We start from the raw sequence: 144179 nt of genomic DNA on the forward strand, positions 1-144179 counted from the left end.
GGCTGGTAGGGGGACAATTACTGCCCAGAAGGAGTAAGGAAAGAGATGTGGGGATGTTTCAGGCTGGTCTGTGATCAGAATTCTCTATCCTGCCTGGAATATTTGAAATGTCAATTGTCTCATATATCATTTGAAGTCAACACTTGGTCGCAAAATGGATGGTTCCAGCAAGAATTTAAAAACAGGGTGGGGTGGGGGATATGAGATGGGGAGGGCGGTACCGGGCGGGAGAGATGGAAGAAAATCTGTAAAGTGAACCAACTCCCGTAAATCATGGATGGATCTCTGATCTCTCAAAGAGGGCTTTGTAAAGGAACAAGATGCCAAGAGACTGGAATTTCCAAACCTGGCTCTGCCTAAAATCTCTGCCAATTCTTGCACGTCTCTGAGCCTCAGTTTCTCCCTTTGCAAAGCCAGGAGATCGGGCTGGATTCTTCTCCGGCATTTAGGGGGCTCTGATTTTGTGACGTACGTAGCGATCAAGGTTAGCTTAAGGCAGAATGGTCAAGTGTATTCCCTGATGGCGGGGCATAATGGTTTGGGTTAATGGCAGCTGTTGGCAGAGCCCCTGAAGTCTACACCATGTCAGTGAGTCCAGTGGGGTTGGGACCCTTTTAAAGGCGAGTCCTTGGAGAGTGGACAGGTGCAGCCATTCTGGAGAGAGCTCTGGCACTAAAGTAGACGAAGTCCTCTGTGGAATGCCGCTGTGCAGGAAGACTAGATCTGATGTATGCGCTGCAGCACGGATAGATCTCTTAAAAACAAAGCGCCGAGGGGGAAATCGTCAGGAACAGAGTCCGTTCTACTGCACGACACAGCGTCTGTTGGTTAAAAATGCATTACACATAAATCATGACAATATGTTCAGAGATCCATGAGGGCAGGTACTTTTTTTTTTCCTCACTACTGTATACCTGGTACACAGGAAGCATTCAATATTTGATGAACAAATGCACTTTACAGGGATATATATGCATCCGAGAGAGAAGGAACATATCCAATTGGAGGGGATTTTGCTCTCCGTGATGGTGCTGTGCCAGCAACCAAGGAGTAATCCATGCAACTTTTTGCACGTGGTATAAAATTGAAGTCCAGGCTCATGTGAGAGGGTCGCTGGCCAGGCCGGGTTCCATTTGCAACTTGTCCCCCACAGCGGTCACTTGTCTGTACAGCCTCTGGCCCACCCATGGTCCTGCTTGCTCCTCTCTTGGCTTGCCATCTTCTCACTGTATTGCCAAGGCTGCAGTTTGTTTGTGTAGAAATAGACTCTCTGATGCACGCATCGCCTTGTTTATTCTCACAACACTTCCTAGACCAGTTGTGAACCAGGGACAGTCTTGCCCCCCTAGGAGACATTGGGTAATATCTGCACACATTTTTTTTTTTAATTTTTTTTTTCAAAGTTTATTTATTTTTGGGATAGAGAGAGACAGAGCATGAACGGGGGAGGGGCAGAGAGAGGGAGACACAGAATCGGAAACAGGCTCCAGGCTCCGAGCCATCAGCCCAGAGCCTGACGCGGGGCTCGAACTCACGGACCGCGAGATCGTGACCTGGCTGAAGTCGGACGCTTAACCGACTGCGCCACCCAGGCGCCCCTTTTTTTTTTTTTTTTTTTTTAATTTTTTTTTTTCAAAGTTTATTTATTTTTGGGATAGAGAGAGACAGAGCATGAACGGGGGAGGGGCAGAGAGAGGGAGACACAGAATCGGAAACAGGCTCCAGGCTCTGAGCCATCAGCCCAGAGCCTGACGTCTGCACACATTTTTGATGGTCACATCCTGGGGGCGGTGGTGGCAGTGTTCTACGGGCGTCAAGTGAGTAGAGGTCAAGGATGCTGCTAAATAGACCACACTGCTCAGGACAGCCCCCACGGCAAACAGTGATCGGGTCCAAAATGTCAATAGTCAAGAGCCCTCTTAGCTCCCCTTTTACAGATGAGAAACAGGCATGGGGAGGTTGGGGTCATCCTTCCCAAGGTCCCATAGTGGGTGAGCATCAGAGGCAGGGTGTAAACCGAGTGAGGCTGGCTCTAGTCCCTTGCTCCTAACCAGTCCATGGGATTGCTTCTCGGAAGTGGAAAACCTGAACAGGGGAGACCTAGCTTTTCCCTCCTTCATGTAGTCATGCTACCAGCAGGGTTACCAGCTGTCCTGTCTTGCCCAGCTGTGAGTGGTGTTCCAGAATGTGGGACTTTCATTGCTCAAACAGAAATGGCCACCCTAGTGCTGCCGTACTCTGTGAGCATCTGAGCTTGTGACCTGATCATACTGTTCAACCAATGAGGTCATACTATGTGCTAATTGCTATTGATATAGGAACAAAACTCCAGATTCATCCTTAGAGGATTTTTGAGGTTCATTTGAGAAATTGATCAGTTGGGAATAGTGTGGTGAAGGAAGAAAATCCCATGGTTCATTGGTAAGGTCAGAGACCTGTCTGGGCCTCTGTGTGCTCATTTACAAAATGGGTCACTAATGGGGTGCCTCAGTCGGTTAAGCGACCGCCCTCAGCTCAGGTCATGATCTCACGGTTCGTGGGTTCGAGCCCTATGTCGGCCTCTGTGCTGACAGCTCGGAGCCCAGAGCCTGCTTCGGATTGTGTGTCTCCCTCTGTCTCTGTTCCTCCCCTGCTCTCACTCTGTCTCTCTCTCACTCTCTCAAAAATAAATAAAGATTAAAAAAAAAAAATGGGTCACTAATAAGAGCCCTGACTCTGAGTAGTTACCTTGTACCAGGTACTGTGTTAAACATTTTGCTTGTGAGATGTTTTACATGTAAGGTGTTAAAGGTGATCTCATTTAATCCTTACACAACAGGAGTGGGTAGTTCCTTAGGCTAAGCGGCTGGCCCAGGGAGGCAGCTGGTGAGCGATAGAGTCGGGATGCAAACCCAGATTGTCCTACTCCAAAGACCGTACTTTTACTGTTATGTAATGCCGTCTCCTGTGCTGTTTCTGAGGAGATGGGAAAACATGCCAATTAGGGCTGAAAAACAGGAGGTGGCCTCAAGGGCTGCACAGTAAGTGTGTTTGCAAAGGCTGGTGTATTGCTCCACCGCCTAAGATCCCTGAAGCATCACTTGTTCTGCAGCACCTGCATGGAGGGTCCCCATCAGCTGACCTTGCCCTCCAGCTTCTGAACACCTCACCCGCTCCCTCCTGCCAGCAGCTCGTGTTTGATGTGATCAGTGGATTTAAAGCATGGCTCAGGCCCCAGGAACCTCCTTCTTTCATGGACAAGCGGAGCTCCAGCCTCCCAACAGCAGCTGGCCTGTCTCTTCCCAGTCCGACCATAGGAGTCTGGCTCTAGTTGCAGGATTTGTGTATCAGCTTCAAAAGCGCCTGAGGTGGTGTCCACCCAGTGAGGGTCCTTGATCTGTTGCTGTGGTTTGCTGAGGCTTTCAAGGACAGGGTTGTGCTGGGGAGTAGAGAGGCTGATTTTCCTTTTGTCTGCAACTGAGTTCCTCATTCTTGCATGCTAATCACTCTGAGAATAAGTGGCTACCATTTGTCGTGTGGTCATTATGTGCCAGACCCTGTGCAGAACACTTCACCTGGAATGCCTCCCTCGTCTTCCCTGGCTACTGGTTGTCTTTACCCTGTTTCACCTTTTCCTTGTTCTATATAGCTAGTAACTGTATTCTAAAAACCTAGGGGCACCTGGTTGGCTCAGTCGGTTGAGCCTCTGACTTCTGCTCAGGTCATGATCTCACGTTTTGGGAGTTTGAGCCCTGCATCCGGCTTGTTGCTGTTGGTGCTAAGCCCTCTTCGGATCCTCTGTCTCCCACTCTCTCTTCCCTCCCCTACTCGTTCTCTGTCTCTCTCCCTCACTGTCTCTCTCTCTCTCAAAAATAAATAAAACATTTAAAAAATTCAAATAAATAAATAAATACCTAGAAAAAGTGCCTGGCAAATGTAGTTACTCCGTCAATATCGGTTGAATGAATAAATGAGTAAGTATGTATTAGGGTCTGTGCTAAGCTCATTATGTGTACTTTTATTTCGCTGAGATCTCACAGTAACCCTATGAGATAGACACAATTTTAATCCCTATGTTACAGAAGGGAAAATGTACTCAGAGAGGTCAAGTAACCACCCCAAAGCACACAGCCAATAAATCTCAGAGGAAGAATGCAAACTTAATTCTTCCTCCGGATCCTACACTATTGTCCTGTACTGTCTTCTGTATATAAAGATGTGTGTTCAGTATTTACACACATATCTCTCCATGTCACACAGCCATCAGATATGTATCCTGTATAATATATACACGTGTAAATGTATCAGTCACCTATTGGTGTGTGATAAACAGCCACAACAAACACAGTGAGTTATAAAAACAAGCATTTATTTCTTACACGTAGGTCTGTGGTTTGGCTGGAGAGACTCTGCTTCACACTGTAGGTTGCATGCAGGTCTGATCCCTCTGTTTGCTTCTGAGGCTGAGACTGGAGAAGCAGGGTTTTCCTGGCAAAAGCTGGCCGCTTCCAAGGGGTGCGCAGAAATAATTGATGCTCTGTAAGGCCTGAGTTGGAAACTGTCAGTACACGGTCGGTTCTATCCGTGTTCCCTTGGCCAAAGCAAGCCCAACATTAATGGGGCAGGGACTTATGTTCCTCCTACAGTGGAAGGAGTGGGAAGGTGTAAATATTTGCTCACCAGTAATGTATACCAATTTATCGTATTTGGGATGCCTCTGTATTTTTTGCTCCCGTGAACCTAGCTTCCGTGAAGAGCTCTGTTCTCCTTACTTCTCCCGGGCATTAGTTTCCTTGTTTAAAAAAATGAAGTGCACATTACTAGCTGCTGTTCAGAGTTAAGTTTCGCTATTTCTTTGAGTGAGGCTGGCACACACTTGAGCTACCACATGTAAGAAAGTGACATCGACAAGGTCTTGCACCCTGCAGCCAGATTTCCTGGGTCTCCGTGATTCCCTGGGTAACCTTGGAGAAACCTCAGTTTTGAGGAAAGTGGGGAGGGAACAAGCAGCTACCGTATTGGGCACTGAGGATTAAGGGAGGAGGCGTGTGTACAGGATTAGCCCAGCCCTGGTTCCAGAGTGCACCCGGCCCGTGTTAGCTGTCCTTAGTAGTAGTAGTTAGTGCTCCTTTTCGACAAAACCAGACAGCCCAAGCTGTGCTGATGCCGTTCAAGGCGACTCTTGCAGCCTGTCACCCCCGGCTCCCAGCCTGCGTTCCCAGCTCAATCCCTCTCCCAGTTACAAGCCCAACCTTTCCTTCTGGACTTGGCCTTGGGGTTGGGGCCTCCTGCTTTGGCTTGATTCACTTCTACAGAAATGTTTGGTGCCATCTTGGTGATTTGCGCCTCTTCGGCTTCCCTGCCTGATCAGACCCTTGGAGCACAGGCCTGGCCCCAGTCCGGCCGTCCCAGTTTGTGGAGGCATCAGAGACTGGTTGTGCAGTTTCGGTGAGAGAACGGGTGACGGCAGAACCTTCAGATGGCCACAGACAGCAGCCCGGATGCGTGGGAGTCAAGGGTGGTGTTCTTTGCACCTGAAACCTCCCCCGCCCCGCCCCCCGGGAGCTGTCAAGCCTAGAATCTTTGTAATTTAGGCAGTCTGTTTGTAATGGTCTCAAGAAAATCCATTCTGCCTACAAATGTGGTGACCTTTAATTTTTTTTTTTCGGAATTTTCCAAGATGCACATTGACTCTTGCTGTCAACGTAGAAGGCTCTAATGCCGCCTGGGGCATTTAGATTGCATTTGCCAATCGCTGACTGCTGTAGCCAATTTGTTCCTGATCTCAAGGTCGATTTTGAATAATTTTAGCTGGGCTAAGTCTCTTGCATTGAATAACTTGAGATAAACTATTAAGGGAGAGACAGGAGAGGCTATGGGGCTGTTTTCTCTTTTGCAAACATTCTTTGATTTGGGTGAAAAAGAAGGGTCCTAGCTTTGCCATTCATGCCTAGGTGGCCTCAAGGGAGAAGGGAGTGGAGGAGTACCAAGTACCCAGTAGGAGCAGACACCATGCTAGCCACTTTGCCCTTGGCAGCCGTTTAAGCTACCTTGTTTGGTGAACCTTGGGATCTCTACGATACCGATGAGGAAACTGAGGTTAAAGAACATTCGGGACTGGGCCAAGATCTGATTCCATAGCTCAGGTTCTGCCCCTGTGAGTGTTCTTCAGCAACACCCAAATCAGAATACAGCAGACTGCACTGAAATTTGCTGTGTCCCCTCTTCTGTTGCCTTTTCCTTTGGATTAGCCCCTCCAGGTCTGAGACGGTGTCTGGTTCACCTTCGTTTCCCTGGTAGGGGGGCTCTATTCCTGGCATGGCATTGGCATCTTTGATCCCATAGTGTAGACCTAGAAGTGAGCACGGTGCAGCCTGGTGTGTAACACATAGCTTTTGAAGTGCATGTGTGACTGAGTTAAGGCTCCTTCCGCCGTCTGAAACAGGGATTTGGGTGGGTGTGGCTTCCTGAGGGAGAGAGAGAGGGTGGGGAAGGAGCATGAGCCCAGGGCCCTGGTCTGAATGTCTGTTGTCGAATTCCTATGTTGACTCTTACCCACCCAAACTGGTATTAGGAGGTGGGGCCTTTGGGAGGTGATTAGGTCAGGAGATAGGGCCCTTATGCATGGGATTAGTGCCTTTATAAAAGGGACCCCAGACAGTTCTCTCGTCCTTTCTGCTCTGTGAGGTTAGAGCTGGAAGGTGTTAAGTCTGAACCAGGAAGCAGGTTCTTACCAGACACTGAGTCTGCTTGCTCCTTGATCTTGGACTTGTAGGCTTCGGAACTGTGAGCAGTAATTTTCAGTGTTTTATAAGCCACCTGGTCTGTGGTCTTTCGTTACAGCAACCCAAGCAGACTAGGACACTCGATGCAGAGACTGAGACACAGTTGAGGTAAAGTCCTTTGACCGAGGTCACATAGCTTCTAAGGGGCAGGGCTGGGATTCTAGTTCAGGCAGTTTGGCCGTTGAGCCAGCCTCCAGATGAAAGGGGTCCTTTGGGACTGTTTTGATGATGGGACATTTTTTTTTTTTTTTTTTCCATTCTTAGTTCCTTGCATTAGCCATCTTCTCTATTGTCTCTGAGCCTTTGCATATTGTATTTTCTATGCTGGAAATACTTTTTCCCTCTTTAGCCAAATCTGCTCTGGTTCATCCTTTGAGTTTGAGCTTAGATTTGCCCTCTTCCAGGAAGCTCTCCAGGTTATCTCCTCCCACGTGTACTTTCCCCAGTCAAAGCATCTGTTAGGATCTAATGCAATTGCCTGGTTGCTTTACTGCCTCCCCTACTAATCTGTGGCTCCAGGGTGATGGAGATTTTACTTGTCTCATCTACCATTTTAACCCCAGCCCCCAGCATTTTGTCTAGCAGATAGTAGGTACTCGATAAATATTTATTCAATGACTGAAGGAGCATTTCAGATTCAAAACTGAATACGTTGGAGCCTTACAAAAGGTATTATTCAGTTGAATTAAAAATACACAGACTAAATTCTTTCTGGGAAGGTTTTATAACCAAGTGCACAGACCCGGCTGGCTAGAGTCTACCAGAGCCTGTGAACAGAGCTGCCTTCCTCCATCACGCTACCTGGGAGGGCCCAGGAATTAAACCTGGTTCGGTTATAGAGGCCAAGAGTTCTTCAGAGACTCTTCTGACATTTTTATTTAATCACTGCTCAGTTCATTTATTTAAAGTAATGAATTTTTTTCTTTTCATTATGAAAGTAAGAGAATCCCATTGCTGAAAATTTGGGAAACACGGAAGAGAAACCCACCCTCTGTCATTTGGTGAGGTACATCTCTTTATGTCTTCCCCTCCCCTATATATATGTTTTCTTTCTGTCCTTATTAAACGTATTTCCAACCATACCATGAATATAGTTAATAGAGTTTTGTATCCACTACCCTTTTTATTTTTCAGTTAGCAAAATGAGATTTTCTTCAGGTTTAATTACATAGCTTTAAAAATAACCATCCCTACTTTTTCTCATTTTCTCCCCCTTTAAATTTTTTATCAAAGTAATATGTACACATAGTAAAAAGTACAAGAACGGAAGGGCTCCTAATGAAAGCAGCAGTTCCTGGCCCCTTCTCTGCTCTTTCCCCTCCCCGAGTCCTGTCTCCCAGAGGCATTTGCTGGAAATGTTTCCATTTTTAGGACTTCTGGTACTTATCTCTGTAACTCCAAATAAGATGCTTATGCAGCTGTTTCTTGATTTATCAATTTAAGACATTTTCTATTGACTCTCTGCCACAGAAGGTGAGGATTCAGCGTATTGACATTGTTTTTGTCTCCCCCTTTTCCTCCACATTTTTTATTTGAAAAAAAGTAATAACATGCATGTGGAAAATCAGGCCAACAGAACGAAGGGATCCCTCCTACCTTGATGCTTCAGTCTTCATTCCACCCCTACCCCCAGTTTCCTGTGTGTGCCTGTGTGCGTGCGTGCGTGCATGTGTGTGTGTGCGTGTGCGTGTGTGTGCACGCCTCCATGTGTGTGTCTGGAGACTGCAGGTGGCTGCAAAGTCTTTGACACTTCACCATTAAGAAGTGGAATCTGTTTGCCCTCCTCTTGAGCCTGGGCTGGCCTATGACTGCTTTAACTAGCAGTGCCAGAGAAGCGATACCACACTGGCTCTGCTCTTAGCCTTTAAGTGGGCTTCCAGCTTCTTGGGACTCTCCGTCTTCAAGTCCTGAGCCACCGTGTAAGAAGTCCAAGGATCCTGCTGGAGAGAGACATGTGCAGAGACCCCGAGATGACACGAGCGGGAGGACGGTTCTGTGGAACCCAGCTTCTAAGTATACCCACCAAGGCCCCTAGCATGTCACCAGAGCTGTTTGGCCCCTTCACAGAGGCCTGGAAGTCAGCTAAATACCAATAATGACACCACTGGACACCATGTAGGCCGGAGGACTTGCCCAGCTGGGTCCTGTTTGTGATCCTGACTCTCACAGTCATGATGTAATAACCATGGTTGTTGTTTTAAGCCAGTAAGTTTGGGGATTAACCAGAACATATCTTTCCAAAGATCCTCCATATGTCACAGATTTGGGGAGGAGTCGTCTCTGCCTGGCAATAGAGCGTGTTGGGGGCTGTGTCATCCCGAGGGTGGAAGAGTGATGGCTTGAGGAAAGTGGGGCAGAGAAGGAGAGGAAGCCAGTGCAAGGTGGTGCCTGTGACTGAATGGGCCACAGCCTGGTGGAAATGCAGCTCGCCCCATGGGACACCGCTAGGGAGACTCTTTGGAGTTTCTGTATCTCAGCACTGTCCCTCGTGAGGGGGAAGGGTGAGTCATTTATCTGCCAGCTCCCTCCTGCCTTTTGTGTTTTATAGGTCAAAGCATGCCCCCTCCCTGTACTTTGGAGTTTGGTCACCCAGCCCCTCCTGGCAGCTCTCAGGTGTGATGGAGGCCAGCCCTTGCCCCCACCCATGATAGACCGAGTAATTTTTGATTGGATGCCAGACACTGAATTTTACCCTGTTGGCTGCTGGATGTTTTTGTGCCTGGAAGTGTCCTATATGGTGACGATACAGCATTGAACAAAACTAACAGCCTCACCTTTGCTGAACTTTCATGCTGGTGTGGGAAGACAGTGAATAAACAACGAGCACATTTCACATTTGCTATTATTATCCTGTTACATACGTATCTTTGTGAATAATACCAACCCTAGCAGCCATCATTTTTAGTGGTTGCATAATATTTGAATGAATGGTTGTATCACTGTTTAATGGTGTGTTTCCTTGTTGATGGTTTATCAAATTACTTTCTCCAGTTGGAACCATCAAAAAGCTTAGAGGCTTAGGATTCTAAGTCCGCCATACAGAGGTTAAGAGTTCGTTCTGAGGTCTGTTGGGGGAGCAGCCACTCCTACAACCTGGGACCAAAGATTTTTCTTTCTTGACCAGACGGCTAGAATTGACTGCCTTGAACTATCCTACCAAATATGCCCCTAGGCAGCAAAAGAGATGTGGAGGATTTTAGGATGGAGTGAAGAACCTAGATGCTCCCTTTTAGAAAGTCTTCAGCTCCTTGACTGAAACCTGTGCTCCAGTCTAATTAGTCATCCAGGCCTCGAGTCAAGGTCTTTGATATCTCCACAATTCATAGTTTCCCCTTTGATCCCATGGCCTCCGGATTCATTTGGGCTCCATTTTGCATGTTGACTTTGAGTGGAGCCTTTTTGTCCCCTGTTCATCGATCTCCAGTCTTGGATGATAATTATGTTGTAGGAATCGGAGGATGTGGTAGGCACTGCTGGTGCCTGGCACACATGTTCTTGGTATTCACTCTTCGTTCCCCAGGCACCTGCAGCGGCGCCTGGGGCTTTCTCCAGCGAGGCCTTTGTGGGACAGGCTGGAAGTGCAGAGAAATACACGTGCAAGAGAGTATCCCCCAACCAGAGGGGGTAGTTGTCTTCCTCAACTCTAAGATGAGGTCTGCTCTGTGCTGGCTCCCAGAAGCCCCCAGGGGGACCGAGCTCCACTTGTCCATATTAATCCAACACATCCTGGATTGGCTTCTTTCCCTTCCCTGTCTCACTTCTCCACTGTCATGCCCGTGTTTCTTGGGATTACTTCCTAGGTAAACCCCTTGCTTTCAAATCCTTCTCTTAGGATCTGCTTCTGGTGAAACCTACCTAAAACAATGAAGAATATGAGGAACGATGAAGGTATATGTAGCACAGGGGATCCAACCTAATGTTGTCAAATGGTGAAGCTTGACCTCCCTGAGCCAGTGACTTTTCTAAGGTGAGATTTGAAGGATGAGTAGGAATTAGCTAAGTAAAACAGGCATGGGAGAATAACATAGGGAAAATGTTCCAGGCCTAGGGAACGGCATGTGTGAAGGTCCTGGGGCAGGCATGGCCAGAATACATACAGTGAGGCTGAGTGTGGCAGCCATGTTGGGAAATCGTATGGTTTAAAGGTAAATTTGGGTCCCTGCTTTTACATGTCTTTTCTCCTTCATTTTGGTTCTCTGTCTATACACTTTTTTGAACCCTACTATGGTCTGGCTTCATTTAAATGCATCTGAAATGAAATCTCTAATGTTAACAGTGTTGTCAGATGCAAAGCCCTCATTTCTCTTTGGTTCTTTTTCACAGAATGCTATCTATGAATTTCTGGGGAGGATATGAGGATTGTGATTGTTTTGATGGTTTTTTCTTTGTATGACCACATTATGTTAATTTCCTCATTGTCTTAGGGTATGAGAACATAAAAGCAATAACTCATTTATATGAAGACTGAATGTGCTGAGAGGTTGTCATGGAAACCAGGGGGAAATATTCACATTGGCTTGAGTAAATTGAATAACCCCTGTTAAAAGATTGAACACAGAACTTATTTACCCAGTTGTGTGGTGTATGGAAAAGATGAGAAAACCAACAAGATAAATGAGATTTTTTTTTTTTTTTTTTTTTGGTGGGAGGAGGTGTGAGGATGAAGAGGGCGGGTGAATGCTAGGGATGTGTTATTTTTATTGAAAGAGTCATTCCCCTTCTGAAGACTGTGTTTTTGTTGCTAAATGGGAGCGGGGTCACTGGGTGGTTAGGGAAGGGCAGGTGGAAGGGAAGTGGTGTGATGAAATTGCTTCCAGGCAAGATGAGCTGAGGGTGCTGCAGTGTCCTGAGGCCAGATCCCAGCGTGTTTTTGCCCCTTGGAGCGTCCCCTGGAGAGTCCTGGTCAGAGCAGTTGAACAGACACAAACATTTTCAGCTTTTTTTCCTTTGCTTTTGGCATAGTTGTTTACTGTGTTTCAAGCTGGTTTTCCAAAAATGCCAGTTCTGTTGCTTTTTATTTTTTAAAGCAAAATGCTTCAGCTCTTCCCAAATAACTGCTAAAGGAAAGGATGTGAAGGACACGTGAGGAAGCAGTCATGGACGATGCCATCGTCACTGGTGATGAAGCGGTAGGCAGGGCGCAGGGAGCTCCCTGAGCCTGGGGTGCAGCCTCCTGCACATGATTATGTCCTCAGGTGGGCGGGGGCGTGTGACAGCTGCTGCTTTGAGGGTTGTCTGGGGCCAGCTTAGGGATCAGGTCCTGGGCTCCAGAAGGCCCTGATCGGAGTTCTTGAGGGCCACCTTGGTGTCGCATCTGTATCTCACCATGTGAGATGCTTGTGAAGGGCAGGTTTCTCAGCAGAAGCTTCCACACCTGAGCACCACTGTCCTGCCTCCTGACTACATCTCTCCCTTCTCGGGTCGGCTTCCTAACCGTTTCTGGGAGTAGGTAATGCATGAGCCCCACTGAGGTAGGTTGATTGCAAAGTATGTCCCATTGATTTTCCTGCTTGGATTCACACCGTCTCCATCTGTTTGGGCTGCTTTCCTACATTGCCCCAGACCAGGTGGCTTGTAAACAACAGAAACTCACATCTTGTTGTGTCCTCATGTGGTGGGAAGGGCGAGAGGGCTGTCTGGAGTCCCTTTTTTCAGTTATTTATATATGTGTATTTTTAATAAGAATTGTATATGTTTAAGGTGTGCAACATGATTTGATATTCATGTACATAGTAGAATGATGATTACAGTCAAGCTTATTAACATTTAGTCTCCTCACATAGTGACTTGTGTGTGTGTGTGTGTGTGTGTGTGTGTGTGTGTGTATGTGGTGAATGTACCTGAAATCCGTTCTGTTACCAGGTTTCCAGTGTTGAGTGCATTATTATTCATGGTAGTCATCATGCTGTACATGAGGTCTCCAGAACTACAGAACTACAGCTTTGGACTCTTTGACCACCATCTCCCCATTTCCCCTACCCTCCCTGCACATGGTAACCAAAGTCTTTTGAAAATGATGACATGAATTTGATATTCACAAAGGATCCTCCTCTAGTATTATCTCTGTTTGATGTGTGTGTGGAGGGATGGTGGAGAGACAGAAGCCCACAGAAACAAAGTGCTTTGCTCAGGGTTGTGCAGCTCAGATATGGCAGAATCAGAACCACAACCCCTGGTTCTTACCAAGACTCCACATGGCATTTACTGCAGCAACATTTAATTAGGAAAAAATTGGAAAGACCCTGAATGTCCAACCAAAGAGGAATAGCTAACACCAAAGGGGAATTAGCTAATAGCTAATACAGATCTTTATGATTCTGCTATGCAAGGGACTGTTATGGATTATAAATAATATACATGAAGCATAACAACATAAGACAGCACTCATCTTGTAATATACAATGGGGAAAGAAAGAGAAACGACAACCATGTAAATTAAATGCGTGAAATAAAAAAAGAAGAAAATGCACACAAAATAAGAGTTGTCTCTAGATAGTGTGTCAGTTCAGGTCCTCTGAGAAGAAGGCACCACAGGAATTAACCGTGCAAGAAATATACTGGAAAAGTACCTAGGGAGGACAGTGGAGAGGGAGCGGAGGTAGGGCAAGGAGAGCCTTCAGGCTGTGATGCAGGTCTGATACTTTGAAAGGAGAGGGGGAAGGAAGGGGGGCGGGTTCAGCATGGTTCTGAGAAAGTTTCAGCCAGTCCAGTAGGCATTTCCTGAGACAAAGTTACCTGTTGGACAAATCAGAATAGAATAGCCTGTTTCTAGCCCTCCTGCTGTGCTCACTCACTGGCTGGGAAAAGCCCTGGAAAGTGTGGCCCTGCACGAACACTATGGTGGGTCCAGAGGTGCAGCAGCTGGAGACTGTTGGTTAGCTTTGCTTCCAAGAGTCAGTTCCCCTGAAAAGAAGGTCTGAGCAGGGAAACTGCAGCTGCCGGCTGCTGGTGCATTATTACAGCAGAAAAAAGCATTTGGTGAAGGCACATCACAGTGGTCTTGAGAAGCTGGTCTTTGGGCTGCCTGTGTCCGCAAATACAGGCTGGCCTCATTAGCACCCATAGCTTCCTGTTCTTGTGCCCCACGGTGTGCTCAGTCATTTGGACAGAAGGGACCTGCCCATCCATCTCCCACAACAGGAAATTGTAACAGCTGCCACAAAATGAAGGGAAGGCCTTTGCCAAGTTAATCTTCTCTAATTTACTGCTTGCACCGTATCCATTTTGGAGGAGACACTCAGTAGTATTGAATGGTCTAATGTTTTTAGAAAATGGTTTTTGGTGAGCACGGCAGTAGAGGAAGGTAATTAAGGTCAGGAACGGGGCCTTGAGCCCCCTCCCTGTGGTTTTGAGGTCTCCCTAAATACTCTATGGTCGAAAGCTCCATGAAGGAAGGAACTTGCTGACTGCTGAATATCCTTCACCTCAACCACTGCCTGGCTGTCAGTAAGTACTCAGTACATGGTTTCTTAAATTAACAGAAGGGTTAAAAGGAAAGAAAACGAATGATATGCAGAGTCTGTGCACCTCTTAATCAGTAAACATCGAGACTCTGTTGAGCTTGGTCCTGCTAGACACTGTCCCTGCCCACCTCCACCCCCAGCAAGGCTTGTGACAGTTAGGGCCACGGGGTGCCCAGATTAAATGTTCTTTTCGTGTGTCTCTCAGGGTGTTTCCAGATGGGATTAGCATTGGAATCAGTGGGCTCAGTAAAGTAATCGCCCTCCCCAGTGGGGGCGGGCCTGAATACCACAAAAGGTGGAGGAAAGGAATTGCTTGCCCCCTTTTTCCTGCTCCACTGATTGAGCTGGGACATCATACTCTGTCCTTGGACTGGGGTTAACACTACCAGCTTCCCTGGTCCTCAGGCCTTCGGACTCAGACTCACTGACACCACTGGATTTCCTGGGTCTCCATCTTGCAGACAGTGGACTGTGGGACTTCTTAGCCTCCATAATCGTGTGATCCAGTTCTTCATAATCAATCTCTGTTGCTCCCTTGGGGGATTTTGATGAGGAATTGCATAATTATAATCTATGTATAATATTGGTACCCAAGAAAAGTGTTTCTTCACAGTCATCCTCTTGTACCCCATCACCTTGTCATTTCTTTGGGATCTAATGTCAATAGTTCTTGATCTCCAGCCTGACTTCTTGGCCATACCTGCTGGAGTTTGTTAGTTTTTAATTTATTCCACATTCCTTGGGCATCAAGACCTCCAGGCATAGCTCTAGGTATGGAGGAACTATGAATAAGATAGTGATCAGATCATCTGTTGCTGCATAAAAAAACCCAACCTGCTCACATAATAGCTGGAGACAAATATTTGGCATTATTACTCGTGACTCTGTTGACTGAAAAGTCGGTGGTTCTCTGGGGTGGAGACATCTGAGGTCTTGACTGGGCTGGCCATTCAGGATGGCTCAAACACATGGCTGGCAGTTGATATTGGCTGTTGGCTGGGAGTTCAGATGGTATTGTTGCCTGGGGCACTTTCATGTGGCCTCATCATGCACTTTGGATTTCTCATAGCATAGTGGCTGGGTTCCAAGAGTGAGTGTACCTAGGGATAGGAAGTAGCAGCTGACCGTCTTTTAAAACCTGGATTAGAAACTAGAACAGTGTGATTTTCACTCTATTCTATCGGTCAAAGCAATCACAAGGTTCATGAGTCAAGGGAAAGGATGTAGATCCCTCTTTTAATAGGAGGAGTGTCAAAATATGTGGCTATCTGAAAATGGCTACAGATGGCCTCAGCTGTTGAGGAGTGCATAAAGTTAATACAGAGATAGTGATGGTAATATAGAGATAGTGGTAATAGTGATAGAATTATTTAGAGATAGCAGACTGAACAGTAGCCACCCAGAGATATCAGGTTATAATCCCTGGAACCTGTAAATATCACCATATGAGGAAAAAGAGTCCATAGGTGTGATGAAGTTAAGGATATTGAATCGGGAGATTATTCCAGATTATCTGAGTGGGGCATTAATCTGTTTATAGTTGTCCTCATGAGAGAAAGGCAGAGGGAGATTGCACACACGGAAGTGGACAAGGCAATATGAAGACAGATTGGCATGATACAGCCACAAGCAAAGGAATGCCACACCCACCAGAAGCTGGAAGAGGCAAGAACGAGTTCCTCCTGGAGCTACTGGGGGCATAGCCCCACTGCCACTTTGATGTCAGCTCACTGAAACCGCTTTCAGTCTTCTGGCCTTTGGAATTGGGAGAGAACACATTTCTGTTGTTTTAAACCACTGAGTTTGCCATGGTTTCGTAACAGCAGCCTCAAGAAACGAATACAAAACCAGACAATGATGAGGGAGTGTGAAGAGTGTTAAGAAAGAGAGAAATGCATAGGTGTGACCTGAGACCCAGTCCAGTGGGGAGAGAAGATGGCAGGAAATGCTTCTTCAAGACACGATTCCTCTTCGTCCTTAAGGAAGTATGGCTTGGGGCTGGGGTGGCTGAGTTCTGGGGCCATACTCTTCTGTTTGCATCTCAACTGTGCCATTCACTAGGTGTGTTTTTAGGTTGTTGTGAAGCTTCAGTGAGCAGATTGAAACTTGTAAATCTTGGCATATAGCAAGCACTTTTAAAAAGCTGTCTGTTATTATGATTTACTCTGGGATTTGGTGAACGATATAGTTCTTCTGATTCCTCTTTTAGCCACGATCTCTGTCTCTTTCTGGCTACTTTTTGTGGTGGGCAAGCCTGATTATTTCACTTCCTGTGTGTCTTATACTTCCCAGTTAACGGTCAAGGTGCTCTTCCCTGTCCAAGAGAGCCCAGCGACGATAACCCGAGGGGTCAAGACTTAGGACATCCTCCTTGTCTATTTTCCTAGTATTGGAGGCTTTATCTCTGCACTGAGTTAAATCCTCAGGACACTAGGTACCAGATCTTCAGGAAATCCTTCACTGAACACACCTTAACCATATTCCTTGACTTTTTATCATGTGTAATGAAGTAGGACACGTGTATAGTGAAGTGAACAAACCCTAAGTGTTTAGCTTGATAAATGTTTGCATAGATGTGGACCTGTAACTGGCATGTCGATCTAGAACACTTTAAGTGAGCCCAGGAAGCTCACTTGAGCCCCTTTCCAATCAATATCTCTCAGAGATAACTACTATTCTGATTTCTTTCACTTAGTGGATTTGTCTGTTCTTGAAGTGCGTATAAATGGAGTCATACTCTATGCATTTTCGTGTGTGCCTCTGGCTTCCTTTGTTCAACATATTTCTGAGGTAAGTTCATTCATTTCTTGCCCATAGCCCTACTTTGTTTTTTCACAGTGTATCATTCCACTGTGTAAACAAACCACAGGTAATGGACATTGGGCTGTTTTCAGTCTGTGGCAATTACCAATAAAGCCACTATAAACATTCTTGTATTAAGCCTTCTGGTAGATATATGCACTAATTTCTGTTACGTATGTACTCAGATGTGAAAGTGATGGGTTACAGGGTGTACATATATGCAGCTTTGGGTAGGTATAGCCCAACAGTTTTCCACAGTGGTTATACCAAGCTATAGTTCTGCCAGAGACGTATGTGAGTTCCGGTTGCCCTGCTTCATTGTCAGCATTTGATACTGATATCCACTTGACCCAGCAACACCTGCTGAAAAGACCATCTTTACTCTCTGAATCACAGTGATGTCTTTGTCACACATTTTCTGGACTCCCTCTTCTGTTACACTGTCTACCCTTGTGTCATTTTACTGTAAGTTTATTAAAGCTTTACACTGAATGTTGATACTTGGCAGCATAAGTCTTTAGCTTTGTTTTCCTACAAGATGGCCTTGCCTATTTTTGGTTCTTAGCCTTTTCATATTAATTTGAGACTCATTTCGTCAATTTCTCCAAAAAGCAGCTGGTATTTTGAGTGGGATGGCATTGATTCTATAGATAACTGGGGAGAATGTCCGCCTTAACAATATTGAGTTTTCTAGTTAATGAACTCTCTGTTCCTTGTAGCCATTTATTTCAGTCTTTAATCTCTTTCAGAAGTATTTTGTACTTTGTAGTACCTGACCTATTACCTGGTTTTTTTTCTTTTTTGTTTTTTTTTTCTTTGATCAAGTGGTAAGATTAATGGGTGGACATGAACTTTATGAACTGTGAAATGCGGTACCCATTATCAACCCGGGGAGAACATGTTTGTGTTTGATTTTAATAAAGTCACCTTCACATCCCCATTTAGTTTGCACTGATGGCTCAGAGTTCCATAATCGAGCTATCTAGAGCCTCTAAGATCTTTCCTGAATATCCAAGTCAGTCTGGGCTTGTTCTTCAGTGCTCTTATGTCCAGGGTGACCTTTTCTACTTCACCTTTCTTTTGGAAAGTTGCTATCCATTGTTCACATCCACTGACCTATACATTTGTGTATTGAAACAGCATTTACTGAACACCTGCTGTTGAGTGCATGCTGGTTGTCTACCCTCAACAGTCTTTTCTCATTCTTCTTTGTTGACAGTTCCCTCATTTTGTTCGTGTGCCAGTTGTTTGTGTGCCCAGAGAAGGTGGGCTCCTTCCTTCCCCGTGCTCCAGGGCTTGGGCCTCAAGTGGCCTCATCCAGGCATGCTTATCCTGTTTGTTTTTGGCATTGACGTGTTCTGTGTTCTTGGCAACGAGCTGTAAGGATCATAACCCCAGTGCCGTGATATTACTGACTTAACTTACCTGGACCACCTGAGCTTTTGTGGAAGGTATAACAAAACTGTGTCATGTAAATCACTTAAAAAATTTTTTTTTAATGTTTATTTTTGAGAGGAAGGGAGGGGCAGGGAGAAAGGGAGACATAATCCAAAGCAGGCCCCAGGCTCCAAGCTGATGTCAGCACAGAGCCTGATTCGGGCTCAAACCCATGAATCATGAGATCATGACCTGAACTGAAGTCGGACGCTTAACTTACTGAGCCACCCAGGCGCCCCTAAATCACTTTTAATTCACCAGTCTGTTACTTGCAGCCAAAAGTACCTTAAGCAACTGCCTCAGTTGAAAGCAGACTCTGAGGCAAGGATTCGAGGGGAAATAATCTGTGACGCTACGGACGATGGGGTGAGAGGACAGGCTGGGAGGGAAGGGAACTGAAAACTAGTATATTAACAAGGTTCTTACCACTGTGGGCATCAAAGAGTTTAATCTCTCTGGTTAACTCTGGAAAATGGCATAGAACAGGGGTTTACAAACCATAGCCCATGGCAAATCTGGCTTGCCATCTGTTTTTGTAAACTTTCTCTGGATGCATTGACTCCAGTTCATGTCTGTATTGTTTATGGCTGCTTTTGCACTACAGCAGCAGAGTTGAGTAGTTCTGAGCGGCCAGAAAGCCTAAAATATTTACTCTCTGGCCTAGTGCACAAAAAATTGGCTGACTCCAGTATAGAACATGCATTCCAGAGGTATCTCACCTGAGAAGCAAAGGAACTGAGGTATTTTTACACCCCTCCAGTCACTGGGTGAACCCCTCCCCCAGGGGTGTATCAGTTCCCCAGTGCTTCTAACATGCCATATGCACAGGCGTAGTGGGCCCTGGCCACCATCAGTGGGTTCTGCTTCAAGCAAAGAGGTGCAGATATTAGCTGTTGACACCTGGGCAAGCGTGGACACTAATGGTAAGATCCAGGATGGGCTGTGCACTGATAGGGCTGCCATGCCAATGCGCAGGACCCAGAGATGGCTGAGAAATGTTCCTGACCTCCGGCGCCACATGTTTCCAGTGCAAGGTTGGCAACTGCCGAACATTTTATAACAAAGGAGAGTCATCCGGATGTCAGTCGTGATTTATTTGATCCTCAAAAACTTAGGTGAAGTTTACTTTCACTAATTCCTGCTAATTCAGGGAGGAGGCTCTTCTGAGGGCCCCATTTGCTTCTTACCCTGGTCCTCCCCATGCGGTAGGGTCCTCTCCCTAAAGAGAAAAAACAAAAAAAAACCCTCAAGGTAACCTGGCTATACACATATGTGACAACATCCCTCGTGACCTTGTAATATGAGACCACTTAATCAGACTGCATGTTTGTGTGTATTACCATATATGGGAGACAAAGACGTAGAAAATATATAAAAAACTATGCCACGTGGTGTTCAGGGCTCAGTTCTGTGGGTACGAACCCAACTGAGCTGTGCTGGCAGGAATAAAGTTGCTTCCTAGAATAAAAAGCCTCGGTGTTGTGATTCTCTGCGTGAGAATGCTGCTACACCTGTGTTGTCTGTCTCATGTCTCACGTGAGCCCCAGTGCCTACAGGAAACTTGCTCACAGGGTGTGTGCATTCATGGGACTCCATCGAAGACTGGCACATGTAGGCTTCTAGATCCTTCTTTCCTCTCCCCAGCTCTACCCCTCCCTCCTTTTCTTTGGGCACCCCAGAACCTTTCCTCTCTTATTACACAGGGTGTCTCTTTCCAGTTTCCACTTCTAAATTTCCTTTCCTTTTTTTTTTTAATGTTTATTTTTTGAGAGAGAGAGAGATAGAGCACAAGCAGGGGAGGGGCAAGAGAGAGAGGGAGACACAGAATCCGAAGCAGGCTCCAGGCTCTGAGCTGTCAGCACAGAGCCTGATGTGGGGCTCGAACCCACAAACCGTGAGATCATGACCTGAGCTGAAGTCTGGCGCTTAACCGACTGACCCACCCAGGCGCCCCTAAATTTCCTTTTCTAAACACACCCAGAGTCTCAGCAGAGCAAAGGATTCACTTTTGATCAAGTGGTGAGGGAGGGGGGGTGGGAGAAGGATGCCAAGAAACAAACAAAGCTATTTTTAATGTTTTTCCCATAGACAAAAGCACGCATCTTATTTGCAGTATTGGGTGAGGCCCCTTTTGGAAACATTTTTGTATATTCTGTGATTCTGCCATATCCTCCAAGTTTTATCTCTTCCTTTGCCACATGGGTTTCAGGACTCACTCAGTCAAGTGATTGGAATACATCTTTGGCTCTGTCCTTCAGTTTTTCTTTCTGAAGTAGAGACTGTACGTCTCACCCAGTGTAATGTTAGACCGGTGGAGCAGGATATTATTACATTGGGTCAGCTCCTTGGAAGTGCTGTCTTGTCTTCATGATGGCTGACTAAATGTGGCATCTAAATGCAGTCTAGAGAGTTCCTGTCATGTAAAAGGTCTTTGCTCTAAATGTTTTGGTGGGCAGGTGGGGAGGTAGTTGGAGTGAAGTGAAAAATGATTAATACTAAACTGGAATCAGGTTCAGCAAATCCTGCAGGTGTGAATTGTGCTTGGAAATTCTCATCAGCAGAGGACTCAGTCTGGGGACCCGGTTGTTCCCTGTCCAGAAGGAAAATGCTTGGTCAGTTTTATCCCCCATATGCAAGTAGAGAGTTCAGGAATCTCATTTTGGTTTTATAAAAATTGTTCTTCTTCATTCCTCTCAAATGATGTGATTTTTTTTTCTTAGCTCATTTAGAAGTAAAAACAGAAAAGATTAGAAAATTTAAATGTTTATTTATTTTTAAAGTTTATTTCTTTATTTTGAGAGAGAGAGAGAGAGAGCAGGGAAGGGAGGGTAGAGGGCGAGGGAGAGAAGGTGAGAGAGAGAGAGAGAGAGAGAGAGAGAGAGAGCAAGAGATAGAGAGAGAGAAAGAGGAAGGGAGGGAATCCCAAGCAGGCTCTACACTCAGCACAGAGCCTGAACGGGGCTCGATCCCATGACCCTGGGTTCATGACCTGAGCCAAAATCAGGAGTCAGTGCCCAAATGACTGAGCCACCCAGGTGTCCCCAAATTTAAATATTTTAAATATTCTTGTATTCATTTCCATGAAGTCCCTTAACCCTCCCAGTCTGGTGTCAGCGTTTTGTCTTCTGACCCATCCTGTGTGTCTGCTATACTTGTTCTGCGTTTAAAATGACAGATTACTTTTACTTGGAATTCTTAGGTTTTAGAAAGAAATTTCTCTGTCACTTTAAGTCAGACAGTCAAAGAGGTTTCTCTTGTAGGATTTTATATCGGGTGGAACTATTATAAACAGTGGTATCCAGGAACCTGAGTTTATTTTATTTTTTATTATCCCCATCATTATCGAGATATAATTGACAAATAACATCATGTAAGTTTAAGGTGTACAATGTGATGATTTTGTATACTTATATCTTTAGAAATGATTATCACAATTAGGTTAGCACATCTAACATCTTACACAGTTACCTGTGTGTGTGTGTGTGTATGTGTGTATGTGAACATTTAAGAGCTACTCTCATAGCAGCTTGCAAATATACAATATAGTATCATTAACTAAATCATCATGCTGTGCATTAGATCCCCATAACTTACTCATAACTGGAAGTGTGTGCCCTTTGACCAACATCTCCCCATTTCCACCATCTCTCAGCCCCTGGTAGCCACTTTGTTTCTGTGAGTTCAGCTTTTTTTTAGCTCCCACATGTAAATGAGATCAGACACTATTTGCCTTTCTCTGACTTATTTCAGTTAGCATAATGCCCTTAATTTTATCCATGTTGTTGCAAAAGGCAGGATTCCTCCTTTTTTTGTTGGCTGAATAATATTTTTGTGTGTGTGTTTGTGTGTGTGTGTGTGTGTGTATCACATTTTTTTATCCATTCGTCTGTCATTGGACACTTAGATGGTGTCCGTATCTTGGTTCGTGTAAATAATGCCATAGTAAACCTGGGGGTGCAGATATTTCTTAGAGATAATAGCTCCATTCAGGATCCTGAGCTTAAAACACACCTCAGACAGGACTGGCTACACACTCTGACCAGGGCAAAATGACAATGTGAGGCTCCTTGTTAAAAAAATTAATAGGAATTTCAAGACACCAGCAGCAGAGTGGGGCCTTCTCAGCATGGGGCTGTGTGCAGCTATGGAGGCAGGCAGCTGGACCTCACCTCAGGAAACTGCTTTGTGACCCATGTTTTAAAAGATTCTGCCTCAGGTTCTTTGGCTGTGACCTGGACATGAATGAAGGGTTTATAACTGGCATGAGGTGTGGAATTTGATTTTGTTGTTGATGTGAATACACTGTGGAAGGTTTTTTGAATGCACTTATCCACCTCTTGTGATATATTTGCACATTGCTGTATACACAAGTGGTTTTGTTCCCCAGGGAACATTTGGAAATACCTGGAGCATTTTTGGTTGACATAACTGGGGGTGGGGGAGGTGGCTGCTGCTGGCATCTCGTGGGTAGAGCCCAAGGATACAACTAAACCTCGTACAACACGCAGGACGGCCCCCCAACAAACAGTATTATCTGGCCCCAAATGCCATTAGTGTCAATGTTGATAAAATGTGCTGTACATTACATCCTGGGCTTGTACCCATTCTCTGGATGTGAAAACAGAGGCATGGGGGGGGGGGCTAAGTACTTTTATTTATTATTTCTTTGTAGTAAAAAAATAAAAAATGAAAAAAAATCTGGTTCCAGGAAGGAACAGTCAGATAATTTCTACAGACACATACAGTATAAGATAAAAATAACGAGGAAATCAGTAGAAATGTGTTTTCAAGGACACTCTATAGACTGAGGACAAATATTCAGGCTTACATTTGTCCGGTGAGGTTAGCACTTGTGTGCCAGGCCAAGTCAACATCCTTTTAGTGGTGTCTTGTCTCCTTCCTAATTTAGAAAAGGCAAACCCACCTGCTGTCATGAAAAATACCTTCTAGAAGCTACTGGGTAATTGGGTGATATTTCTGGATTTGTCTCCCTGTCTAATGTACATCAGTTAAACTTTTGACTCTTCAGTGCTTTCTGGAGCAAGTAATAATCGGAAACTAAATCGACTTGGTTTTTTTCTCCCCCTTTGCCCCGTATTTGTAAAGATTAATCTTCAGTATCTATGAGTGCTGGGTGATTTGCAGAAACTGCAGCTGCTTTATCAATATCAACCTGGCCTCCATTGATCAAACCCTCATCTAGGCGTCTGCTGCTGTCTGCTGGAGACAGCCCAGGGACACGGAGGGAAGGGGGACAGCCGCTTCAGGAGGCCAACGCGCCTTGGAGCTTCTGCTCTTGTCTAAGATGATCTTGAGCGTCACGGGTGCCGTCAGTTAGAGAGGGGCCTTGAGGTTGGTGCTGCGGGTGAGTCGCTGTGTGGAAATAAATCCCGACTGTGGCAAACGCTAGTAAAGTGGTGGTTGAGCCGTCCTGGCTGGATGGTTTCTCTTCATCTCCCCGTCCTCTGTTCCCTCTGCCTGTGTCTGTGATCTCCGGTGGGCTTGCAAATAAGGGGATGCATCTCCATTTGGTTGGAGAGTTCTTTGTGTTTATCCAGAGGTAAAACAATACTCACATATAAATGAGGTCATACTGTATTTGTCCTTCTGTGTCTGGCTTATTTCACATAGCATAATACCCTCCAGGTTCATCCACAGGATTTCCTTCTTTTAAAGGCTGAATAATATTCCATTGTATGTATGTACCACATTGTCTTTAACCATGCACCCGTCAGTGGGTCCTGAGGTTGTTGACTGTTGCGAATAGTGCTGCAGGAAACATGGGATTGCAGGTTTTTCTTCAAGATCCTGATTTCAATTCCTTTGGATAAATGCCCAGAAGTAGATATTATGGTAGCACTTTTTTTTAGTTTTTTGAGGAACCTTTGTACTGTTCCTCATATTAGAAGTACCATTTTACATTCCCACCAGCAGTGTACAAGAGTTTTTCTACATCCTCATCAACATTTACCTTTTTTTCCCCTTAAATAATAGCCATTGTAACAGGCATGAAGTGGTATCTCACTGTAGCTTTGATTTACATTTCCCTGATGATTAAAAATGTTGAGTTCCTTCTCATATACTTTTTGGCCATTTGTACGTCTTCTTTGGAAATATGTCTGTTCAAGTCCTTTGCCCATTTAAAAAATTAGTTAATTGGTATTTTTGCTGTTGAGTTGTATGAGTTCCTTATAGATTTTGGGTATTAACCCCTTATCAGGTGGATGGCTTGCAAATAATTTTTCGCATTCTTCAGGTTATCTTTTCATTTTGTTGACTGTTTGATTTGTTCTGCAGAATGGGAGGTGATGGTCAAAGGGCATGAAGTTTCAGAGGTCGACTATGCAGTGTAGTGTCTATATCTAAGTGTCTATATATCTAAGTGTGTATATATCTATATGCACTTAGAAGTTATTAAGAGGATAGATCTTATGTTAAGTGTTCTTACTATACACAAAAATAGTATCAATAATTATAGCAAAGGGGATGAGAGGAAACTTTGGGAGGTGATGGGTATGTCTATGACCTTAGTGGTGGTGATAGTGTCACAGGTGTGTATTTATCCCCACATTCATCGAGTTGTGCAAATTAAATATGTAGAGCTTTTTAGATGTCAGTTTTACCTCAATTAAATGGTTTAACAGAAAGTGATACCATGCTTATCCTTTTTTTTAATGTTTATTTTTATTTGAGAGAGAGAGAGAGAGAGAGAGAGAGAGAGAGAGAGAGAGATGGAGTATAAGCGGGACAGGGGTAGACAGAGGGTGACAGAATCTGAAGCAGGCTCCAGGCTCTGAGCTGTCAGCACAGAGCCTGATAAGGGGCTTGAACCCATAAGCTGTGAGATCATGACCTGAGCCGAAATTGGATGCTCAACCAATTGAGCCACCCAGGCGCCCCCGGTGCTTATCCTTTTTTGAGCAGGCATAGTATGTTGCTCACTTTACTTAAACTAACTCTTATTTTTTTCATAGCAATTTATGGTGGCTCTATACTGCTTCTCTAATTCGATTTATAAGGCCCCAATAGATGAGATCTCTGTTCACTTTTGCAGTCTCATCATTCACTACCTTCTTTTTGTCTATTCTATCCCAGCCACACTGAACTTTCTGTTGTTTGAATTGCCTTTGCTCACTTGCACCTTTGGGCCTTTGCATATGCTATCCTCTGGGCTTAGAATATTTCACTTTGATTCCCTCAACTCACCAGTATCTTGTATGGGGCTTGCCTGTGGCTGCAAATGTTGGAAGACTCTACTATAACCACATGGTTGGGCAGGGTTTCATTTGGCATGAACAATAATAAGCTCAGCAGTAGACAGGCCGTGGCTGGCAGAGTGAATCAGTGACGCCATCCAGGACCCCAGCTTTCTCATCTTCCTGCTTTGTCATGCAGCTTCTATCTTTATGGTTGCAAAATGGTTGCTTTACCTTCAGGGATCACGTCAGCAGGCATGGAAGCCGAGGGAGGACAGAGTGTGCAGGTACAATCTGCCTTCCTTTCACGAGTCAGAACCATGTCAGGGGTACTTTTATTCTAGTGGAGGAAGGCAGACGAGAAACAGCAGACAAAGTAAATAAGCTGTATAGTACTGTAGAAAGTGGCAATTGCCATGGAAAATGCAGAACTAGTAAAGGGGTTGGGGCATGCCGTTGGGGTGGCGGTGGCCAGGCTTGGTCTCACTGAGTTGGTGATTTTAGTATGAAGACTTGAAGATGAGGTAACCAGCCAGTGTATCTGACAGAAAAGGATCTCCAGGCAGAGGGAATGGCCAGTGCAAATGTTCTGAGGCAGGAACCTTCTATGTTTACATAAGAAGAAGGCGGGGTGGGCTGTGTGGCTAGAAGAGAGTGGGAAGGAGTTGAAGGTGATTAAGTCATCGTGGGAGGAGCAGGTTTTGGGGGTCAGGAGCTTGGTTTTGACAATGTTATGCCTGAGCCACTCAGGAGTAGAGCTGGCATTTGGACCCCCGGCTTCCTAGCCCTTCCCATTTAGCCATTACCGCTGGTCAGGCAACAAGAAGGCCTGGGGCACAAACCTGCAGGGGTGTAGGAGAAGCTTTAGCTTTTCATGGGCAGACTCTTGGGCAACCACTTAGGCTGAGAGCAGAAGTGCTTTGGATTGAGTGATTTCATATGTGATCATTGTCTTTGTCACAAGCAGTAGCGGAGGCCTGCACATTACATCATCCTTATGAAGAACAAGGGCATGCTTTGGAGTCAGGTAGAGAGCTCAGTTCAAATCCTGGCTCTGCTGCTTATTAGTTGCGTCACTTTGGGTGAGTGATTTAACATCTCTGAGCTTCGGTTTCTTAATCTGTAAAATGGAGGTAATAATGGTATCCTTCCTTAAGGGTGGTGGAGAATGAAATGAACTAATGAATGCACATGGCTTACATGGTACAGGTCCATAGGGACAGTCATAGCAGTGTAGTGGGAGACCCCAAAGGAAGCCACAGAAAAGGTGGGGCTACTAAAGGGAAGCAAATGTCCTCCCCCATCATGAGGTGATGAATGCATGAAGAACAGATGTCTTGCTTATCCCAGCAGGTCCACACTTCCCTAGAGAGGCCTCATACCCACAGAAACTGAGGAGTGAGTCTTCACCAGCCACACTGACTTCCCAGCCTCATAGGACCTGACATTTTCCAGCTGCCGACCTTTGCGCGTCATGCCCCTCATTGGAAGTGTCCTTCCTGTTCTTTGATGCCTGGATGTCTTTTCTTTTAGGACCCAGCTCAGATTTCTTCCCTTTAACATGCCTTTTGTAATTATTCCAGTCTGTAGGATGCTGTTTTGTCCAGATCCCTTCTGTGCTGCCTGCTGGGACCGATAGACACACCAAGAGCAAAACTTGGAGGCAAGGGCTGGGGAGGGGCTGTGGACCGCTCATGGGATGATGGCAGGGATCACCACAAGATGGCGCATTTGAGCCATTACTGTTGGGGCACCCTCCAGCCAACATGGTTGTTCTGTTTTCATTCTCTTTCTCTTTCTTTCTTTCTTCCTTTCTTTCTTTCTTTCTTTCTTTTAAATATTTTATTTTATTTTTTGGTTTTCTTTTTTCATATAAAATATAATTTATTGTCAGATTGGTTTCCATACAACACCCAGTGTTCATCCCAACAGGTACCCTCCTCAATGCCCATCACACACTTTCCCCTCCCTCCCACCCCCCATCAACCCTCAGTTTATTCTCAGTTTTTAAAAAGAGTCTCTTATGGTTTGCCTCCTTCCCTGTCTGTAACTTTTTTTCCCCCTTCCACTCCCCCATGGTCTTCTGTAAAGTTTCTCAGGATCCACATATGAGTGAAAACATATGGTATCTGTCTTTCTCTGCCTGACTTGTTCCACTTAGCATAATACCCTCAAGTTCCATCCATGTTGCTACAAATGGCCAGATTTCATTCTTTCTCATTGCCAAGTAGTATTCCATTGTATATATAAACCACGTCTTCTTTATCCATTTGTCAGTTGATGGACATTTAGGCTCTTTCCGTAATTTGGCTGTTGTTGAAAGTGCTGCTATAAACATTGGGGTACAAGTGCCCCTATGCATCAGCACTCCTGTATCCCCTGGGTAAATTCCTAGAGGTGCTATTGCTGGGTCGTATGGTAGATCTATTTTTAACTTTTTGAGGAACCTCCATACTGTTTTCCAGAGCGGCTGCACCGGTTTGCATTCCCACCAACAGTGCCAGAGGGTTTCCGTTTCTCCACATCCTTGCCAGCATCTATAGTCCCCTGATTTGTTCATTTTAGCCACTCTGCCTGGCGTGAGGTGGTATCTCAGTGTGGTTTTGATTTGTATTTCCCCGATAAGGAGCGACGTTGAGCATCGTTTCATGTCGCTGTTGGCCATCTGGATGTCTTCTTTAGAAAAGTGTCTATTCATATCTTCTGCCCATTTCTTCACTGGATTATTTGCTTTTCAGGTGTGGAGTTTGGTGAGTTCTTTATAGATTTTGGATACTAGCCCTTTATCTGATATGTCATTTGCAAATATCTTCTCCCATTCCGTTGGTTGCCTTTTAGTTCTGTTGATTGTTTCCTTTGCAGTGCAGAAGCTTTTTATCTTGATGAGGTCCCAATAGTTCATTTTTGCTTTTAGTTTCCTTGCCTTTGGAGACGTGTTGAGTAAGAAATTGTTGCGGCTGCGGTCAGTCCCAGGGCCCATAGTGGAGGTGGGTCCAGACTACACCAAACCATGCCCCTTTGCTCCGAGGAACTGTGTGTCTACCGGAGCTGGACAGACCCTTCGTTCTCTTTATTGATGAGAAATTTGTGACTTCCAAACTGTCCCAGAAGAAATGCACTGTCTGGTGTCCCACAGTGAACACAGGTGTTTTCACATACCTCTGATAGTCCAGTCACATCAACCACGGTTAAAAATTCCACCCCCACATCCAGGGGAATTAGAAGGAACATGTCACATACTTGTCACCATCCTCCCTCCTTGCAAGTAATTTGGTACTTGTTGTTGACACTTAACATCCAAATACTGCCTCCCCCTTTTTGGATTGCATTCATATCTTGGACTAGAGTGTAAAGCTCTTGAGGGCAGTACATGGGGCCCATGGTAACTCAGTAGAAGCTCTGTAAAGTTTTGTTGAATGTTGTCAACCTCTCTATAGTGTAAAATCCAAGCAGCCCCTTAGAAAGCTAAAAAATAAACCCCAGGCTTTGAAACAACTCTGCTCCATTTCCATACGGATGGAAAGGAAAGCAGTAGATCATTTACTGCCAAGAGTCACGTCTTTTCATTTCCTCCTAGAAATGCTATTGATGGTGGCTGGGGAGGTTGTTTGTCTCACCGTCTGTCCCTTTTCAGGGTCCAGTTACTCATAACTCTTCCTTGTGCTCCTCCAGTGAGGGAGGGGACAGTATTCAGAGGCCCAGCATACGGGTGGGGGTTAATGCACAAGAGGAAAATTACACGTACAGTAAAGAAGTCATGTGGTGTCATGTATCAAGCCTTAGCCCTCTTATCCCTCACTTTACCTGTGGAGCAGTCCTTGAATAGATTCGTGTGGGCAAACCTTGAAGTCAAGACGCTCTTGCAGAAGACCACATTATTGACATATTTGACTTAAAATAACCAAATTTCGTAATTGATTATGTGCCAAGTTGGATACCACATTGTGTTGGATTCTTTTTTTTTTTTAATTTTTTTTGTTAACATTTATTATTGCAAGACAGAGAGAGTCAGAGCGTAAGCAGGGGGAGAGGGAGACACAGAATCTGAAGCAGCTTCCAGGCTCTGAGTCGTCAGCACAGAGCCCAATGCAGGGCTCGAACCCACAAACTGTGAGATCACAACCTGAGCCAAAGTCGGTCGCTTAACCGACTGAGCCACCCAGGTACCTCATGTTGGATTCTTAACACAGACAAGTAGAAGTTGGGGCCAAGAGTGGAAGAAAAATCAATGGGAGAGAAATGTAAATTTAACAGTTAAAATTTATTTATTTAAAAATTTTTCTGTTTTTAGGATTCATTCATTCTTCCAGCCACTCATTCGTGCACATATCTACTTAACATAGTGTTTCAAAATTATTTTATACTGTTATTTATTATAATGTAGGTATTACACAGCTCAGAATTTGAAAGATACAAAAGATTTTATAGTAAAAGGTAGTTTCCACTCCCACTTTGTGCTGGCTACTCTCTTCCCTCCTGGGAATGATAACCATTGTTGATAGTTTCCTAGGATCCTTTTTAAAATTAGAGAAAACTCGGGGTACCTGGGTGGCTCAGTCGGTTGAGCGTCTGACTTTGGCCCGGGTCACAATCTCACAGTCCGTAAGTTCCAGCCCCACATCGGGCTCTGTGCTGACAGCTCAGAGCCTGGAGCCTGCTTTGGATTCCGTGTCTCCCTCTCTCTGGTCACGCTCTGTCTCTCTCTCTCAAAAATAAATTGATTTCAGTTTAGGTCATAATCTCATGGTCATGGGATTGAGCCCCATGTCAGGCTCCTCTCTGAGCATAGAGCCTGCTTAAGATTCTCTCTTCCTCTCCCTCTGCCCCTCTCCCCTGCATGTGCAGTCTCTTTTTCTCTCAAAATAAAAAAAACAAAACATTAAAAAAATAAAAGTAGAGAATATGTGTATAAACATATCCACTATCTGTTTGACTGCCCATGTATCCATCCACCCGTTCATCCCTGCACTCACCCACCACTCCATCCATCCATCTTCCATCCATCCATCCATCCATCCATTTTTTTTTCACAAATGAGGAAAAGGCAAGCATTACTTGATGGCAGACTATCCTTGTTCCCCTGATCCCTTGGAAAAGATTTGGAACTACTGTCCTTGCTGTTCAGCCAGGCTCTCCAAAACTGAAGTGCCGGAATCTCAGAGATCTGTTGGAAGGACTGGATATTGAAAAAGCAGCTAGATGTAGCTATTCAGACTTTATTTTGGTCTAGCCATATGGTCTTGTATGTGATTCCAAGGGACAGAGGAACATTCAATAAAGGAGCTAAGGGAAGACAAAAGTGAGACAGTGAGGAATGTGTGATTGGAGTCATTCTTGTTCCAGTCCTGTTCCTGCCCTCATTTAGGGCTGTACAATCATGTTATTTAACTTCTTAGAGCCTCATTTTTCCTATCTGTGAAATGGGAATAACTATATCCATCTTTGCAGGTTAAAGGCTAGCATAATACCTAGATATAGTCAGTGCCTATACCATACTGCCAGTAACTTTTTTAAGCCCTTGTGATTACCTTGGTTTTTGCAATAAACAGATCTTAGGTTGATGATTTAAGATGCAGTGTAACACAGCATCAGACAATTGGCAGCAAAAGTGGGTGGTACAGGGCAGGGACTTGCGATGTGGAATGGAGGGTGACAGAGGATATTTTCCAGCTTGAGTAGGGATGGTGTTGAGCTACAAAGCTCCTAGAGAAGCAGTAACCTCACTTCTTATTGGGGCAAGGTCCCTTGTTCCTGGTGGCATCCCTACATCCTTGTTGAGAACTTTCTACTGTTGTCTCTGGGTAGGGTATTCGTGTTTCTCGCCTGGGTTGTGGCCTCACTCCTTGTGGTCTTGCCTTCCATCTGTCCTCCCTGTTGCATGTGTTGGATCTTTCTGGAATGCTGATGTTGTCTTTCACTGGCTTGGTTAGAACGCACCATCCCCTTCGGGATAAATTCAAATTCGTTAACACACAAAACCTTTGCTATGGACTGAATGTTTGTGTTCCCCTAAAACCCTAAAATGGTTTTGTTTAGAAGCCTAATTGCCTGTGCGATGGTTAGGCAGTGGTGCCTTTGGGACATGATTTGATCACGAGGGTGGAACTCCTCATGAATGGGATTAGCGCCCTTATGAAAGAGGTCGTCCCAGGGCTAGTGCCTGGCTCCTTCTACCATGTGAGGTCATAGTGAGAAGACAGCTGTCTGTGAAGCCAGGAAGGGGGATTCTCAGTAGACAGGACATCTGACAGCATCTTGATCGTGGACTTGCATCTTCCACAACTGTGAGAAATAAGTGTGTGTCTTTGAAGCCACTCAACCTGTGGCGTTTTGTTAGAGCAGCCCGAGCTGACTTAGAGACCATTATGAGAGAGCCCTTTCTTACTCCTTCCACCTCCATTTCGTCTACTTCTCTGAATTCACCTAAGTCTTGAGGTTTGGTGCCTTGGCATGCACAGTCCTCTCTCTCTGAATCCTCTGCCCTTTCTTTAGCCAACTCCCTCTGTTCTTCCTTCAAGACTCAGCTCAGGCACTCCTCCATCAAGGTTGCCATAACTTCTTTTTTTTTTTTTTTCAACGTTTATTTATTTTTGGGACAGAGAGAGACAAAGCATGAATGGGGGAGGGGCAGAGAGAGAGGGAGACACAGAATCGGAAACAGGCTCCAGGCTCTGAGCCATCAGCCCAGAGCCTGACGCGGGGCTCGAACTCCTGGACCGCGAGATCGTGACCTGGCTGAAGTCGGACGCTTATGCCATAACTTCTTAAGACCAACACGTGGTCTCAGTTGACCTGGTGGGGTGCAAATGGGCACCTCCATGTATCTCTTTCCATGAAGTAGCTCAAAGGGGACAGTAGGGATCAGAGGGTGAGGGTTGGGGCTACGTGTCTTATAAACCCATGAGAGTGGGAGCTGAGCCATTTGCTTTTGTGGCTCTTCTTGGGACATAGTAATCCCTCAGGGTGGCAGGCCCACTGGCAGTGGTAAGCAAACACTGAGAACCCCAGATCCTTCGTCTGGGTGTTTCCCTTCTCACTGGATAGAGGGTGAGCATCCATGGTATCCTAATTTAATTTTAGTTTTCCTCTTTGTTGTTTCTTTTTGTTTTGTTGGGATTTTAAAAGATATATATTTGGTAATAGATATAGATATGTAAATAAAGATAAATAAAAGGAGTTGCAAGACTGGCACTGCCCTCCTCTCTGGATTTGGTGTTTTGTTTTTGTCTTGTTTTTTAAAAAAAAAAATTTTTTTTTAACGTTTTATTTATTTTTGAGACAGGGAGAGACAGAGCATGAACGGGGGAGGGTCAGAGGGAGAGGGAGACACAAAATCTGAAACAGGCTCCAGGCTCTGAGCAGTCAGCACAGAGCCCGATGCAGGGCTCGAACTCACAAACAGTGAGATCGTGACCTGAGCCGAAGTCAGACGCTCAACCGACTGAGCCACGCAGGCACCCCTGTTTTTGTCTTGTTTTCAAACCACTATGTAAGTGTACTGTAGCCTAAACTTAGACTTATTTTTATCAAACTATACATAATACACAGTGGAGTTTTTCATGGTATATACAATTAAAAAATTTATTTCTAATTTTGGAGTAGTTTTAGATTTATAGAGAAGTTGCTGTGATAGTACAGAGTTCCTGGTTTCAGTTCCTTGAATGCTATCCTCTTATGTTGATGGGGTATGTCTGTCACAACTAAAACACCAACATGGGAACCTGTTAACTAAATGCCAGATTTTATTTGTTCACCAAATTTTCTACTAATGTCCCTTTTCTGTCCAGAATCTTAGCCAGAGTCCCCTGTGGCCTTTAGCCTTGTCTTTCCTTCGTCTCCTGTGGTCTAACTCCTCTGATGGTTTTTCAGTCTTTGCTTGCTTTTTTTTTTAATTTCTAATTTTTAATGTTTATTTATTATTTTTTTATTTTTAATTTTAATTTTTAAAAAATAATTTGCATCCAAATTAGTTGGCATATAGTGCAACAATGATTTCAGGAGTAGATTCCTTAGTGCCCCTTACCCATTTAGCCCATTGCCCTCCCACAATGCCTCCATTACCCCTCAGTTTGTTCTCCATATTTATGAGTCTCTTCGGTTTTGTCTCCTTCCCTGTTTTTATATGATTTTTGTTTCCCTTCCCTTATGTTCATCTGTTTTGTCCCTTAAAGTCCTCATAGGAGTGAAGTCATATGATATTTGTCTTTCTCTGACTAATTTCACTTCGTATAATACCCTCCAATTCCATCCGCGTAGTTGCAAATGGCAAGATTTCATTCTTTTTGATTGCCGAGTAATACTCCATTGTATGCATATACCACATCTTCTTTATCCATTCAGCCATCAGTGGACATTTGGGCTCTTTGCATACTTTGTCTCTTGTTGATATAAACATTGGTGTGCACATCCCCCTGCGAAACAGCACACCTGTATCCCTTGGATAAATGCCTAGTAGTGCAATTGCTGGGTCATAGGGTAGTTCTATTTTTAGTTTTTTGAGGAACCTCCATACTGTTTTCCAGAGCAGCTGCACCAGTTTACATTCCCACCAGCAATGCAAAAGAGATCCTCTTTTTCCGCATCCTCGCCAACATCTGTTGTTGCCTGAGTTGTTAATGTTAGCCATTCTGACAGGTATGAGGTGGTATCTCATTGTGGTTTTGATTTGTATTTTCCTGATGACGAGTGACATTGAGCATCTTTTCATGTGTCGGTTGGCCATCTGGCCATGTGTCTATTCATGTTTTTTTTTTTTTTTTCAACGTTTATTTATTTTTGGGACAGAGAGAGACAGAGCATGAACGGGGGAGGGGCAGAGAGAGAGGGAGACACAGAATCGGAAACAGGCTCCAGGCTCTGAGCCATCAGCCCAGAGCCCGACGCGGGGCTCGAACCCACGGACCGTGAGATCGTGACCTGGCTGAAGTCGGACACTTAACCGACTGCGCCACCCAGGCGCCCCTCTATTCATGTTTTTGCCCATTTCTTCACTGGATTATTTGTTTTTGGGGTGTTGAGTTTGATACGTTCTTTATAGATTTTGGATACTAACCCTTTATCTGATATGTCATTTGCAAATATCTTCTCCCATTCTGTCAGTTGCCTTTTAGTTTTGCTGATGTTTCCTTCGCTGTGCAGAAGGTTTTTATTTTGATGAGGTCCCAGTACTTCATTTCTGCTTTTGTTTCCCTTGCCTCTGGAGACGTGTTGAGTAAGAAGTTGCTGCAGGCAAGATCAAAGAGGTTTTTGCCTGCTTTCTCCTCAAGGAGTTTGATGGCTTCCTGTCTTACATTGAGGTCTTTCACCCGCTTTATTTTTGTGTCTGGTGTAAGAAAGTGGTCCAGGTTCATTTTTCTGCATGTTGCCATCCAGTTTTCCCAGCACCACTTGCTGAAGAGACTGTCTTTATTCCATTGAATATTCTTCCTTCTTTTGTCAAAGATTAGTTGGCCATACATTTGTGGGTCCATTTCTGGGTTCTCTATTCTCTTCCATTGCTTTGAGTGTCTGTTCTTGTGCCAGTACCATACTGTCTTGATCGTTACATCTTTGTAGTATAGCTTGAAGTCCAGGATTGTGATGCTTCCTGCTTTGGTTTTCTTTTTCAAGATTTCTTTGGCTATTCGGAGTCTTTTCTGGTTCCATACAATTTTTAGGATTATTTGTTCTAGCTCTGTGAAGAATGCTGGTGTTATTTTGATAGGGATTGGCTCCCTTGGGTAATTCTTCCTATCCAGGAGCATGGAATCTTTATCCATTTTTTTGTGTCTTCTTCAGTTTCTTTCATAGGATTTCTATAGTTTTCAGTGTATAGATTTTTCACCTCTTTGGTTAGATTTATTCCTAGGTATTTTATGTTTTTTTTGTTTTTGTTTTCATGATCTCAATAGTTTTGAGGAGTACCGTATCTGAGGAGTTTTATAGAATTGGATTTGGAGATTTTAACCAAGGTCTGGCCACCTACCTGCCACATCAATGAAAACCTCTCTTGAAATTTATCAACGGCATCAAAGTTCCAGGTGAATCCACCATCTTTGGTGCCTCTTGGAAACCGAGATCTCCCAAATCAGGTGCTTTCTCTGAAGGTATTTTTTGCCTATAGGTTCATCACAAAGTTGGATGAAATTTTGGCCAAGGCCAATGCAGCAGGATCTGTGCTAAAAAATTCCAGATCTACTTGCTTGCCATGGGATGCAGAGTTCCAAATCCTAGCCTGTGTACAGCCTGCTTCACCGAATAATGAGGCACTGGGTACTTTTTAAGGCAGCTGACCTTTGGAGCAAATTATCCAAGGAAATCTGATTAGCTAGTTCACTGGGTTCCTGCAAAACGGATCTTGGTGTATTTCTGCAGCAGCAGAAATGTCAGCATAATTGGAGTTCCTGGAGCTCAAAGAGCTTCTTTCTCATTGTTTCCATCCTTTGGAGAAAAAAAAAAAAAAAACCACACCAAACAAACAAAACCCAAACCCCTAAAGAATTATTCTTTGACTTATAGTCTTTGCTTTTGCACAGTTCAGAAGCTGCTGCTGGCTGTGTTTATGACTTTATTAATCAGGGGAACAGCCTGAACATCATTTAAACAAACAAGCCAAAAAAAAAAAATCCATCCCCATGTAGATGATGTGAGCTTAATAGAGATGGCCCAGCCAAAGACCTAAAATAAATAAACTGACTTTAATTTGAGGGAAAGAGCGTGGGGTGGTAATTACTTGAGGCTGTGTGCCATGCAATGTAACCAAATTCGAAACTCACTAATTTCATTATTTTAATGGAAGTCTGCATCCCATTCATTAGGCTGACATATGAGTAGCCATTAGTAACAGTTCATTTCCAACGCTATGGTGGATAAAGGGTGATTGGAAATGAGTGAGGGCCAGGCCTGGTGGAAGTTGACAGTGCTGGGAAGGTAACTTGTGGATGGCATTTGTGGAAGGGGCAGCAACAAGAAGATCGATTGGTTTGATTGGCAGCAGCAAACCACGGGGTCAAAACACAGGCCTGGCATCCAGAGAGACCTGGGTTCACATTCTAACTTTACCACATACTAGCTGTGTTTTTAGGGCTTGTAGTAGGCATTTAATTAATGGTAGCAATGATGGAAAGCATGATGCTCTTATTAGGTAATAGTATTTCAGGGTTTGGAGGTTTTGCTGAGATGAAGGAACTAAGGCTGATGGAGATAAAGTAAGTTGTACAAGTTTTCCCTATTGTTTGGATTCCTGATTCCCAATATGATGCTTTTAAACCATTTTTAAAAATTCTTTCTTCTTTTTGAATAGGCAGTTGATTCACATGATTCAAATGTTTAAAAATAAGAGTATGCCAAGGTATACAGTGAAGAATGTCCCTCCAACTTCTGACACCCCCTCTTCACAAGCAGCCATTGTCAGTAGTTTATTTATCTTCGTAGAATTTCAGGCATATAGAAGCAAATACAAATGTGTATACATTCTTATTTTATGACACAGTTCAGTATCCTGCCTTTTTTACTTATAATACATCTTGCTTATCTTTCCGTATCGGGATAGAAAGAGTTCTTTCTTCTTATTTATAATGACATATTTTTCTGTTGTATAGATATATCATGATTTAGTTAATTTTTCCCCTCTCTATGGACGTTTTAGGTTAGTTCCAGTCTTTTTCTGTTACAGACCATGTTGCAATGAGTAACATGCACGTATGTCATTTTGCATGGGTACATGAGCACCCGTAGGATAAATTTTTCAAAGTAGAATTGCTGAATTGAAGGGTGAGTGCATTTGTGATTCTGACAGTGCCCAAAGGTCCGGTCCGGAGATGCTGGGGGTGCTGATTTAGCAATGAGCATGAGCTGTCAGATAGTTTGCCTCTCTCCCCACCCTGCTGCTTCATACGTTGAAACCTAACCTCCAGTGTGATGGTATTCGTAAGTGGGGCCTTTGGGAGGTGATTAGGTCATGAGGGTGGAGCTCTCGTGAATGGGGTTAGTGCCCTTATAGAAGGCACCCAGAGAACCCCTTCCCCCTTTCTACTATGTGAAGACTCCGTGAGAAGATGACTGTGAACTAGGAAGTGGGCTCTCACAAGACACCAAATCTGCCAGAACCTGATCTTAGACTTCTTAGCCTCCAGAACTATGAGAAATAATTGTTTATTAGCCACCCAGCCTCTGGTGTTTTGTTATAGCAGCCTGAATGGACTAAAACACCTAGTTGCCAGTTAAAAAAAAAAATGTCTGAATGGTAGGTTGTTTAAAGAACATGGTAAGATGAAAGCTTGGGATAATTGCATCACTGGAAAGACAAAAGATGGGGAAGCTGGGCTGTGTTGGGAAGACAGCATGGAATTTCAAGTGAGATGGGCCTGGTTTTGGATCTTGACTATGCTACTCATCGCTGTGTGGCCTTAGGTGGGTTGCTTCACCTGAGCTCGGTATCCTCACCTGTACAATGGGGATGATAGCATTTCCATCATAGGCTGCCGGGAGGATTAATGGAGAACATATAGACAGCAGTTAGCATGGTGCCTGACACATAGTGGGTGCTCAGCATGTAACTAGGGATTCTGGGTGAGTAACTAAGACCATAATGTTGCATAACTAACCAGCATTGTTTCATATCATATTATATTACTGATGCTATCCTATTTTCTCCTATATTAGTGGGGAGTAACTAACATTTGTTGAGCAGTACAGGCTCTGTACTTCTGCTTTCCATGAAACATTCCTCTCACCTCTCATGACAAGTCTGTGGAGTACTTTTGGTATCCTCGCTTTATGGATGAGGAAATTGAGGCCGGGGAGTTGAGCGTGTTGTTCAGAAGAACACAGCTGGTAAGTGGCAGGGCTTTTACTCAGACTGAGGAAGCCTGTCTTGGAAGGCTCCTGTACTCCCACTTCTTGTTCCCTTGACGTGTGCGTTATGAGTCAGGATCCGGCCGTCCCACAAGATGGAAGACATGGTGGGTGGGACATTTATTCCCCAGAGCAGGCAGCTCCCTTCTCATGACAGTGTGACCACGTTCAGCTTCTTCATCTCTTAGGTAGATACGATTCTGGTCTGAAAGCTTCAAGGTTCACTTCCTGGTCAGCTTCTCCTAAAACGGCCCAAGATCAATGCTGTATGATGAGTACAAAATGAAGTGACTTTCATCCTTATGTGCTTTCATCCACACACTGCCGAAACAACTTCACTCTTTTCTGTTTTTTATTTTTTTTTAATTTGCATCCCGGTTGATGATAATGATTTCAGGAATAGAAATTAGTGGTTCATCACTTACATGCAACACCCAGTGCTTATCCCAACAAGTGCCCTTCTCAATGCCCCTTGCCCATTTAGCCCATCCCCCCACCCAACACCTTTCCGGCAACCTTCTCTGTTTTAGGAGTCTCTTATCGTTTGTCTCCCTCTCTATTTTTATATTATTTTTGTTCCCTTCCCTTAAGTTCATTTGTTTTGTATCTTAAATTCCACATATGAGTGAAGTTATATTTGCCTTTCACTGAGTGACATTTCACTTAGCGTGATACACTCTAGTTCCATCCATGTTGTTGCAAATAGCAAGATGTCATGCTTTTTGATCGCCAGGTAATATTCCAGTGTGTGTGTGTGTGTGTGTGTGTGTGTGTGCGCGCGCGCGCACGCGCGCGCATGTGTGAATGGACACACACCACATCTTCTTTATTCATTCATCCATCGATGGACATTTGAGGTTTTTCCATACTTTGGCTATTGTTGATAGTGCTGCTATAAACAGTGGGGTGCATGAGCCCCTTAGAAACAGCACTCCTGTATCCCTTGGATAAATACCTAGTGGAGCCATTGCTGGGTTGTAGGATAGTTCTATTTTTAGTTTTTTAGGGAACCTCCATACTATTTTCCAGAGTGGCTGCACCAGTTTGCATTCCCACCAGCAGTGCAAAAGGATTTCTCTTTCTCCATATCCTCTCCAACATCTGTTGTTGCTTGAGTTGTTAATGTTAGCCATTCTGACAGGTGTGAGGTGGTATCTCATTGTGGTTTTGATTTGTATTTCCCTGATGATGAGTGATGTTGAGCATTTTTTTCATGTGTCTGTTGGCCATCCGGATGTCTTCTTTGGAAAAGTGTCTATTCATGTCTTTTGCCCATTTCTTCACTGGATTATTTGTTTTTTGGGTGTTGAGTTTGATAAATTCTTTATAGATTTTGGATACTAACCTTTTATCTGATATTTCATTTGCAAATATCTTCTCCCATTCTGTCCGTTGCCTTTTAGTTTTGCTGATTGTTTCCTTTGCTCCTTTGCTATGCAGAAGCTTTTTTTTTTAAAAGATATTTTAAAAAATTTCTTTGTTTTTATTTATTTTTGAGAGAGAGAGAGAGAGAGAGAGAGAGAGAGAGAGAGAGAACGCGAGCAAGCACAGGTGGGGAGGGGCCGAGAGAGAGGGAGAGAGACAGAGTCCGAAGCAGGCTCCAGGCTCTGAGCTGGAGCTGACCCCGTAGAGCCTGACATGGGGCTCGAACCCACAAACTGCGAGATCATGACCTGAGCTGAAGTGGGATGCTTAACCGATTGAGCCACCCAGGCGCCCCTGCAGAAGCTTTTTATCTTGATGAGGTCCCAATAAAGTTCATTTTTGCTTTCCAAACATCTGAACTCTTGATTAAAGATACCCAGGATCCTTCCTCTGAAGGTTGGGATCTTAGGGAAATTTAAATAAGAATACACTAAAAAGTAAGCTCTGTGAGGACAGGGATTTTTGTTTTGTTCTCTATTGTAACATCAGTGATTAGAAAAGTGCCTGGCACCCTAGGAGGCACTCATTTTAAAGGGAGACATGGATAAATGCATGCATTCAGGAAAAAGCGACTTTTGCCACAGAATCCTAAGTGGTTTTATAGGCCTGTTGTCATAGAAACCAGGCAGCACCCCTGCCACGCACAACATCATGACCACCCACATGCACGTGATGGTAGGAGAGAAAGGGGCTACTTCTCTGGTGGGACATTTTGATTAGAGGTGGCTCTGCTTCAGGGGGTGAGACAGCCTTTATGAACTATGACATCTGATGATGCTTGGCAGTTACTTGTAACTGTGGGAGAATTTGAGATTTACTTACACATCTTGACATGCAATGCCAAATCTCTAAATTCCTAAATTTATTTACCAGCTAGGGGAAGCCTATTCCCAACTATAATTTTGTTTACAAAGGACTCTAATCTGGTGTGAAGTCTGAAGGCATGTTTGTTTAACACGTTACTCAATTAGCCAGCCAGGAAAGAACAAAGGAAAGTCATTATGCAGATGTATGCCCATTCAAAGCCATTGTGCCTTTAGATGATTTCTTTTCAGAGAAGGAGGAGAGATTCCAAGTCTGAAAGTTTTCTGTCCCTGCTGTGTTTACTGCTAATTCTCTTCTAATATTAGAGCACTAATAATTAATAATATTGCATTTCAACACTCTTAGATTTGTCAATTTTTTGCAATAGAAAAACATATAATTATAGATTACTTTAAAATTTGGGAAAGGAAATCACCCATAAACCACACTTTAATTCATCCACAACCACTTTGATAAATTTCCCTGTGTATTTTTCTATCCATAATTTTACATATTTGTAATCGTAATGCATACACAATTGCGAGTATTACATTTTCCACTTATGCAATATTACACCTATTTTGATTTCTATTATGAAACTCAAACACTGAAAAGGAGATAGAATAGTATAATAAACACCATAAATTCATCACTTGGAATTAACACTAATACATGTTTTATTTCTTTTGTCTGTGCTTTTTGACTCCTGAAATGTTTTAAAATAAGTTACACACATCATATTTAACCCTAAAACAGTGGTACTCAACTGAGGATGATTTTGACCCACTCAGATGATATTTGGCAATGTCTGGAGACATTTTTGGTCATGGCGAGGGGAGTACTCATCTAGCGGGTAGAGCCCAGGGATGCCACTAAAGATCGTATAATACACAGGACAGTCTCCCCACAATAGAGAATTTTTGGTCCCAAATGTTGGTAGTGCTGATGTTGAAAACTTTACCCAAACTTATTAAGAATGCCTTTCGTTCTTTTGTTCTCTCTCTCTCTCTCTCTTTCTTTTTTCTTTTAGAGAGAGCGAGCAAGCAAGTGCATATGCATGAGTGAATGGGGTAGGGGCAGAGGGAGAGAGACTCTCAAGCAGGCTCTACCCTTAGTGCAGAGCCTGGCATGGGGCTTAACCGCATGACTCTGGGATCAAGACTTGAGCTGAAATCAAGAGTCTGATGTTCAACTGACTAAGCCACCCATGTGTCCCCAAAATGCCTTTTTAAAAATTTTATAACCTCGTTTCACCATCACTTCTAACAAAATTAAACAGTTCCTTACAGTCATCTAATAATGAGTCCATAGTTCCATACATCTTTTACAGCTGGTTGTAACAAACATTTTCTCCTCTTATGAACAGTCTTTATAGAATTTTGTTCTCAATTACTAGAAGATAGTCTATTAAATGAATTCACCAAATTTTATTCAAAGGATACATTATTTTTTGGACATTGGTTCTACTTCAGGGGTTTAAAGAAATCTTTGTGTAATTAACAACAGTTTACTTCTTTTCAAACTTTATGCCTTTTGTTTCTTTTACTTGCTTTTGTCCTGGCTAGGAGCTTCAGTAAATATTGAACACAGATGATGAGAGTGGTCATCCTTTCTTGTTTCTGGTTTCAGGAGAAAAAGGTTTAAGGTTTTACCATTAATTGTGATACTAACTGTAGGTTTTTCATATATGTACTTTATCAAATTGAAGATGTTCCCATCTATTCCTAGTTCACTGAATATTTTTTATCTTAAAAGACTGATAATTTTTGTCAGATGCTTTTTCTGCACACTTTGAGGTGATCAGATTATTTCTCGTTTCCTCTGTTAATGTAATACTGATTTTCATGTTAAACTAACCTTGCTTTCTTGGAATAAATGCTCCTTGGTCATGATGTATTATCCTTTTTATATATATTGCTGGATTCCATTTGTTAATGTTTTCTTTAGACTTTTTGTGTCTATCTTCATGAGATTTATTGGCCTGTTATTTTCAATTCTTGTAATTTCTTTGTCAGACTTTGGTATCAGGTTTATGCTGGTCTTAACTGTTTCTGAATTTGAAGTTTTCTTCGTGGGAAGGTTTTTATTACAAATGAAACATTTTTATTTATTTATTTTTTTTAATTTTTTTTTCAACGTTTATTTATTTTTGGGACAGAGAGAGACAGAGCATGAACGGGGGAGGGGCAGAGAGAGAGGGAGGCACAGAATCGGAAACAGGCTCCAGGCTCCGAGCCATCAGCGCAGAGCCTGACGCGGGGCTCGAACTCACGGACCGCGAGATCGTGACCTGGCTGAAGTCGGACGCTTAACCGACTGCGCCACCCAGGCGCCCCCAAATGAAACATTTTTAAATGGATACAGGGTTATTTATTTTCTTTACTTTCAGAGTTCATAATTTGTGGTTTCATTAGCTAACTTAAGGTATTGAGTGAGTGCCATAATGTTGTTTTAATATTTCTTTATCTTTTAAAAATATCTGTAGGATCTGTAGTGGTGTTTTATTTTCATTCTTGATGTTGATAATTTGTGTTTGCTTTCTCTTTCTGTCTTTTGTTTGTGTGTTTTTTATTATTGTTAAGAGTTTGTATTTACACTTTAGTATTTTTCCTTCTACTTACTTTATCTACAATGGAAGAGTAGATTATTGTTTCTCTACATTTCTTCTCTAATATACATATTTCTTTTTTTTTTTTTTTTTTTTTAATTTTTTTTTTTTTTCAACGTTTATTTATTTTTGGGACAGAGAGAGACAGAGCATGAACGGGGGAGGGGCAGAGAGAGAGGGAGACACAGAATCGGAAACAGGCTCCAGGCTCCGAGCCATCAGCCCAGAGCCCGACGCGGGGCTCGAACTCACGGACCGCGAGATCGTGACCTGGCTGAAGTCGGACGCTCAACCGACTGCGCCACCCAGGCGCCCCTCTAATATACATATTTCAAGCCATAAATTTTTCTTTAAGCACTGCTTTAGTTTTATCCCACAGATTTTGATTTGTTGTGTTTTCATTATTATTCACTTTAAAATATTTTCTGATTTCTTTTGTGATTCCTTCTTTAATCTATGGATTATTTAGGAAAGTTTATTTGTTTATTTCCCAATGCTTGTGAGAATTTCTAGAAATTCCATTTTTAATGATTTCTGATTTCATACTGTAGTGTTCCTCTGTATGATTTCATTCCTTGGTAATAATTAAAATTCGTTATGTGGCTCCAAATGTGAGCTATTTTTCTAAATGCTCCACATTCACTTTAAAAGAATGTGTTTTCTGCAGGAGTTTGGTCTGATATCCTATAATATTATTGGTTGCTAAAGTGTTGTTCAAATTTTCTTTATCTTCACTGAATGCTTTGTGTACTTGTTCTGTCAATGACTGGGAGAGGGTATACATTCTCCAGCTATGACTGTGGATTTCTTTCTTTTTTTACTTCTTCATGAGATTTAGAACTATTTTGTCAGGTAGGTATGCATTTGTTATTGTTTGTCTTCTTTATAAATTGGTCCTTTTATCATTTTGAAATGTCCCTCTTAATTTGCAGTAATACTCTTTGTCCTAAACGCTACTTTGATGTTAACAAACTCATATCATATTTCTTAAATTTTCATGCTTTCATGGTATATTTTTTTCTTTCCTTTTATTTTTTTACCTGTCTGTATCTGTATAATGAATTTATCTTTCTTGAAAACAGCATATAGGGGCGCCTGGGTGGCGCAGTCGGTTAAGCGTCCGACTTCAGCCAGGTCACGATCTCGCGGTCCGTGAGTTCGAGCCCCGCGTCGGGCTCTGGGCTGATGGCTCAGAGCCTGGAGCCTGTTTCCGATTCTGTGTCTCCCTCTCTCTCTGCCCCTCCCCCGTTCATGCTCTGTCTCTCTCTGTCCCAAAAATAAATAAACGTTAAAAAAATTTTAAAAAAAAGAAAACAGCATATAATTGGGTCTTGCTCTTTATTTATTTATTTAATTTTTAAAAATGTTTACTTATTTTTGAGAGAGAGAGAGCATGCGAGAGAGCCTATGCACAAGTTGGTGGGGTGGGGGCAGAGAGGGAGACAGAGGATCTTAAGTAGGCTCTGTGCTGACAGCAGAGAACCTAATACAGGACTTAAACTCATGAACCATGAGATCATGACCTGAGCTGAAGTTGGACGCTTAACCCTTTGAGCCACCCTGGCTCCCCCGGGTCTTCCTTTTTATATCGAATTTTAGAATCTCTGCCTTTTGATTATAGTGTTTAGTTCATTTACATTTAATGTAATTAGTGATATGGTTAGACTTATGTCTCCCATATTGGTATTAGTTTTATATTTATTTTATTTGTTGTTTGCTTCTTTTTTACTCTTGTCTTCTTTTGGGAAGACAAGAAGAAAATGGTATATTTTTAAATATTATATATTATCTCCTGTGTGGATAGGTAGATTATCCCTCTTGTAACTTTTTAAATCGTTGTGAAGATTAGAATTTACTTCTTCACTGCATACTGTCAAGTAATATTCAACCACTTCACAAGCAGTGTAAAAACTATACTATGATATAATTACACTATGTCCAATTCTTGTGTTTTATTTTGTTTTATGCTGAGATAGCTGTAAGTCCCATAATACGGTGTTATTCTTTCTTTCTTTATTTTTTGCTTTGTTTTTATTTCAGAGAGAGAGAGAGAGAAGAAAAAAGAGAACATGAGCAGAGGAGAGGGGCAGAGGGAGAGAGAGAGAATCTTTTTTTTTTCCTTTTTTTTTCAATATATGAAATTTATTGTCAAATTGGTTTCCATACAACACCCAGTGCTCATCCCAAAAGGTGCCCTCCTCAATACCCATCACCCACCCTCCCCTCCCTCCCACCCCCCATCAACCCTCAGTTTGTTCTCAGTTTTTAAGAGTCTCTTATGCTTTGGCTGTCTCCCACTCTAACCTCTTTTTTTTTTCCCTTCCCCTCCCCCATGGGTTTCTGTTGAGTTTCTCAGGATCCACATAAGAGTGAAACCATATGGTATCTGTCTTTCTCTGTATGGCTTATTTCACTTAGCGTCACACTCTCCATTTCCATCCACGTTGCTACAAAGGGCCATATTTCATTCTTTCTCATTGCCACGTAGTACTCCATTGTGTATATAAACCACAATTTCTTTATCCATTCATCAGTTGATGGACATTTAGGCTCTTTCCATAATCTGGCTATTGTTGAGAGTGCTGCTATAAACATTGGGGTACAAGTGCCCCTATGCGTCAGTACTCCTGTATCCCTTGGGTAAATTCCTAGCAGTGCTATTGCTGGGTCATAGGGTAGGTGTATTTTTAATTTTCTGAGGAACCTCCACACCTTTTTCCAGAGTGGCTGCACCAATTTGCATTCCCACCAACAGTGCAAGAGGGTTCCCGTTTCTCCACATCCTCTCCAGCATCTATAGTCTCCTGATTTGTTCATTTTGGCCACTCTGACTGACATGAGGTGATATCTGAGTGTGGTTTTGATTTGTATTTCCCTGATGAGGAGAGACGTTGAGCATCTTTTCATGTGCCTGTTGGCCATCCGGATGTCTTCTTTAGGAAGTGTCTATTCATGTTTTCTGCCCATTTCTTCACTGGGTTATTTGTTTTTTGGGTGTGGAGTTTGGTGAGCTCTTTATAGATTTTGGATACTAGCCCTTTGTCCGATATGTCATTTGCAAATATCTTCTCCCATTCCGTTGGTTGCCTTTTAGTTTTGTTGGTTGTTTCCTTTGCTGTGCAGAAGCTTTTTATCTTCATAAGGTCCCAGTAATTCATTTTTGCTTTTAATTCCCTTGCCTTTGGGGATGTGTCTAGTAAGAGATTGCTATGGCTGAGGTCAGAGAGGTCTTTTCCTGCTTTCTCCTCTAGGGTTTTGATGGTTTCCTGTCTCACATTCAGGTCCTTTATCTATTTTGAGTTTATTTTTGTGAATGGTGTGAGAAAGTGGTCTAGTTTCAACCTTCTGCATGTTGCTGTCCAGTTCTCCCAGCACCATTTGTTAAAGAGACTGTCTTTTTTCCATTGGATGTTCTTTCCTGCTTTGTCAAAGATGAGTTGGCCATACGTTTGTGGGTCTAGTTCTGGGGTTTCTATTCTATTCCATTGGTCTATGTGTCTGTTTTTGTGCCCATACCATGCTGTCTTGATGATGACAGCTTTGTAGTAGAGGCTAAAGTCTGGGATTGTGATGCCTCCTGCTTTGGTCTTATTTTTCAAAATTACTTTGGCTATTCGGGGCCTTTTGTGGTTCCATATGAATTTTAGGGTTGCTTGTTCTAGTTTCAAGGAGAATGCTGGTGCAATTTTGATTGGGATTGCATTGAATGTGTAGATAGCTTTGGATAGTATTGACATTTTGACAATATTTATTCTTCCAATCCATGAGCGGGGAATGTCTTTCCATTTCTTTATATCTTCTTCAATTACCTTCATAAGCTTTCTATAGTTTTCAGCATACAGATCTTTTACATCTTTGGTTAGATTTATTCCTAGGTATTTTATGCTTCTTGGTGCAATTGTGAGTGGGATCAGTTTCTTTATTTGTCTTTCTGTTGCTTCATTGTTAGTGTATAAGGATGCAGCTGATTTCTGTACACTGATTTTGTATCCTGCAACTTTGCTGAATTCATGTATCAGTTCTAGCAGAGTTTTGGTGGAGTCTATTGGATTTTCCATGTATAGTATCATGTCATCTGCAAAGAGTGAAAGCTTGACTTCATCTTTGCCAATTTTGATGCCTTTGATTTCCTTTTGTTGTCTGATTGCTGATGCTAGAACTTCCAACATTATGTTAAACAACAGCGGTGAGAGTGGGCATCCCTGTCGTGTTCCTGATCTCAGGGAAAAAGCTGTCAGTTTTTCCCCACTGAGGATGATGTTAGCTGTGGGCTTTTCATACATAAATGGCTTTTATGATGTTTAAGTATGTTCCTTCTATCCCGACTTTCTCAAGGGTTTCTATTAAGAAAGGGTGCTGAATTTTGTCAAATGCCTTTTCTGCATCAATTGACAGGATCATATGGTTCTTATCTTTTCTTTTATTAATGTGATGTATCATGTTGATTGATTTGCGAATGTTGAACCAGCCCTGCATCCCAGGAATGAATCCCACTTGATCATGGTGAATAATTCTTTTTATATGCTGTTGAATTTGATTTGCTAGTATCTTATTGAGAATTTTTGCATCCATATTCATCAGGGATATTGGCCTGTAGTTCTCTTTTTTTTTTTAAAATTTTTTTTTTTCAACGTTTATTTATTTTTGGGACAGAGAGAGACAGAGCATGAACGGGGGAGGGGCAGAGAGAGAGGGAGACACAGAATCGGAAACAGGCTCCAGGCTCTGAGCCATCAGCCCAGAGCCCGACGCGGGGCTCGAACTCACGGACCGCGAGATCGTGACCTGGCTGAAGTCGGACGCTTAACCGACTGCGCCACCCAGGCGCCCCTGTAGTTCTCTTTTTTTTACTGGGTCTCTGTCTGGTTTAGGAATCAAAGTAATACTGGCTTCATAGAATGAGTCTGGAAGTTTCCTTCCCTTTCTATTTCTTGGAATAGCTTGATAAGGATGGGTATTATCTCTGCTTTCAACGTCTGGTAGAACTCCCCTGGGAAGCCATCTGGTCCTGGACTCTTATTTGTTGGGAGATTTTTGATAACCGATTCAATTTCTTCGCTGGTTATGGGTCTGTTCAAGCTTTCTATTTCCTCCTGATTGAGTTTGGGAAGAGTGTGGGTATTTAGGAATTTGTCTATTTCTTCCAGGTTGTCCAATTTGTTGGCATATAATTTTTCATAGTATTCCCTGATAATTGTTTGTATCTCTGAGGGATTGGTTGTAATAATTCCATTTTCATTCCTGATTTTATCTATTTGGGTCATCTCCCTTTTCTTTTTGAGAAGCCTAGCTAGAGGTTTGTCAATTTTGTTTATTTTTTCAAAAAACCAATTCTAGGTTTTGTTGATCTGCTCTACAGTTTTTTTTAGATTCTATATTGTTTATTTCTGCTCTGATCTTTATTATTTCTCTTCTTCTGCTGGGTTTAGGCTGCCTTTGCTTTTCTGCTTCTATTTCCTTTAGGTGTGCTGTTAGATTTTGTATTTGGGATTTTTCTTGTTTCTTGAGATAGGCCTGGATTGCAATGTATTTTCCTCTCAGGACTGCCTTCACTGCATCCCAAAGTGTTTGGATTGTTGTATTTTCATTTTCGTTTGTTTCCATATATTTTTAAATTTCTTCTCTAATTGCCTGGTTGACCCACTCATTCTTTAGTAGGGTGTTCTTTAACCTCCATGCTTTTGGAGGTTTTCCAGACTTTTTCCTGTGGTTGATTTCAAGCTTCATAGCATTGTGGTCTGAAAGTATGCATGGTATAATTTCAATTCTTGTAAACTTATGAAGGGCTGTTTTGTGACCCAGTATATGATCTATCTTGGAGAATGTTCCATGTGCACTCGAGAAGAAAGTATATTCTGTTGCTTTGGGATGCAGAGTTCTAAATATATCTGTCAAGACCATCTGATCCAATGTCTCATTCAGGGCCCTTGTTTCTTTATTGACCGTGTGTCTAGATGATCTATCCATTTCTGTAAGTGGGGTGTTAAAGTCCCCAGCAATTACCACATTCTTATCAATAAGGTTGCTTATGTTTATGAGTAATTGTTTTATATATTTGGGGGCTCCGGTATTCGGCGCATAGACATTTATAATTGTTAGCTCTTCCTGATGGATAGACCCTGTAACTATTATATAATGTCCTTCTTCATCTCTTGTGACAGCCTTTAATTTAAAGTCTAGTTTGTCTGATATAAGTATGGCTACTCCAGCTTTCTTTTGGCTTCCAGTAGCATGATAAATAGTTCTCCATCCCCTCACTCTGAATCTAAAGGTGTCCTCAGGTCTAAAATGAGTCTCTTGTAGACAGCAAATAGATGGGTCTTGTTTTTTTATCCATTCTGATACCCTATGTCTTTTGGTTGGCGCATTTAATCCATTTACATTCAGTGTTATTATAGAAAGATACGGGTTTAGAGTCATTGTGATGTCTGTATGTTTTATGCTTGTAGTGATGTCTCTGGTACTTTGTCTCACAGGGTCCCCCTTAGGATCTCTTGTAGGGCTGGTTTAGTGGTGACAAATTCCTTCAGTTTTTGTTTGTTTGGGAAGACCTTTATCTCTCCTATTCTAAATGACAGACTTGCTGGATAAAGGATTCTCGGTTGCATATTTTTTCTGTTCATCACATTGAAGATCTCCTGCCAATCCTTTCTGGCCTGCCAAGTTTCAGAAGAGAGATCAGTCACGAGTCTTATAGGTCTCCCTTTATATGTTAGGGCACGTTTATCCCTCGCTGCTTTCAGAATTTTCTCTTTATCCTTGTATTTTGCCAGTTTCACTATGATATGTCGTACAGAAGATCGATTCAAGTTACGTCTGAAGGGAGTTCTCTGTGCCTCTTGGATTTCAATGCCTTTTTCCTTCCCCAGTTCAGGGAAGTTCTCAGCTATTATTTCTTAAAGTACACCTTCAGCACCTTTCCCTCTCTCTTCCTCCTCTGGGATACCAATTATGCGTATATTATTTCTTTTTAGTGCATCACTTAGTTCTCTAATTTTCCCCTCATATTCCTGGATTTCTTTATCTCTCTTTTTCTCAGCTTCCTCTTTTTCCATAATTTTATCTTCTAGTTCACCTGTTCTCTCCTCTGCCTCTTCAATCCGAGCCGTGGTCGTTTCCATTTTATTTTGCATCTCGTTTATAGCGTTTTTCAGCTCCTCCTGACTATTCCTTAGTCCCTTGATTTCTGTAGCAATAGATTCTCTGCTGTCCTCTATACTGTTTTCAAGCCCAGCGATTAATTTTATGACTATTATTCTAAATTCACTTTCTGTTATATCATTTAAATCCTTTTTGATCAGTTCGTTAGCTGTTGTTATTTCCTGGACTCTTTTTGAGGGGTATTCTTGCGTTTGGTCATTTTGGATAGTCCCTGGAGTGGTGCGGACCTGCAGGGCACTTCCTCTGTGCTGTGGTGTATAACTGGAGTTGGTGGGCGGGGCCGCAGTCAGACCTGATGTCTGCCCCCAGCCCACCGCTGGGGCCACAGTCAGACTGGTGTGTGCCTTCTCTTCCCCTCTCCTAGGGGTGGGATTCACTGCGGGGTGGCGTGGCCCGTCCGGGCTACTTGCACACTGCCAGGCTTGTGGTGCTGGGGATCTGGCGTATTAGCTGGGGTGGGTAGGCAAGGTGCACAGGGGCAGGAGGGGCAGGCTTAGCTCGCTTCTCCTTAGGTGATCCACTTCAGGGGGGGCCCTATGGCAGCGGGAGGGATCAGACCCGCTGCTGGAGGGGTGGCTCCGCAGAAGCACAGCGTTGGGTGTTTGCACAGAGCGAGCAAGTTCCCTGGCAGGAACTGGTTCCCTTTGGGATTTTGGCTGGGGGATGGGCGAGGGAGATGGCGCTGGCGAGCGCCTTTGTTCCCCGCCAAACTGAGCTCTGTCGTCCTGGGGCTCAGCAACTCTCCCTCCCTTTGTCTTCCAGCCTTCCCACTTTCTGAGCAGAGCTGTTAACTTATGACCTCCCAGATGCTAAGTCCCGCTTGCTGTCGGAACACACTCCATCCGGCCCCTCCGCTTTTGCAAGCCAGACTCGGGGGCTCTGCTTGGCCGGCGGGCCGCCCCTCCGCCCTGGCTCCCTCCCGCCAGTCCGTGGAGCGTGCACCACCTTGCCGCCCTTCCTACCCTCCTCCGTGGGCCTCTTGTCTACACTTGGCTCTGGAGACTCCGTTCTGCTAGTCTTCTGGTGGTTTTCTGGGTTACTTAGGCAGGTGTAGGTGGAATCTAAGTGATCAGCAGGACGCGCGGTGAGCCCAGCGTCCTCCTATGCCGCCATCTTCCCTAGAATCCCCGAGAGAGGGAATCTTAAGCAGGCTCCACTCTCAGTGCAGAGCTTGATGTGATGCTTGATCCCACAACCCTAGGATCATGACCTCAGCCGAAATCAAGAGTTGAATGCTTAACCTACTGAACCAACCAAGTGCCCCAGTATTATTATTTCTGATCCACACAGTAAATGTTTATGAAAAACAATTTGAGAAAATATAGACATAAAATTGAAGGTCCACAAAAGGTTTTTCCATTTATGCAAATATTTATCCTTTCTGATGCTCTTTATTCTTTCTTACAGATCTGGGGTTCCATCTGGTATAATTTCCCTTCAATCTCAGGAACTTCTTTCAGCAAATCTCAGCTTTTGATATTGTTATGTCATCTGTTTTGAGGGATTCTTTGCTAGATACAATATCTCTGCTTCCATTTTTTTTCTTTTAGTACTTTAAAGATATCATTTATTTTAAATCTATCATTACCACAGTTTTCTGGCTTCTGTGTTCTAGCTTGTGATAATGAGTCAGCCGTCCTTTATTTTTCTTTCCTTTATATAATGTATCATTTTGCTCTTTTTGCTTTTTAGGTTTTCTCTTTATTGTTAGTGTTCCTGATTTTGACTGTGATTGAGTTTAGGTTTACTTTTCTTTATATTTATCTTATGTGGAATTTCACTGAGCCTTTTAGGTTTATAGATTTATGCATTTCATCCATTTTGAAATGCTTTAAGCTGTTTATTATCATGTCAGATATATCATCTGTCCCCTTCTCTGGGACATTTTCACACCACTTGATACCAAGTTAGACCCATGAATATTGTTCCACGGATTTTGAATATTCTCGTCTGATTTTTTCATTAGCTTTTCTCTTTGTGATTTAGTTTGGATACTGTTGATCTTCCCTTTAGTTAACTGATATTTTCCTCTGTTTTATCCCCTCCTTTGTTCATTTAACAAATTAATTCATTTCTTATACTGTATTTTTCATTTCTAATTATTCCATTTGATTTCCACCTAACATTTCCTGCTGAACACATCTCTGCTGAAATTTCCTCTTTATACAGGTTGTCTACTATTTGCATTAAAGTTTAAAAAGCATTTTTATCATAGTGATTGTAAACTCCCTATCTAATAATTTCAACATCTGGATCATTGCTGGGTCTGTTTCTATTGATTATTTGCTCTCGTAAACTGGGCCACATTCTTTCTTTTTAAAAGTTATTAATATCCTTTTTTATTTGATTATATGCTAGACATTTTGTATAAAAGATCAGTAGAGACTAAAGTAAAAAATACTTAACTTCCAAAAAAGACCATGCCTTTTCTTATATCAGGCCATTAGAGTGGGAGCTAAGTCCATCTGGCCTGTGGTCGAGATCAGCCTGGACTTTGTTGCAGCTTAAGTGTTTTTCAATTTACCACTGGTTTAAAATGTTTTGATGGTGGAATCAGAACTTCTTCTCTAATGGGTCCTGGGATCTGAACACTGGTTAATTCCAGAAAACTGCCTGAAATTCAAAGCTGAGCCATTAGCTTTTGGAACTCTAAGGAACTTCTTGTGCTTTAAAGTTTAGATGCTTGCCTTTGGGATTATTGGAATGCTCTCCTTGTTCTCCACGGTCACTCCCCCTGCTTTCTGAACCTTGTAGGATCCGTTTTAGCCCTGGTGCTCTGCCCAGTTGAGTGGCCGACTTCAGCGGTAGTCTGAAGGGGACATTGCTACCCCTTGTGGAGTCCAGAATGCCTTGAAGATGTGTTCTTTTAGTTCTCCTCCCCTGTCCCCAGACTTTGCTAGATGCAAGCCTGGAGTGCTTCAGAGCATCTCTGTAGCACTGCCTGTCCAGAATGCTTCTGGTGGATCTTAGCTCCTTTGCCTTGCCTAACTCTTTCCCTTCATTTCAGAAAAAAACAGCTGCTTTTCACCTTGTGGAAGCTTTACATGTTTCAGGAGGAACTGTCTCACTGCTTTCACCCCTATTTCAGTGTACTGTACCCACGTGTTAGTGAAGACCTGTGAGAAAGTGTTCAAAGATGGGTAAGACCTGCTCTGTGACCAGAGTTCCTTGGGATTCTAATCTTTCATGCCAGCCTACACAGGGCCATTACTAGTTTGCTGGACGTTCAGCTGTTTTCTCCTTATCCCATCTATCATTGTTCTTCATCCTGTAGTTCTGCCTGGGATAAGATCAGTGGTGAATTTCTTATCTCCTCCCAAATGATACTTGCTTTCTGGAATTTAGTTCATTTGGGTTTATCTGTGTCTTTAGCTCGCTGAAAGGTTAAAAAAAACTGATTTTGTAGCTTATCTGGCTTTTTTTTTTGTTATTTAGGTGAAAATGACATTCTATGGTGATTTTGCATTTCTGCATTGGAAGTAGAAGACCAATCAATTATATTTCATTAGATCTTCAAAGATCTTCATTAGATTTCAAAGATCTGCATTCATAAAGTCTTTAAAAATATCTGTGATAATTTTCTTAGCATAGATTTTAGAATGTGAATAAAGGGTTAAAATATCTACAGATTTTCACCGTTCTTCATGAAATATGGTCTTATTACTTTCAAAATAATGAAAGAGAAAGGAAGCAACTAGTTTTCAATGAATGAGAATAATCATTTGGATTCATAAACTTTGAGTATTAGAATTTATTTTGCAAATTTATTGGAAAAAATATTACATAAATTCCATATCTTTAATTTCAAATATTATAAAGGATCAAAATCTTAAGTTCATTTTTTTTAAAGCAGGACTGACTTTACATGGAGATTAAGTGAACCCATCAAGCATCAGAATTGTTTGAGTAGATAATAATGGCTACTCTTTATTGAATGATGATGGGCAAAGGTGACAATTCAGTCCTCATACTTACCTGTGAGGAAGGTATCATTTGATTGCCTCTTATGAAGGATTTACTCCTTATAGAGGAGGAAACAAAAGCCCAGAGGTGGTGGGACAGGATGAAATCCAGACTGGCCTGACTCCAAAGCCTCAGTCAGCCATATAACTTGATGTGATCTTTTATCATATCTGAACCAAGCCAGTATTGTTAGCTGTATCAGTCAGTTGTTGCCAGAGTAATGCTATGTAACAAACAGCCCCTAAACTCAGACTTAAAACAGAAGTCATTTATTCCCATTGATCTGGAGATCAGCTGCTATAGTTCTGCTTCAAATTTCCTCAGTATTGCCCTTTAATCATTTATTAAAGAAAAATGTATTGAATACCTCATATTTCCTAGGCACTCTTGTGGGATTTGGGGAAGCAGAAGTGCCTAAAAAAGAAAACAGTCTACCCTCACGGAGCTTATATTCTAAGGGAGGAGACAGACAGTAAACAAATAAGTGGAGTGTACTGGATGTAAGGTAGTGATAATTTCTTTCTTTTTTAAAAATTTTTTTTAATATTTATTTATTTATTTATTTATTTATTTATTTATTTATTTTTAAACGTTTATTTATTTTTGAGACAGAGAGAGACAGAGCATGAACGGGGGAGGGTCAGAGAGAGGGAGACCCAGAATCTGAAACAGGCTTCAGGCTCTGAGCTGTCAGCACAGAGCCCCACGCGGGGCTCGAACCCACGGGGTGCGAGATCATGACCCGAGCCGAAGTTCGCCGCTCAACCGACTGAGCCACCCAGGCGTCCCAGGTAGTGATAATTTCTAATGAGGGAAATACAGCAGTGGAAGAAGACACGGTGGGCTGTCAGGTAGAGATGGGAGTTGCCGCTGCAGTGTGCTTTTACCCATCACCCCATTTCTCAGCATGCTGTGAAACCCCAGCCTTTCTGTTCACATTTATAATGCAGAGCTGTTTAGCTACCTCTTTCTTTCACGGTCTTCTTCTAAACTATGCCCTGGGGGGACCCTCACTTTTCATAACCAAAGCTGCCTATCAAAAAATTTTGCTAAAGAAAATATATTTAGTCTGGAGAGAAATAATGTCTCTCCCTTAGGGGCAGAAGCAGCTGCAGTCAGTAGTAGTTTTAAAATAGCATTTTTTCTCTGTCACTCATGATTGCGCTTGCTTCTTTATTTAACGTTGGGGATCAGAGGTGAAGATGTGTTAGGGAACTTACTAAGGAAAGGCAGCTGATATTTTAGGGACACCTACGAGGTGCTGGACCAAGCAGAGGTCTTCCTAATAATCCTTGAATTATACATTATTATTCCCATTTTCCTAATGAGAAAACTGAGTCTTGCAGAGGCAAAGTAATTCACCCCCTGCAAGCTGCAGGTGCAGTATGTGATTCCTATAAGTGTCCCCTCTCTGCTTCCCCCATCACCTTGGACTGCCTGTGAGAGATGTTTATTCTCTAACTATCATGGCTGGTCCTGGGATGCTAGCTTTGCGGTCCTGTGTCTCTCTCCCACCTTGTTGTTAGTGGTACTGACCCATTACTACAGTAATAAGAGGAGGCCGTCAGGGCTGGGGGAAATGAAAGAGTTCCCAGGGCACCAGCCAAATGAATGAATTCCACTGATCTTGTTTGGTTCCTTATGGGATCATCCATCATGATTTAACAACCTGAAGTCCAGGGAAGCTTCCTGCCCAAAGCCACAGAGACCGTGTAATTGGTGGCTGAGAAACTGATTTATTCTTCTGTTAATGTTACCAGTATCATGCCTATTATACTATATTATATACTTTATTATCATGTAATTTATATTCCCTTCTACTTTTTTTTCTCATCCTTTTGTAATTGACTAAGGAGAACAAAAAATTCTGTGGAAGTAATGTAAACAGATGTTTGTTGAGGGCCCACTGTGTGCACAACAGATGGGAGATTCAGAAAAACTTTGTTTTTGTTCTTGTCCTCAGGAAAACTGTCCTCTTATTGCTTTATCATTTAATCTGTCTTAAGGTATTTTAAGGCAATATTTGAAACACACAAAGAATATATATAAGGTATGTCAATTATAAAGCATCTTAATAAAATGAAGACCCATGAGGGCCTGGGTGGCTCAGTTGGTCGAGTGTCTGACTTCGGCTCAGGTCATGATCTTTCAGTTGGAGAGTTCGAGCCCCATATTGGGCTCTGTTGCTGACAGCTCAGAGCCTGGAGCCTGCTTCGGATTCTGTGTCTCCGTCTCTCTCTGCCCCTCCCCTGCTCACTCTCTGTCTCTCTCTCTCAAAAATAAATAAACATTAAAAAAAAAAACTAAAATAAAATGAGGACTCATGAAATGACTGCCTATCTTACTAGTCACGGAAGTTATCAATACTGCTGGATCTGCTTGGATATTGCTCACTGTACGATCCCCACCCCATTCTTACAGAGAAATCCACTGTCCTTTTTTGGGTTTATTGTTCTTTTTTTGCTCTATTTATCACAAATGTGTAACTCGCTATATATATTTATTTTTGCTTGCTTTTGAACTTTGTAAAAATGGTATCGTATTATAAATAGTTCTCCTTCCAAATAACAGAAGGGCTTCACAATATTTTAATGCCAGTGTCTTCCTCTTAACTTAAATGTCAGTGTTATCGTTGTTTCAATTTTGTCTATTTGTTAAATCTCACAAATTGTAATCTTATTATTAATATTTAATACAGATAATGTTTTATATTTACCTACTGGTTTAAGAGTTTATTTGCTAACTCTTCATTTCTTCTTGCACCTAAGATTTTCTTTTGGCACTGTTTTTCGTTTTCTGTTTCTTTTAGAATTCGTTTAGTGAAGAGCACTTGGTCATTAAATCTCTCAGTTTTTGTTTATATGGAAATGTCATGATCTTACACTCATTCTTTTTTTTTTTTTTTTTTTTTAGAAAATTTTTAAGTTTATTTATTCTGAGAGAAATAGAGGAAGTGGAGGAGGGGCAGAGAGAGAGGGAGAGAGAAATCCCAAGCAGGCTCCACACTGTGAGCACAGAGCCCATTGCGGGGCTTGATCTAGTGAACCACGAGATCATGACCTGAGCCAAAATCAAGAGCCAAACTTAACCAACTGATTCACCCAGGTGCCCTGATCTCACACTCGTTCTTAAAAGATGGGTTTGCTTGGCACACAGTCCTAGAATGATAGTTGTTTTCTTCTGAAACTTTGGAGATCTTATTCTAGAGTCTTCTGGCTTTCATTGCTGTGCTAAAAAAACTCGATGGCTCACACTTGTTCTTAAAAGATGGGTTTGCCTGCCACATGGTCCTAGGATGATAGTTGTTTTCTTTTGAAACTTTGGAGATTTATTCGAGAGTATTCTGATTTTCATTGCTGTGGCTAAAAAACTCACTTGATGACCTAACCATTGCTCTTTGGAAGGTAATCTTTTTCCTTTTTTTTTTTTTTTTAAATCTTTTTTTCTGAGAGCTTTTAGGTCTTCTCTCTGTCTTTGATATTTTATGGTTTCATTGCAGTCTCCATATCTGCAATCCTGAGTATGGATTTCTCTTTATTATTCTTGCTTATATAGTGTCATGCTTGTTGTATCTGAAGATTTGTATGTTTTGCCGTTTCTCAGAAATACCCATCTGTTATCACTTTATTTTTTTATATTTATTTTTGAGAGAGAGAGAGAGAGAGAGAGAGAGAGTGGGAGAGGTGCAGAGAGAGAGGGGAGGAGGATCTAAAACGAGCTCTGCATTGACAGCAGAGAGCCCAATGTGGGGCTTGAACTCACGAACCACAAGATCCGAAATTGGACGCTCAATTGGACGCTCAAACAACTGAGCCACCCAGGTGCCCCCACTGTCACTTTAAATACTGTATCTCCTCTATCCTCTTCACTCTTTCCTCCTGGGACTCCCATTAGATGTATATTAATTAGTGTGTCTCACTCTATCCTCTTTTTAGGAGCTTGTGTAGAGATTAAGCCTCTTTTTAATAGAGGCCGGCTTCTCTATTAATGCTTAATAGATTTCATCTCCTTGTCTGTTTGTGCTGCATGCTAGATAACTTCTTCAGGTATATGTTCAAGTTTCAATTCCCATTTTTGCTATTTTTAAAAATCTCAATTGAGTTTTTTTTATTAAAAAATTTTAATTAATTTTTTTAAGCTTATTTATTTTGAGAGAGAGAGTGTGTGTTCATGCATGAGCAGGGGAGGGGCAGAGAGAGGGAGAGAGAGAATCTTCCGTGTGGATCCTAATGTGCGGTTTGAAACCACGAACTGTGAGATCATGACACAGCCAAAATCAAGAATAGGACACTTAACTGACTGAGCCACCCAGGAGCCCCATGAATTGAGGTTTTAAGTTCAACATAGTCTATCATTGTATATTTTTACACTTTTTGTTTGGTTCTTTTTCATCTATGTCTGGTCATTTTTGATCAACTTTGATTACTTTGTCATTTTTGTATTCTGTATTTCATCTCTTTAAAGTGTATGTTAAACAAAATTATGCATTTGTTGTTTCTGTGTTCCCAGTATCTGAAGTCAGTGGAGGTAAAAGTATGTTGTGTATTATTTCTGCTAATTCTCACTCATGGTTGCTCATTTCCTAGTGAGTTTGGTGGCCTTTGATTGTGAGCTCATGGAGGTTTGATTTTAATCTATGGAAATCCTGAGGGCTTCAGTAGCAAATTCTTTGCAGCACAGATGATTTGCATCTGTGGGAGCCTGGGGAGTACTTTGTCTCCATTTACAAGAACTGGCCTAATGTGGAAGTCTCAGATTCTAGCTCAACTTTGTTAGAGTCAATAATTGGTTGTTTTAAAAATAATATTCACTTATTATTATTTTTTTTATGGCATACTCTGTTTTGGCTGTTTGACCAACATTATTTCTGACCCTCCTCATGGCCTTGTAGCCCACTTCACTGATGTAAAGTCTCATTGGGGTGGGAATGCTCCCATTGTCCTACACTTGCACACAGTCCCTCCTCGTCAGAATCCCTCCTTTCCTTTAAAATGTGGCTCAGATGCTGAGTCTTCAGTAACACCATACTTCAACAACAGGGCTGAGCTCAGGTTCTTGCTCTCCTGTGTTCTTGTAACACCTAATTTGGAGCAGCTCTTAGACTGCTCGTCCCATTTCATGCATGAAACATTTGAGGTCATTTATAGACATTGGTGGAGAACAGGCCACAAGCTTATGTGAATTTCAGGGAATTGCTATTGTAATTATGTGCCCCAAAGACCCATTGAAAGTCCTTTAGTCCTTGGGCTTGCCCTGGTCCTCCAGTTACCTCAAGTAAACTATCTTTTAAGTAGGGTCAAAAAATTGTTTTTGAGTTTATTTATTGAGAGAGAGAGAGAGAGAGAGAGAGAGAGAGAGAGCATAAGCAGGGGAGGGGCAGAGAGAAGGAGAGACAGAATCCCAAGCAGGCTCTGCACCACCAGCACAGAGCCCGACGTGGGGCTTGAAGAGATCATGACCTGAGTCGAGATCCAGAGTCAGATGCTTAACCACCTGAGCCACCCAGGCGCCCCTAAGTAGGATTTTGATCACAGATTGCACATGGAATGTTTTTAGTGGGTCATCTTGGTGCTTCATGAGGTTGTTTTTTTTTTTTTTTTTTTGACACTTTTATCAGCCAGATCTTTGGTATTTTATTGACCTCTAGTGTTTCTGCAAATTGTTTAAAGAGATCTTCAGAGAATGTTTATTTTCACCTCTTTTATTTGTTGACAGAAATGAACACATCACAGACACCTTAGGAACAAGTACTGTCACATTTTTTCCCCAAATTAAATCAAAATTGCTTGAATTTCCACCTTCTGGGTTGGCCAGAAGTCCTATATTACCTTATTGAGGCTGGCCTCTACCATGGATCCTCCAGGAATCCCAGGGTTCTATGACAAGCCCCAGCTAACATACTCAGTGATGAAAAATGGCAAGTTTTCCCTGTAAGACCAGGGTTCTTGCATTGTTAAGAAAAGAAGTCCTCCGGTAGGGAAACCCTTCTGGGATTCGTTAGCCTGTTATTGCTCCTCCTTGCCACAGATGGCGCTGCTGAACGCAGCTCTGTCACTGTGAGACTGCCCTGCAGTGTAGCCTCCTCCCTCTTCATCCTCAGGTCTGCCTTGGACTCACCCGCTCCCCCAGCTACAGCCCTTTGTGCCACTTTCTTTTATGCGTAGAGCTTTCTGTTCCAAAGACTCTCCCCTTAAGGGGTCTTGTTCCAGGTCAGGTTTGTGTATCCAGCTTCCACTCCTGTGTCTCTTCCAGGGACAGGATATTAGGAAGATCATCACATGGCCAGGCCATTTTTATTTAAGTCTCTGGAAAAAAAAAAAAGAAATTAATTTGGTTCCTTTTTGTGGACAATAGGCGTTTATTGCCTTAATTTTTTTTTTTTTTTTTTAAAGCAATATGCAGTAGAAAAGGAAGGGCTAGACTTTAGGTCAACAAAAAGAGCAGTCATCCTTTGTGGTAGAGAGTGCTAATTATACCCTGACACTTATTTTCTGTTTTTCCTGTTCATAACAGAACCTCACAAGCTCTACCTGAGTGCATGACCATCCAGCTAGAGACTATGTTTCCCGACTTTGCTTGCAACTGTGTGGACATGTAACTAAGTAATGGCCAATGGGATGTAAGCAGAAGTGATGTGTGCAGCTTCAGGTCACATCTTTGAAAGGAAAATGGTTGCATCCCCTCCTCTCTAGCATCTTCCTACAGGTGGGAATTCACTGGGGTTCTGGTAAGCCTGCTTCATTCAACCGTGTGGATGAGGACAGTAATCTGGAAGAAAGAAGAACAAGAATATGGAAGGCGCCTGGGCCCATGGCTGATTGCCAAGGGCAGAAGAACCACGGCAGTCCCAGAGTATTTACCTCTGGACCAATATGTAAAGGAGAAAATGGTCTCTACCCTGTTTGAGCCATTTAGTCTTAGGGTCACTTGTTCCAGCCACTCAGCCAAGTGTCCCAACTTACATCCTCCCTGGTGGGATTGGGAGAGTGTAAAAATCTCTATTTCCTCAATGAGCCAACCTCTGTGGGGAAAATGAGGAATTTAATGCATCTCTCTTGACAAAGCAGCAACAAGCACAACACAAGTTAGGTGGGCTTTTTGACTGCATGTCATTTTTGGGTTGTGCGGTCTGTCTGTCATGTGGAAGGAGGAAGAGGGAGATAGAGTGATGTGGCATCCCAGTCGCAAATGTGTAGAAGGCAGAAGCCTTTGAATATCAGCCTCTGGGGAGAAGGGCATAGGCTTTGGAGTCAGATCAGCAGTCAGTCAGACAGGGCTAAGTCCTGTCTCTCCCACTTAGTTTTGTAAGTCACTGCTTCCTCATCCTGAAGACGGGAATGGCAAAGCACATTTTATGGACGTGTAGAATTAAACAAGATAACATATCTAAAGGTTCTGGCACAGGGTCTGTTAAAAATCGTGCTCAGTGGAAGTAAGTTCCCTTCCGATGTCTGTCACTCATTGCACCAGGCTACCTGTGTAAGGTATGTAAGACTCTGCATGATCTGACCCACTTCTTCCTCTTCAGCTTCATCTGGACCATCCGTCCCTTTCCCACAACTCCGTGTGACTACCTCAAGCCCACAGCTAGCTTCCCATTCACACTACTTAGCGCTTGGTTCTTTCCTGCCACTGGATCTCTGCACTTCCTTTTCCTTCTACTTGCAAGCTTTTCTCATTGTTATATCTCAGAGAAGCCCTCTTAAGGCCCATTGTATTCAAAATAACCAGCCCCCGGTGGAGCTCCTGCGTGGTTCAGTCAGTTAAGCATCTGACTTCGACTCTGATCATACTCTCAGTTCACAGTGTGTGATTTTTTTTTTTTTTTTATTTTTAAAAATTTTTTTTTTCAATGTTTATTTATTTTTGGGACAGAGAGAGACAGAGCATGAACGGGGGAGGGGCAGAGTGAGAGGGAGACACAGAATCGGAAACAGGCTCCAGGCTCCGAGCCATCAGCCCGGAGCCTGACGCGGGGCTCGAACTCACGGACCGCGAGATCGTGACCTGGCTGAAGTCGGACACTTAACCGACTGCGCCACCCAGGCGCCCCTCACAGTGTGTGATTTTGAGCCTCATGTTGGACTCTGTGCTGACAGCTCGTAACCTGGAACCTGCTTCAGATTCTGTGTCTTCCTCTCTCTTTCTGCCCCCCCCCCACTTTTGCTCTCTCTCTCTCCCTCTCTCTTTCTCTCTCTCTCAAAACTAAATAAACATTAGAGAAATTTAAAATAGCCCCCTGCCCATCATGGCAGGCAGGGTAACCCCCTTTGCTGGATGTCCACATTTGAACCCCTAGAACCTATGAATATGTTAGGTTACATGGCCAAGGGAAATCAGGATTGCAGATAGAATCAAGGTTACTCATCTCTCTACACCAGAGATACTGTCCTGGGATATCTGCAAGGGGTGAATAGAATCATAAGAGTCCTTAAAAGTGGAAGAAGAAGGCAGAAGAGGAGAGTCAGAGAAAGAAATGTGACAAGGGAAACAGGGTGGCCTTTGAAGGCGGAGGAAGGGGCCATGAGCCAAGGAATGCAGGTGGCCTTTGAAAGCTGGGAAAGGCAGGGGAATGCAGCCTCTCGTAGTGCCTCCAGCAGGAACCCAGCTGTGCCAACACCCTCATTTTGACCTGTGTCAGAATTCTGAACCACAGAGCTGTAAGATCATAAATCTGTGTTGTTCTAAGGCACTAAGTTGGTGACCATTTGTTACAGCAGCCAGAGGGCAGTAGTGCTGCCATGAACCATCCTGGTGCCCGGCACTCTCTAACGCATCACCCACTTTATTTCTGTCCGGGCGCTCACCATAGTCTATAACCGTCTGGTTTATTTGTCCATTTGAAGACATCAGTCAAATGTGTGTTTTATGGAGACACAAATGTAGCCGACCTCATTCACCAGCTCACCTAATGGATTCAATATTTACTGAATGAGTGCATGGGTGAAGGCATGAAGGGGATCCCCTCCAACTCATTTTTCTGTCTGTTGGGCCTCCTGCTTCAGCACGGACAGTTAGCATTCTTGAGGGCCACAGGGTGATTTAAAGGTCTTGTGGCTGGGGACCACCCGGTAGGAAAAGCAGACCAGGAATTCCCACTGCTGGCCAAACCGACTTCTAAAATTCAAGCTCTGTTGGGGAGTGAGGCAGGAGGGAGAGGATTAAAACCCAGCCTATCTTTTAAAAGCGTTTTTGTTTTTTTTCCAGCCTGCTTTTAATTGGCCATAAATCTTTATAGATTTATTGGGGGGGGGTACTGGAATGTCCTGCCTGCTGTCTTTTCTCAGGAAAACTCTTCATGCTGGGACACGCCAAGTTTTAACTGTCCGCAGCAGTTCTGCTCATTCACAGTGAGACCCAGCCCTCTGCCGTGAAGGAGTGTGTGTTTGTTTAATTAGGGCGCCGAGTACAGCCTCATCCGGTGGCAGATGTTGCCATGTGTAATATAATAAATAAAAGTCTTTATAGGACCCAGCAGGCAGTGGAGCCTTCAGTTAGCAGATGGCGAAATATTAAACTGGCAGAGCAATAACTTCACCTCCAGAATCAGCTGGTCCCTGCCCAGATTTGCTCCGACATGAATCAACTTCATATAGGATGTGTCACTCAGCTGTGGATTCATACCCTCACCTGCCCTCCCTCCCTCTCCCTGCAAGCGCCGTACTTTCCTTGGCATCCCATTATTAAAGCCAGCTTCCTGGGGAGTGGAATCTTGTAACCCCATTAGCTGGTCGATGAGAGGAGCGGGCTGGGCAGAACCGTGGGGTTCCTTTATGGGGGAAGGAAGTGCAGTAAGCCTGGTGGATGTCCTCCAGTGCCACTTGCTGCTTGGCTCCCAATTAGCAGACGTTAGATACCTGGCCCTGGGGCCCTTGTGGTGCGGGAGGACCATTCCGCTTGGCTCCGGGAGTCTTCCCGTGGAGGACAGGCTTGGGGGAAGGGGAGAATGGTTTGATTAGCTCAGGGCGACCCCAGTGAATTGGAGAGAACAGGCCTTCTTGGTTTCAGAGGGATTGACTAATATCCGTACAGTTGCTCAAGGGATGGGGAAAGGGGCATTGAATTTGTTCATCAAACACTGGATTATACTACTCATATTTATGGAGGGCTTGCCATGTGCCTGCCAGGACTCTGGATGTGGGCTTTGCTGACATAAGCCCATTCAACCTTCATGGTGACCCCTTGAGACAGCAATTAAAACCCTTCTAGCACTTCCTATGTGTCACACACTGTTCTAAGAGCTTTCTGTACATGATCCCCGGAACCCTCCCAGCATCAAACCTTAAGCCCCTTTTTCACATGGGAAAACCGAGGCTCAGAGAGGTGAAATGATTTGCTTGAGCTCACACAAGTAGGAGATGTCAGACCTGGGATGCAAGCCAACTCTGACTAATTTGGAGGTGATATTTTCAGCAACTGCATCATCCTTGACTCCAGGAGACTTAAAGGTAAACTTTGGCAGAATATAGTGACTGTATAGGCAAAATGCTACCCAGAAAATGGGGTGGAGATCTGACACTAGGAGGAAGGACATGGGACCTGACATTTGTTGACATTTACTGAAATGAATTTGACTACTTTTTGGCAGATCTTTGAAATACAGTCTCTCCTTTAATCCTTATAGCAGCCCTTTGAGGCAGCTATTGTAATAGGATTTTACCGATGAGAAAATTGGGATCAGAAGAATGATTTGACTTGCCCAAGGTGACACAACCAGTAAGGAGCAGGACCTGGAATGAGACAGAATTTGTCTGAACAAAGCTCTTGTTTATTCACATAGTGGTTTTTCAAAAGGCTTCTTGGAAGGGGGTTTTGGAGATGTGAAGAATTTAAATAGGTAGAAATGAGGGAAAGACATTCCAGGCAGAAGGAACAGCATGAGCAAAGTCCTGGCGGGTGCATACAGTTGGATGTGTATATGTGTTCATATGTGCACAGGTGGAGATGGGAGAAATGAGACCAGTTGCTGGAGACAGGAACTGTAACTCCACAACCCAAAGACAACCATCATCACCATTGGGTATATTTCCTTACATTCATTCATACAGACACGCACAAAGCACATACATACCTGTCTCTCTGAAATGTTATGAAATTGAAATCATGTTGAATATGTAATTTTGTTTTCTAGTTTTCCACCCTCACAAAACCAGTACCAATTTCTGACATCATTAAACCTTTTTGTGAAAATCTATTGATTTGGGAAAACACCTCAAAATAATATTAAGAGGAGAAAAAGCAGGATCCAAATTCATAAATTATATACACTTTTAGTTGTGTTAGATAACTACACATGTGTGCCTGATGCCCACACACTCAAAAAATACCACACGGAATGGAAGGGCATCCTCCGAAGTGTTAATAGAGGCTATCTCTTAGAGGAGAGGGGGTGGTGAGTTTTATTTTCATCTTGCATCTTTCTGTATTTTCCACATTAAGTAACTTATGGTAGGTCCATATCTTGGCATATGATGTAGCTATGTAAAATTTTCTATTTTAATTGTAAATATATTTATATTTCTATAATATAGAAATTGGGCAATTTCTATGATTTTATAATTATAAATAATGTTGCATTAAATATTCATTTGTTTGTTCATTAAGTATTCAATGCCCATAAAGCATCATATTATTGTGGTGCATATATCTGCTTATGTTTTCAACTCCTGTCATGTCGCATATGAGCAAACTGAAGATCAAAGAAATCACTGAACTAGTTGGGGGCAGAGATGGGTCTGTGCCTTCAGGTCTTCAGTTCTAAGGCTTTATCTTTGCTGGACTGACTCCCCCAATTCTCCAGTCCCCCTTTTGCAGAATCGTGGCAAATCAGGAGGATCGCTTTGGGTGTCCTGAATCACAGATCTCCTCCCCCACCCAGCTTTGAGATACATAATCGACATATAACATCGTGTAAGTGTAAGGCATACAGCATGATGGTTGGATTTGATATACATATATAGTTAAATGATTACCACAGAAGTAAGGATGGTCAGCACCTCCATAATCTCAGATAGTTACCATTTGTGTGTGTGTGTGTGTGTGTGTGTGTGTGTGTGCGCGCGCGTGCACGCTGGTGGGTGTATGTTGAGAACTTTTCACATCTACTCTCTTAGTAACTTTCAAATATACAATACAGTACTGTTGACTGTAGTCACCATGCTGTGCATTGGATCCCCAGAATTTATTTATCTCATAACTGGAGGTTTCTACTTTTTGACCAACATTTCCCTATTTCCCTGCCCCTGGCAATCACCATGCTACTTTGTTTCTATGAGTTTGGCTTTTTTCCGTTCTACTGATAAGTGAGATCATACGGTGTTTGTCTTTCTGGATCTGGCTTATTCGCTGAGCATGAGGTCCCCCAGGTTCATCGATGTTGGCACAAGTGGAAGGATTTCCTTCTTTTTATGGCTGTGTAATATTACTCTGTGTGTGTGTGTTGGCGGGGGGGGGGGGCATTTCCTTTATCCATTCATCCGTTGTGGAACACTGATACTGTTTCCATGTCTTGGCTATTGTGAATAACACTGCCATGAACATGCAGGTGCAGATAGCTCTTTGAGATCCTGTTTTCATGTTCCTTGGATAAATACCCAGGAGTCGAATTGCTGGATCATACGGTAGTTCTCTTTTTTAATTTTTGAGGAAACTCCTTACTGTTTTCCATAGTGGCTGCACCAATTTATGTCCTCACCAACAGTGCACAAGGGTTCCCCTTTCTCTCCATCCTCATCAGCATTTGTTATCTCTTGTGCTGTTGATCATGGCAGTTCTAACAGGTGTGAAGTAATACCAGACCTCTTTGAATAGCATGCAGAATAGTACTTACCTCCTTCCCACCTGATGCCTGGTGGCCTCCTTCTACTGTCTGCGTCAGCCCAAGCACATTGGAGCCTGTACTCTTAAACCATCAACACATGTCTTCATGGGAACCTGTTCTCCCTCTGCTTGACTAATGTACCTTCTGGTGTGTTTATCATAGATGTGGCTTTGTGACACCCAGTCTATCTGACTGAGATGTTCCTTGCTTTGCAGCACGGTGCCATTTTGAGATGACTCATTTGAGGCCCAGCTCAAATGTTACCTCTGCACTGAAGTTTTCTAGACACCTTCAAAGTTCCCAGCTCTCTTTTTGTTTCCTTAGTGCTTCGTTTATGGGCCCATTTTTAATCACATCCTTCTGTGGGATAGTTTGGATTATTGCCCAGCAGATGTTTATTCCCTTCCCCTTCCAGGTGTGGCTAGAGTTTACTTCCTTACCCCATGATTTTGGGCTTGGCTCTGACTTACTTTGGCCAATAGAATATTAGTGGGCCTGACATGAGCAGAGGTTTGAAATGTGGCTGAGTTGTTGGGCTTGCATGATTCCCTTTAACCATGGCGGCAAGAGTAACGTGACTTGAGTAACCTGCTGGTCACAGAAGAGACACATGGAATGTACCTGATTTGAACCAATGGCTAGGATTCAAGCCCTGCCTTGCTCAGCCAAACCGAAGCCAAACCATGGATCCGTGAGCAAGATCTAAATGCCCATGATGGTAAGCCACTGGTTGGGTGCTACACAGCACTGTAGTGGCATGGTTGATGAGTACATGCTATTCTACTTTCTTCCCAGTCATTGCTTTTGACATTCTGTATTTTCTTCTTGAGGCACTTTTTCTATGAGGAAAGAGACCATGTCCATTTTGTTCACTCTGTGACCCCAGCCAGCACTTAGCATAAGTAGGTGCCAGATGAAGATTTCTTGAAGGACTGACCACCCTCAGAACAGTTAGCACAATACCTTTACCCAATCAGTGTTTGCTGAATAGAATTGTCCAACCGTCCAAATCGGTTTGTTTTGTTTCCCGACAGATACATCTTTAAACTCAAGTTGGCACATGGGCCAAAAATGGTTAGCGGTGACACGTCTCTCCTCTTTCCCGCTCTCCTGCCACACAAAGGATCCTCCTTGTGAGGTTACACACACTGAAAACAGATGATGTGTCAACTCAGTAATTTAAACCATGAATCTGTACTTGCTTAAAGATGAACTTGTTTGGAAGAAAAATGAGGAAAAGTGCTTGTGACCGTCCAACAGAGTCCCCGGATAAGTGCATCAATTTTGGTTCTTGGCAGGTCTGGCACACATAATAAAAGAAAACTGCTGAGGTCAGCAGCAGAGAGAAGCCACACTTCTTATTTTCACAAACACAGTTTTGGGGATGGTAATCATATCTATTCGCAAGGGTGACACCACCGTGGGCCTGGCAGAAAAATGAGCTCTCCCACATTGCAAAATGAGCAAAGTGGAGATCGATAAATCATAAAATTAGTTGAGACATCATCTATCTTTCGTGGCTTTCCCTTTATTCCCACCATGGTCCCTTAGGACATTAATTCATCTGTTGCGTTCTATCATTGGGAAAACACGTCAAGGTTTAGAGGCTGCTTTCAAGTTAGGGGAACGGGGGCAATAATATGTGTCATTAATTAGGCAAGATTGGGAGTTTCAATCCAAACTGTGGTCTCCTCTGACTTCCATAAATTGAGTTTTAGGAAAGCTTCTGTGTCTTGTATTAGCTCATGAAAAAGGAGCGTTATTGAAATATGCCCTGAGAGGGGGGAGAGAGAGGGGCGTGTCCTCTGCTCACTGTGGAGAACCCATAAATTTAGGAACAAACCAGGTGATAAGCCAGATACAACCTGAGTTATTTGAAGATTCTGTTATCTGCATGTAATTGAAGTAAATGTGGGAATCTAGAGGCTACAGAACTTGGAGTGTATATATGTGTCATCTAGTAGCCATATTCTTGATTCTAAGACATACACTGAGTGGAGTTTTAAGGTTTCTAAAATCAGGATGTATTTTTCATTTGCAACGTGCGTTTAATGTAGGCTCATTATTACATCAAGGCGACTGGAATCAAGGAGACTCGGTAGTTATTAGATTGAGTGTGTCACTTATCGATTGCTGCATATAAACCAACCAACCCCAAACTTAGAGGGTTGAGACTAATTTATTACTACTATGATTCTGGAGGCTGGCTAGGCTCAGCTGGCAAATGTTCTGCTCCGTGTGGCATTAGCTAGAGCTGCAGTCGTGTGGGAGCACCACTCAGCTGGAGCATCTGACATGGCTTGCTCACATGGCTGCAAATTGGTGCTGGCTGTTGACTAGGAGCTTAGCTGGACTGCCTCAGTTCTCCTCCATGGGTCTTCTCTATGTGGCTTGGGCTTTTCCCAGCATGGCAGCTAGTTTTGTTTTGTTTTTGTTTTTAATGTTTATTTATTTTTGAGAGAGAGAGAGTGAGTGGGGGATGGGGAGAGAGAGAGAGAGAGAGAGAGAGAGAGAGAGAGAGAGAGACAGGATCCGAAGCATGCTCTGCCCTGACAGCTGAGAGCCCAATACAGGGCTCGAAGTAACAAACCATGTGTTATTTATGTCTGGTTTGATGTCTCTTGCCTTTCCATTTTTAAAGTTTGTTTTAGTTTTGCACACATAAAATATTTATCTCTTTCAAACTAAGAATGGTATTTTAAACGTGTCCTTAGAGCTTGGGCAGGAGTGTGGGGTGAGTGGTGGCCTGGGCAGGAGCAGAGCGTTGGGTCAGGGATACTGTTTGTTGTTGCCAGTACATAGTGGTCATAGAAAGCAGACAACCTGGAATTGCTTTCTCCCCTCTCATTTCCTAATGCTTATTCATTCACATACCATTCAGCATGTCTCATGTCTCATCTTTATTCTGGAATAATTTTAGATTTGTACCAAAGCCATAAAGATGGCACAGAGAATTCCCATATTTACCCTCTGTTCACTTTCCCATCTGATGAGCATCTTCCACAACCAGATACATTTGTCAAAGCCAAGGAAGTAACTGATAGAATACTGTCGAATACCACTGCACTGTTGAGACTTTATTCACATTTTACCAGTTTTTCCACTTGTCCCTTTTTTTTTTTTTTTTGACCCAGCATCTAATTTAGGACACCACATTGCATTTAGTACTTAGTTTATTATTGTATTTAAAATTCCCTACACATAGTGCACCTTTTGCTTCTGGCAGGGTGCACCTCCTTTCTTGGTACTCCCCTATTCTTTGCCCCCCAAGAATGCCATTCCATTCCTATTACTCTCCCCCCGCCCCCCGCCAGGGGGACCATTCCCTGCTGGCTTATCCTTCTGTTGTTTTATCTTGCTAATAGAAACAACTGTACCTTCTCATCTCCCCCCTGTGTAAAATCATATATTCGTTTCTTGCTCATTTCGTTTAAATGTAATGTAAATTGGAGACTATTCCATATTGGGGGCATTGAGATCTTCTGAATTCTTAAAAAATTTTTTTTAATGTTTTATTTATTTTTCAACATTTATTTATTTTTGGGACAGAGAGAGACAGAGCATGAACGGGGGAGGGGCAGAGAGAGAGGGAGACACAGAATCGGAAACAGGCTCCAGGCTCCGAGCCATCAGCCCAGAGCCTGACGCGGGGCTCGAACTCACGGACCGCGAGATCGTGACCTGGCTGAAGTCGGACGCTTAACCGACTGCGCCACCCAGGCGCCCCTGTTTTATTTATTTTTAAGAGAGAGAGAGAGAGAATATATGAATGGGGAAGGGAGAGAGAGAGAGAGGGAGACACAGAATCTGAAGCAGGCTCCAGGCTCTGAGCTGTCAGCACAGAGCGCAACGAGGGGTTGAATTCATGAACCGTGAGATCATGACCTGAGCTGAAGTCAGACACTCAACCAACTGAGCCATCCAGGCACCCCCCCGGATTCTTTTTTTTTTTATGAATTTTATATGAATTTTTATTCATATAAAATTTATTTTATTTATTTTATATATATTTATTTTATATATATTTATTTTATATATATTTATTTTATGAATTTTATATAAATTTTTTTTAATGTTTACTTATTTTTGAGAGAGGGAGATAGAGTCTGAGCAGTGGAGGGGCAGAGAGAGAGAGAGAGGGAGACACAGATCTGAAACAGGCTCCAGGCTCTGAGCTGCCAGCACAGAGCCGGATGTGGGGCTCGAGCCCACGAATCATGAGGTCATGACATGAGCTGAAGTCGGACGCTTAACCGACTGAGCCACTCAGGCTGTCCCCGAATTCTTTTATAATGATTTTATAGCATTCTGTGGGGTGGACATGTCATGGTTTATTCAGCCATTTCCCTGTTGGTGGTCCTGTGGGTTGTTTCTATTTATTCTGTGTTGCCATACTGCAAATAATCAGCTGTGGGGATGAAGATTAGGCTGGGAGGGAGAAAAATGATACTCATTTGAAATCCCACGGAGAATGGAACTGAAGCGCCTTTTCTGTGGAAGCCCAAGGCCCCCTAAACAAGTCTTTTCTCTTTCACGGGAGTGTCCCTTTGTGATGGCCTTGACTGGGAGGCAGGCTTTGAAGATGTATCCTTGGCGGTTTGCAAGGGATTCTAAAGATGAAGCATCAAGATTTGCACTTGCCCTTGCTTTGCAGCAGTTGCTGGGGAAAAAAATATGCGAGCTTGGGAAATGGACTCCAGTCAATAAGGCCTTCAGTGCAAATATTCTCTTGTAATAATTTATTAACTCCCTGCAGACCCTGTGGTCAGGCACAATTAGAATCTTCTTCCACAGAGGCCGCGTGCCATTTAATAGGCAGGGGCTATGGCCTAAAACAGGAATTGAGGAGGCCCCGGGGACATCTGGGAAGTGAGGCGGGGGCAAATGGAGTGGAGGAAACAGCATGCTGTTGGGGGATAGAGTCGGGGCCTTGTAGATGGACAGACCTAGGTTCGAATCTTCACTCTGCTGAATTTTCAGCTGGAGTCCTCTGAGCCTCAGTTTTCTCATCTGTTAGATTGTGGGGGGTAAGGATTGTTGTGAGGTTTAAGTGAGCTAAAATATATAAGGCATCTAGTATACTCTATATGATGAGAGGTAATTTGGCAAGAAGTTTCAACTCTACAGGGTACATGCACATGATAGTTTTGGGTTTTTTTTTTGTTTTTTTGATCCTAGTATCAACTGTGTGCTAAATCTCTCTACCCCACTGGGTGGCGTATCCCTTATCTTTCGGATTCCTTTCGGCTATTAAACATCTCAGTCGGGGCCACTTTCAATCTCCAATTTCAGATCCAGTGAAAAGTTCTCTCCCTTCCCAGTGGCAGGGACCCGAATACGGAGGCAGGGGGGGTGGGTGTTTAGCTCCTCACACATCCACCTGTCTCCTTGGTGTGTTGAGGGGGAGGAGGGAGAAGGAAACTGATAGGCATATCCCTTCCTTAATGTGGCAAGGCTGTTGCTGGGAGTTGGCGTTTCTGATCTCATTCTTGCTGACACCAGGTCTGTCTGTGGCTCAAGACTTATAAATGCAGTGTCTCTGTCATTGGTGGTGGGTTTGGTTCCAGCATTACCTGTGCCCTGTCACTGAGACCCCGAAGAGAGGGCCAGCTGTGCCTCTCTTTGGCTTTTTTTTTTTAGTTGAAGTATAATTGACATACAGTGTTATATCAGGGAAATGCAAATTATAAAACCACAGTAAGATATCACCTCACACCTATCAAAATGGTTAAAATAAAAAAACACAAGAAACAACAGTGCTGGTGAGGATGTGGAGAAAAAGCAACCCTCATATGCTGTTGACGGAAATGCACATTGATACAACCACAGTGGAAAACAGTATGGAGGCCCTCAAGAAGTTAAAAGTAAAATTGTCTTTGGCTATTTCCATCTTCCATGTCTCCAAGCTCCCAAACTCCATGGTTCCCTGGATACCTCCTAGTTTTGTCTGGCTTTCTCCTATACCATAGAGTCACAGGCATCCCTGAAGAGCTCTGAGGGCACAGGGTTTAGGGGAGCAATGCTCCCTTCATCCTTTTCTTGCATGCTTTGTTTACAGTACTCTTTCCCAAGAATCTTCACTTGGCTTTACTCTGATGACAGTGCTGGAGGGGCCTTGTGGTTCTGCACCTCAGGGATGGGGATGCTAGCCCCCATCTTCTTGTAGTCACCCCCATGCCCAACTCCAGAGTAGTTGACCGTATAATTTATTGTCCAAACTTGGACACTTGCAAGTGTGAAAGGGAGCTGAGAGTTATTAATGGTTGTCCTAAGACAACAGGTATAAATTGGGACCATCCCGGGCAGGCACGGGATGTGTGATCATCCTTTCTAGAAGCAGTTTTTCTCGGAGATCTCCTGCCCTGAGCTGGGAGCCAAGTGCTTGCCACAGTCATCAATGCCAGAACAACAGGGAAATTCCCACTTGATTTTCTGTTACAGCAGCAATGATAGCCAGGCAGGGTGTGGTGGTGAGGATTAAATGGGACAGCATATTTAAAGTGCTTAGCTCCCCTGTTAGCACACAGTAGGTGTTCATAGTAGGTCCTCCTGCCTCGCTCCCTGTTCCACCCACAGAAAGTCTATCTGACTAGTCTTCTCTGACTTCACAGCCAAATGATAATAGCATAAGTTCACTAAAAACCGACTATATGCCAGGGGCTCTGCTAAGTACTTTATAGGTCTTACCGTTTTTAATGCTATCACGTCTAAGGTGGATAAATATTATTATGTCCATTGTATGGTTAAGACAACTGAGGCTCAGGTTAAGTGCCTCCCTACGGTCATATAGCACATAAGTGGCAGAGCTGTGGTAGAAACGCAGGACTGCCTGACTGCCCAGTTCATGCCTTTAACAGTTGTGGTGCATGAGGAATTGAGAGAATATAAGTGTCGATGGGGCTGAGCCTTTTAATTTCTGAGCAGGCAAGCCAGAGATCCCAGGCCTGTCACCTAATGGAGGGAAGTACAGAAATAGTCTCTCTGAGTTGGAAGTGGAGCCATGTGCAAGAGGGAGAGATCAAGAGAGTTCTTGGATCTCTTCCTGAGGGGTGTGAGGTGGTTGGAAAGGACCCAGCCATATGCAGGATATCACATGGGAACTAAGACTGGGAATCCTGCTGCCGCATCATCTGTTTTGGGTCCCCTGGCGGATCTGATGTGACGCAGGGCGTTTAGAACATCTGGATCTCTAGACTGACTCCATCGATTGTCCCATTTTGCCCGCATTTTCACTTTGGTTCGTTGCAGCTTTTGGCTAGAATGCCTCTGGTTGGTCGTGTTCCCAGTCAAATGCTGATGGACGCCTTTGCCTCGGGCATCTTTAAGTGCCAGCTCTGCGGGGGTCCCTTGGGGGAAACGTGGCCTGTTGTGAAGGAGTTCCTCCCCATTCAGAGACTCAGCGAGGAGCAGTTTGCTGCATCTTAGCCCTGCAAAAGTGGCTCACGTTGATTTACGTGTGGTTGCCAAGCACTGGTGTTCCCCTTCACCTTTGCGCCAGGGAGATGTTCGAGTTAGCTGTTGCCAGAGTAATGCCACATAACAGACCTTCCCGGAGTCTGGCATGTGGTGGTGAGCATGGATGTAGCTCATGCTCTGGGGAGATGGCTGGGGAGGCCTGCGAAACTCAGCTGGGTTTGCTCGTGCAGCTGGAGGGCCTCGGGGGATTGGCTGGGCTACGATGGGCGAGCTGGGTCGTTCTGCTGGAGTTGCAGGGCTGTGGGTTAACTTGGGCCAGCCCAGTGCCACGTGTCTCTCGTCCTCTTCGGATAGGGGCTAGCCAGGCAAGGTCCCCTCGTGGTGATGGCAGTGATGCCAAAAACAGCTGCAGAAACCCTTCTCAGTCTCCTGCTAGTATCACATCTGTCTTCATCCATTCTCAAGGGGTGGGAAGAAACTACCTGGTACCTGGCAGAGAGAATGAGGTCAGGGAGGCGAGAAGAACCCAGGGGGAGTTATGGGAAATAGTCACGAAAGTCTCCTGGTGTCTGGTTGCCGTTGAGATGGTTGCCTACTTCACTCCCAGTGCAGTCATGTGTCAGCACCTGAGAAAGCTGTGCTTCTCTTGAGCGACTGAGGTATTTGTGTTGGATGGATCCGTGGATCTCATGTTTCCCTTATTGCTGTGTCCCACAGGAACCTGAGTCAAGTTTCCACCCATCTTGACCTTATGATTACAGTCACTATAATCACCATTTCTGATGCTTACCTGACCTCAGACCACCTATGGCTTCATCTCCGCTTCTCTGGCTAAGATTCTCTCGCTTACTTTACCCTTTGGTATTGCATAGGTTTTTGTTAGCAGCTACAATTCTTTTCTTGAATAAGGTAGAGTATAAATGAACACACCTAAGTGCTCAGTGAGGGGAACAGATAATCCATTCCACTAATATTTACTGCACCTCTATTGTGTTCTAGGCTCTCTGCCTGATAGTGAGGATACATGGTTGAGTCTTACACATTCTCTGCCATTGAGGAACTCACATGACTACTGTGGGTTTCTCACTGTCAGTACTACTGACGTGTGTGTGTGTGTGTGTGAGTGTGAGTGTGGTTGTCCTGTGTATTGTCGGATGTTAGTAGCATCCCTGGACTCTACCCATTAGGTGACAGTAGTACCTCCCTACCCCTAGTTGTAACAATGAAAATTATCTCTATATTTGCCAGGTGTCCCCTGGGGAGCCCAGTTGCTCCTGGTTGAGAAGTACATTTGTAGGAGGTTAGGAGCCCCGGGAAGCTTTGCCAGAGGAGGTGATACTGGAGTGGAGGCCTGGAGGCCAGTTTTAGGAGCCAAGTGAAGGGAAAAGGAGAGGTCGTTTCTGTTACATGGGAGCAGTAGGTGCTGGTGGAGCTGCACGAGGCTGCGCAGGAACGGTGACAGATGATGTCAGAGATGCAGGTGCAGCCGGGTCCTAAAGGTATAGTCTTGTTGGCTGTGACATAAACCTGGGATTCATTCGATTCTGCAGGTCAGTGCTTGTCAACTTGAAAAATGTCTGAAAAGGGACCCTGGTTAAATGTGCAGATTGTTGGGCCCCACGCAAGGAATTTTAATCCAGAATGATTGGATATTTTGAATAATGCTGTTATGAACGTTTGTGTGTACGTTTTTACATGGATATCTGTTTTTAATTCTCTTGGATATAGATAAAAGGGTGGAGTTGCTGGATCTTATGCTTCACCTTTTGAGGAACTTCCAGCTTTTGTTTTCCAAAGTGACTGCACCATTTGAGATTCTCACCAGTAGTACGTGACAATTCAAGTTTCTGCCTGTCTTCACAGCCTGCATCGTTGTCCATATTTTTTTACTATGTCCATTCTAGCAGGCGTTGTGTGTTGGCTTGGATTTGCATTTCTTTGATGGCTGATGATGTCAAGCATCTTTTCATGTGCTTATTGGCAAACAGTGTTGTAAAGCTTCCCCAGGTTATTTTAGTATGTAGGCAGAATTGGTAGCTACCTGTCTGTGTTTAGGGAAAGCAGAGATGCTTGAGGGGTAGGGTAGTTGGGAAAAGCTTGTTGGAGGAAAGTGAGTGGACTAGAGAGGTTAGACTCACAGTAGGACCTGCTGATGGCATGCGATCCCCGGGGGAGTTCTGCCAGGAGAGATTGGAGGGAGAAGAGCAGAACAGAGAGCCCAGGTACAAGGCTCCTGCACAGGTGGAGTGGAGGAATCTCCCTAGGGGAGAAATGTGAAAGTTTGGGTGGGACAGGCATGGAGAATTGGAATAGACTGGACTTCAGGCCGACCAAGTACTGGAGGCAAGGGAAGAGGTGAGAGTTGGGAAGGAAGAGTCAGGTTGTGAATTTGTTCTGTTTCAGCAGCAGAAATGGGGAATCCATTTTGGGGGAAGAAAGTGAGGATGGGTCACATCTGGAATAACAGAGGCGAGGTGGGGACACAGCGTAAATTCAGGGTGTGCCCCCTTAATTTCTCTGAACCTCACCTGGCTCAGAATTTGGGGTGACAATTGTTTGTTGCTGGGTGCATATGGAAATTAAGTGAAGTAATTGACACAGTCTAGAAAGCTATTTGACATGTGCTTTGTTCATACATCTAATTTATTAACTTGTGTTTTTATTTACATTTGGCTCTCTCACTACAAGACTGTCTTGTCTTTATAACCGTCTTATGTGTTCGTATAACCTCAGTGCATGTAACTGATCAGGGCCCAATTTACAGTTTCCTTCCCTTCCTGTTAGTAGTTGAGCATTCACTATGTGCCCGGAGTTGGGTATCTTGGTTATGTTCCCTCTTTTTCCAACAGCCCTGGCGGTCCCTCATCCTTGGTTTACAGATCAGCAAAACAAGCCCTCTGGAGTTACTTGGCTGTGGGCTGAGTAAATTTATAGGGCAGTGGGGGAAGGGAATGAAGATTTACTGGTCCTGTGTTACATGCCAGATTATGTAGTTTTTCCTACTTAATCCTCCAGTCCTCCAGTAAAATGGGTGTGATTATCCCCATTTTGCCGATAAGGAAACCATTTGCCCAAGACCCCACAGTTGGTGGCAGGGTCTGGCCTCAAAGCCCAGGCTCCTCGCTGTAGCACATCGCTGCTACTGATACCTTCAGGCAATGGGAGAAGCGATGGTGGAGGGGAAGGGTCTGCAAGAACCGGCGAAGGATTGGTACCTGCAGTACCACCCTCTGCACCTAGATGGCGCCCAATGCTCGGCTTCCAGGACACACCTGGGACTCCAGCCCACCTCAGATGGGTAAACTGGCTACAGGTTTTATGTAACAATTTATTGTAAGGAAAGGAAGAGATTAAAAAAAAAAAAAAAAGAAAGAAAATTCCTCTGTTTTGTTTTTGTTTCTGCCTGCTAAAGGAACCTACTGACTCTAAGTCTGCAGTTCATCTTTGTAACTACGTCAGCACGGTAGTGCTGGGAAAACCCTGGGGGTGGGGTTGATGAGGGCACTGGCAGGGTGAAACATTTCAAGCAAAAAATAAGGTGAAATCGCCCCATCGTAGAGAGCTCCCTGCTTGGCCCCTTCATCAAAGTTGCCGTGGTTTACAGATGTCTGCAAATCCCCCCACCCTGGAAAGCAGGGCCTCTGCCAGTCAGAAGAAGGAATATTGTCAGAGGTGGAAAGAGTTTCTCTTTTGGAGTCTGACCCCTCATTTTGTGGATCTAGAAGATGGATGGTAAGTCTCATGTCTGAACTCTGGTCTTTCAGTGTAATTTTGCTCACCCCGTTTGACTTTTCCCGGTGTGTATGTGGAAGAGGATTAGAAAAGAGAGGTCAGAAACACACCTGGTTAGCCAGGTAGCTGGACAGAATTGCTGAGTACCCTGGAGGACTAAGCAGAAGACCTCGGGAAGTCTTGGAGGGCTTCCTGGGAGGGTCTTGGCTGCTTGGGTTTTTGTTGGTTTTCCGCTGAGGAAAGGGAGGGTGAGGGCGAGGGGCAGTCTGAGTGGAGTGGGCGTTGTGGGGGGCACTAACGTGGGGCCCAGTGCATCAGGTCGGCTCAGAGAGGTCTTGCCTGGCTGGTTGGGGAGGAGGATCGGCCCCTGGGGCCCATGTTCAGAGGAGAGACAAACCGTTCTGAGAAATCGCGGTTTGCGTCGTCTTCCTATTTTCTCTTCATGATTGTCCCGAAAGCATAACTGTGGGAATTCTCTTCATGAACATAGTGGCTCTGGATACTAACTCCTCCCAATTTTTTTTTTAGCTTTGGCCGCCATTGAGTTTGGGGTCCAGTTGGTGTTGAAATATATAAAAATTGTGCATAACCCAGATGCATTTCCTTTTGGTCTTCATTTCCTGTCCCATATATAGATTTCCCCTGGCTTTGTCTTTTAATTACATTTTCCAATTTTACTGTGTTGTGTACCTTCTCAGAAGCTACCTCAGGTCCTTTGCGGAATGAATAAAAATGCTTATGTAGTGGGGCCTTTTGGCTGACTGAGCTGAGGGTCTAGATGCTTTTACTGTGAGCATTACTTCCCTCTCCTCTGTCCCTTCCCAGGCTCTGGAGCTTTTGTTATGGGGGGAGGAAGACAGAGGGGACAGACGGGCATCTGTTTTCTGTCTAGCCCTCTGTGCTGGGTCTAATGTCCTCTGATTGGAGGGACGGAAACTGACAGCTGTTTTTCACGGGAGGCTTGGGATATCCCAGGCAAGGTGTGGTGGCCAGAAGTTGTCAGAACTGTCAGAAGAACTTTATATGGCTCCGGAGACCAGCAAAGCAGCTTCAGGGCCTGGGTAACAATTGATGACACACGACTGGTGAGAGTACCATTCTCCCAGTCTCTGCAGGGAATCTTGCTATTTGCTATTCTCAGCCCAACAGATTGGATGCTTTGGCGGCATCTGGAATAATCTGTTGGCTCAAAGAAGCAGCGAAGCTTCCCTCAGCCTCTTTGTGGGAAAATGTGTGCCAGAGCGGACCTGAAAGAGCTTGGTGGACTCTAATTGTTAAATGCAGATGGACCTATCATGGACACTCTTCAGATTGACTAGAGACCCCTTTGAGAGGGGTTAATTTCTGCAAACCATCCAGGTAAATGGGGCACATATGGTGTCATTCACGTATAAAAGAAAGTATGACTAGTTTCTCGGGATCTGTCAACATCAGAAACACACGTCTCCATTAATCGAGCAGTTCCACTTCTTGGAATCTATCCTACAGAAATGTTTAGGTGTGTGTGGAGTAATGTATGTTCAAGATGTTCATTACAGCGTTGTTTGTGGAGCGATCTGAATATCCATCAATAAGGGAGAAGCTGAATTACAGTTGAGTGCCTTGTGGCTGATAAAAAGATGAGATAAATTTATATGTGCTAACATGGAAATATCTCTGAAACATACCGAGTTTATTAAACTATTGCTCTTTATATATGTGTAAGATTATATATAATATATAACTATACATGTAGCTATATATAAGTAGACATATGTGCATTTGTATATAGGTATATGCGTGCACATACATATGTGTGGGTGACTTTATATACAATAAATATGCCCCCCACAGGAAGGCCTCTGGGTTTGTAGACTGGCTGCTGATAAGTAACTGATTATAAAAAAGCCACTGTCTGTGGTCAGCGTGATAATCACAGTATTTGACCACCCATAGGGCATGGGCATGACTTATCAGAATGGATGTTGGGGCACACCCTGGAGCACCGACCCTTACTGTGTCAGGTAGTTAGCCCTTTGCTTCTTACATCCGGGTAGAGTGGGGGTCTGGGAAGTCCTACGAGTAGCTGTTGATTATCAAGTATGGAAGGATTTCAATGTTTTAACCACTGATGTGGCCATGCTGCTGCTGCTGCCTTGCCATTGGTAATCTTATTTTAAAATTCTGTTCAAAATAGGGCGGGTTTCCTGTACCCTTATTTGTGAGTGTCAGACTGTGAAGTGCGCTCCACAGAACAGAAGTGTCAGCAAGTTCCCTGGTCTTGAGCTGTGGATTCGTTGCTCTGGGAACCAGATAGATCCCTGCCCTGAATCTGACATTGCCTGTGAGTCCTGCTGTATCACAACCTTTAAGAGAACTAACCCAATCCTGCAGAAAACTTGGTATAATTAGTTGTTAATAACCAGAGCCCAGGTTCCCCACGGTGCAAATTGTTTCTGTATTGATCTCCACCTGCATTGTCAGCACTCTGGAAAGATTGAACTTTAAGTGCTTAATTCAGCCCCATTCAACCGATAATTTTGGTTTTGTCCTCCAAACAAAAGCACTGTTGTTTGTTCTTCTTTTTTCCTCCCACAAATAATAAAATCAATCAATTTCTTCCCCTTCCCCTGCCCAAACCTAGTCTGCTCCTGTAATCAATACGTTTTGAAATGTCAATGTATTCCTCTCTGAGAAGCGGGGGAGGGGCTGAAGCAGGATGGGGAGGGAACCAGAGCTGATGGGAAGACAGCTTCAGCATCTCCAGACAAACAGATTGTTGTTTAAATCTGATCATGGCAAATCCCCACCTATGTCGGATCTCTGGGCTTCCGCACCTAGGTCTCTGGCGTTGGAAACAGCTTTTCGGAGTAGTTGACCAAAATACACATCCAACTCTTATGCATTTGTTTCACAACCTCAGGATCAAACTGGTAAGCGATAGGCTTTTTGTATTTTTCAAGAGAACGGTGTTAGGCTTACTCTAACCCCATTCTGGATTGTTCACCCTGAGTCCCACCTTATCCATGAAGTTCATGTAGGTGGGAGGCTATGGGGGATATAGGGGGGCAAGGATGGGAGACACTCAGAGCTGGTCCATTGGATGAGCCAGAGCTAAACCAGCCAACCAGAGGTCCTCTTCTCCAATTTAAGAATTTAATGATGTTCCTGAACAGAGTTTGGACACGTTGTCAGAGGACATTGTTTGAGGAAACAGGCATTCACATGAAGTATCTACTGTGTTCCAGTAATTTTATAAATAGTATTTTTAATTATCACAATAAATCTTTCCACATCCCAGAAATGAAGAAACAAATGTAGACTATGCGAATTGCCTCCAGGTCACCTAGAAGGTAGATGACAGAACCACATTAGGGACTATGACTTCCTGACTCTAAAACCCTGTGTGTGTGTGTGTGTGTGTGTGTGTGTGTGTGCGCGCGCGCATGCACATGCATACATGCATGTACAACCTCTCTGTGCCTCACTGGCCTCATCTAAAAAGAGAACAAAAATAGGACCTCCTCATGGAACAGTTACAAGGATTAAATGAGCTATGCCTATAAAGTGTTCAGTCATATTAAGCACTTAAAAATAGTTCATGTTGTTATTATCATTATTATTAACCCCCCCATATGCCTAAAACATTTGCTTTCAGAAATTTCTGGTTTGCTCAGTTGCAATAACTTAAAAATTTTTTTTATCCTTACAACATGAATGGCAATGGAAATAGGAAAGACAGAATCTCTGTCCTAAAGAGATGACTGGCTGGTTGTGAAGGGATAAAGATAGAAGAAGAAAGAGAAAATTATAAATACTGGGTCATACTTACCACAGAAGAAACATGTTGGAAGGAACACAGAGGAAGGTGGCCTTACATAGCCTGGGGAGTGGGAATCAGCAAAGACCTACGTGTGGTGGGGGGAAGGGGGGCGGATTTGAACTCCTGAACGATGATGATTAGGTGTTAGCTGAGCAGCCAAGGAGTGGGAGGGAATTGTGAGCACAAAGAATTGCGTATTCAAAGGCATGGAGGTAGGAAAAGACATGGGGGGCTTGTAGGTAGGCAGTAGCATCTCATGTGATGGGGTTTGCTAAGTAATGGCCACAGATAGGGCTGGGTACATAGGTAGGGCTGGATCATAGTAGGCCCTCCTGGCTAAGCAGCAGAGACTTTATTTTGGAGGTTCCATGTATCCTTGAAGGTTTTTATATAGGAAATTGGCAGATTCAGAATCAAGTTTCAGAGGATGCCTCTGTGCTATGTGTGGGGCTATGCTGGGCAAGACTGGAAGTGTGAGGCCACATGGAGGCTTCTGTAGTATTCTAGGGAAGATGCTCTGAGCCCCAAGTATGAGTCAGAATGAGCTGGGAATGGAGAAAAATGGTCTGGGAGAGCCATCCAGACCTGGAGTGTGTGAGAATTGGGGATCAGTTGGATGTGAGAGTGAGGGGAGGGAAAGGAAGTCTCCACCAGTTCGGGTGGTTGGTGGAGCCACTGGCCCAGAAAGAAGGCAGGGAGAGAAGCCATGTTTTAAGACAAATATAGAAAGTCATGTTTTGGACACTTTGAGTTTTGGGCAGCTGGGGCATCCAGGTGGAGAGGAGCAAGATATACGGTGCCTTTGCTTCATATGCAGAGTTCAGTAATTGGTGGCAAATAGATAATATATATTTGAGGGAATGAGTAGGTTGGCTAAAACCATAATAACATGGATGAGATTGTCCAGGAGGAACATGAGTCAAGCAGGGTGCAGAGAGAAGAGTCCTGGGGAACTTTATCCCGTAGACCCCCAAACAGTAAATTAGAGAGGCTTCACATTCAGAAATGATAAGCATATCGATCAAGAAAAGAAGATTCAGGGTATGGCGAAGAGTCATTTTCACTGCTGCTGTTGGCCTATAAAATTTATAGCCTAGCTAACCTTTTTCTTTCTTGGAAGTAATAGCCAACATTTATTGAGTACTTTCTGTGTGCTGGGCCCTGTGTCAAGAGCTTTCCTGTATTTCTTCACTTAGCACTCATGACCTGATGACAGGGAGATGCTAAGTTTATTCCTCTTCTAGGGATAAAGAAACTGAGGCTTGGAGACATTAAGTAGTTGCTCACGTCCCACAGCTGGTTTGCAGTGGACTCGGGAGTCAGACCCCGTGGTCTGGCTGACTCTCTGCCAAGGCTCTTCATCACTCTTGTCTTCTGTATTTCCAGCCACTTAAAAGTCAAGGCTGAGGAAAAGGTGCTTCGCTTCTTAAGACAGTCATGTTGAGAGAATGCTCCTGTTTTGGAGGAGCCTGGGAAATACAAGTTGCTACGCCGTCCCCGTGTATTTTGGGTTTTTCCGGGTACTCTTTCCTCCAACTGTCTCGTCTCATCTCTTATATTAAGTTGGTGGCTCTTTAAAAGCTGCCAGCTTTGCGGGAGAGGTGCTCAGTTTGCCAGACATGGCTGGGAGGACTTCTCCCTAACTGGATGGTCTGATAAGAGCATGGAGATCAAGGGTGAGCTAGTTCCAAGATCAAGTGGATGAACACATCCTTTCCTTTGTTGGCTTGTGGAAGCGAATTAGAAATTGTGGATGTTTGATGGGGGGTGGGAGGGAGGGGAGGGTGGGTGATGGGTATTGAGGAGGGCACCTTTTGGGATGAGCACTGGGTGTTGTATGGAAACCAATTTGACAATAAATTTCATATATTGAAAGAAAAAAAAAAAGAAATTGTGGATGAGTGGATTCAATCAAATGCCTTCAATGAGCCGAGTCAACCAGGGGCAGTGATCAATTTCTAAATGAAGTGAGGGACCTACCTGGACTGAACATACCCCCTTGCTCTGGCTGTGGTGGCTTCAGAACAGCTCCTTCAGGGATCACGCAGGAGAAGTTCTACCAGTTCTCCCATGTATTTATTCTTTGAGAAGTTGGTCTTCCCCAGATCCCATCCTTTGTAGTAGAAAAAGTGCAGACATGGCTTTGACTTGTAGCCCTGCTTCTGGCTACATGCACCCACTTGTGCAATGATCTTAACCTCTCTAAACCTTCATTTTTTAAATCTGAAAAATGGGGCCAGTGGAACTTACCTTGCTGTGCCCTCACAGTGGACGTGAAGTGGGATAGCACTTTTATTTTTTAAGTGCCCATCATGGGTACTAATACTGTGAAAGTGCCCAGTGCTTGTGAGCCCTTTTCCCTGGAGGGAATGAAAGGTGTATCTCCCAGGTAATTTGTAGCCGGATACTTACTCTATTACCTCTGGAAATTTTGATATTTTCATCAATATAAAATCTGATGTTAAAATGGCCCCCATGTTTTGTCACCATGTTGCAAAAGGAGTCAGAAATTGTCCGAGGAGTTTAGATGTTATAACTACTTGCAAACCATTGCTTCTCACCAAGTGCAAGGGCTCTTGATAGAGCTCAGTATGTGTACTTCTGTATTACTTACGCAGCGTCACACAAGCTGTATTCCAGCTTAAATGAAGAACCCACCTTCCCCCTGAGAAAACACAGAGGCGGTGCAAGATGTATAAAGCCAGGCTGACATTCATAGCCACACGTGGACCCATGGTTGCAGAGGCACAATACTAGCTGGAACGTATGGCGATGATTCTGTGAATCTTGGACATTTTTGGATGCTGGTCACCTTCCACGGGTAAATGTCCAAGCAGCTCCAAAGCTCAAGAAGTGTGATGTGATATGACATAAGATTGAAGTAGGGACAGGTCTTTGCAGGGTTGCACTTTGACAATGAACTTTTCAGGATGTTTTCTCATGGAGTCTTGGAATGTCTGAGTAAAGGGTGTAGATGGTGCAGGATGTCCAGAATTTAGAAATAAGCCACCCCCTCTTGCTAAAATCTAAAATTAATAAGCAGTGGGTCAGAGAAAAGAAATATGAAGTCACTGTAACAACAGGACAGCACAAATAACACATAATGCTAAGTGCATAGTGTATGCCTGGTATTGATACAGGCTGGAGGTTCATCTCAGTTTGGGAAAATATTCTAAAGGGAAGAATACACAATAAAAATAAATTAGCACATTATTTTGTATAACAGGAGATGATAGGTGCCCTGTGAAGCATAAAGGAAAGAGGATAGAGAGTGCAGAGTGAGGGTGGCTATTGTTTTTTCAAGTAGGGAGTTATGGAGGGTTTCAGTGAGTAAATAACACTTGGGCAAGACATGCCCTTGGATCCCGAGAAGAGCATTCCATGAAGAGGGAGCCCCAAAGTGCCTGGGCACTGAGACACGAGCATGCCTGTCACATTCAAATAAGGGCAAAAAGTCCACTGTAGCTGGAATGAAGCAAAGTTCAGGCAAGAACAGGGTCATGGGAAATGGAGTCAGAGAGCCAAGGTTGAAATTTCCTGGGACAACCAAGTTGATGTTCATCCCACTGAAGGACTTACTGTCATTGTCATTCTTCTTATTTTCATGACTCTCTTCCTTGCTCTGACATTTTGCTACTTGGACAAGCACATTACTGTACGATCTTCTCAGTCTTTGTAACAACCCTTTGAGGCAGATTGTACATTGTTCTATTACACGCACAAGAAACCAAGGCTCAAGGAGGTTAAGTAACTTTGTAAGTCCACACAGCTCAGTGGCAGAGGCTTAGTGCCTTTTCGTGCCATCCTCTGTCCATTTTCAAGGCAGTGCTTGAAATGTGTCCACCCTTCCAGCTTTTGCTCATAGTTTTTCAAATAAAAGCATTCAGGGCATTCTTGTGGATTGTCATCACCTGTTTTCGATGCCTCATCTTCCTTCTCTTTGGGAATGGTAAAAAAGGAATGGGCAGATGCAACTTCTCTGGGCCTTCCTGTTTTGGATTGCATGTTTGTATCTCCCCCAGATCATATTTTGTAGCCCCAACCTGCAGTGGGATGGCTCTAGGAGGTGGGGTCTTTGGGAGGTGATGAGGTTTAGATGGGGTCATGAGGGTGGACCCTCCATGATGGGATTAATGTCCTTATAAGAAGAGAAAGAGGCCTGAGTGTCACCTCTCCCTGAAAATCCGTCTGTAAACCAGGAAGAGAGTTTTCACCAGAACCTGACCACGGGGACACCCATGACCATGGACTTCCGGCCTCAGAACCATCAGAAGTAAATTCCTGGTGTTCAGGCCCGGGCAGTTTTGGTAGAGCGTGGCTTGAACTGAATGAAGACACTCCCGTCCATTTTGCACAATGTTTCCTTCTTGAGTTGTGGCCAGGGGGCCTCGCTGGTAGCTTCAGACTTCCTCACGTGGCTGGTGATTCTTGGTTGTGAATCTACACCAGATTCTCTCGTCAAGAGTGTCCCCTTTCTCTTTACTTGAGCTTTGCCATACAGTTGCTCATTTTTGTTTTCGTGTTTCCTCCTTGGCGGTTTGCTGAGGCAGGACTTGTCAAGTGTTCGTTGCCACACAGAAGCTGCTGTGGTAGGGACTTGAGGTGTGCAACTGTTTGTGGCTCTTTCTCCTGGGCAGAGAATTGCATGTCTCCGCCCCTCGCATGAGGTTGATCATGTGCAGGAAGTGATGTGTGCTGCTTCTGGGCGGAGGCATCTCTTTACTCCCGGGAGATCCTCCAGGGCTCCTCCCCCGTGACCCAGGCAAACCTGGAAGCATCTGCTGAGATGGAGGTTCCATGAGTTCCACACACAGGACAGTGGCCGCCTGTCCTGCTCAGAGAAATGACTGTTACCGTGTCACGGTGCTGTGATCGTGGGGTGTGCTTGTTGTCTCTGTTGTGTCCCCTGGCACCTACGGAAGGGTTCCTTCTTTTTCTTCAGGTCTGGGTTGTCAGGTCAGGCAATGCCCTCCCCCCTGCAGCATGGAGTGAGGTCAGAATTTGGGTCTTGCTGACAGACAGACTTGCCAGGCTGACCCTGGGCAAGTGATTTTACCTTTCTGCATTTTCTGCTCTTCTGCAAATCGAAGAGACGTGTATCACCTTCCGAGGTGTTTGTAAGAATTCACTGCAGTAACACATGTGCATTGTGTGGCATACAGCAGGTGTTTCATGAACGCTCGTTTTCTTTCTTCCTTTCCTGCACCGTCATTAACTCTACGATTCTGTGCCCGTTTATTTTCTCCCAAGGATCGTACCCCTTTCTCATCAACCCGTGTTTCCTCGTTGCCAGGATCTAGTGCCAAGTAACTGTTTCCCCTGCCGCATCCTCTGACTTGAGAAAGATGAAATCGTCAGCAAGGCAAGGCGGGGATTGATCAAATGAGACGCCCAGCAGATGTCCAGAGAGCGTGCGTCCCCACTGCTGCTCTGTCTTGCCTCTGTGCCAGTTTCGTAGTCTCTGTTAGGAAAACACGGTCTGGTTGATTGCCCTGTAATAGACGTTCATCGCATTAGCACTTGTTTCCTTTCCTCCTAGTTCTCCGTGATATTTGTTTTCATTTTCAATTTCCTTTCAATTCACTTAGATGCTTGTTTTGATTTAGGCGCTGAGCTGGGCATGGGGGACACAGAGGTAGATTAAGGCATAACTCCCGCCTGCAGGAAAGTCATTTTGGTGAGGGGAACAGATTTGTTAGTCAAACCCACCAGCCAACCACGAGAACAAAACCCTGAACACTGGGATAATCACAAAGATGTAAGCAGGTGCATGATAGAGGGAATGGATGAGGAAGAACTCCTGAATTCCACTGGGCAGGAGTGAGAGAGTGATGAGGAAGACTTTTTCCAAAAGGCTATGTGTTAGCGGGGTTTTCATGGGGGAACAGGAATTCATTCACCAAGTAGAGCGCTTGGAAAAAAAGGAACAGCATTTGCAAAGGCGCAGTGACATGAGACATGAATAGCTCTGGGCAGTACGTGAGGTCTGGTGTATAGCAGAGCATAAAGGGCCAAGTGGGAAGTGGTAGGAGATGAGGAAGAAGGTTATGCCAGGCAGGCCCAGGGAAGAGGACATATTCATGAGTTTATAGGTATTTAGTAGAACTGTTTCTCTTTGAGATTTACCATTTATTTATTTTTACTAGCCATGAACTCCAGTTATTAAGATTTTATCTGTTGCCTTGCCTGATGATGTTGGATGTTTAGCCCTCATAGGTCTGGATAGAGTAGCGGGCTCTGGAGGTATGCTGGGAGATATGCTGGGAAGAGCGTCGAATCGGGGTAAGGATGGACTTGTGCTTAATCCTGACATGCTTTATCTGCCCACGTTCTTGAGTTATTATCCGAGGTTCCCATTACCTCCAAAATCATGCCTCTGCCTTACTGAGCACCTTTGAGGATTAAAATGAAATAAATATTTAAAATACCCAGCCTAGGGGCTCCTGGGTGGCTCAGTCAGTTAAGCATCTGACTCTTGGTTTTGGCTCAGGTCATGATCTCACCGTTTGTGAGTTCGAGCCCCACATCAGCACAGGGCCCACTTGGGATTCTCTCTCTCTCCCTGTCTCTCTGTCTCCCCCCTGCTCACTCTCTTTCTCAAAATAAATACATAAACTTAAAATTAAAAAAAAAATTGAAATACCCAGCCCAGGACTTGGCATCCCTTGGGTACTCAGCACATCTTCCATTTGGAGAAATCATTTACAGTAGGACCCCCCACCCCCGTCCACAGTTGCGCTTTCCGTGATTTTAGTGCCCCGTGGGCGACTGTGGTTCAGAAGTGGAGGGTTCTCCTACTGGTGTGTGGTAACAAGTCAGTAGTAGCCTAGCACTGTGTCACAGCACCTACATCACTCACGTCACTTCCTGTCATCACACAGGCATTTTAGCATCTCGCATCATCACAAGAAGACGGGTGAGTGCAGGACAATCAGATAGTTTGAGAGAGAGAGAGAGAGAGAGACCACATTCACCTAAGTTTTATTACAGCATACTGTTATAGTTGTTCTATTTTGTTATTAGTTATTATTGTTAATCTCTTACTGTGCCTTACTTATGCCTTAAACTCTATCATAGATGTATGTATAGGAAAGACATAGTACATACAGGGTTTTGCTCCTATCCACGGTCTAGGCATTCACCTGGGGTCTTGGAACGTAATACCCGTAGATAAGGTGGGGGACTGCTGTATTTGTATTTGAGAATTGTGTTCAGCTCATTAAAAAAAAAAAACAGCTGAAAATTATTACGATAGATCTAAAAAAATACAATTATGCTTACTTTCTTTTTGAGAAAATTTTTTGATTCTTTTTCATGACAAACCTTTCACTCCCTCAAAGGAGGAAAACAAACTTCACACAAAAAACAAAGAAAGTTGAAACAATATGACATTTCTGTGGTATCAGACCTCAAAGGTCGCACCTTGAGGTTATTTTGGTAAATCCATTTACATTTTTTACTCTCTCCTCCCCCCACAAATGTCATGTGTTAGAGCATACTGCTATTTTGACATCTCCATTGTGATATTTATTTTAAGACATCAGTAGGGTTTTAAATATCTCAGCAGTGAACTCTGGCCTCTGTAGAAGGCAAACTAATGATTTGCCAAACCGTTCTGTAAAACAATCCCCTGGTATTTGTTTCCTGGCAGCTTAGGAAGGAAATGAGAAGCCAGTGGCTTTTTAAAAAAGTAGACATGCAGTTGGACAAGGGCTCCGGAATTTGGGGTCCAAAGTCATCTGTTCCACCACATTCCAGAGGGAGCCCTGATGTTCCCGGCAAACACCAGGGACCAGAGTTTCACGTAAATGGTTTTGCAGAGGACTCAGGCTAAGCAAACATTTAGGTGATCATGGGGGGAGATCAGGGTTTGCCGTGGCGGCTGTCAAGGTCTGACTCAGGTCTTCTATAGTCGTCTGATGGTTCTGACAACTCTGAAGTAGAGAGTTTTAGTCCCCTTTCATAATTGTGGAGATGGAGTCTTAGACAAGGTAAATCTCTTGGTCAAGGTCACGGGGCCAGGAAATCGAGAGCTGTTTTTGTGTCTGACACCAGACTGTGTGATCTTAACCACTTGGCTCTGTTACCTGAGGGTGTCCATGCTGTGTGACCTTGGGCAGCTCACCTCATCTCTCCCAAGCGTCCGATTTCTTCTTCCATCAGATGAGGAGGACGTTATATCCTGCCTGCTGCATAGTTGTGATGATATGATAGGATTCCTGGAGTGGAAGCACCTAGAGACAAGTGAAAGTAAGACCTCAGGATTGATTGGGTTTTGAATATACTGATTATTTCCGTGTCTTCCATTGTTCCCAGTTCCCTCCTGTCCCTTACGTGGCCATGGGTTTCCTGTCATAGGTGGGCCCCCCTTGGACCACAGTACATGTATCCTGAATGCCCTTTATCTCTTCCCACCTCCCCATATCAGGTGTTTGTTTCCTCCCCACAGGGTTCCCTGACTTCTTACTGATGCTCTCTTTGTTAGAGATATTCCATGTTTCCTGGTGGAGGTGAGCACTAGGGGTTTCTTGGTACACATAAGAGAGGTACCTGACCAGCTCGAGGGAGTGGGGTGGTTAGTGGAGCTTCCTAGAGGAGCTGACTCATGGAGGATGGAGAGGATTTGGGTAGGGGGAGAGAGGAGAGGGCACAGGACATTGCAGGCTTGTGCAAAGGCACAGCACGTTCTGGGACCCACAGGTATTTGCACAAGACAAGGTGGGTGTGGTGGAATGTCAGTATTATTTGTTAAATAGATAAGCACTTGTTCCCCTTGTCTCCCCTTGTCTCTTCAACTAGACTGTTAGTTCCAGGAGAGCAAAGACTGCACCTTAATTCATGACCCCACAGTGCCCTACCTGGGGATAGATGCAGAGTTGAAGACTCAGGTTATTGAAATGGGCATCATAGCAATGCAGAAAGGACATAGACTCTGGAGTCAGGCAGACCTTAAGCAAGTCACTTATTGTCTCCAAGCCTCGGTATCTTCATCTGTGAGATAGGGGCATGCATACATACCTCATAGAGGGATGGATAGAGCAGACTCACCATGAGGTAGTAGTTATTATAGCCTGGCTGCCTTTCCTATGAGTTGATCCTAACTGCTTCATGGGGGCTCCAACTTCACTGATGGCAAGTAGGGATGGGTGAGTTATCTCAGCAGAGAATTGTCACAATTGGCCACAGCTCAGGCTCACCACTGCTGCCACACCAGGAGAAGCTACTTTTCCATCTTCTTGTCCTGGAGATGGGACTTTGCTTCCATGGGAGGTAAGGTGTAGGAGAACGCATGGATGCAGGAAACATTTTGTTTATTTACACTCACCTCTGCCGAAGTCTGTGGGAGCTATTACAGGCTTAGGGGACGTAGGAAGTGTTCAGGCTTAATATGGTCCCTTTGAACCACAGCCCTTGACCATCTCTGGAGATTTCACCCTTTGCCTGCTGCTAGAAAGTACACCCCATGAGTGCAGGGATCTTTGGTTTCTATCCCAAGAGCCTAGGACGATGCTGGGGCTTGGAGCAGGAGCTCAGTCATTTTGTTGAAACCACAAATGCACAAATCCCTCGCCAACGTCTATCCATATTTGCCCTCAAAATGGAATTCGCTAGATCACGTCTCGTCCTGTTACTTCTTTCTTCATTTGCATGTGCCTGTTTTTGCTGTAGTATCGTTAGCATGAATGGTGGTACCTAGGGGTGGGGGGCAACCAGGAGTGGTGTTCTGTGACATCCAGACATCCAGACAGGTCTCCTTTACTGCCTGCTCCCTTTGGCCAAACTTGACATGAGTGCTGGGCCCGTGTTGGTCTTGTGGCTGCAAGAATGTAAACCCTATGTGGTGTTTAGCCAGCATGCTCCCAGTGTCCTGCTGATCTGTGCACGTGCCTTTATTTAAGGACTCAACGTACTCTCAAGTAACTATGCCAAATGGATGGATCTCTCCCCCCCCCCACTACTTTTTTTAAAGTATATTTATTTATTTTGAGAGAGTGAGGGCAGGGGAGGGGCAGAGAGAGAGGGAGAGAAAGAATCTCAAGCAGGCTCTGCACTGATAGCACGGAGCCTGATGAACTGCAAGACCTGAGCTGAAATTAGGAGTCAGATGCTTAACTCACTGAGCCACCCAGGCGCCCCAGATTTCCCTCCCTTTAATAAAGGATCCATATAACCTTACAATTAACATTATTGATGGTCTCAGCAGCAGAACCCCTCCCCCTCCCCCGCCCCCACCCTGAGAAACGGGGTCAGGTCACCAGGGACCAAGCACCTACTATGTGCGCTTGGTCAGTTGCACCCATTGTCCATTTTCTTTCCCTTCTTCCTGGGTATCTTACTTGTCTTCAGATGCACAAGTACACCTATGAAATGGATCCACACGCCCAACTCTATGCCTATGTCTTAAAAGCTCTCCTGGCTGGTATTTTAAAAGACATTTAAAACGGCGGTTAGCTGCAGTCCTCTCGAAAATTCATTTTCATTTTGATTTTATTACTCAGCACAATGTGACATTTCCTTGCAAGGGATATTCCATTTTAGGAGCCAGAAGGTGGGTTAACACCACCATGATAAGAGTAATAACTTGCAAAGAAAGAATTTCTGAAAGAATTAGTGGGTGCAGCCCGTTTGCCTGGGCTTTGCTGTTGATTACCACCCTGCCCTCCCTCATTCTGAAGGACTGACTCATTTCCAGCTGAGTTGCAGTTTACAGCGTGAGGCTGATGATCGGACACCAGCCTCACACAAAGTAAGGACATCAGGAGAAAGGGTTCCACTGGATGAAGCTGGCCTTGGTGGCACATAATGAAGTGGGAGTTTCAAGAATGCTGTGTGGAATCTCCAGTGGCTTTCTGTTTTTGTTTCACAATCAATAAAGCCATGAATGAGAGAGAAATATATGTTGGTTACATTACTTTAAAATAGCCTGGCAAAGATATAATTTCTTATTGATTAGTGTCCCGTCGAAGGCAAGGTCTGCGGAGAAAAGAAAATGGACTGTTGAAAATTCTGAAATAAAGAAAGTAAATGAAAGAAGATGTTTAAATTTGTAAAGGGGAGTAAAGGGTGTCATCAAAGTCCTCGAATCTGCCACTTACAAAAACAGTACCGCTGGAACTGAGATGGAAGTTGTTGTTGATCTGATTGACTTACTTTCATTTACTCCAGTATTCAAAAATGTGGAGCCGACTGACTGGCTTCAGAGAGCAAAGGCCACGGGAAGATGTTTTCAGGTACCCTGGAAAGTCAAGACGTTTAGGAGTGAAAGCTATTCCTGGAAATTAGGTAGGGAATTTGATGGGTCGGTTTGTGGTCTTGACTCTTTTTGGTTACTGACTCAAGCTGTTTTAAACCAATAGTGCTCAGTTGGAAGAGATTTTACCCTTATCCACCTGGGGCTATTTGGCAATGACTGGAGACATTTTTGGTTGTCACAGCTGCGTGTGAGGATGGCTGTTGATTGACATCTAGTGGGTAGCAGCCAGGGATGCTCTCCTAAACATCCTGCAATGTACAGGGCAGCCCCCATCCAGGCAAAAACAAAACAAACAAACAAACAAACAAAGTCAGTAGTGTTGAGGTTGAGAAATTCTGGTTTTGGAAAAAAAGTAGAATTTATTGACCCATAGCTTAAAACTCCTGGATAGATCTAGTTGGACTCAGGTATTCAAACAGTGTCATCAGAAACATCTTTTTGTCTCCAGCCTGCTCCTTTCCCAGTAAGCTTTATTCTTGGGGAGGTTTCCCCTTTTCATGCCAAGATAGGATTCGGCAGCTTAAGGCTGCTACCAGCTCAGGGATTCTAGTGAAAAAAGAGCTAATCTCTTTCATTGGTTTCTGCCCCCACCACCCCCAAGAATCCTCTGACTCTGGGGAAGGGGTGTTAAATTGATCCCATCTTAACCACTTGGGCTAAGAGGGTGGCAGGTGTTTCTACAGAAGAGAAAGTGGGGTGCTGTTTCTGGAAAAGGGGAGAACAGATGCCAAAGGGGAGAACAGATGCCGAGTAGCCAAATAATGGATATCTACTATGTTTATATTCTGAGGAAATTCAGAGGAGCAGTGCCATGGGGGGCATTCACACCCCTCTCCTCTGTCTCTTTCCTCCTCCATCATCCATTACTCCTAGGATCCTCTTTCTAGCTCCTTTAGTACTAATGTTACATTATAATAAACTTTCCTGTGTATATATCCATCTGTTCCCCTAGACTGTGAAGTCCTAAACACAGGGATCCTGTTTAATTCATGTCTGTGTCTCCAACACCTTGTACAGGGTGGAGCACCCAGTAGGATAAAATAAAACTTTTTTTTTCCCCATAAAGGAAAGAGTACTAGAGAGCTAAAAAGTCAATTTGGTCCTTTCATACTATTGATCACCCGTTAACCAAATGTTTATTTAGCAGGTACTATGTGCCCAACACTATGCCAAGCCCTGGAGACATAGCAGGAAACAGGGCAGGTACATGTGGGGCGGACCATCGCTGGGGTGGCAGCCATTGGACCTGTGACCAACAATGAGTTGTATGCTGCCAAGTGGAGGTTCCAAGAGCTGTGGAAATTGCAACAGGGTCCACCTTAGAGTTGGCATCTGTGGAAGTGATGGTCAAAGAGGGTAGTCTAGAAGGTGAACGAGAGCTAGTTTCGTTAGATGTAGGTGGAAGAGCTTTCTGTGCAGTGAGAACAGCCTGTGAAATGCCTTGAGATGGTGGTAGGGCCCATGGTTGTGGTTACTGTGACCCGTTTGCACGGTGGGGTTGCACTTGAGGTCTGATTTTAGGAAGGGTGGCCTCAGCTCTCCACCTCCATGAGTCTCTCAGGCGGCGATTGTTTAATTTCAAGGAACAGACACTCATTCAAAGACATTAAAGTGAATAGAAAGTTTTATTGTCAAGATACAGAAGGTTCTCAGGGAATCCAGCCTAACGGCTGGACCTCATGGGACCTGGAGATGGTGTTAACCAACCGTCATCTCCATCTTGCTCTCCGGGGCTTATCTCCGCACGTCTGCCCCGCTGTCCTCTCTGCAGAGTGGAGTGTGCCATCAAGATCTCAGGTTTTGCTGTTGATCACCTTCCACTTGCCAGTGGTGCTGGCTCTTCGTCTTCATGACCTTACTCCTCCAGCTTCCAGCATCCTCTGACCAGTTCAGCCTCGGGCTCCATTTCACATTTCCGGACGTGAGAATTGGTGGGTCCGGGTAGTGGTTGGCGCCTGCTCTGGTCGAATCAGCCAAGGCCAGGTGAGGGGTGTCACATGGGGGCCTCTGCTCTGTATCTGGGTAGGGGAGGGGGTACAACGGGGAGAGGGTGTAAATGGGGCAGAACCGATGGACCTTTCTGGAATTGTGTGGCTAGACATTGAGGGTGATGGTGACGATGCTGCTGTGGGTACTCAACACATGCCCAGCCCTCTCTAGCTCTGTACTTGTTAGCCTGTTTAACAGAACCACGCGGTGAAAGACTCATAGTTTTCTCTTTTACCAAAGTGACAACTAAGGTGCAGTAAGGTAGACAAATACTGTTTCCACAGTTACGTGGGTGAAGTGTTAATGGGCTCACATGTCTGGATTCTGGCCTGAGGGGAAATGTCACCCCCAGTAACAGTCTGGGGTTCTCAGCCTCAGTGTTCTCACCACATTCTCCTCTTACTACTCGAGTCACATCGGTATTCTTCTGGTTTCTCGAACACACAGCTTTTGCACCTGCTGTTTGCTCTGCCAGAAATGCTCTTCTGTCCCACTCTTGACTTGGTGACCCTTTATCATCCTTCAGGTAAGCTTTGATGTGATTCTCTGGGTGAGGTCTCTCTTGACTCCTTGAACAGTATTGGTTTCACCCTGTTTATTCTGGCACATGGCACCCTGTTCTTTTCTCTGAGCTTTTATCAGAATTTGAAATTTTATATGTTTTGTATAATTATTCAGTCTAGACTGTTAACTCTTTGAAAGGGAGAAATCATATCTGCGTGGCCTCCAGTGGGTGCCCAATATTGGTAACATTGATAAAGTAAATGTCATTCTCCAGAGAGAAATGTTGTTTGACCACGTTGTTTGCAAAGTAGAAAATTTTAAGTTATTGCTTAAAATGATTCCATCTTTCTGTGGAGGTAGGAGAATGCCTTAAATAGGGACAACTGTGATGTTTGATAAGGTTGCTAAATTGAAGATGCCCAAATAACTCATATGTGAATTAGGAAGATCCATTCTCTACTCTGTGGTTTTTTTCCTCTGTTATTTTGGGAAGATTCACAGAGTCAACCTGTAGCAAAATTCCGGGAAAGTAAAGGGAAACTGATGTTCATTGAGGACCTACTAATGGCCAGGCATTGTGCGAAGCACTTTAGAAATACCATCTCATTAAATTCTCTTGACAGCCCTGTAGATGGCCTCCTCCAGCTTCCCTTCCAGCTTCTGTCAGTTGTGCCGTCTGTCCTGCAGAGGCTGGGAAGCTATAAAGTACCTTTCCTGGACTCTTGTATCGAGGTTTCTGGCCATGATGTAGGTTCGCAAATCAGATGCCCTGCCATGGGTCTTACATGCAGAGCTGCTGGAGGGAGAAAGGTATAACGTAATCCACCTTGCAGGTGTGTGCATCACTGTGCAGTCAGGGCGGTTCTGCAGCCATTTGCTTCCAGACTTGGGGATCGTGAGTAGCAGCAGGGGTAGTTTTCCCGGTCATCATAAGGGAGGGTGATTTGGGGGCAGGGGTTTGTTTTTAGAAGCCCAACTCTTCAAGTGCTTCCATTGGTTTTCTAAGTCACCCAAGCAATAAATTTACCTTAGTAAATTACCTCTAGTCATGAATCTCTGCTTTCTGCTTAAAGTGGCTGGAGGAGTTTGTTTTTTCTGCAGTTGATCACTACCTAAAACACTGGGTTTCCCATACCCTGTTCCCTACCTCGGTTTTACAGATGAGAACATGAGGTGTGAGATCAGGGTTCATGTGACTTGACGCAGCTTTCACAGCAGGTGAGTGGTGGAGAGCTTGAAACCAGACCAACCGTTTCCTTTAGTCCATCTTTCATGCTGCCCCCCGCTTCTCTCCTCTGGGCCCTTTTCTCTCTTTCTTTCCTCCCATATCCTTCCCCCCCACCACATTTTGTTCCAAACAGATGGGATCTAACAGGCAAATTTATTCCAAGGCCTTAGGGCCAGGCTGTAACTCTTCCCAGGCATTTCTATATCTTTCAGTGGGCAGAGGGGAGAGAATGATGTCCAACCCTAAGGTAGGACTCATAAATGGAATACAGACACTATAACAATCACCTGAGGAGGAGGTGAAGGGGGCAGGGGCGAAGCAGGACCAGAGAGGCTGGAAGGATGGTCAGGAAGTAACTTGGTTTCTCATCTCTTAATTTTCCGGGCCTGATTTCCTTGGGGCATGTGTTAATCTCCCCAATTTGCTGACAGGGGCTTGCCCCAGGGGTTAAGCTTCCTAAAGCTTTGGATTCAGGTTTATAAGCCTGTTGCAGCACACCCCCCCCCATTCTAACTCACCCCCAAGAGCTCTCCCGTCAGATCCCAGACATGCCAGCTAATTCCTTTCTATAGATTGGCCCAGCTTTATTAGGAGTAATGGTATCGAGGGTATTTTTCTTTATAGACATTATAATTAGTAATTGTTTTGAAGGGCAATCGCTGTTAAACTACTTATTTTTTTCTTTTCCTAGAGGACAGGACAATTTCCAAGACTGATTATTTCACAATTGAAATTCCATGTCTCCCAGAGGTAGATTTTTATAGCGGTTGGTGGAAGCAAAATCCTCTTTTTTTTATTTTTTCTATTACAGATTCAGACACACACACACACACACACACACACACACACACACACACACACACACACAAACATTCCTGGGAAGGGAAGTGGAAAGACAAAGCCTCCTCTGAGCGTTCAATGGCTTTTATAGATAGTCGCCTGGCTCTCTGGCTAATGGGATAGATGATGGATGCTCCCAAGATACCATTTCAGTCAATTAATTAGTTAATGCTTAAAGATGGAAAGTGTCATGTAGATAGAGAACATTATGATTCTCTTAATAAAAAAGACTTAAAGTAAGAAAAAAAGTGGGAACTGGGAGATAGTGCAAGTTCTGCCTTTGAACTATAATTTCTTGCTTTGGTTCCATAGCTGTAAGCAGCTTCACACTGTTAAGTCACCAAGATAAAGTTCCTTACTCAGGTCAGGAAGTTTCAGTAGTCGGTATGGTGAGCTAACTGATTATTGTCTTGTAAGTGGCACTTGGGTAGGGATATCCAGAACTGGGTGTGTTGTTTGGGCCTCCACAGCTGAGTTGGAGCAGTTCCCTAAATCAGTCCTGCTCAGAAACGGCTGGAAGTTGGGGGCACGGCACACCGGACACTTCTTTAGGAAGGCCCAAGTTTTAAGATCCAGAAAGTAAAATCGTCTCTTCTTGTGAGGCTTTTGAGCTTTGAGCTGGAGATGAGAAGTAGGGCAAAGAGTGGGACCCTTGGGTGACTGTTATCCCGAATGGTGATAATAAAAGGAGAGGGTTCCAGAAAAATAACCGTCAGTGAGGCTGCAGGGTCCAGTTCCCATGATTTTGCACCACCCTCTTCCATGCTGGGTGGGGGTGGTGAGTTTGGGGAGAAGGTTTGGAGTGAGCCCGGCAGGTCTCGCCAGGTCTGTCCACTGCAACCATCCCAGACACAGGCCTGCACTACCTATTCCACTTGGACCTCATTTTCCCTTTGAGGGGATCCCAGAGAAAATGCGTGCATAGAGAAGCACAGGCACAACGCTTTCTTGCAGTATCCATTCTATCCAGTTATTTGACAAACTAGCAATGTTTGATTTGGAAGACACATCCCTGGTATGACATACTCATGACTGTGGGTTGATAAAAGACTTTTTCTTTCCTTGTCACAGCTGCTCAGACATTTTTCATTAACAAAAGTTGGAAAACAATTGATTAAAGCATAATCTCCTGTCTTCCCACACAGTAGCCAGTGATGATGGAGAGTTCAGGCTCTTGCAGTTAGATAGCTCTGTGGTCGAAAGTGTAGCTATTTCCTCCTGGCTGTGTAAATGTGTGGTTTACTTACTTGCTCAGAACCTCAGCTTCCTCATCTCTAAATGGGGATAATAAAAATACTTACCTTGGGGGATGATTCAAGAGAAAGTTATTGATTCATTCATTCCACAAATACTTATTGAGCTTCTGTGACATGGCAGGCATGAATTGGCTTGTTGATCAGACAGGAAAATTCCTTGCTTTCATGAAGCTTGTATTCTCAGGGGGAGGCAGGCAAGAATTGAGTAAGTTAATTAAAGGTGGCAGTGGGCTATGAAGAAAATACATGAAATACATGCAAAAAAAAAAAAAATAAAAGGAACATGGTGGATAATGGCTGGGCATGGAAGATGGGCAACTTAACTAGGGAGGACCTCTCTGAGGACACTGGGTTGAACTGTGAGGAATGACCAGGAGTGAGCCATGGAAATTTCTGGAGAAGATGGAGAATATTGCTGGAGAGGGAACAGCCAACACAAATATCCTGAGGCAAAAAAGAACTTGGCATGCTCTAGAATATGGAGAGGGCCATCATGGCTGTAGCATAGTAAATGATGTGGGGACATGGGCAGAGAAGTTGTCAAGGACCAGACCAAGTAAGACTTTACACGCTATAATGAGGAGTAGAACCTGAATTCTCCACCCTGGCACTTGGCCCAGAATCAGTGTTCAGTAATTTGTCTCCTCTCTTGACAACACCTTTCCTTTAAAATAGGTGGAATTTTGGGCAGGGTATCACATTGCCATTCTGGCTTCTTCCTCCCCTAGAGCTAAGAGGATCTATTAGTTTAGTAACAAGGAAGGTTCCTTTTCTCACCATGCCCTAGACCATGGTAAGAAATGGAGAAGGAATTTCACATGTCTCCAAGGGAGGATCCAAGATGCTTAGGAGACTGAGTCCCCACTGAGTAGGCAGAGTATGAGACATTAATCAGCTTGGATTTAGAGATCTGTAAACGAGTCTCTACCATATTAACTAAATACAACTTCTATGAGTTGGACTTCAAGAATCTGGAACCCGCAGATAACCAGGACACATCCTCTATCCTTTGCTTCTAGGAGAAGGGGCAAAGACATGGAATATGAGTATTAGCAAATAATTTTTTTAAATACAAACCTGCCCACTCCAAAGATCTCTGCTGATTCAACCTGATTTCTAACAGCATTCCTCTGGCCTGCAAGACGCTCATCTCTCTCAGACTCAATTTCTTTGGGGGAATTTATTTACAGTGGGAAGCAATGTGGGCTAACCTATTGATTCTTTTTCTAAGTAATAAGGGAAGAAATAAATGGCATTTTCAGTTTTATCCCTCAGCTATCCAGCTATCCCCCCAAACAACCACTGTGTGCTGAGTCCTGGTTAATCAAGTTTTTTTGTTATGGTTGGCAGACAAAAGCTGAGCAGATTTCTTCCAAGTGTGGTGCAAAATAGGGCTGGATTTTTCTGCAATTTTGTCATTAGAACCAAAAGAAGAAATCACATCAATCAGAGATAATTTCCCTGGGCTTCCCAGAGGGGTATGAAAGGAAGAGTGAACTCCCTGTTGCTCTGAAGTGGCAGTGAGTGACCGTCCAACAGATGAATCGAACAGATGGGAGGAAGTGTCAATGTGAAATTGATATGCACCCTGGTGATGGAAAAGGAGAAGCTGCTGAGACCATAATGTGGGGGCTGCATAGAAGGGAGATTCAGCATCTTGCTGAATACCGACGGCCTGCTGTACCCTTCATTTGGCATCTGGACAATGACAGAGTATAGGGAGACATTTGGCCCGAACCTCATGGTGGAAACAATTAACAATGAAATTAATTACTTTAATAAGCATTCATTAAGCATCTACTATATACCAGATACTATGCTTAGGTGGTAAGACAAAGAAATACATCAGGCGTTTCCTCTCCCAAAGGTCTGCCTTCAAGATGATGAGTGGGGGAGACAAATGAGAAGAGGCAAGGGACATCGATGCTTAAATTCAGGGTGATAGGCCCATGACAGAGGGGACACAGGACTCTGGCCTGGAGGTTCAGAAATGGCTTTCTCGAGAAGATGACTGGGATAGAATATTTTCTATTTATAGAAGTTATTACATGCCCTCTGAAGTTGAGATCCTGTATTAGTTACATATTGCTCTGTAACAAATCACCCCCAAGACACAGAGGCTTACAAGAAAAACACACATTTATTATCTCATAGTTTTGGGGGGGTCAGGAGTCTGGTGGTGGGTTAGCTGGGTCCTTGGCTTCATACTTTTACAGAAGGCTGCAATCCAGTGTTGGTCCACCGTCTGTCTCTGGTCTCATCTGAAGACTCAACTGTAGAAGTATCCATTTCCAGGCTCAGTGGTTGTTGGCAGCATTGAGTTCTTTGCTGGGTATTGGCTGGAGGTCACCTTCAGTTCCTTGTCACATGGGTTTCTCCCACACGGCAGCTTGCATTATGAAAGCACGCAAGGTGGGAAGACGATAGAGGGTGCTAGCAAGAAAGAAGTCATAATCGTTTGTAACCTAATCACACAAGCCACACTTTTCACCTTTAGACTTCGAAGTAAGTTATACTCCAGAGAGGAGATTGCACAAGGTCATGAACACAAGGAGGTAGAGACCATAGGAGGCATGTCAGAAGCTGTTTACTGCAGGTCCCAGAAGTGGATCCTAGAATGAAGATTCATTTTAAACTGATCTGTTAAGAGGTGCTTCCAGGAAAAATAGAAGCGAGTGTGTGATAACAAGCAAAATCCTGCAGAGGAGAACTTGGGCTCAATCTACAGAGGAGATCTGCAGATAGTATGTTTTGGATTTATCTTCATCGGGTCAAGGGAGCTGGAGTATTTATACTCCTGCAGTTGCCATTCACTGGCTAAGCGCTACTTTTGCGGGACATACATTCCCAGGAGCTTATGTTTCTCTGAGCACACAAGGAAAGTGGGTTTCAGTAGCCCTAGGCTGTTAAGAGTGATAGCACATGAGGACTAGGGCGCATGACAATGTCAGTGGGATCCTAGGATTGGGAGAGCAGTGACAGCATCTGCTACTCATGTGCATTGTAAAAAATTGTGAAAATATAGACAAATGTAAAGAAATGGATAATTCTGCAGGAGTAACTGCTACTAGAAGTGAAGGGAGGGGGTCATGGAGGTGAGCAAGCACGGTACTGTACAGGAACACTGACTTGATTACAAAAATAGATTCTAAGTAAAACAGCGGGGAGAGATCCATGGAGCACAGCAAGGGTTTGTCTGTCCTGCATAGTGTTTAAAAATCTTTAAGCCAGTAATGGGGCACCTGGGTGGCTCAGTCGGTTAAGCGTCTGACTGGCTCAGGCCATGATCTCAGTTTGTAGGTTCAAGCCCCTTAGGGCTCTATGCTGTCAGCACAGACCCTCCTTTGGATTCTGTGTCTCCCTCTCTCTCTCTGCCCCTCCCCTGCTTGCACTCTGTCTCTGTCTCTCTCAAAAGTAAATAAATGTTAAAAGATAAATAAAAAATTTTAAGCCAGTACTGAAAAATGGCAGATCCTACCAAAAAAAATCTGTATTTCCCTATTCATTTGAAAACTTGGAAGCACTAGCAATACTGAATCTGCATTCCCATTGTAAAAAGGGGCTAGGCCTGTGAAATTGCTCAGTTTTTGAGTTGGGGCATATGGTTGTTGTTTTCTCTGGCCCAGGATCCTCTGTTGTGTCCCTGTAGACCATTGAGATTGGGACCGCTGGTCTGTGTCCGGGGGAAGGTGGAAGGGGAGGCTGACAAGAGCTACATCATTTAGGGCCTCAAACATCATGCTGAGCATCAGGGAGCACGTTCCGGGACACTAGGGACCCCTAGAAGTTTTAAGTGGCAGATGACATTATGAGATTTGTGCTCTAGGAAGCCCTCACCACTTGACACCATTGATCGGCCAGACAGATGTGGGGATCAACTATGATCTAGATCAAATACTTTAAATGGATCTCACATGTTCAGAATTACGTTGGTTATAATCCTTGTTCTTGACACACCATCATAACTACTCTAGGAATAAATCTCTCTCTAGCGAGAGCTCGAGTCGGGGAGAGGGGCAGAGGGAGAGAGAATCTTAACCAGGCTCTGTGCTGAGTCTGGAGCTTGATGTAGGGCTCAATCCCACGACCCCAGGATCATGACCTGAGCTGAAATCAAGAGGCAGATGCTCAACCAACTAAGCCACCCAAGCTTTAATTTTCTTTGATTAAATATTTAATAATCTAATAAATGCCCTTGCATTTATTATCCAGCCCAGGTGCTATAACATTGACAATAACTCACACCTATTCCTACCTCACCTGTTCTTGGGACTTACTTGTCTTTGTTCACCAGTCATTCTCCATCACAGTAACCTGGTAAAGGTCAGATAAGCTTGGAAGTCATCTGATCCAGCTATTTTTAAAGAATCTCTCTATCCAGTCATGGGAAATCCACTACTTCAGTAAGCAGCCAATTTTCATTGTTATAAAGTTGGCCTTCCCTGTAATGCCTGTCCACTGTCCAAAATGTTATTGGAATTCAGGCAGAGAAGCAGAGATTAATTCCAGGCAGAGGAATTTGGAACAGCTTCACAGAGGAGGTAACATTTGAGCTGAGCCTTGATGGGAGGTAGAGATGATGGCTGTGCCGATTGGAGAAGGAAGATGGGCTCGTGCTATCCAGGCAGAGGGAACAGCATGGACAAAGGCATGGGGGTCCAAAAGCACGGGGTCAGTGACTCCCAGGGATATGATTATGGGCCTAGATTCTCATTGGTGAGGAGTCTCGATGTGGAAGTCAAAAGTTGAGGTGACTGTGGTAGCAGAGGAGGGCACAGCCTTTCATGGCGTAAGCTGCTTATCTGCCAATCTTTCTTCCCTTCCCCTGCAGCTTTATGAACTCTCCTACATCTGTCTCCCCACATACTCTCAAATACCCCTGGGCTTACCTCTGTCATAGGCCTTAGCTCCATCCTGCCTTGTCATGTCTGTGTTACGATTGTGTGTTTGTGTTTTGGTCTCCTCCAGAAGACCACGAGCAATTGAGGGCTGGAATCATGACTTGTATCCGGCCATTACCCTCAGTACTTTATACAGTGCCTGGCATATGCTAGGTGGTCAATACATGGTTGTCAAGTGAGCGAATGCTTCCTAGTCTGGTCCCATTACTATTTATCTCCCTCCATTATCTTGCCCACGAGACTTAGAATGTGTATTTACTTCTCTCTACTTTTCCCTCAGCTGTCACTCAGGGTCTTTACTTTGTCTTATTTAGAGTGTATTTTCATTTTCTGCATTACCTTTGGACTCAGATTCTAGCTCCCATACTGGCCCATCTGCGAAGAGACGGTTTGGACAGATCTCATTTATTCTGCCAATGTGCTCTGTTCTGAATCCCAGTATACGATCGCTTGGGCATTTTCCAATTAAATAGTTATTTGTTGAGTGGCTACTATGTGCCACATGAGAGCAACTCAGTGATACCCCTGGATTGACCAAACTTGGCTACATCCCTACATTTTACTTGAAGGACTAAGGGGCTGGAGTAAATAGCAAGTTCCTGTGGAAGAGAGGCCTTATGTGTCAACTGGATTAATTCATCCCTTGCCACAATTAGATGAGTGTTTGGGTCCCTCAAGCGAGTCCTGATGGCAGCTACCTCTTCCACTGATCATCGGGAATCTATCTGGACTCTTGGGTGGGGGGACAAGAGATTGTAATTCTGAAGTGGAACAGAAAGAAATGTAATTGGATCAATGAGCTGTTAATGATGCTATTGAACAGCTTTCTGCCAGAGCTGTGTTGTGGATGGGGCTGGCCACAGAGAACCCAGCCATGCCGTGTGAATGCTTGATTTTGACACAGAGCCTCCTGTAGACTGTAAAGTGTTTTTTGTACACTTTATAATATAATCATGTAATTCCTCATCATCTTCCTTGGGCAGAGATGAGGTTTAGGGTGTTAAAGCAGGCTCACTGGACATTTGACTTTGTGTGTGGGGATGGGAAGAAGGATCCTTGTGGACATTTGTGCTTTACAGGATGGTTGCCTCATGGTTTGTGATGGGGGAGAAATGGGAAGCAAACTGAGTGCCTCTCACGGGGGAATGGCTGAGTAAATTATGGTGCATCTACTTATGGACCAGCCTGTGCCCATGAAGGAGAATGAAGTGGGGCTCTATCAGGTGACTTGGGGGGCTTTCTGCAAGGATTTGGTATGTATGATACGTTCCCATTTCTACGAAGTGACCATCTGTGCTCATAGACGTCCGTATGTCTGGCTAGAATTAAATGAGGGTGGGGAATATATGGAAGATCACTGACTGGGCTGTTGATGTACGGTTTTCAGGCAAGACAGGTTTTGGGCTAGGGATGGAAATGAGAGGGGCAAGGCAGGCAAAAAATGAAAAGCAAATAAAAGCTCTCTCTCGCTCTCTCTCTCTTTCTCTCTCTCTCTCTCAGCATGTAGTTGATCACACATGTGCATGGATATATGTGTAATGCAAAATAACTGGAAAAGATGATAAATGAATCAAGTGACATTATTTTTATTCCCATAAAATGTATCAAGTGACTCACTCTGCCAGGCACTGTGGTTGGCAGGGGTGATTCAATGATAAGGCCCAGGGCCCATTCTTTAGAAAGTACTTCGTAATCTATAAAAGTGCAGTGCAAACTAGAGTGGTTTGCAATTCCGGCTGCACATTCCAGTAGCCATGGGAGAGTTTTAAAAATCCCAGTGCCTGGGCCCACAACCGAGACCAATGAAATCCAAATCCAGAGTCTGGGTGCCTGAATTCTCAATTTGCTCTAATACAAGGGTTCAGAACCACTGTCTTAGAACCTGAATTCCAATACCTAACATGTTATTCTAGGCCAAAATATGTATTAATAACTTTAGGCTTTTTCAGAGCTTGCATTTATTTAACAAAATGCCAAAGCTAAAGCAAAATGGTAAATCAGATGGCCCCTGAATGCCTGGCCAGTGCTGTCATTCCAAAGCTACTGAGCTACAGGGGGAGGCAAGGGGTGGTAAAGCATGGATGGAGATTAAGAAGGGGCTGGTCTGACCTCATGGCCCTTCCCCCTTCTCTGCGGACTCCAAGTCCCCACCATCTGCTGAAGGCCTCCCCCCAACCCCAACTTTGTGGCATTCAGATAAAAGCAGCCCCTCCTTGGTCTTCTCTTACCTGGCTGAAACCATGTGATTCTTGAATTAATTGGGGGCTGTCCCTCTTTTAAGATGTTGGCACTTATTAATGAATTGTTTTCCCACTTAAAATATCCGCTCATGTCGCTCAAGGAGACTCAACAGGTGAAGCCCAGTAATTAAGGATCTCTGCAGGAAGGGGACGAGGAAGGCAGCAGCTGGCTCTCTTTAACAGTGCCATTAATCAGCCCCACCTGCACAGGAAAGGTGAGGCACTAATCATGACGCAAGCCCAGAGGACAGGGCCACCTCCTCCTCAGGACTATCACTGTCCCCCATTTCAGAGCTGTGGGAAGGGAAGGTGCAGGGCCTGGCATTGCGGAGGCAAGCGGGAGCCTAGGATGCAAACTGAAAGTTGCACTCACCCTGCAAGGGAGCCTTTCAAGAGGGAGAAGGCAGAAGCTGCAGGCCTGTTGAGGCTTAGGCAGGAACTCCTATGACATCACTTCTTGGAGATTTTATTGGTCAAAGCAGATCACATGGCCAGCTCAGGTGAAAGAGGGTGGAGAGATAGACTCCCCGCCTTCAAGGGAAGAGGAGCAAAGTGGGATATAAGGGGGTGTGCATATAGGGATTGTGGCCCACTGTAGTGATCACTGCAATTCTCATGTGACTCATAAGCACCTTCAAGACTAACCACTGGCATTTCCTAGTCCAAAAAAGCAGCAGACCTGCAAAATCCCCAGGGATTCTCAAGTGCCTATAACTTGCATTTCCATATTTATATAGAAGTTCAACCTTCCTCTTGCCTTTGTTCCCTGTTTTGACGCACTGGTGTGTCCCTAGGGTGTCTATATCAACCCCGGTTGGTGCCACACTTCTACCCATTTCTATGCCCAAATCAGACATACCCCTCCCTGCTCTTTTGTGTGACATTTTTAAAAGTTACTGAATCAATTTAAAAAATTCAATATCATTTAACAGTTACACTAGTTCCCGGTGTGCGATATAATGATTCAGCAGTTCTATGCAGTACTCAGGGCTCATCACCATAAGTGTGCTCTTAATCCCCTTCACCAATTTCGCCCATCTCCAGCCGCCTCCCCTCTAGTAACTACCAGTTTGTTCTTTAAGAGTCTGGTTTTTTTGTCTTTTTTCTTTGTTTTGTTTCTTAAATTCCACCTCTGAGTGAAATCATATGGTGTTTGTCTGTTTCTGACTTATTTGCTTAACATCATACCTTCTGTATCCATCCATGTTGTTGCAAATGGCAAGATCTTATTCTAGTTTATAGCTGAGTAACGCTCCATTGTATACATATACCACATCCTCTTTATCCATTCATCTATGGATGGACACTTGGGTTGCTTCCATAATTGGCTCTTATAGGGTTGCATATATCTTTCTGAATTGATGTTTTCATTTTCTTTGGGTGAATACCAAGTAGTGGAAGTACTGGATCATATGGTAATTCTATTTTTAGTTTTTTGAGGAAACTCCATACTGTTTTCCACAGTGACTGTACCAGCTTGCATTTAACCAACAAGGCAAGAGAGTTCCTTTTTTTACCACATTTTTGTCAACACTTGTTCTTTCATGAGTTGATTTAGCCATTCTGACAGGTGTGAGATGATATGTCATTGTGGTTTTGATTTGCACTTCCTTGACAATAAGTGATGATGAGTATCTTTTCATGTGTCTGCTGGCCATCTGTATGTCTTCTTTGGAAAAATGTCTATTCATGTCTTCTGACCATTTTTGATTGGATTATTTGGGGTTTTTTTTTTTGGTGTTGAATTATATAAATTCTTTATATATTTTGGATATTAAACCCTTGTTGGACATATCATTTGCAAATATCTTCTCCCATTTGGTAGGGTGTAGTTTTGTTTTGTTAACATTTCCTTTTCTGTATAAAAGCTTTTATTTTGGTGTAGTTTCAAGAGTTTAATTTTGTTTTTGTTTCCTTGCCAAAGGAGATATAGCTAGAAAAATGTTGCTACAGCTAATGCCAAGGAGATTGTTGCCTATGTTTTCTTCTAGGAATCTTATGGCTTCATGTCTCACATTTAGGTCTTTAATCCATTTTGAGTTTTGTTTATGGTATAAGAAAGTGGTCCAGTTTCGTTCTTTTGCATGTAGCAGTCCAGTTGTTGAAGAGAAATGTCTTTTTCCCATTGTGTATTCTCACCTACTTTGTTGTAGATTAATTGATCATGTAATAGTGGGTTTATTTCTGGGCTCTCCCATACTGTTTTGATTACCACAGCTTTGGAATATATCTTGAAATTTGAGATTGTGATACCTTCAATTTTCTTTTTCTTTTTCAAGATGGCTTTGACTATCTGGGGTCTTTTGTGGTTCCATACAAATAATTTTAGGATTATTTATTCTAGTTCTCTGAAAAATGCTGTTGGTGTTTTGATAAAGATTGCATTAAATCTGTAGATTGCTTTGGGTAGTACGGACATTTTAACAATATTTGTTCTTCCAATTCATAAGCATGGGATATATGTCCATTTGTTTGTGTCTTTTTCAATTTCTTTTACCAACATTTTATAGTTTTCAGAGTATAAGGGTATTTCGCTTCCTTGGTTAAGTATCTTCCTGGGTATTTTATTACTTTTGGTACAATTGTAAATGGGATTGTTTTCTTAATTTCTCTTTCTGCTACTTTATTATTAGCATATAGAAATGCAACAATTTCTGTATATTTATTTTGTATCCTGTAAATTTACTGAATTTATGTATCAGTTGTCCATTCTAGTAGGCTTTTTTGGTTGAGTTTTTGGGTTTTTTCATATCATGTCATCTACAAATAGTGAAAGTTTTACTTCTTCCTTACCAATCTGTATGCCTTTTATTTCTTTTTCTTGTCTGATTTCTATGGCAAGGACTTTGAGTACTATGTTGAGTAAAAGTAGTGAGAGTGGACATCCTTGTCTTGTTCCTGATCTTAAAGGAAAAATTCTCTGTTTTTCACCAGGGAGTATGATGTTTACTGTGGGTTTTTCATATATGACCTTTATTATGTTGAGGTATGTTCCCTCTAAACCTATTTTTTGAGAGGTTTTATTATGAATGGATGTTGTTCTTTGTCACATGCTTTTTCTGCATCTGTTGAAATGATCATACAGTTTTTATCCTTTCTCTTATTGATGTGATGTATCACATTGATTGATTTGCAAATATGAACCACCCTTGCATGTCAGAAATAAATCCCAGTTAATTGTAGTGAATGATTTTTTTTTTGATGTATTGTTGGCTTCAGTTTGCTAATATTTTGTTCATTTTGCATCTATTTTCACCACAGATATTGGCTTGTAGTTTTCTTTTTTCTTCTTCCTCTTTTTTTTTTTTTTTTTTTTTTGGTAGTGTCTTTATCTGGCTTTGGTATCAGGGTAAGGCTGACCTCATAGAATGAATTTGGAAGTGTTCCTTCCTTTTCCGTTTTTTGGAATAGGTTGAGAAAAAGAGATATTAACTCTTTAAATGTTTAGTAGAATTCACCTGTAGAGCCATCTGTGTGTGATGACATTATGACATAAGGAGTACTTAGATCTAGTTACCCTGGACCCAAGGGAGGGAGGTCCCTTCTTTGTGATAGCTTGTTGGTTTCTTCAAATTGTGCCTTAGCAATATGATACTTCTCCAATCCAAATCTTTCAAACACCTATGCATTTATATTCCATGATCTCCTGTAGATTACTATTGGTGTTAAACCGACTTCTGTGATTTTCCATTGTCCTGGTACTTTTGGCCTAAACCTGTCTTTGTACATGTAGTTAGGTCTATCTACTTAAAAAGTACAGTTGAATCTGAACAGGCTAATCTTCTTTAGATCTTTATTCAAAATCAATTTCCTAGGGAGTCCTTTCTTGGCCCCTGCTATTTGAAGTTGAAACCCCTCGCAGCCAGCCTCAAGCCTCTTCCTTTTATTTTTCCACAGCACTTAATACCAACTGTCATTCTATATGTTTTACTTATTCGTGTATAGTCTGTCTGTCCTTCTTCTAGAATGTAAACTCCAAGAAGGTAGGGGATGTTTGCCTCTTTTGGTTACTGTTATATGCTCAGCACCTAGTAGATGTTCAACAGCTACTTATTGAATGAATGGATAAATCACCTCTCTCCTTCTCTCTTTATCTTTATTGTCTATTTGTCTATGTCTAATTCCTTCTATATTTGCCTATCTCTATCCATCCATCCATCCATCCATCCATCCATCCATCAATCCACTCACCTATCCTTCCTTCCCTCCCTCCTTCCCTCCCTCCCTCCCTCCCTCCCTCACATCCATCCCATCCATCTGTCCATTCAGTGAGGCTGTCTGGTTTACACACTAACATGACTTAAATAATAATCAGAAGAACTGACAACTCAGAGCAGATCATTTAATATCAGAGAATTTTTATGGCTCTTGAAGGCTCCTTCTTGCTGATCATCTGTCTTTGAGGTGAGGTAAGACTGTAGTGAACTTAAAGGAGTTTCTTTACGTAAACAGAGCCCAGGCCATGCTACAACTGGGAGTTAGCATTAGGGAGCAAAAAATGCTTTCATTCCTGAATCTTTAAAAACTGAAACTGGAGACATTAGAGAAGTTTTCTTTTAATGTGAGAAGCTTTGCAGCTGGGGGCCTGGGAGGGTCATTTCATTGGGGTGAGAAGTACTCCATCTTTAGATTATCCTTGAGGGTATTTGGGAGTTGTTCTCTGCCCCTTATACTTCTCTGGTTTTAAACATTTGCTGAGGGTTTCTTTGTGTGTGACTTTGGTTGTCACATAGTGAGGCAAAGGCTAGAGAGAAATACATTCAGGTCATTTTGTTGAGGGCAGTGCTGGTTCAATACGCAAAAGACGAGGGGCATCCACTCTGTCTCTCTGTCTCTGGCGGCCATTATCTGCCTTATGGGGCTGAGGGGGACAGTCACGGGGCTCTTTCTCCTGTAGTTGGAACCCTGAGAGCAGAATCGTGGCAGAATGCCCATGGCCATATCTTGGTTAATCCAAACATCATTTTGTTTGACCGATAGAGTGTTGGTTTTATTTTACTTTTTCTTTTGGACCAGCACTTCAGCACTGGTCTTTGCAAGCCTCCAGAGCAAGCGAGAGTTAACATGGCAGGACGGAGGTTGCCGTCTTTAGAAGAGCATACTTTTGGGCCTGGCCCTGGACTGGCATTGGGGAACTCAGCTTTTGGATTGTTCCAAATACTGATAGGGCCGTTTTGCCCACCAGGGGCACTGAAAACCTGCTTCTGTTTTAGGAACCTGGAATGTCAGTAGTGCTGTCTGGTTGTTATGCGCATGTGACTAGCCCCCAGTGAAACTGCTCAACTTTGAGTTTTGAGTAGGGTTCCCTGCCTAGAAACACTGCACATGTGTTGCTGAACTTTGCCCAAGGAAAGAGCCTGTTCAGTGTGATCCCTGGGTTGAGAAGAGGCAGGGAGAATGTTGAGGGCCTCTGCATGGATGCCTCCACACCCTGCCGGTATGTTCTTTCCCCCTCGCTGATTCCTGTAATGAACTACAGCCATGACTACAAGTGCCTCTCTGTTAGTCCTAGTACTAGTCTTTCTAGTGTATTCCTGAATGTCTCTGTTTTATTTGTAGGGTTTTTTCCCTTTATATCCACACTTCATTTTCATTCATCTGTATTCATTACCCTTAAGGGGCCACCATTTTGTGCTTAATGGATATCTTTCTGTTTGTGTATATTCCTGTAGTATGTGTATTTGTGTGTATGAATGTATCACACACACACACACACACACACACACACATATTTCTGTTTGTAGCTTTATTGAGGTATCATTAACATCTAACGTGTAAATTTAAGGTGTACAATGCACTGATTTGCTACACTTATATACTGCAAAAATGGTTACCGCCATAGTGTTAGTGAACACCTGTCACATCACATAAATTACTGTTTCTTTTCTGTGGTGACATTTAAGATTTATTCTCTTAGCAACTTTCAAGTATGTAATACATTCTGTATGTTAGATCTCCAGAACTTACTTGTCTTATTTTTAATACAGTTGTGTATTTATTGTGGAATGGGATTCTGAATCAGTATCTTATTTATTTTATATTTTAAATCATCATGCAGTACACTTGAGTCTTTTTTGGGAGGGGTGTATAGTTCTGTGCATTTTATCACATGTATGGTTTCATGTCACACCTTTACCATGATCAGGATGCTGAACACTTTTATCGCCCTGAAGAACTCCTTCAAGCTCTTCCTTTCTAGCCATACCCTTTCTCCACTCATAACTCTTGGTGACCTCTGATCTGTCTCCCTCACTATAAATTTGTCTTTTCAAGGAAGTCTTATAAATGGGATGGTGCAATATGTAACATTTTGAGATTGGTTTCTTTCACTCATGGTAATACCTTTGAAATTCATCCATATTGTTGCCTATATAAGTAGTTTGTTTCTTTTTAATGGTGAGTTATATTCTGTGGTATGGATGTTTGTTTATCCATTTACTCATTGAAGGACATTTGGATTGTCTTCAGTTGTTTTTTTTTTTTTAATAAATGTTATTCTCATGTTTATTTTTGAGAGAGAGAGAGTGGGTGGGCAGAGAGAGGGAGACACAGAATCCAAAGCAAGCTCCAGGCTCTGGACTGTTAGCACAGAGCCCGATGTGGGGCTCGAACTCATGAACTGTGAGACCATGACCTGAACTGAAGTTGGACGCTTAACCGACTGAATCATCCGGGTGCCCCGTATTGTTTCCAGTTTTTGGTGATTATCAGTGGAGCTGCTGTAAACATTTATGCATCTGTATATAGGTTTTTGTGTCAACATAAGTTTTCATTTCTTTAGGGTATTTAGGAATGGGATTACTGGGCCATATTGTAAGCGTATGTTTAACTTTATAAGAAACAGCCACACTGTTTTACAGACTGGCTGTGCCATTTTGCTTTTCCATCAGCAGTATATGAGCATTCCTAATTGCTCTGCATATTTTCCAGTACTTAGTATTGTCAGTTGAATTTATCTTTTGAAAGTGCACCCTCTATGTTTTATTTTTAGTTAAGGTATAATTAACATAGAGAGCACAAATGTTATATGTCTAGCTTGATATTTTGCATATGTATAGACCCCTGCATAATTACCACCTAGATTAAGATACAGAATATTTCCAGTACTGCAGAAATCTCCCTTTTGCATCCTTAAAGTCTGTCCTTCCTAAAGGGAACTAATGTAATGACCTCTAACACTGTTAATTAGTTTTGTATGATTTTGAACTTGATTAAAGGAATCACACAGTCTACACTTTTTGCTTTTGGCTTCTTTTGCTGAACATTTTGTCTATGAGATTCATCCGTGTTGCCTTTAGTTGCCGCTTGTTCCTTTTCATTGCTAAATAGTATTCCATTGTATGGCTATACATCAGTTTATTAACAACTGGCTGTTTCCAGTTTTGAGTTATTATGAATTAAACTGCCATGAACATTCTTATACATGTGTTCTGGTGGACACAGTGTTCATTTCTCTTGGGTGTAGTTCTAGGAGTATAATTTCTGGGTTATAGTGTTATATTTGGCTTTAGGACTTTAGTAAATACTGGCAAACAATCTTCCAGAGTACTTGTGCCAACGTATTCCCCCAATGTGTACATTTTAAGAAATTGATGTATCTGGAATTGTCCTAATGACCTCATGCTGGTTTTCACTCCTCCTCGTCCGTTCATTGTAGTTGTGAGGTCCATCTCTACTGCTGTTTGTACATCTAAAACATAAGTCACTTCTATTTCTTCATGGTGCTCACTCATCTACTTTTGCTTGTTGTCTCCCTCAGTGGTGGACACCCTGTGGCCTTTAACTTCCTGAAACCACAAGTAACGTTGCAATGATTATTTTCATATATGTTGTTGTCAGGAGCTCTGTAAGAATTTCTCATAGACCTGGTTGGGTCGTTGGGTCTTTGACTCTTTGATTAAACAGTAACAGGCTGCGTGGGCCACACCAGCATCCGTTCCCACCAGCTGTGGCATGAGCATTCTTACATCCCCACATTCCTGCCAATAGTTGTCCTTTTTTAACCATGTTACCATACTAGGCATGAAATATCTCATTAATATTTTAATCTGCATTTTCCTACATGCACATATACGTCTTAGCATCTCTTTATATATGCTTAATGGTTATATGTGTGTGGGCTGGGTTACTTTCTAAAGCAGGGTTTTCAGCCTTGGCACTGTTGACTTTCGAGACAGGATAATTTATTGGGAGGGGGCTGTCCTGTGCACTGTAGGATATTTGGCATCATCCTTGGCCTCTATCCACTAGATGCCAGTGGCACCCTTCCCCTAGCTGTAGCAACCAAAATGTCTCTAGACATTGCCAAATATCCTGCTTCCAGTTGGGAATCAATGCTGTAACAGGGCCAGGGTGAAGCAGATACTAATAAAGATACTCATAATAAGCAGCATCAGTATAAATAATCAGTATTATTTATAACAAATAATAAACACAGAGTTTAGCATTTAGGATAGTGGAGGTAGAGGAGCATAGACATTTCATAGTCTCAGACCTACCTGGATCCCAGCGGCATGTAGATCTGGAGTTGCAGTCTCCTACATCTTACTTCTCTCTTCATTACCCATTGATTTTTGTATTGGAGATTTTTTAGCCCAAGAGCCGGGGCAAACCTGGTTAAGAGTGACACCCAAAGAGACACAGATGTAGGGGATTGGGAAGGCCTGGCTAGTGGGAAGTACACAGGGTGGCCAACCAGGGGGAGATTCCAGTTGTGGTTGAGAAGAAATGAGAAAGCTGTGGCTGGCGAAGCAGTGCCCTTCATGGGGGCTAGTGATGGACCTCAGTGTCTGAAGCTGGGTGGACCAGGAGCAGATTGGGGCTGGAGCCTGAAACAGGGCAGAGAGAGTGGCTCTGTGCCTCCAAAGAGTATGGGAGGCTCGCTTTTCAGAATGCCAGGGGCACCTCTGGACTTCTTTTCTCCTCCCTGAAAACTACAAGGTTGTCCCTGCCTCAGTGATGCAGTGTGTGACTTCTCTTCTGCCTCACATGTTGGTCCTTTTGTGCTCAGAGTAGCCAGCAACTTCTCATCTCTTAGGCCTTGGCTCAGATATTGCTGTAGACCACCCTGTTGTTTATTTCCGTGTCTCCAGCCCTGAGAATAGTGTTGAATAGATTATGAATTTACGTGGTTCCTCATTTCACAGATGAGGGAGAAAATTCAGAATGCTTAAGAAACTTTCTTAAGGTGGAAGAGTTGGGATTTGAACTCAGAGCTGTTTCAAGGCCATAGGCTGTCTTATTATTACGCTATACTTATATTATTATGAGTATAATGCTTATTACTATACATTATATTATAGTTACACTAATTAACTATATATAGTTACACTATTATCATACTATACTTATCTCCATCTGTGAAATAGGATAGCCCTTGTCCAAATTAGTAATGTTCAGCTGGAAGTCTGGAAGTGTCCTTGAGGCTGGGAGACAGAGGAGGGGAAGGCAAGGGCTCTGGTTTCATGGAACCCACAGGCTAATCAGACTGTCCCATATGAGGGTGGTTACCATAGAGCATGATGAGTTCTGGGGAAGGAGATCACCTGGTGAGTAAGAGTTGGCCGGGCTTGAAGAATAGGCGATGATGGAGAGGACTTTTCTACAAAAAGATGTATTGCATGTGAGAGGAGCCTGGTGACTTTGAGGAGCTGGAAGGAGTTCTAGATCACTGGAAGGTAGAGGACATGTTGGGGGTGGTGGAGGTAGGAGTCCAGGAGATGAGAACTCTAGGGTCAGAGAATTTGAACTTGTCCCAAGGTCACCAAACTGCATCAGTGACTAAAGTGGGATTAGGGATTTTCCAGGTGGATCTTACTTGACTTGATTACCCAAGTACCCAACACAGGTTTTAATGGAGTATATTAGCCTGGTGGCTATCTGGGCCAGCCATGTGAACTGAATTAACTGACCACTTAATTAATCACTTAATCGGTCAATCAAATAACTAACCAATTAATTAATTAAAAATTAGGTATTGAATGCCTAATATATACCAGACACTTCTAGGTGACTGGGGAGGCAACATTGAATGAAAAAGCAGAACCCAAGTCTTCATAGGACTTATGTTTTACTTCGGGGAGGAGAGATTAAACAAATAAATGAAATGTTCAGAATGTCAGGTAGTATATGCACCATGGGAAAGGGTAAAGCAGAGGAGGGGCACTTACTATAGGGAGGAGAGGGGCTTACAGAATTTAATAGAATAAGAGTGAAGTTCTCACTGAGAAAGTGACATTTGCACAAAGTCCAATGTGAAGTTGGGTGGTGGGCAGGTACAAATGACTTTGAAGTGTCCTTAACATGCTTGAGAATCATAAGGACGTCCATGCGGCCAGAGTGTCATGAGCTCAGGGGTGAGTTGTAGATGAGGTCAAGCAGAAAGAAGACAGGCCCACCACCTCTGCAGCTTGGAAGGTGAGCATTCCCAAAGCCCCCTGGAAATTATAACAAGGTTGTTCAGGCCACAGACTGTCAGATGGAGCAGTTGGTGCTGAATGGTTGGTGTTAATTACACATCTCCAGCTCAAGTTCCCAGCCAGGGTGGCTTAACTTAGATTAAGTCTTTGATTTAATACAAGGTTTGTGTCCCATGTGCTTAAGGATATGGCTTGATTTAACTTTTGAATCTATAAATTGACCTTCTAGTTGGGGGTTTTCTTTTAATCTTTCAATTAGATTTAAAGATGCCAACTCTGTTTGCAGAGGGGATACCCTTGTACTTCAAGGACTCTTGCATCTAGACAGACAGCCCAAAGGGGATTCTGTTGATTTGGGCTAGCTTTAAGAGAAGCCCTAACTGTTCTGGGCTAGTGGAGCTCAAGCCCTCTCCCTTGATATATACACCGTATACCTACAGGAGGACAAAAGAACACCAAACAAGCACTTTAAAGGAGGGAAAGCAGACACAGGGCCTCAATGTTCTTGATATGAATTTCACATTGATTTTTTGTTTAAAAAAAAATTGGCCTGGGTGGCTCAGTTGGTTGAGCGGCCACCTTCGGTTCGGGTCACGATCTCACAGTTCATGAGTTTGAGCCCCGCATCCAGGCTCTGTGCTGACAGCTCGGAGCCTGGAGCCTGCTTCAGATTCTGTGTCTCCCTCTGTCTTTCTGCCCCTCCCCCACTCATGCTCTGTCTCTCTGTCTCTCTCTCTCTCTCTCTCTCTCTGAAATAATGAATAAACATTTTTTAAAAATACATACAATAGGAGGTTGGGAAGAGATACCTCCAGGTCTGGCCATTCGGTGAGTCCAAGAGTATTTAGTGAACAACTACCATGTGCAGACACTGTTCTGGGTGTTGGGGATATGGTAGTAAACAAAGTAGACAAAAATCTTGACCTTGTAGGATTTAGATTCTAGTAGAGTGGTAGGGAGAGACAATTAAGAAAATAAGAAGAATATGCTGTATGTTAGATAGCAGTAAATACAATGAAGAAAAATAAAACAGGGACAGGGCATGCTGAGAGTATGGGTTTCCAATTTAAAATAAGACAGTCACCTTTTTTTGCTCGCTATGAGGGAAATTACTGGGAAAATTGGTGAAATACGAATAAGGTTTGTGGAGTAGATAATAGTATTAAGTCAACAAAAATTTCCTGACTTTGTGTAGTAATTACAAGCAAGTGACTTTGGTCTTAGGGAATAACACACTGAAGTGTTTAGGGTTAAGGAATATCATGACCTCAACTCATTGACAAGTGGCTCAGAAAACAAACAAACAAACACAAAACTGTGTCTATATAGAAAAGACGATGGCTAGTGTGGTAAAATATTGACAGTTTTGGGGAAATAGATGAAAAGGGCACGTATGAGAGTTCTTTGTGAATCTTACAGCTTTCCTGTTCATGTGAAATTATTTCAAAGTCTAAAATAAAATGACAAACTAAGCAAATAAAGTGCTTGGGGGCCGCCACAATTTGTCATGTTCCTCTCCCACCTCGCTGCTCATCCATGTTCCACAAGGTAGCTTTACTGAGTTATGTGTAACCCTCTTTTCTTCTTCCCACTCCCCGACCTCCCCGACATGTCCTTTTACAATTTCCTGCCCTTTTTTCCTCCTTTTCATCCTGGAGAACTCCTGTTCATCCTTTCAAACCCTCATCTGTGAAAATTTCTTTTTGTCATCTCCTACCCTCACCAGAGAGAATAAACAACCTTCCTTTTTGCCTTGTTTTTCCTTGATTACTGCATGGAGAACATAGGTCTGTTTTCATTTTGGTGGAAGTGACTATGAGTGCCATGGATCTTATAGGACCTGGGTCTCATCTTTCTATCCCCAGCCTAGCCTGGTGCTCAGCCCAGAGCAGAAACTCAGTAGAGTGTTGTTGGTAGAATTGAAGGATCTGAATGAAGAACAGTAGCTTAGAGAGGGGCTGGCATGGTGAAAGAAAGGGTCCTGTTGGGACCACTTAGTGGTCAGTCGAGTCAGCAGAAAGAGCTAGATAACAGCACGTCTGCAGCCGAGGCATCACTGTTTAGGGAATCCTACAGGGCAGGGAGACTCTGTAGAACATTTATATCCTAGAGCTGGCTGACATTGGTTGGGTGCAGGGCAGGGGCAGGGAGATGATGGGGATAAGATAATAGTTAAGATTATGACTTAGGTTGGTCTGAAAATAAATTGATAGTGGGATATTGACGAGTTAGGCTTTTTCATTAAATGATCAAGACTTCTTTTGACCAAGATCCTCATTAACTTTTCTCACCGTGCTGAACTAAAAAAAAAAAAAAAAAAAAAAAAATCATCACAGGAACTCAGGGCTCAACAGAAGCTCACAGGTCACTAGTCCAGAACTCATGGAATGCTGGCACCTCTCATTACATTGATGCCCCTGGCCTTAAAGCTCAGGAGGAAGGTGACCCTGAATGTTAACCTTTCAAGTGGCATACAGAACACAAGATTGTTAAGAGATCTATTTCTGTCTCACCGGGTACCCTGGGAATATTCTTTGTTGTATGTGACACAATTTTAGTTGTTGTGGCTATCATTATAGTTCAAGCAAGGCTTTCCTCTAAAGTTTGGAGACTCAGAAAAAAATTGATTGGAGCAGAGTGGAGTCATGTAGGATCTGTAGGAATCTGATGAGAGCGCAAAAGAGAATGCCATGGAACGAATAGCATGGTGGGTGAAAAGAGAGGAGTCTTGGAGACAGCTAGCTAGCTCTCGGCTTGAGTCACAGCCCAGTCACTCACCAGCTGTGAGATCTCTACCAAGTTACTGGTCCTCTCTGAGCCTCAGTGTCCAAATCTGTGAAACATGGGGACAGTCATTTACCTACGTCAGTAGGTCCATGTGAGGATTAAATGAGTTAATGCATGTCACATGCTAGTGTAGTACCTGGCACATAATAAATGCTCAGTAAATTTAGTTAATGGAATAAAAATAAAAACAAGATAACTAATTTTCTAGTGTGTCTCTTCTATTCCATGAGCACTTCAGAGCAGGGGCTGTTGTGTCTGTTTTAACTGTGATACCCTGTACCTCCTACAAGGGCTGGAATAGAGAAGATGCTTGGCGATTGCATTTCTGGAGCTGAGTTAGACCCACCATCCAGATTTTGTCTCCAGGAACGGCCCCGTGCCTGTCTTGCTCACAGCTCTGTTCTGAGCACCTAGCATGGCAACTGGCACATAGTGGGCACGTAAACATTTGTTGACTGCTCAAGAACTGAACGTGACGGGCAGTGACTGTGGTTTCTGAGAGGTGTCCACAGTAACACCACATGCATGCTTCCAAGACTGTGCAAGGCTACTGGCCATTCTGGTGTATATTTCACCACCTCTCTATAAATACCTAACATTGTATTAAACATGGTTTACTTATATGTGCACAGTAAATATTGTGGAAGGTTATGTGCCAAACTGTCACCAGCAGTTTCCTAAGGGGTGGGGACATTTACTTTTTACTATGCACGTATGTATTACTTCACAGTTTGATGATAAGCATATATTACTTTGGTAATTAAAACACTAAATCAGATAAAGAAATAAAACATTGAATTGTACAGATAATTAAAAAAGGAGAGACAAAAGATGAGGAAGAAGGAAGAAGAACAGAAGTGAGCAGATTTTCTTGAAAGAAAAATATCAGGCACAGGTACAACAACCTTTGGCCAGGAGTTCTGTCTCCCAAAACCTGAGCTGTTAACCCCTTGCCCCAAAGAGGCTGCTCTCCTTTCTTGGTACACCTTTACATTTCCAGGTCCCCCAGAAGAGGAATGAACTGGGTACATTTTCACACTTAGAGGGCAGTGTTTTTGTTGGAGATAATGCTAACAGCTCATGAGAACAGCTACCAGTTGTGAACACTCACCGTATATACCACATCAGTCGAGGACAGCGTTTGTTAGGAAAAATTTTGCAATTGGACAGACCTGGGTCAGAATGCCCACTCAATCATTTGCTAGTTTGACTACATTTTTTTTTTTTTTTTTTTAGGTTTAAGCCTTAGCATTCTCATCTATAAAAAGGCACTAGTAAGTATCTACTTTATGCATTGCTTAGAGGTTTAAATGAGTAGACTTGTGAGACAGCCTGATTCTCGGCACATAGTCAATACGCTTGATAGCCATTCTTAGGACAAGGATGACGACATTCAGTTGGTATAGCTCACCAGCCAGTCGGCTACTAAGTCATACTCATGTTTCTCCTACTGTCCAAAGATTTATCACTAGAACGTGTTTTCCAAATCTCAAATGTTTTCTGGAAGCTACGTGTGTTGTTTTTTAACGTGGTCTTCCCAAGCGGTTCTGACCTGATGATCCCATGTGGTGCATTTGGCAGGCATGCTCTTGGTAAGCTGACTGTAGTTTTGTCAATCACCTCTTCTCTAAGCCTGCTTAAATCTGCTATTTTACAGTCTGTCCTGTAATTTCTCCAGAAATCAGTAGTTGCCTCTGGTCCTCGGATATCAGCTCTCATCTCCTCTCTATCTCCTTTGTGGCCTCTCTAGCTTTTGGTTTCTCCCAAAGATGTCAAAGCCCAAATCTTTGATGGCAGCTCCGTGGACATAACCATGAGGTGTGAGAGACTTTGTTCCCCTGGCCTCTAAACTCATTTAAAGCATTGTGCTCTTACTAGCTGCCTATTTATGTCTGATTTCATGTTCTTCTTAATGGCTTTTCAATTTTTGCTCTTTATTATTTTTTTTTATTATCACAGAGATGGGTCATGCATGGATTTGCGCTTTTCTCTGTTACCTTGAGGGCAGCTGTTGTTTTGCTTCCCAGTCTCCTCTTCTTCTGGTACCTCCTTTTCTTCTGGACGGAGACTCAGATGGTGTTCACTATACCCTGGTCTCCACGGTATGCCGTGTGCCCTGGCTGGCACAATAGGAGCTTGGCATTCTCTTGACTCCAGTGATCGGCTCAGAGATGGCATGTGACCGAGTTGGTGTGTCTTAGATGCTGTTGCATCTGTTGGGGAAAGAGGCGGGGGCACTTTGGTTTTCTAGAACTGCTTGGAATAAAGTGAAGTGAACCTGGGTTTCCAGGGGCCACTACCTGGGGCCTGATATTGAAGCCCACACGATGGAGAGCTGAGTCAAGAGAGAGAAACTTAAGTCAAGATGCTAGTGAGCTCCAGAACCAAGCTAGTCCAGAAGTCCGCTTTTCCTCTGGACTTTCCAGTTCTGTAAACCAATAAATTCCCTCTTTTGCTTCATGCCGTTGAAGTTGGGGTTCCTGTCTGTTACAACAAAAGGAGTCCTAACCAATGCACTTAAAAAGAAACAACCCCCAAACAACTTCTCAATGATATTAAAAACTCAACCTTTTGGGGCGCGTGGGTGGCTCAGTCGGTTAAGCATCTGACTTTGGCTCAGGTCATGATCTTGCGGTCCGTGGGTTTGAGCCCCGCGTCACGCTCTGTGCTGACAGCTCAAACCCTGGAGCCTGTTTCAGATTCTGTGTCTTCCTCTTTCTCTGACCCTCCCCTGTTCATTCTCTCTCTCTCTCTCTCTCTCAAAAATAAATAAATGTTAAAAAAATTTTTTTTAATTAAAAAACCTCAACCTTTTATTTAAATTCCAGTTAGTTAAAATACAGTGTAATATTAGTTTAAGGTATAAAATTTAGTGATTACATCACTTACATATAATACATACTACTCATCACAACCAGTGCACTTTTTGTTTTTTAATGTTTTCTTATTTTTGAGAGAGAGGGAGGGAGGGAGGGAGGGAGGGAGAGAGAGAGAGAGAGAGAGAGAGAATGAGTGGGGGAGGGGCAGAGAGAGAGAGAAGAAGACAGAGAATCCCAAGCAGACTCTGTGCTGTCAGCACAGACCCCGACTCAGGGCTTAAACTCATGAACCATGAGATCATGACCTAAGCTGAAACCAAGAGTTGTTGGACGCTTAACCGACTGAGCCACTCAGGTGCTCCACCACCAGTGTACTCCTTAATCCTTATCACCTAGTTCACCCATCCCCCTGCCCAGCTCCCCTGCAGCAACCATCAGTTTGTCCTCTATAGTTAGGAGTTAGGAGTCTGTTTTATGGTTTCCCAGTCTCTTCCCCACCCCCCACTGTGTTCATTTGTTTTGTTTCTTAAATATCTCATATGAGTGAAATCATATGGTATTTTTCTTTGACTTATTTTGCTTAGCGTGATAGTCTCTACCTCCATCCAAGTCATTACAAATGGGAAGATTTCATGCTTTGTTATGGCTGAGTAATATTCCATTATATATATATATATATATAATGTATATATATATACACACACACACATATATATACACACACACACACACACACCACAGCTTCTTTATCCGTTCCATCAGGCAGTGGACATTTGGGCTCTTTCCATAGTTTGGCTATTGTTGATAATGCGGCTATAAACATTGGGGTGCAAATGTTTCAAATCAGTATTTTTGTATCCCAGTAGTGCAGTTGCTGGGTTGTAGAGTAGTTCTATTTTTAACCTTTTGAGGAACCTCCCTACTGTCAGTTTACATTACATCCACAGTGTAAGAGGGTTCCCCTTCTTCCGCATCTTTGCCAACATCTTTTGTTTCCTGAGTTGTTAATTTTAGCCATTTTGACTGGTGTGAGGTGATATTTCTTTGTAGTTTCGTATTTCCCTAATGGTGAGTGATGTTGAGCATCTTTTCATGTGTTTGTTAGCCATCTGGATGTTTCCTTTGGACAAATGTCTATTCATGTCTTCTGCCCATTTCTTCACTGGGTTATTTGTTTTTTGGGTGTTGAATTTGTTAAGTTCTTTATAGATTTTGGATACTAACCCTTTATCGGATATGCCATTTGCAAGTATCTTCTCACCTTTTGAAGTAGGCATTTTAATTTTGTTGATTGTTTCCTTGGTTGTGTGGAAGCTTTTTATCTTGAAGAAGTCCCAGTAGTTTATTTTTGCTGTCATTTCCCTTGTCTCCAGAGACATACCTAGTAAGAAGCTGCTACGGCCGCTGTCAAAGAGGTTACTGCCTGTATTCTCCTCTAGGATTTTGATGGTTTTCTGTCTCACATTTAGGTCTTGAATCCATTTTGAATTTATTTTTGTGTATGGTGTAAGAAAGTGGTCCACTTTCATTCTTTTGCATGTTGCTGTCCAGTTTTCCCAGCACCATTTGTTGAAGTGACACAACTCAATTTTGAGAGGCACTTGGCTTTTTGGTTTTTGGCAAATTATTGTAGGATTTGTGTCTTTCTGACCATATCCTTGACATTTTCTGCCATTAATATTTGGTGTTTGTATCTTGATCATGAATCCCTTCTTATGTGTGAGGTTTAAAGCAAATTCTTAGCCTGGACTCATGATTTCTTTTATTTAATCTTTTATGACAGAAGTATTTCATTTTGTCACACATCTTAAACTTAGAAATCTAGGAAAATGGGAGAAAAAAATTGAGTGGTCTTCTACTCACAATCAGTTAACCTTTGCCCCAAATTCTTTCCCAGTTTTTCTTGTCCTTGCGTGGACTCTTGGATTACACTCTAGAAATAGTTTGGCATGTTGCTTTACGTTGTTTTCGCCAAGTTAATACGTGCATACAACATGAAGTTTCAAAGATGCCACCCACTCTTCTGCACGTTTCATTTTCCACTTAATAGTTAATCTTGTCAAGGGATTCATGTCACTACATTCTTTTGTTATGTGGATGCAGCAGATACATAATTGAAGGAAACCCCTACTGTTGGATACTCAGTTTGTTTCCAGGTTTTGTGCCATAATAAACCAGTGATGAACATCTTTGCACAAAACTCTTGCGATAGTTCCAAAGAATGCACTTTCTGAAAAGAAAGAACATGGTCAAATGGCAGGAATGCTTTTTAAGGCCACCAATGCCATTGTGAAATCACCTTTCCAAAGAGCTCCTACATTTGTTACTTGCTCCAGTAGCAAATGAAAGGGCTATGTATTTTTCTTTACGTCTGTTTGTCACTGAGACCAATGCCTGGCACATAGTAAGTGCTTAATATGTTAGGTATCATTACTGCTGCTCTTATGATTATTCATTTTTACTCTTGTCACTTTTTTTAACCTCATTAGTATCAGTTGAGAAAATACTGTCAATATTTCATTTGTGTAAACCTGTCTCCTAAGCCAGCAGACTGTGTGTGTTCTTAGACACATCATCTTTTCTCTAAACTTTAAGAAATATTCCTCTCCCCTTTCAGGGAACCATATAGGACATAATTCTGAAAAAGAAAAGAAAGCAGAGATGTCTCCCTTGGGTAGGTTGAAATCTAAAATATTACTCTCTCAAGCCTCTTGCAACGTCCCATTTTTTAGGGGACCAATCAAAATCCCACTTCCTTAACACAGAGCCTGGCCAAGAGTAGGTACTTCGATTGTTGAGTGAATGAGTAATGGATTGATTGTGAGGCTCTTTGATCATTGTCTCTGTTAGTCAACCATAAGCTTAATGAGGAACCTGACTATCTTTTCTTCTTATTTCTTTCTTACCAAAGCATGTAATGAATATTTGTTATAAATGAATGGATAAATCCAAGTGTCTGGATCGCTGCTGAACTAATTATGAAACAATCCTCATATTGTAACTCAGACAGTCCAAAACTGAACTGCCTCTTTAGCATCATCATCTGTGATTCTTGTAAAAGTCGTTAACAGATTCCCAGAGACCACTTACACTGACCGGACTGGAGACTCCAGGAAGGGCAACTGGATTCTGTACTTGAAAAACCTCCCCTGGAGCTTCTGATGCAGCGTCCTTACAGACAATATGGACCACTGCTTGGGGCACCACTGGGATTTTCTGTCCCAGTAGCCCATTATGATTTTTTATTTCTGAAGTGGCCTATTGGCTGCTCTGTGGGTGATCTTATCTGTGAGTACACACTATTTCATGCTGATAAGCCACCCTGACTCTCCAGCAGCTCTCCCTGACTTTAATCCTCCTAATAAACCTGTCCCCTGGCCTCTGAGGCTGTGCCCTTTCTGTCTTGCCCGTTAAGGCTGCGGCAAACAGCTTTTCCTAGCATTCTACCACAACTCAGTTTTATTACAAAGTTTTGCTTTGTTTTGGAGGAACAGACTTGATGCTTGTGGTGTCAGTCACCAGTCTCTTGCTGGCCAAATGGCTCATCCAGTGTTTTTATGGGGCTCTGAGGATTCCACCATATTGTGCAAATAGCAGGCTGGGAGGGGATTAACATTGGGCCATCCCCCTTCATGTGCAGACACACTGTGCTTGGCATGTTATGGGCATTTACATCCATCTGTGGGTATTGTTATTCTACTTTTCAGGTGAGAAAACTGAGGCCAGACATATGAAGTAAATGGCCCAAGAATGCTGGTTAGCAAGGCACTGAATGTCAGCATTTCAACCCAGGCCTGTAAGATTCTAGAGTCCCTGCTTGGAGCTGTGGGAGGGCTCACAAGGTGCAGGTCCAGAGTGGGCTGGATAAGATGCAGGGACCAGATCATCTGTGGAGGGGATGGACCTTTGGCCAGGAGATTCTGAGTGGATAAGCCAGGAGGGGGTCCGTGAGGCTCTCAGACTGGGGTTGAAACTCATAAAAGAGTCCCTGAGACTTTGCTGTGGGAAGGAGGGAGCAGTTATAAGGCACTTGCGGAGCAGGTCTACAAGGCTGCTCCATATCATAATTTGTCACCAACTAAGCTTGTCATTTAATTCGATCATTCAACAACATTTACTGGGTTTCCTCCTGTGTTCCGGAAGTGCCGGGGTGCTGAGAAAACAAGGTGGAAAAGGTCTCTGCTATTTTGGAGAGTATATAATGCTATATTAATAATCATCATAATCATTGCAACCAACAGTCATTGAGCACTTAAGTGCTAGACGCTGTTTTAATTACTTTACGTATATTAATACATTCAGTCTTAACAACTACCTAGGAGGCAAGCACTATTATTATGTCTATTTTACAGTTGGCCATGGGAGGCTCTGCAGGAACCAGGGCCAGTGACTACTGGCTTCCAGAGTCCGTAATCTGATCCACTGGACTCGGTTTCCTTCCATTTGGCCACTGGCCATTTTCTTCAACTTCTTTCAGTAGCTTTTGATAACTTCCAGTTTCATTTACTGTGTTTTGTGCTCTTAGTTGTTCTCACAGGCATTTCTTAAGGAGTCTGCTTTTAAAATGTAAAGCATTTAATTGGCCTCTGTGGTGAAAAGGCAGGCACCTGCATTTTGTAGAATGTCATCTGTATGCAAATTACCAAACAGCTTCCCAGTCATTCTGCTGTGTGCAATTCAGGGCTGCCTGGAGACCCACTCCCTGCTTCCTCGCTGACCTTCCTCCACTCCTGTGACCTGAGACATTGATTTGGCATCTGTTGAATTGCTCAGTTCAATATGACACGTTTTTCTTTTCTTTCCTCCTTAAATGTTCAGCCCGGTGGGGTTGACCAAGACATATATGAGACAGGGGACCTGCCCTTGAGGAGTCTACAATGTAGCTGTTGAGACAGGACATATCCAGGATGAAATACTGAGATTATCACAGCAATGCATAATTAAGTACTAAATTATGCAGTAGGAATTGCCAGATGCCACATAGGTTCAGAGGAGGGAAATAGCAGCATGGGTTTCGTGAAGGAGGAAGAGAAGTTAGGTGTTGAAAGATTTGGATAAGTAGGAGTGAAAAGGGAGATTGTCTCAAGCAGGAGTCCTGCAGGGGCAAAGGGATGGTGGTGGGAATGGCTTGGCACCCAAGAAGCATGGAGGAGACTGGGGCTCCTGGAGCCTGGGGTCGTAATGGTCTTAGGTAAGGGAAGAGCTTTCATCACCCACCTCGATAACAATAATAGCTAATCTTTAAGTGCTTTGTATGTGCAGAGTACCATTGAAACTCTCCCTTTTGGTCTTCAAGACACGGGGCAAAGTACAAACTGTCTTCATTGTACTTTGTGGAAACTGAGCCTCAGAAACCTGATGTCACTTGTCCAAAGCAATAGTGTTAAGTGACAGAGTTGGGATTTGAACACAGGCAGTCCAGCCTCGACCTCCAAGCTCTGGAAGCCTCTTTTATATTCCTAATACTGCTGATTATTCTTCCCCAAAAGGCTCAGAGGGGTTAAGTTACTTTTTCTTGATTACAGGCAACAGAAAGCAGTGTGGCTAGGCGAAGCAGAAAGGAGTTTCTTCCAGGCCTTGAAGGTGCGCACAGACTGGCTCAAAGGGCCGGAGGCTGGGCTTGCCAGAAACTCCACTCCAGGGCTGATCTTGAAAGATCACATTCTTGCTGTCGCAGGTAGTGAGCTCCTGTTACTGAGGGATTGATTTAATTGGTCTGGGGTGTGGTCTGGACAGCAAGATTTTTAAAAGCTTCCCATAGGATTCTAACACGCAGCCAAGGTTGGGAAGTACGCTGTAGGGTAGGTCAACATTTATTTTTAAAACTTGGCTTTGCACTTAGCAGCTACGGCTTGGTCAACTCAGCTCATCAGAGGCTAATGCCCTCCCTGTAAAGCAAGACTAATAATAGACGTTTACTTGGGGTTAGGTAAAATGGGACAAAACAGCCAGATAACAAGCACTCAGTAAGCACCATTATATTCCTTTATAATGTGGTTTTGTTTTGTTTAAAAGATGGAGGTTCTTTCCTAACAATTAGGATGATACAGAAAATGAGGGGGGAAAACCCCACATTGAGTCCTACTCCTGCAGCTTTTCATATTAATTGCTTTTGGTTTTTGTCTTCTTCATTTTGCACATATTTTTATTTTGTTTTTAAAGGAAAGCCGAAATCACTGTGAAATACAATTTGTACTCTGCTTTTCTTTGCTCAACGTTTATGGTGATGAGGCAATAACCACTGTTTCAAATGTGCTAATGGTTCAGAATTCTGAATATCTCGCCAAGTTAGGGTGGATCTCATGGATGGAGGGTCACAGAGCATTGTCGGCCTCCCTTCTTGTGATTTTCTTGGTGACAGTTTGGTCCCCACAAGGCTGTCTTTGCAAGCTCTGGAGCATTTAGTCTGGGGATCGACCCTGAAGGCAGGCACACCAGTCTGAGCCGGTTTTCTTCTAGAAGACCCTGCTGCTCCTTACATTACAGGGCAGATGCGATGCTCTCTTTATGCGGGACTAAACTTTATTATTTCCAGGATGGGAGCATGTCCACTCTGTGGCAAGACGGCGGGGATGTCCACCTTCACCTCATTCTGTCAACCAGCCAGTTACTCCCGCTTGCCCCAGGGCTCACACCCTTCCTCTCCAGTCACACGACACTGTCCTGACCCTGGGCAGAAGGAAGCAGTGCTACTTTTCATCCAGTGGCACTCGCCTGCAAGCCTAGCGCTTCGGGACCTCAGGGCTGTTAAGAGGCAGTGGGATGGATGGAGAGAGGTCTTTGGGATCCTGTAGTCCCGATTTGGACTCCAACTTCTGCGTCTTGCTTTCTCATGGACTTTTGGTGAGTTACCCAGCACTCTGAGCCTCGGTTTCCTCACCTTTAAAAGAGGAACAGGGGTGCCTGGGTGGCTCCGTCCATTAAGTGTCAGACTTCAGCTCTGGTCACCATCTCGCGGTTCATGGGTTTGAGCCCCCATTTGGCTCTGTGCTGTCAGCATGGAGCCTGCTTCGGCTCCTCTCTGCCCCTCCCTTGCTCTCGCACTCTCTCTCTCTCAAAAACAAATAAACATTAAAAAATAAAAGAGGAACAGTGTTCTCTCCACCCTGTAGGATTGTATGAAGGTTACCAATGAACTCGTTTACCCATTCAGAAATATTCCGAGCACTTCTATATGCCACCGGCTGTATTAGGCGCTGGGAATATTGGAGGCAAGCCGGAGAGCCCATGTGGTTTGGCAGACAGGAGCTTGAGGTGGGGATTGCAGCCCTGGGTGGCTCAGATGCAGATGGGAAGTCTGTGATACTCTGGAAGTACTTTGCAATGACACCTAATGTAGCTGTGGGAGATTTCAAAAGTAAATGGAGTGGATTGAGCACATGCGGCAAATTCACTCTTATTGACCGTTTCCTTTAATGACGGAGAATTCTGGGTAAGATACAACAAGAAAAAAGAAACGTAGCCAAGCTTGGAAAAGAGAAACAAGAGCCTCACTAGTAAAAAGCAAGAGGAGATTCGGAGCTGGAGCGGTGAACAGGAAATGCTTCTAGACAGCTCCACATGGCCCCTCCACGTTTGGAGCTCCTGGCTTCATGCACAATTTACCCATCAGTGAACCGGGAACTCACAACCCGCCACCTACTTGCTTAGGGGTACAGCAGACAAGTCGAACTTCTGTCTGCGCTGTGGGTAGGCAAAGAGCCCCCCGAGAGAAGCTGGAATCACACAGGGCCCCGTGTGTGGGTGCATGTTCTGGCTTTGCCCCATTATACGGGGTGGGAACTCTGAGCTGAGGAATTAACATAAAAAACTGGTCCAAAAGTTCCAGAGACCACCCAGGGAACATCTTCCCACTCCAGGCCCTTGGTACAGGCCATTCCGCTCACCCTCACAGTTGCCCGCTCCCAACCTGCTTCAACAGACAGTGCCCTGACTCCAGTGTAACTTACCCCGAGAGGTTTTCCCTGACTTCCAGGGTTAGATCTGAGTCCCCATTGTGCTTTCCTGACGCATTCCTTTTGTGTTTCACGTTCTTTACCTCCAGCACAACTTAATAATTGTGTAATTTTGTGTTACACGACTGTCTCCCCTACTAGTTTGTTAGACTGTAGAAGTAGGAACCTGGTACATTTGTCTTTTTAGCTCTTTGCTGTCTTTCCCGCCATAGTGCCTAGAACACAGCCAATGCTCAAAATACAGATATTGATGAATGAATTTGTTTGTCCTCAGTGGGCACTGCATGTCCACTACCCCTATCTCTGAACAACCCCAGCTGGAAATAAAACAATAATAATGTTAATAATTTATTGATTTACTTAACCAATCTTCCTGCTTAGTAGTTACTACACAAGGGAAACATACTTTCGACTTCGGCATTGGTGCTCAGGCTGTAGTGTCCACGGGCATCACCTCGAGGGCTTGGTCACAGCGATGGCTGGGCCCCACCCCCAGAGTTTCTGGTTCAGTAGGTCTGGGCTGGGCCCTAGAATTTGCACTTCTGACACATCGTGTAATGCTGATGCTGATGGTCTGTGGTCACTCCTTGTGAACCCCTGACACACAGCATCGGTATCATTTGGTTTGTTTGGTTTTAAAGCCAGAGCTGCGGGGCGCCTGGGCGGCTCAATCGGTTAAGCATCCGACTGAAACGCCCAGAGTCTAAGAGACCCCAAAAACGAACCACCAGAGTCCAGAGTCAAAGCTAAGCAGCAAGGGTCATTTATTGCAGGTTCGAACCTGGACCTCTGCACACTCGTTGCCGGTGACACTAAGAGGCCCCGAGAGAGGTTTTTACACCCCTTTTATAGACAGGTACAAACAAGTCATGGGGAAATCAGGGATTTTCCACAGTTACAGAGCTGCGATTGGTTGATGTTTAAAGTTGGACACTTGGCAGTATTCGATTGGTTCCTGCCTTTAGGTCAGACCACAACCGGGGGTACGGGTATCTCAATGATTGATCAGGAATACACGGGCTTGCCAAGCAACAATGATTGATCAGGAATACACGGGCGCACCAAGCAATTGTACAGAAGCGGAACAAGCTGGTTAGGCTTGGTTAGGTTTCAGTTTCCCGTAACTTTAGCTTTCTTTTAAGTTTCAGTTTTCTCAGGCCTCTCACGACTTCGGCTCAGGTCATGATCTTCTGGTCAGTGAGTTCGAGCCCTGCATCAGGCTCTGTGGTGACCGCTCAGAGCCTGGATCCTGCTTTGGATTCTGTCTCCCTCTCTCTGCCCCTCCCCTACTCATGCTCTGTTCTCTCTGTCTCTCAAAAATGAGTAAATGTTAAAAAAAAATTAATAAAACCAGAGTTTCAAAATATACCACCAGTGACACAGCTGTAGTGTTGAAACGCATTGTAAACAAGGTATTAACATGACTGATGCCTGATGACATGTGAGCCTTCTTCCTGGGACAGGTAGGCTTCCCGTTTTTCTTGTAAGTGGGGGAGCAAGGGGAATGGGGGGAGAACTTGGGCTCTGAAGCCAGAGCTGCTGTGTTCCCACCCCGGTGCCACCCCCGCAAGTGCCAGAACCCCCTGACGGTTAGTTACATAACGTCTCTCAGTTTGCTAATCTGTAAAATAGGATGAGTTGTAGGACCTGCTTCACGGGATGTTGAGTTTTCTTTCACCAGTGACTGGCATATAGAAACCATTCCAAAAATGTTACTTCTTATAATGGGAAAGGAAAGGAATATTTAACAGGATGTGTTAGGCATCCTATTAGGGGGTTCCACGCACAATGTCTCATTTAAGCCCCTCAGCAGCACTGTTAAATAAGTATTATTAGCCTCGTTTTATGAGAGGAGACTGAGGCATGGAGAGGGTAAGTAACTTGTCCATGAGTGTGTATACAGTTAGGGCCATCTGGGGTTGGTGTCAGGTGTGTGTTGTGCTACACACTGGCATTTCAGCCACACCTGCCTTCACAGGGTCTCTAGGAAACAGAAACCTTGGAGGGAGGGACAAAGGGTGAGTCCTGTCCATCCTGTCAGCTTGGAGGCGCCTCGTCGCTGGTTTCCTTTCTTCTCCCGTGTGCGCGCCCCACTCCCATGCTCTCCTCTGCCATCCCGAGGCTGCAGCTCTGTCCTTTCTCATTCCTACGGAAGGGTAGGCTCCCAGGGAAGAATTTCAAAGGTGCCTCAGTCGGGAAGGCTGCCGTCCATCGTGCCGAGGGCGCGGCACTCCCCGTGGGCATCATCCCCCTGGAGGGTCACACAGGCAGGACCAGAAACTTCTGGTGGCCCAGATTCCAGCCTATAAAGCAGGTTCACCAGCAGATGCCTGACTTGAAAAGGCACCAGGCCCCTGCCTCTCCCATCTGAGGGGCGAGGTGTGGCTTTGGCCTCCCTTTACCAAATGGGGGCTGAGTGGAAATGACAGTGTCTACCAGAAAGGGCAGTTCTGCCACACAGCTTTTGAGTTGGCCCGGGATCTTTTTCTTTACTGGTTTGGACTAAATGTTTTTGAGGGTGTTTCTAGAAACGCATCCTCGTGCGAATGGGGCTGTGAGGCAGGTTGCTTGGGACTGAGTCTTGGCTTGGCTGCCCCCTGGTGAGTGGGACCACCCCTGCCTCTGGATGGGCAAATACACACCCTCAATTAGGAGGCTTTGTGCACCGACAACATCCTTCCCTCGGAATGTGAACTGTAGGCCATAGAAAGTCACTGGAGTCTTAGGTCTTACTCACTTTGTTTTTTAAACACATCAAGTGTTGTGTGGTGCCCCAGTAATAACCCCCAGGGCTGTCCATTGCCCTCAGGGCCAAGTTCAGAATGGCTTATAAGGTTGTCTTAGTGTGGGTTTGCCCAAAAGTGGACCATTGAGATGATGGGTGTGACAGCGGGTCATTTATTTGGGAAGGATCTCAGGAAACACTCAGGGGAGTATGGAAGTAAAACGGGGGAAAGAAAGGAACCACTAGAAGATCTCTTTGAAGCATGTTATCACCATGACTGCCCATGACCACACTAGGCATTTGGAGCAAGACCCTGCAGGGCAGCCCTGGAAGTGGGTGTAGAACCTAAACTTTGGAGTGTTAGGGTATTTGTCCTCCAGCCCTGGTCACTCATTGACTGGAGGCTCCTGGGGTTTGAGAGGACTGGCACTTCTGGCCTATGAGAGGGAGGCCAAAGTGGGGCCCAGACCCAGAGAAGGCCCTCAAGGCAAATCGATGCTGGTGCTGGCATTTGGAGGCCAGGCAGGCATATTCACTGAAGAAGAGATACCACTGGGGGCATGAACAGCCTCTCTTGTGCCACCCACAGTCTGGTTTAGCCTTTCTTTTCTTTTCTTTTCCTTTTTCTTTTCTTTATTTAACAAATTTTTAATTTTTTAAATATTTTTATTTATTTTTGAGAGAGAGAGACAGAGCGTGAGCAGGGGAGAGGCAGAGAGAGAGGGAGACACAGAATCCAAAGCAGGCTCCAGGCTCTGAGCTGTCTGCCCAAAGCCCAATGCTGGGCTCCAACCCACAAACCATGAGATCATGACCTGAGCTGAAGTCGGATCCTTAACTGACTGGGCCACCCAGGCGCCCCTTTATTTTAATTTTTTTTTAAAAATTTTTATTTATTTTCAGAGAGAGAGTGTGAGAGATAGCGGTAGGGGAGGGGCAGAGAGAGAAGGAGAAAGAGAGAATCCCAAGCAGGCTCCTCACTGTCAGCACAGAGCCTGACATGGGGCTCAATCCCACACACCGTAAGATCATGACCTGAGCCAAAACCAAGAGTCAGATGCTTAACTGACTGAGCCACCCAGGCGCCCCTAGCCTACCCCTTTAACTTTATTTACACACACACACACACACACACACACACACACACACCGACAGTTCCCACACACACAACCCACAACTCCCTCTACACAACATACCACCCTCCATATCACCCCAAACACATAGACATATGGCCTGTTACAGGTAACACAGTCGGCAGCACACATATAACTTAAAACCCTCACTACCCACAATACACACTCATACACAGCACACACACAACCCTCCACAGTCTACAACCCTATTGTCACCCTATTTTACACATGTGGAAAATGAGGCTCACAGGGTTTATGGGTTATTCCAGGATAGAGCTTTACTCTCTGGCCTGGCGGGACCAGACCCTGGATCTTCTCCTACCTGCTCAGGTACATTTTCCCATTCACCCCACGAGAGTGGATATGGACTCCCTTAAAGCATTTATCTTGGGAAGCTTCATGGCACATTCAGTAATACTACTAGGTCTCAAAATGTTTTCCTTTTTCAAAATAAAAATGTATTTTTTAATTTTTTTTTAACATTTATTTATTTTTGAGACAGAGAGAGACAGAGCATGAACGGGGGAGGGGCAGAGAGAGAGGGAGACTCAGAATTGGAAGCAGGCTCCAGGCTCTGAGCCATCAGCCCAGAGCCCGACGCGGCGTTCGAAGTCATGGACAGCGAGATCGTGACCTGAGCTGAAGTCAGATGCTCAACCGACTGAGCCACCCAGGCGCCCCTAAAAATGTATTTTTGAAGTAGAAAAATAATAAATGCTTTTCTTTTCAAATACTTTTGGAAGACGCCTTTAAAACAAGTCAAAAGATGGTTTCATTTCAGTTTTTTACTGAAGCAGGATTTTCTGGCCTCAGTTGTCCCTATCTGTAAAATGGAGGTGTTTGACTAGGTCAGACTTCTTCACTGTGGGTCTGTGACACCCCACAGATGAGCTACAGGTATTCAGAAATTAATGAAAAAAAGAAACACACGTATGTGCATTTTTTCTGGGAAAGTATGTATAACATTTTTGGATTATTATAGTTCTGTGACCTCAGAACATTTCTCAATCATTGTGTTAGATATTCCTGAAGGCTCTTCCAGAGGAATTGCATTAAAATCTTTATGAAGGGGCGCCTGGGTGGCGCAGTCGGTTAAGCGTCCGACTTCAGCCAGGTCACGATCTCGTGGTCCGTGAGTTCGAGCCCTGCGTCAGGCTCTGGGCTGATGGCTCAGAGCCTGGAGCCTGTTTCCGATTCTGTGTCTCCCTCTCTCTCTGCCCCTCCCCCATTCATGCTCTGTCTCTCTCTGTCCCAAAAATAAATAAACGTTGAAAAAAAAAATCTTTATGAAATGTCAGAAGGTACCGTAAACCTGAGGACCAACAATTATTTTTTAAGAGTTGCAGTAGGAGAGTGGGAAAGAGGTGGTATATCTTATAAATTTTATAGCCAACATTCAGTAGTCTTATCAGTTGACAGAAGTTTTAGTTGTTAAAACGCAGTGTTGGGCAGAGTCTGTTTCCATCCACTGCTGGGGGGCAGTGTCACTTGGCCTAATCCTTTGGGGATATAGTTTGGCAAAATGTACGAAGAGCTTTCAGCTGTTTATATCTTTGATCCAATAATTGTGTTGGCCCTGTGACATGGAAAAATAAAGGCTTATGGAAATATATAGCATAGGACAAAAGAATTCTGTAAATTTTAAGATCATTATGGTAGATCCTTCAAATTTTTTTTATATTTGATAAAATCTGACTTCTCTTACTGATAATAGGATGATTGGAATCTGAAAATGCATTTTTTTTTATTAACCGAGAGAAAAAATCTATACCAAACCAACAGCTAACCAGTATTATGCCTGTCAATGCAGAGAGCCACTAACGGCATTGCCACTGAATATAGGAGCAAACTACTCTTTCCATCATTATTTACATGTGCCCTGGGATTGCTCGCCAATGCAATTATAGAAGAAAATGAATGAAGGATAAATATTGGAAAGAAGATGGCAAAATAATCATTACTTAAAATGATGGGAATACCTACATAGGAAATCTCATAGAATGAACTAAAAACTATTACAAATAATAAGAATTCAGTAGTTTGGGGACCTTACCTTTTCTTTACCAACAATAGTTGCATAGAAAACATAATCATTTAAAAATATTTCATTGAGAGTGGTCACCAATGATATAAACCAATTAGCGATAGATAATTGAGATGCAGGACATATTGGAATATATAAAGTGTACTAAATGTTGAAAAAGACCACTAGATGTGATCCATAATGGGGTGTCCAGGATTTCTAAGCTAGTTCCTGCTAATGTATAAATTTAACATTAATCCATAAGTTTAACATAAATTTTCATGTGACAAAACTGATTCTGAATTTTATATGTATGAATGAATATGTGAGGGCACACAGAGTTCCATGGGTGAATTTCGTGCCTGTATTCTAATCCACTTAAACTTTTCTATAATAGGCATTTTTTAACCCACATAGTATTCACTTTTTAAAAATCCTGGGAAATAGGAAGGGAGTGGACATTAGTGACCATGCTGAGTTCCCACTGGCTTTGTGGTTTCAGCAGAGGGGGGGTTACCTTGTGACAGGTGCCATTTCTCATGTGTCACTGGAGAACTTCCAGAAATCACCCATTACTTCCTTACAGGTGGTTATAGCCTCTGATGCTCTTGAAATGGGCATCATTTACATAGAAGAGGTCCTCTTAGGCTTAGTCCTTTGCCCTGCCCTTATCCCCCCTGTCATTTACCCAAAAGTTGCACATGGGGAAATACAGCCATTCTCTGGGTCTGGCCACTGGCACCTAGACCTTAACTCTGGGGATTTTTGAGGCAAGGACAGTGGGAGTCATTGGTAGGCTTTGTCTTGGTCTTTACATCTCTTCCTAGGGATGGTGTTGGGCCTGTGATTTAAGGAAGGCTACAGGGATGCAGTGACCCAAGCTAGTGACAGCAGCTTTCAAGACAAGGGGAGGCTGACTGACAGTCAGCATAATAACTGCCTCTGCAACCCAGAGTCAGAACATCAGAGAAATCCAAGTCTGGAAATGTCCTCAGGTATCTAGACTCATCTTGTGTGTGTTTCCCTCCTTGGCCTTCATTCAGTGGTTTTTGAACGTTCCTCAAAGGGTTAAACTTGGTGCTGTGTAATTTACGACTTTTGTTTACTTTCTTATTTATTATGCTTTTCCCTTGCTTGAATATAGACTCTGTGCAGGCAGGAAACTATCTTGTTCACTGTCGGATCTTCAGTGGCAGTGCCTGGCACATGGTGGGTACCCTGTGGATATGTGCTGAATGAAGAGTAGTGAAAAAAATAGTTACTGCTCCCACAAGCTCACACAGTTCAGTGGGGAAAAAAGAGGGGGGGACTATAAGTCCTTATAGTGCAGAGTGATAGTTCTCTAGTTAGGTGTGCCCAAGGTGCAAAGAAATAGAAGATGGGAAGGCAAACTCAGCAGGGGATTTCTGAGGAGGAAAGAAAGGGGTGTCTGGTCAGCCTCTTAAAGAGCGAGTATTTATGAGATGATTCAGGTAAGTGAGGGCAGTCCTGGAAGAGAGGTGTCTGGATTGAATTGTGTCCCCTACCCCAATTCACATGTCGAAGTCCTAACACCTCAGACTGTGACTCTATTTGGAGATGGGGGTCCTTAAAAGGTAATTAAGGTTAAATGAAATCATTAGGGTGGGCCCTAGTCCCAGTTGACTGGTGTCCTTGTAAGATGAGGAGATTAGGACACCGACATACACACAGGGTGGACCATAGGAAGATGCAGACAGAAAAAGGCCATCTATAAGCCAAGGAGAGAGCCCTCAGAAGGAACCAATCTGCTGTCACCTTAATCTTGGACTTCCAGCTCCCAGAACTGTGAGAAAATACATTTCTGTTGTTTAAGCCACCCAGTCTGTGGTTGATCCAGCAGCTCTAGCAGACTTAATACAGGGGTATAGTGAGTGCCCAAGCGTGGGGGTGGGAGTGAGCATGGCTTCTTGGGAGCTCTGACTCTTCTGATGTAACTATAGTAAGTAGTTGCAGGGAGAGAACTACCAGGGCTGGCTGGTAAAGAAAGGAGGAGGGGCAGGGGCTGTCAGACTCATATGCCTGCATGAGTAAAGCAGGCCTGGTGTAGGATGCTAGGGAGCGGTGGGGTCTGTGGTGAACTGGACGGCACAGGCACCTGTTCCCAGGTAGCATCCATCAGCCAGAATCAACACGCATCTGCCCCCTTTAGATGGTGCCTGTGCTCTCCAGACCCAGAGGTCCATGTTTTTCAAGATAAACCAGAAATCTCAGTTTCGATGTATAGTCTTAGGATTTGTAAAAGTTAGCAAATAATTCAATATTTTGACTCTGTGAGCCACAGTATGCCCACAGGAGCTGGATGAAGCCTGCGGACTATCAGTTTACAATCCCTGAACTATGTAAGGACTAATTCATAAATAATGTTGCATGTATGCCAAGGAATTTAAATTTTTCCTATTTGACCCGGGGAACAGTTGGTTAATCTTGAGTAAGACAAGTGACTTGAACTCATACCGGTGGTGGTTGTTTTGAGCAGAGCCCAGCAGGCTTTTTCTTAAGGGGCCAGAAAGTATGTATTTTTGACTCTGTGGGCCACATAGCCTCTTGCAACTACCCAGCTCTGATCTTGGAACATAAAAACTATAGACAGACAAAATGTAAGCAAATGGGTGTGACTGTGTGCCAGTAACCTTTATAAAAACAGATGGCTGGCCAGACCTGGTCCATGAGCTGTAGTTTGCTGCTCCCTGGTTTAGAGGGCTGGAGACTCAAATTGGGGGGATGGCTTGAGAGAATAGGTAGGGGATGAACTGAGGCCGTGGTAATGGAAATGGGGAAGATGGGACAGATTGAAAAGCTATTTAGCAGGTAGCGTTGCTGATTGATGAGTGGGTCAGGGAGAGAGGAAGAAGGTAATGCCTAGGTTTCTAGTTTGACTGAGAGGGTCAGTTTGAACCCCCCTAGTGGCCATGACCTCCCATGCCACCTCATCCCCCTTTCGGGTAACCCTGATGGATCCCTTCTTCCTGTGAACCCTGACCCATGAGAAGGAACTTCCTTTTTTTTCATTAAAATTTTTTTTTTAATGTTTATCTTTGAGAAAGAGAGAGAGGAAGCGGGGAAGGGGCAAAAAGAGGGAGACAGAGGATCCCAAACAGGTTCCTTGCTGGCAGCAGAGAGACCAATGTGGGGCTTGAACTCACAAACCGTGAGATCATAACCTGAGACAAAGTCGGAGGTTTAACCGACTCAGCCACCCAGGGACCCCTGGAAGGAACTGCTTAGATCACAGGCGTCCTTAGAATCGTCCTGGCCTGCCACAGCTGACATGGAAAACTCCATTCAGTTTAGACCAGAGGCAGTGAGACAGTTTAGCATCTCTTGCCTTCAGGTTATTACAGAGTCTCTGGCCCCTGGTCTTGGGATATGAAAATGGGTCTCTAAACGATTATAGTAACAGGGTGTTCTGTGGGGATCAGGGCACGCCAGCCCTCAGGTTGCCAATTAGCAAATCTCTGTAGGTCCCCACTTTCCAGAACGGTGTGGAAAAAATGTTCTAAATTGTACTCCGAGCAGAGGCGGCATGGCCAGGCGGGAAGTGCACCTACCAGGCACTGGTTCGTGCCTGCAGAGCCAGGAGCCCACTTTGATGTGCTCCAAGTGGCCGCTAGAACCACTGCGAGACGTCAGGGGATGTTGGACTCTCTCTTTCTTTTCTCTGCCAGAGTCCACAGATACCTTGAGGAAGCAGGAGCGCTAAGGAGGATGAGCACAGGCCCTGTTCTGGCACTAATGAATTCTGCTCGCAGGTTTATGGTGTCTGCTGCAGCCGCTGCTGAGAGCTGTGTGCACAACGGTCCCTGGGCACTTAGCAGGGAGAGGAGGTGAGAGTCTACGGCCTGGTGTGCCACAGGCGGGGCTGCCTCTGCCTTTAAAGAAAGTGGCAGAACAGGATTTTGAGAAAGTGGCCCTGGGGGATGAGAGGGAATCTGTGTGGGGGTCAGACTGTATTTATTTTGAGACCCACCAGGCCTGGTCCTGTAGCCAGAGGTGAATGAGACCTTAAAAATCCAGAAGCCTGATAAGGAAGACCCACAGATGGGAGAAAGGAGACTCAGGCCTTGATCTCTGTGGCAGAAGCTGAACTGGGGCCATCCACAAATTTTATTACCCTCCTAGCTCCTGGAGAGCTGGGTATTATCAGGGGTGCAATGTAATTAATTTTGAGTGTTAGTCATGCTTATGGCTTCATCCAGTTTTTTCCTACCTTTGTTTTTCTCTTCTACCTAATTTTCTTACTTTACAAAATTATCTTTGTAGTTGGGGGTAGATTGGGTAAATCTAAACTGAGGTCTGGGTGTGTGGGTCTCTAACCCACAACCGTCTGTGTGCTGAGTGATTTTATAGAGGGAAGCATTCCTCAGCAAGGAAGTTTTGGGTGTTGTGGCTGACATGAGAGGTTCAGGGTCCTCTAGGGGGACCCTGTGATATCTGCTGTTCAGCCTCCCTGAGTCTGGGCTCTCAGGAGAATGAAGGTTCTTATACCAGGGGAAGGGGGCACTGTGGGCATTGGTGCACAGGCAGTGTGGCCTCGGGGCCAAGGCAGCAACAAAATCCAGCGCCCTCTACTGGGGGACCGCAGGTTGGTTCTGCCTCTGTGACCCTGGAGAGAGAATCACACCATTCAGCTCCTCAGGGGTTTTAGGTAAGGCAGTTGTGTCAGAGACAATCAGTATGCCCATCCCTTCTTGGGAAAGCTAAGCACCAACACCACATCCCCTTCACAGGGAGCCTAATCCATCATCCAGCTCCTGTTGTTTGAACTCCAGCTGTGGGACTAGCGTCCTGGGCACTGGAGGAGACACCTGCCATAGGGTCCAGAGAATTGGAACAGCTCTGGTCGACCGTGAGGGTCCATATGGTAGAGGAAGCAGGCTGTTGGTCTGGGACTGGTAGAATAGGCGGATGGGGGATCATTCCCGGTGGGGCACAATATAATGCGGGAATGGAGGTTGGGTTGGAAAGGGGAGCAGTCTGTTGGCTCCTCCCTCTGTGTGTGCCCTGTCCCACGTGACTTCATAGCTGCTTCGGCCAATAGAATAAGGCGAGAGTAACAACATGCCACTTCCAAGCCTAAGCTTTAAGGGGCCTCCCATGTTCCTGCCTGCTCTTTTGTATCTCTGTTGTGATCATGAGAAGCATATACCTAGGCTAGTCTGCCGGGGCCAGAAGAGGATGAGACACACACAGGCACAGGACAGAGCCAGCTCTTCCAGCCAAGCCCAGATTAAATCAGCCAGCCTAGCTGAACCTACATTGGCCGAACTGCAGATGCATGAGCTACATAAATGCTTACCGTTGCACACCCCTGGGATTTTGTGGTTGTCACTCGGCAGTAAGAGCGTTGTAGCCACAGTTAGCTGACAGAGCAGTGAAGGAGTTGACTAGAATCACCTACTTCTGAAAGGGAGCACTTGCTTCTAAAGTCTGTGTGCACCCGTTTGGGGTTATTTGTATTAGCCTCTTCTCTCTTCCAATAAAAGTTTCTCCAGAGAGATTAAGGGATTTCCTCAAGGCCACACAGGTCAGCAGCAGAATCAGGCTAACGTAGAACACCCCTTACCTCCAGGCCAGGGTCCGTTGTAGCGGATGACCTTCCTATTCCTGATAATCATGCAGAGCGTGTCCTGGAGGTCAGGACAACTTTTCCTTGCAGGTTAGTGAGGTCTTAGGGTTTCAGCAGACACTGACACTCAGCTATTACCCAGATTGATGGGGCTGCTTGCTGTAATGTTTAGCAGCCTCTCCATCAAATAAATGGCCAGAGAGGCTCTTGACGCTTCTAGTGCAAGAGAAGAGGAGCCGATTTCTGCAGCTTTTATGAGGTTGGCCAAACAAGACCCATTAAAGGGATCCATGTGGGTTGAGGCTCTGTGGCTGGATTTTGGGTGTTACCCTGCCCCCACTCCCCTTCAGGGTTTCTGATGTGTGGCCCTGTAGGATAGAAGAAGCAGGGACAGCAAATAACGCAGCCATCTGGCCATGTGAGTCACCCACTCTGACCCTGAGTTCCTTCATTGTCACATGAGCAGCTTTGGTATCTGCAATTCTTTCGTCCAGTGGACACTATGACTGATGGAAGGAAAAAGTGGGAAAAGGATCTAGAGAGAAAATAATAGGTTTGGTGTTGAGGAGGAGGGATTCCCTCATTTCCATTATTCCCTTTTCATTTCATTATTTTGCCTTCCCTGTCATTTTGGGATTTTGTCATTCTGGTGAGTGTCCCTTCAAGGATCCCATCTGCTGGTACTCACTTCACCTCTGATACATAGGCCCAGTGGGGTCACCTGGGGGGCTTTTATAAACCGTCATTTCCTTCTGTGTTCTGTATCTAGGTCTCTTCTTTCCTATTTGCTTAGGCAGCAACGTAGACAGGTATTCTGTAAACAAGAGTAGTAATGTGTAGTGGTTTAAGAGAGTGGGATCTGGGTGGCCTGAGTTCAAATTCAAACTCTGTCACTTACTGCCTGTATGCTATTTGGAAAATCACTTCACCTCTTTGTGTCTCAGTTACGAAATCTGTACAATATGGAAGATAATAATAGTACTGACCGTTAGAGTTATTTTGAAGTGTAATTAATTAGTATATAGAAAGGGCTTAGTATCATGCCTGGCACATACCAAGTGTTTGTTTGTAATAATTATTATCAGGGAGTAGGTGATAACTGGGAGAGATTCTATGTGCTAGGGAATATTTTGTGTATTTTGCTTTGTTATTATAAACAAGGTCGAAACAGTAGCATTAGGCAGTCATACCTGATCATAAGGTGGACTCTTTGCCAGAGAGATGGTTGGAGACCCAAGCATGATGAAGAAGAAGGGATGTTGCAGTGTTGACATTTTCACAGTCACAAGAAAAGAAAAGGCCTGGAGAAGCCTGGGAGAAGTCCTCTTAGAGGACAGTAATGGAGATCATTAGAAAGTTTGAATCAGTGACCAAGAGAGAATGCATGGAGTCTTATATGCAAGAACTTCTTGGTGGTAGTGACTGCCTGTTATTTCTTTTATGAGTGTTGTCGCAACCAGCATCTATAAATGGAATGTTTGTGAATTCACACTGCTCCACTTGTTGTACCTCTTGGCATTGATTCGTGGAGGAAATTCTTGACCCAGTGATGATGGAGGTCATTCTAGTGGCTTTTGTAGGCTGGCCAGGGTTACTAGCCATGTGACCTTCTTTAATCTTGATTGCCTTCTCTGCTTTCTGGATCACCAAAAAGGGTTGACCTACCTGGATGGACTAAGATATGAAGTCAACCTCTTGTAACAGGGAGCAAGGTCAATGAGTATGTCCTGACCACAAACCCTTCTCTGTGGAAGGAAACTCTGGGCTTGGGAACAGAGAGATTGCCAGGGAATTACACATGGGAGGAGAGAATCCATGAAGAGAGAGGAGTTCAGTCAGGCCCTGAGGTAAGAATGATCATGGCAGCCAAGGAGCTGAAAGACTAGCACAGCTGGACAAAGAAAGTCTTGAGGAATGCATAAAGAGTTGAGTCTGGACAGAAAGGACCACGGCTCTGATCAAACCTTGGGCCTAGCAATAGAGGGCTGCTTTATGAAGAACCCCTGAAATACTTCTCCTAGGTTTAAATTTGAGAGCGGGAAGGGTACCTTTTTTTTTTTTTTTGCAAAAGACTTAACCTCATACAACCAAAAGTCATCAGGCTCATTATCATTACTTAAATCAGTATTCACTTGCAGTTTGCTGTGGCTGCTGCATTTTGCATATGGCAGAATTTTCCTTTTGGAGTTAAATATGCCTAGTAGCAGTTTGAGTTTTCATTTGATATTGGGAAAGATTTTATATGAAATGTGCACAATAACCATATGACAAAAAGACATAAAATTTGAGAGGG

The sequence above is a fragment of the Lynx canadensis genome, chromosome E3 (genome assembly GCF_007474595.2).
Source record: "Lynx canadensis isolate LIC74 chromosome E3, mLynCan4.pri.v2, whole genome shotgun sequence".
Lineage (NCBI taxonomy): Eukaryota > Metazoa > Chordata > Mammalia > Carnivora > Felidae > Lynx > Lynx canadensis.